This window comes from Eschrichtius robustus, chromosome 19, assembly GCF_028021215.1.
Source record: "Eschrichtius robustus isolate mEscRob2 chromosome 19, mEscRob2.pri, whole genome shotgun sequence".
NCBI lineage: Eukaryota > Metazoa > Chordata > Mammalia > Artiodactyla > Eschrichtiidae > Eschrichtius > Eschrichtius robustus.
The window spans coordinates 62,207,734-62,345,173 of record NC_090842.1 but is presented as its reverse complement, the minus strand read 5'-3'; the positions used below and the strand labels follow the sequence as shown (position 1 = coordinate 62,345,173).

The 137,440-nt window shown below is 52.8% G+C and overlaps 10 protein-coding genes across 21 annotated transcripts; 5 read left to right on the top strand and 5 right to left on the bottom strand.

The window, feature by feature from the left end:
* Nucleotides 1–777: 777 nt before the first annotated feature.
* Nucleotides 778–1,812, bottom strand: LOC137752909 (galactoside alpha-(1,2)-fucosyltransferase 2). Its single transcript, XM_068527786.1, has one exon. It carries the CDS (start codon nt 1,810–1,812, stop codon nt 778–780), a length of 1,035 nt encoding a protein of 344 aa, XP_068383887.1.
* A 25,107-nt stretch (nt 1,813–26,919) lies between these two features.
* Nucleotides 26,920–32,439, bottom strand: LOC137753459 (galactoside 2-alpha-L-fucosyltransferase SEC1-like). The gene is given in 4 exon segments (XM_068528690.1): nt 26,920–28,022; nt 28,025–28,210; nt 28,212–28,804; nt 32,388–32,439. Coding segments are annotated over 3 exon segments (1,023 nt in total). The 5' UTR covers nt 28,800–28,804; nt 32,388–32,439; the 3' UTR covers nt 26,920–27,773.
* Nucleotides 32,440–34,498: 2,059 nt separating this feature from the next.
* Nucleotides 34,499–43,551, top strand: NTN5 (netrin 5). 3 transcript variants are annotated; one of them, XM_068528687.1, is made up of 7 exons: nt 34,499–34,585; nt 36,605–37,256; nt 40,226–40,414; nt 40,672–40,821; nt 41,247–41,300; nt 41,519–41,599; nt 42,926–43,551. In XM_068528687.1, the coding sequence occupies exons 2-7, from the start codon at nt 36,626–36,628 to the stop codon at nt 43,288–43,290; spliced, it is 1,470 nt and encodes a 489-aa protein (XP_068384788.1). In that variant the 5' UTR covers nt 34,499–34,585; nt 36,605–36,625; the 3' UTR covers nt 43,291–43,551. The 3 variants fall into 3 exon arrangements, with proteins under 3 accessions (XP_068384788.1, XP_068384790.1, XP_068384789.1); XM_068528688.1 differs by lacking the exon at nt 34,499–34,585 and adding an exon at nt 35,051–35,075; XM_068528689.1 differs by lacking the exon at nt 41,519–41,599.
* An 11,517-nt stretch (nt 43,552–55,068) lies between these two features.
* Nucleotides 55,069–61,106, top strand: CA11 (carbonic anhydrase 11). Of its 3 annotated transcripts, none has more exons than XM_068529394.1 (9): nt 55,069–55,268; nt 55,355–55,429; nt 56,183–56,325; nt 58,094–58,279; nt 58,512–58,607; nt 58,764–58,836; nt 58,941–59,095; nt 59,354–59,519; nt 60,766–61,106. In XM_068529394.1, exons 1-9 carry the CDS (start codon nt 55,202–55,204, stop codon nt 61,104–61,106), a joined length of 1,302 nt encoding a protein of 433 aa, XP_068385495.1. In that variant the 5' UTR covers nt 55,069–55,201. The 3 variants fall into 3 exon arrangements, with proteins under 3 accessions (XP_068385495.1, XP_068385496.1, XP_068385497.1); XM_068529396.1 differs by lacking the exon at nt 60,766–61,106 and adding an exon at nt 60,278–60,406 and having other exon boundaries at nt 55,075–55,268; XM_068529395.1 differs by lacking the exon at nt 60,766–61,106 and having other exon boundaries at nt 55,074–55,268; nt 59,354–60,268.
* Nucleotides 61,107–61,407: 301 nt separating this feature from the next.
* On the top strand, nt 61,408–66,777 carry DBP (D-box binding PAR bZIP transcription factor). Of its 2 annotated transcripts, none has more exons than XM_068529398.1 (4): nt 61,408–61,546; nt 62,447–62,857; nt 64,477–64,688; nt 66,280–66,777. In XM_068529398.1, the coding sequence occupies exons 1-4, from the start codon at nt 61,408–61,410 to the stop codon at nt 66,493–66,495; spliced, it is 978 nt and encodes a 325-aa protein (XP_068385499.1). In that variant the 3' UTR covers nt 66,496–66,777. The 2 variants fall into 2 exon arrangements, with proteins under 2 accessions (XP_068385499.1, XP_068385500.1); XM_068529399.1 differs by having other exon boundaries at nt 66,261–66,437.
* A 181-nt stretch (nt 66,778–66,958) lies between these two features.
* On the bottom strand, nt 66,959–75,366 carry SPHK2 (sphingosine kinase 2). 7 transcript variants are annotated; one of them, XM_068529390.1, is made up of 8 exons: nt 74,981–75,046; nt 74,758–74,886; nt 74,039–74,193; nt 70,451–70,925; nt 69,464–69,613; nt 69,253–69,347; nt 69,046–69,161; nt 66,959–68,637 (listed from the first exon to the last, which is right to left on the bottom strand). In XM_068529390.1, exons 3-8 carry the CDS (start codon nt 74,075–74,077, stop codon nt 67,545–67,547), a joined length of 1,968 nt encoding a protein of 655 aa, XP_068385491.1. In that variant the 5' UTR covers nt 74,078–74,193; nt 74,758–74,886; nt 74,981–75,046; the 3' UTR covers nt 66,959–67,544. The 7 variants fall into 7 exon arrangements, with proteins under 7 accessions (XP_068385491.1, XP_068385488.1, XP_068385492.1 ...); XM_068529387.1 differs by lacking the exons at nt 74,758–74,886; nt 74,981–75,046 and adding an exon at nt 75,095–75,366; XM_068529391.1 differs by lacking the exon at nt 74,758–74,886 and having other exon boundaries at nt 74,981–75,068.
* Nucleotides 75,367–75,398: 32 nt separating this feature from the next.
* RPL18 (ribosomal protein L18) lies at nt 75,399–79,419 on the top strand. The gene is made up of 7 exons (XM_068529400.1): nt 75,399–75,503; nt 76,721–76,807; nt 77,178–77,285; nt 77,818–77,916; nt 78,363–78,486; nt 78,647–78,716; nt 79,302–79,419. The coding sequence occupies exons 1-7, from the start codon at nt 75,501–75,503 to the stop codon at nt 79,375–79,377; spliced, it is 567 nt and encodes a 188-aa protein (XP_068385501.1). The 5' UTR covers nt 75,399–75,500; the 3' UTR covers nt 79,378–79,419.
* A 1,929-nt stretch (nt 79,420–81,348) lies between these two features.
* Nucleotides 81,349–89,430, top strand: FAM83E (family with sequence similarity 83 member E). Its single transcript, XM_068529228.1, has 5 exons — nt 81,349–81,822; nt 83,300–83,467; nt 83,821–83,945; nt 87,267–87,711; nt 89,155–89,430. The coding sequence occupies exons 1-5, from the start codon at nt 81,349–81,351 to the stop codon at nt 89,428–89,430; spliced, it is 1,488 nt and encodes a 495-aa protein (XP_068385329.1).
* Nucleotides 85,627–86,007, bottom strand: SPACA4 (sperm acrosome associated 4). The gene has a single exon (XM_068527080.1). The coding sequence runs from the start codon at nt 86,005–86,007 to the stop codon at nt 85,627–85,629; it is 381 nt and encodes a 126-aa protein (XP_068383181.1).
* Nucleotides 89,431–90,491: 1,061 nt separating the features above from the next.
* SULT2B1 (sulfotransferase family 2B member 1) lies at nt 90,492–123,642 on the bottom strand. Its single transcript, XM_068529018.1, has 7 exons — nt 123,572–123,642; nt 104,293–104,432; nt 98,271–98,479; nt 95,834–95,960; nt 95,521–95,615; nt 92,673–92,853; nt 90,492–90,685 (listed from the first exon to the last, which is right to left on the bottom strand). Exons 1-7 carry the CDS (start codon nt 123,640–123,642, stop codon nt 90,492–90,494), a joined length of 1,017 nt encoding a protein of 338 aa, XP_068385119.1.
* Between the last annotated feature and the right edge of the window lie 13,798 nt (nt 123,643–137,440).

The following is a 137,440-nucleotide window of genomic DNA, read 5'->3' as shown; positions in this document are numbered from 1 at the left end:
GATAAGAACAAACCTCTTTTTGCTGCCTTGGGAAAAGGATATCTGTGTGACACCTGAGTATGTGGCAGCTTTCTTGGGACCACGGGGAGCATACGGGAGCTGATTTAAGAGATTATGGCAGCTCAACATGATGGATAGAACTGGGGTCTTTTTGTTTTTTTGACTTATTTTTATTTAAAAAAAAATTTATTTATTTTATTTATTGATTTTTGGCTGCATTAGGTCTTCATTGCTGTGCATGGGCTTTCTCTGGTTGCGGTGAGCAGGGGCTACTCTTTACTGTCACACGTGGGCTTCTCATTGTGGTGGCTTCTCTTGTTGAGGAGCATGGGCTCCAGGCGCGCAGGCTTCAGTAGTTGTGGCACATAGGCTCAGTAGTTGTGGCTCGCGGGCTCTAGAGTGCAGGCTCAGTAGTTGTGGCGCATGGGCTTAGCTGCTCCAGCAGCATGTGGGATTTTCCTGGACCAGGGCTTGAACCCATGTCCCCTGCATTGGTAGGCAGACTCCTAACCACTGTGCCACCAGGGAAGTCCCAGAACTGGGGTCTTGTTGAGCTGCTAAATTAACCCTGGAGATGTGCCACCTCTGGTCCTGTTGTGTGAGACACATGAACATGTTATTTAAACAAGTTAATTGGGACTTCTGTTACTTGCAGCCTAAAGCATTATGGTACAAGAGGGAAGTGTTCTGGAACATGTAATAATGTGCTCCCCATACCTTGGAACAGATCTTGGGGGAGCCAGAAAAGGAGAATGGAGTGCTGAGGACCAGCTACCATCAGTGCTTGAGGAGTGGGGACAGGTCTGCCGCGATCCCAATCCACTCTGGCAGGAAGGCTGCCTCTGGCTTAAAGACTTTGAGGAAGGGAGAGTCTGGGAGGGTATAATTGGCCAGGTAGATGGTCTCTCCACCTGAGAGGTAGGCGGCCCAGATCCCAAATGTCCCAATGGTCATGATGGTGTGATTACATTGCGTGAGCAATGCAAAATCCTTGGCGGGTGAGCCCTCAATGCCATTGCCGGCAAAGACCACATCCCCGCGGGAGGCCTCAATGTTTTCCCGACACCAGGCCATGCCGTTGCTGGTGACCACGAAGATGGGGGAGCGGTAGCGAGCCCGGAACCAGTCCAGGGCCTGCTCCAGGTATCGCCGGTCGGCCACCACGCCCTTCCACACGTTGGGCATAACGTGGACATAGTCCCCCCGGCGCACGTGGACCCCTACGTAGGTGCTCGGCCGGCTCCCATTCACCTGCAGACCCCGCAGAAAGTTCTGGGCCTCCTCGCGCACGTGGTCGTGCAGGGTGAACTCCTGCAGGATCTCGGCGCGGAGGTGGTGGTAGAAGGTCCAAGAGCAGGGGTAGCCGGTGAGGCGCACGTACTCCCCCGGGATGTGTCGGTACCGCTCCTCCATCCAGTCGTTCAGGTGGTAGTTCTGCCAGGGGATCCTGCTGGCCGTGGTGTCGTGCAGGACGGGGAGGGTGATTCTGAAGATGGGGGCCAGCGTGCTGTGCATCTGGGGTGGGATGAAGGCCGGCCGCCCGTTCATCTTGGCCAGGGCGTACAGGGTGGCGTACTCCCCCATCTGGTTCCCCAGGCGGCCTATGGCATTGACCGTCCACATGCCCTTCGGCTGGGGGCTCCACTGGGTGCTCGAGGGAGATTCCTTGGTTGCTGGCTCCAGCGTCTGTAACTCCCGTGTGGGCTGAATCTTCGCTAGCTTCTGCTGAAGGTGAAATACGGTGGAAGCCGTGAAGACAAAGAGGATGAAGGGGGCCGTGGGGAAGAAGAAAGGTGCCTGTGTGCTGAGCATGGCTGTTAGGAGAGGGAGAGCGGGAGATGGTTAGCTCAGGGGACGGAGGCCCTGGGATAGTGCATGAAGCTGGCTGCGCAGCTGTCCGAGCAGACATTGCGCGGACGTACGTACGTGTGGATCTACTTTGCGTGCGCGTGGAAATGAGTGCGAATGCTCGGGTTACATGTATGCAGGTACAGCTCTGGAGTGTGTGTTATGTGGCTGTGTCTCCACTGGACTCATATGTGCATGTTTACATGTGTCTATGCACTGTTATGTATATAGACACCCATGGCACGTGCGTTGTATGAGTATATATGGGTATTTATATGTTGTGTACATATGTGAGTGTGGAATTGTGTGCAGGTGAATGGACATGTGTACATTGTTTTGTACGGTTGTGTATATACAGGCACACCTGATTCTATTGCACTTCGCGGATACTGCATTTTTTACAAATTGAAGGTTTGTGGCAAGCCTGCATTTTCAGATGACGGTTAGCATTTTTTAGCAATCAGGCATTTTTTGAAGTTTTTATTTCACACATAAAGTATGCAGATCTTAAGTGTCTAGACTGATGAAGTTTTTTTTTTTTTTTTTTTTTTATCTTTTGGCCACAGCACGTGGCATGTGGGATCTTACTTCCCCCACCAGGGATGGAACCCGCGCCCCCTGCAGTGGCAGCACAGTCTTAACCACTGGACCACCAGGGAAGTCCCACAATCAGGTTTTCTGTTGTTGTTGTTGTTTTCGTTGTTTTTGTTTTTTTAAATCTAATACAGTGTTTATTTTTCATTCACCAGGTCTTTTTTTTTTTTTAAATCAGGTGTCTTTAATTAAGGTATGTACATTGGGTTTTTTTAGATATAAAGCTATTGCACACTTAATAGACTACAGTACAGGGTAAACACAACTTTTATATGCACTGGGAAACCAAAAAAAATTGTGTGACTTTGTTGTAATATTTGCTGTATTGTGGTGGTCTGAAACCAAACTCAAAATATCTCTGCGTGATATTTGTATTGTGTACATACAGGGGTGTGTACTATATATATGGTGTGCAGGTGACTGTGAACAAATAGCATGTGTGTATATGTGACGCTATGCATACATTACGTGTATACACATTGTATGTTGAAATGTGGGTGTTTATAGACTGTAAGTATACATGTGTGGCTGTCTATATATAATGAGTTCAAGTGTACGAACCTACTGTTTACTGGGGATCCAGTTTCCTTTTTTTTATAAATTTATTTATTTGTTTTTATTTTTTTGGCTGTGTTGGGTCTTCGTTGCTGTGCACAGGCTTTCCCTAGTTGCGGCGAGCGGGGGCTACTCCTCATTGCAGTGCGCGGGCTTCTCATTGCGGTGGCTTCTCTTGTTGTGGAGCACGGGCTCTAGGCGCGCGGGCTTCAGTAGTTGTGGCTCGCGGGCTTCAGTAGTTGTGGCGCTCCAGCTTAGTTGCTCTGCGGCATGTGGGCTCTTCCCAGACCAGGGATCAAACCCGTGTCCCCTGCACTGGCAGGCGGATTCTCAACCACTGGGCCACCAGGGAAGCCTGGGATCCAGTTTCTAAAGATGTCCATCTCTGCATGCCCTGCCTATCTATATCCCCTTTGATGGGAAATTGCCCTGCCCATCAAGAGCTTGACCTGTCCACCCTCCTGGCCAGAGATGACTGAACTTGTGATAGATGCCTGGCTCCACAGTGGCTTCTCCTTTCCTTGGTTAAGGTCTTGACAAGTGTAGGCTGGCTCTAAAAGACGAGTTGGCCAATTCACTCTTTTGAGTATTTTTATTAAAAAGCTCAGAAGGCAGTTGGTAGGTGAGAGTTTTTTCCTCCTGATGCCATTGGGGTGTCCAACAATTCAAGTCAAATCTGACACTGTCTTCCTGGACATAGTATCAGATCCCACAAGTGAAACAGTTTAGCTCCAGAAGACTGCCCCCAACTTCAGACACTAATCTCAAGTCCAGGGCCATTCATACTCTGACTGACCAGTCATAGATCGGGGATTCCCATGACCAGGAAACTAGCAGGCTTGATAATTTGCTAGAATGGCTCACAGAACTCAGGAAGACACTTTATTTATGTTTACTAGTTAATTATAAGAGAGACAAATGAGTAGTCAGAAGAAGAGGTCCATAGGAGGAGGTCCAGAAGGGTCCTGAGCACAGAGCTTCTGTCCCCTTGGAGTTGGGGTAGACCACCCTCCTGGCTCATGTTTGCTAACTCAGAGGCTTCCTGAAACCCATTGTTCAGGGTTTTTTTGGAGGTATCATTATGTAGGCACGATTGATTAAATCATTTGGCCACTGGTGATTTGCTCAATCTCTGGTCCGTCTCCCCGCTCCAGAGCTGAAAAGTGCCAATCTTCTAATGAAGGCTTGGTCTTTCTGCTGACCAGCTCCCATCCTGAAGCCATCTAGAGGGCTGGCAAGAGTTGCCTCATCAAGTCCTGTCACTTAGCAATGAGAAAATGCCAAGGATATTAGGTGCCAGGAACTGGGGACAAAGACCAAAGATCATTCTATGAAACCACAGCAGGTAATCTTGAAAGGGAGAGTGGAGGTAGGTGTGGCTGGGACATATCAGTTGCAGGCTGAAGCAGAGGAAGCCAGTAACCAGAAGATACCTGAAGAGATGTGCAGACACCTCAAAGGAACTTCAACTACTGGTCAAGAAATCCCAGAAAATCTGCTTATATTTGAACAAGTACAACCTGTTCCTTTCAACTCTGGTTACAACAGAAGCTAGTTCTGGGAGTTAGGGTGGTTGCATACATAGGACAGACCTCCTGAAAACACATGGGCTCACTATGGTATTGAGACAGGAGGGAAGGGGGCAGGGCACACCCTTAAAGAATAACACAGCCATTGAGAAAAACAGGGTGTGACAAAAACTGGTTAGAACCAGTTAGGTCCAAGATGGCGGAAGATTCGACTTCCAGTTGACCCGGAGCCTCATTATATGCTCATTGTAATACATTAGCATATGCTAAATGACACACCCACAGGGGCCATGACAGTTCCATGGCTGACCATAAAAGCCCAAAAAGTGGGCAATGGTCCAGTTCCTGGAAATCTCTGTCCCTTCTCCAAAATAGGTGGAATAATCCTCCCACTTCTTAGCCTATGAAATTTCCCAGCCCATAAAAACTAACCACCCCATATCTTGGGGCCACTCTCACCTTCTGAGATGGTCTGCATTCTGCCTGTGGAATGTGTATCTCTCTAAATAAACTTGCTTTCACTTTACTATGGCTCGCTCTTGAATTCTTTCCTGTGCAAAGCCAAGGACCCTCACTTGGTGGCCCGTCCCAGAGACTCACCCGAGACCTGGGACATGACAATCCTCTCACAACACATTCTCCTGCGACATCATTATAGGAGGTCCAGGGCATTGAGGATTCCCCATCTTGGGTCAGAAATCTTGACCCAGTGGTTTGTAGAGTGAAGCAGTTAATTAAGCTGTTGGCTGAGATTGTTTAGAACAAATCAAAGGCCCCGAAAGGATGAGACTTTGAAGATATGGTTGCGGAGCATAAGTAAAGAAAAGCAGGAAATGAATTGGTTCTGACTCCCCATTATGTAGCTAGAAGCCAGCAAGGAAAAGCAGAAAAATCCTTACTTAACGTCATCACAGTTAACACCTTATTGTTGCTAAGATCCCATCTAGAAATGATTGATGGGCTTTGTCCTTCTGCAGTCTAGGCTGGACCAACACATGTTGCCGCAGGGAAGGTCCAGGTCTGGCCACTGACTGAGCAAGCTTGGACTCTGAGTGAATGGGAATCCCGATATCTGGGAGGATATCCCAGGAAAGATGGCTTTCTGTTCTCTCAGCTCTTCCAAAGTCTTCCCTCCTCCTTCTCTGTGAATATGAGGTTCCCACCCAGGTTAAAAAAAGTCCCTTCCTCCTGAGCAGGCTTTAATCCCAGCATATCCTGGAAGCTCTGCACCAAAGTAGGTGAGAGGTAAAGGTTTCTATTTGATTTGGTCTAGGGCTTGTGTTCCTGGTCAAACTGTTGAACCAAATGGCCATTAAGAAGAGAACATTGGGGCTAAATCAAGCTAGGTGTGACCTGATTGAAGCTGGGAAGCTTCCAGAAGCTATTCCGGTGTGGTCCTTTAGGGTTCGTTATGGCTGAGAAAAGTTAGCACAAGACCTAATGTAGCAAACATCCCTGCTTCTGATTTATAAGTCTCTGAAACGCGCTGAGTCCACTAAGATCACAGGAGGGTTCTCTTTCCAGAAGAGACTCAGGCTTGTCAACTAGATGCCTGGATTTGAATTGAACCAACTCAGCAGGGGGTGTGGGACCTTTGGGTGTCCCCAGGTGTTGAGCACAACCAGAAATAGACTTCTGGGTGGTACAACCTCCTTTAGCCCCTTCCGCATTGAAAGAAAGGAGCCAGGGAGGCTGGGTTTGCTGAATAAGGTTTATTTCAAAGCTCAGTTTTGGCTCACGAAAGTCTCAGCCTTATTACCCACAGGCTCCAGATAAGGCCACTTTCTCAAGGCCACTGAAAGTGAAGCCTCCACTCACTCAGCCCTGCATGGAGTGTACTTGACTCGGTGACTTGGAGAGGACACATCTCTCTGGGGTTAAGTGCACGCCCTCCTGCTGCGGACTGGATTTTGGCTCCTATAGTCATTAGCTGTGTGATTCTGGACGAGTGACGTCACCTTTCTGAGGATTAAAACAGTGCCTGGCACACATACACGTGCAGCAAATTTTTGATATTATCACATGCAAAGCAAAAGGTGATGTTCTGTATGGGCTCTGGGCCAGGGACCAGTGGGTTTCCACTTTTCCTGTTGGGTGTATGGGTAATGGTCAAATCTAGCATTTAGACCACAGATCATAGTATTGGGATGCTCCTCTTCTAGGTCCTCTAGGGCAGACCTAGAGGAGGAATCAATTGCATGAGAGGCTGCGAATCCTGAGACCAGCTAAAGTAGCTCCGTACTGTCAGAAGCAGATACAATAGATAGAGCTGACTTTGGGGATTATCCTTCTGGGGAGTGAGTGAAGTGTGTCTGTGATTCACCTGCCATGATTGCCATTTGATTTTTTTTTTTTTAAATAGAGTTGATGGGAATTCCCTGGCAGTCCAGTGGTTAGGACTCTGCGCTTCCAGTGCAGGGGGTAGGGTTTCAATCCCTGGTTGGGGAACTAAGATCCCGCAAGCCGTGTGGGTAGCAAAAAAAAAAAGAGTTGAAGGCATGAGATAAAGAATATGGGTGATGGGTGATCAAGAGTTGCACTGCAGGGCTTCCCTGGTGGCGCAGTGGTTAGGAATCCGCCTGCCAATGCAGGGGACACGGGTTCGAGCCCTGGTCTGGGAGGATCCCACATGCCGCGGAGCAACTAGGCCCGTGAGCCACAACTACTGAGCCTGCGCGTCTGGAGCCTGTGCTCCGCAACAAGAGAGGCCGCGATAGTGAGAGGCCCGCGCACTGCGATGAAGAGTGGCCCCCGCTCGCCGCAACTGGAGAAGGCCCTCGCACAGAAACAAAGACCCAACACAGCCAAAAATAAATAAATAAATAAATAAATTTATTTTAAAAAAAAGAGTTGCACTGCATTAAGGAAGTACATTTTTGCTTGCCCAACCCATAGACCTTGTTACAGCCCGTTATGGGTTGAATTGTGTCCCTCTAGAAGAGATATATTGAAATCCTAACCCCTGGTACCTCAGAATGTGACCTTACTTGGAGACAGGGTCTTTACAGAGGTGACCAAGTTATAATGAGGTCATCCGAAGGTGAGCTCTAATCCAATAGGATGGGTGTCTTTATGAAAAATGCAAGCACAGCCCATAGTGCATCATATGATGTTGGCCCAAGGGTGGCCCATCCATTGGCCAATCTGTGATGTGTGCAGGTGGGTGCTGGCTCAAGAGGATAAATTGTACCAAGCAGGTTCTCTCCCTTGGGAATTTGAAGTTAGAAGCACAGAGAGGGTGGCCAGTTGATTGTGGGCTTGGCAGGGGAAGGGCCTCTTAGGGCCCAGCTAGTGCAGTATGTTAAGCCATATCTAGGATGAACTGGAGAAATCCAGTTCAGAGCAGAATGCTCCAGTTCCAGAGCAGAGTGAATTCAGCCCTGAGAATAAAAATCGATAAAAGATCCTATGGAGAGGTGAAGGTATCACTGTGCTCCAGATGCCTTCCTGGTTCCTGGTTTCCCCCAAGGCCATGCAGCACTTTCGTTCGGGTCCAGATCCCCACAGGATTCGTCAGACTCTGCCCCTGACGGGGGAGAGGAACCCTCTGAGGGCAGGAAAGCTGGAGGAAGGAAGAGGGAGCGTCGAGGGAGGAGGAGGAAAGCTCCCTGTGGAGTGGCCTCTGCCTTCTTCCCATCACGGTTTTCTCTTCCTTCCTCCAGCTTGAAGGGCAAGGAGTAGACTTGGAGCCTCTGTCTGGCTCCAAATTTGCCGAGCTTGGGACATGGAACAACGGGGGCCAAGGGGGATGCTTGTAGGAAGGCAGAAGGATGGAGGGAAGGAAGGGAGACAGAGAAGGAAAGGAAGGAAGAGAGATGGAAAAAGACAGGAAAAGAGAAAGAGGGAAGTAGAAAGAAATGGAGAAAAAGACAGGGACAGAGAGAGAGAGACAGAGAGAGACAAAAAGAGACTGAGACAGAGAAAGATGGAGGCAGGGAAAGAGAGACACAGAGAAAGAAACAGACAGAGACAGGAATAGAATGACAACAGAGAGACAGAAGGAGAGGCAGAGAGGGAGAGAGAAAAAGGCCGCCAGGCAGGATAGATCTTCCTCCACTGGGTCCCACCTCTAGCCCCTGCTCTGCCCCAACTCTCTCTCTCCCTCTCTAGGTCAGTCCCTTTTGAGATCTCTCAGTCTGTGTCTTTATTACACACTTCCTCCTGTGAAGGAAGGGACAGTGTCCATCTCGTCCCCTGTGTGTCCCCTACAGCCCTCGGAAGCTGGGCTCGGCACATAGCAGGTGCTCAGGAAATACAGGCAGGAAGAATGCAGTCCCGTCTGGCCCCATTTTTTTTTTTCTCCCTCCTCTCAGTGAGTCTCTGCCAGCATCTCCCTGCCTCATTCATTTTCCTATATCCCCGCCCCTCTTTTTTTTTTTTTGGTCTCCATTTCCCAGCACCTAGTAGGTTAAAAAAATGAATATTAGAAGCACAGACCCTCACAATCAAACCTCTTCAATTCTGGACCGGCAGCGGGTGCCCCTGAATGTTCCTTCGAAATTTGTTTACAGCAGACAGAAAGACAAGGTACAAGGAAAAGCAGAATGTTCTAGAACAATGTCTCTCGGTCTTCCTGTTTGCTTCTCCCCTCCCCACCCAGGAAGGGGGATTGGCCACTGCTGAGGAGCCTCACTGGCCTCCAGAACTCGACCCCATGACCTTGACCGAGGCTTCGGGGAGAAGAGGAAGAGGTGGGGAGAGCCTCACAGGGTGGAACCCAGTGTCTGGGAGTGGGGGGCCCCGCACTGCGAGGTTTTGAAAGATTTAGGTTTGGAGAGAAGCGCTATGGGGTGTGGCAAGAGTCTCTGATTAGCTGTGTGACCTTGACCAAGGGCCTCTCAGTGTCATCATCCAAAAAGTGGGAATAATAATAAAAGCACCTCTCTGCAGGGCTGTGGAGTGAATGCTGGACCACACGGGCTGTCCCTTTCATCTGGAGCAGGGTTAATACCCCAAACTCACATTTATGTCGGGCTCGAACCAAATGTCCTGTCTGTCGTCGTGCTCCCCTTCCTCCTAGTTCTCACCGCTTTATCTTGCTGAATTTTAACAACAATCTTGCGATCATAGACACACCAATTTAAAAGCTAAGGACAGGGGCTTCCCTGGTGGCGCAGTGGTTGAGAATCCGCCTGCCAATGCAGGGGACACGGGTTCGAGCCCTGGTCTGGGAGGATCCCACGTGCCGCGGAGCAACTGGGCCCGTGAGCCACAACTACTGAGCCTGCGCGTCTGGAGCCTCTGCTCCGCAACAAGAGAGGCCGCGATAGTGAGAGGCCCGCGCACCGCGATGAAGAGTGGCCCCCGCTCGCCGCAACTGGAGAAAGCCCTCGCGCAGAAACGAAGACCCAACACAGCCAAAAATAAACATAATAAATAAATTAAAAAAAAAAAAAAAAAAAAAAAAAAAAAAGCTAAGGACACTGAGGCTCAGAGACCGGTCAGAGAGCGGGTGAGTGGCAGGCTTGGGGAAAGGCCAGGGCTGCGGGGCTGCGGGGCAGCGGGGGGGGGGGGGGGGAGAGGGAGCTGGGGTGGGGAGGAGACCTGGAAATCAGCACCCCCTGACGTCATCGGGGGTCATTAGAGGTGAGCTCTTGGGGAAAGCCGACAGCTGCAGTCAGAATCTAAGGCTACACAGCTTCTGGCAAATGGGAGGAGTTTGCCCTTCGCTTTAGTCCTCTGAGGTCAGGAAGTCCATCTCCTTACCTGCCCTCAGTCCTTACAGCTGCATCATACCCTTCAGGGAGGGGCGAGAGGAAGAGTCAAGGTCCCTCGCTCCACCCGGTCCCCTGGGAGTCATCCCGTGAGGGGCTGCCCTAACTCTGCAGGGCGATTCTGCCTTCAAGTCCCTCAGAAAAGTGGGGCCACCCAAATCTGCTGATAGCTTCTTTTAAACTTTCTCGTTCTCGTCCACTTACTTCCCTCTGTCCCAGGCCTGGCCTCATCCCCTCCCCTCTCGGAGTCCGGCCGAAGCCTCCGTGCCTCCCCTCCTCCCCCGCCTCTGTCCCCACGGCAGAGCTCACCCTACCGGCTCCTCTGCTCAGAACCCCAACTCTCCCCAACCTGAAGTCCAGTCCCATCACACCCTGTAATTTGCGTGTCCGATTCCTTGAGCTCTGAAAGCCCTTCCCTCCCCCTTCCCACCTCCTCCCCCAGGTCGGCTCCGGTGCCCAGCTCAGTCCCTGCCCAGCTGCACAATCCCCTCCACACCCGCGCCACCGGGCACAGGCAGGTTTGCCCTGTCCATCCCTGTCCCCGAAGTTCACCCTATAATCACAACGCTGGGGAAGAGCTTAAGACAAAAATGTGAGGCTACCACTTCGGAATCCCCAGCGTTCTGCTCGGCCTGGAATGGAAACGGTGACTTAGCACAGAATCTAGGGAGTCAGGGATCCGCTCACCTCCCCGGCGGGGGGCTTGCCTGGGGCTGGAGCCTGCAGCCCGGGGTCTCTGACCAGGGTCCTGCCGTCCGTCTCGGAGGTCGGGGAGCAGCCTACCGTGTGGGACCAGGACATTCCAGTTACCGAGGGCCCCGTCCTGGTCTTTCGTTCTCAGTTTGCCTCGGTTCCGGGGAACCGGGTGACAGGAGGGAGGGAGGAAGCTGGTGGCCTTGGGTGGGGAAGGGGAGAGGGGTGGTGACAGAGGGGATGGGGGTGAGGTCAAGTAACATATTTGCCAGGAAGGAAGGTGATGGGAGCCGAGGAGGGTGGCTGGCTTGGGGGCTGACGGAGAGGTCAGGTGGCCGGTGTGCTGGGGGGCAGAGGCGGTGGGCACCTGGGCTGGGAGGGATGGGCCCTCTGCTTCCGGAGACCCCCGGACGGGGCTGCAGCCCTGAGTGGGTCAGAGGCCAAAGTAGTGGACAACTGAGTCTCCACTTGCCGCTGAATCCCTGGGATCAAGTCTTCCCAGCTCTCTGTCGTGTGTGTGTATGTGTGTGTGTGTGTGAACGCAAACGTGCTGCAGGTACAGGGAGAACTCCCAGTCGCCATCTCTCACCTGGTTCTGGCTGGACGACAGAGTGGCTCGGCGGGCAGCTCAGTGCATTCCGTTCCCTTGGGGTCGACTTCTCAATCAGAATCTCCCGAACCTTCCAGCACCTGTGGCCGCAAACCCTGCCCAGGATCTACCCGGAGCCCGAGGGAGGCGGGGTGGCCGAGCAGCCGGAGCCCCTCCCTCTTCCCTGGGCGCTGCCAGGACGCTGCCCGGAAGGCCGCCTGGAGGAGACGGGACGGAGTCCTGCTGGGCCCGGTTCTTCCTGGTTCAGTCCTCTCAGCGTCCTATGTTTATTTAGTTTGGCAAACAACTGTTAGCACTTACCTGGCCAACCAACCTGATCCCCATCTTCACAACAATTCCTTGAGAGGGACACCCTCTCATGGTACAGCGAGGAAAACCGAGACACAGAGAGGTGAAGTAACTTGCCCAAGGCCACACGGCTAGAAAGTTGGAGAAGCTGGAATACGAAACCAGGCAGGACGGAATCTTGGAAAACACCCGGCAAGTAGAACGCTTCTCAGTTTCCCTTATTTCAACAAAGATTCCCTTAGGAAATGACCATTTTGCATCTCTTAATGGTATGTTATGGGTCCAGGTGTGAGCAGCGTTTTGCAGGAAACTACCCTCAGCCCCTTTCCCTCTCACTTTACTTATTTATTTTAATTTATCTATTTTATTTATTTATTTTTGGCTGTGTTCGGTCTTCGTTGCTGTGAACGGGCTTTCTCTAGTTGCGGCGAGCGGGGGCTACTCTTCGTTGCGGTGCGCGGGCTTCTCATTGCGGTGGCTTCCCTTGTTGCGGAGCACCGGCTCTAGGAGCGCGGGCTTCACTAATTGTGGCGCACGGGCTTCAGTAGTTGTGGCGCACGGGCTTAGTTGCTCCGCAGCATGTGGGATCTTCCTGGACCAGGGCTCAAACCCATGTCCCCTGCATTGGCAGGCGGATTCTTAACCACTGCGCCACCGTGGAAGCCCTTCCCTGTCACTCTAGCAAACCTATGTTATAACTAATTTTTAAACCAGGCATCTTCATGCTCCACTCATCTGCAGCCCAAGCACACCTTTCACATCTTGTAATCGCACAATACTCTGCCTAACTTGTTGGTTCTTTCCGTGGATCAAAGAAGTAGAAATGGGGGCTTCCCTGGTGGCGCAGTGGTTGAGAATCTGCCTGCAAATGCAGGGAACATGGGTTCGAGCCCTGGTCTGGAAGGATCCCACATGCCACGGAGCAACTAAGCCTGTGGGCCACAATTACTGAGCCTGCGCATCTGGAGCCTGTGCTCCGCAACAAGAGAGGCCGCAACAGTGAGAGGCCCGCGCACCGCGATGAGGAGTGGCCCCCACTTGCCGCAACTGGAGAAAGCCCTCGCACAGAAACGAAGACCCAACACAGCCATAAAAAATAAAGAAAGAAAGAAAGAAAGAAAGAAGCTTTCATTTAAAAAAAAGAAGTAGAAATGAAGAATTAACAGATGACCAGGTCTCTTCCCTAGCTTCCGCTCCAGTAATCTCCTGAACAAACTGTGTGACCGAACTGTGTGAAGAAGATAACATCTAGAGGAAGATCACGAGAGTCCACAGCCTGCACACAGCTGGATGACAGTGACGACTCTGACCCCCTATCTCAATGATGAACCGGGACTACTTCCCTCTTTCCCTTACAAGTTTCATGGCAGAATCTTCAGACGTGGTTTTTGGGGGGACACTGAGTCCACCATCTCCACAGGTTGCCAGCACTCTGATTAAAGGCACTTTTCCTTTGCTGTCAACGTTTGTATTGACTTTGTAAGCGGCGAGCAGCGCGGCCCGATTCACTCGATAACATTAATGGCGTATCATGGGTCCAGGCAACGCTTGTTGCTGCCAAACTCAGGCGCAAGACTGATGAAGAATTTTACTGGGGAGGGGTGAGGTGGGCATCAGCAGAGCCCCCAGCAGTCCTAACACTGAAAGAGGAACAAGCAGCGCCTCTACCCCGTGAAGTGACAGGAGGTCCCTGCACCACCATCTACAAATGCCCGCCTCAGCCTTCCCTTGCCAAAAAAAAAAAAAAAAAAGAACCTGAATCCTATCAAGCCTGTCACTGTAATCGCCAGTTTTCAGAAAATAGGAGGAAGGAGGATAAAGTTGCCACTGAATCAACACCATGAGGATGAAATCAGCCAAGTCCAGAACGTGGGACACAGTCTACAGGACAAATGACCCGGTTTCCCCAACGATTCGGTGACGTGGAAGAAAGAAGCAGGGGTGGGTGGGGTTACCTATAATACATGCAAAGCAGATTCAGGGCTCAGAAACGTATAAACAGATTTTTCAGCTGTACGAATGTCTAACAGGTTGTTCAAAAGTCATGGGGAGGGCTTCCCTGGTGGCGCAGTGGTTGAGAATCTGCCTGCCAATGCAGGGGACGCGGGTTCGAGCCCTGGTCTGGGAAGATCCCACATGCCGCGGAGCAACTCGGCCCGTGAGCCACAATTACTGAGCCTGCGCGTCTGGAGCCTGTGCTCGGCAACGAGAGGCCGCGATAGTGAAAGGCCCGCGCACCGCGATGAAGAGTGGCCCCCGCTTGCCACAACTAGAGAAAGCCCTCGCACAGAAACGAAGACCCAACACAGCCATACATACATACATACATACATACATAAAAAGAATGTAAGCAGACAAGAATAGCATTAAAAAGAAATAATAATTAAAAAAAAAAAGTCATGGGGATGCGGGAGGATTCTTCCCCTTGTAACTTTCAGTAGTCCTGGCCCTCAGTCACTAAGTGCGTTGCTAGTGTCGGAAAACCATCGTGACAACTAAAAAATGCTCCCATGGATTCCCAAAATGCCCCCTGGGGGACAGCACTACTCATTTGAGAACTGTTGTCTTACCCCTTCTGCTGTCCTGTCTTAGCAGCACCAGCTCTCTGGAGAAGAAAACCCTTCTTGGTAGCAATTGTCAATCTCCATAGTGTAAAAACTCCCACCATGACCAATGGCTTCATAGTGTATGAATATCTATATGAAATGTCCAGAATAGGCAAGTCAAGAGGGACAGAAAGTAGGTTAGTGGTTGTCAGGGGCTGGGGAAGGCAGGGAATAGGGAATGACTGCGCTGGGTACCGGTTTCTTTTTGAGGGAATGGGAATGTTCTGGAATTTGATAGTGGTGATGCTTGTACAAGACTATGAGTGTGCTGAAAATCACTGTATCATACACTTTAAAGTGGCAAATTGATTATTGCCATTATCAGTTGTGATATTGAAACCAAGCAGGACCCTGTGGGGCTCCTGGGTGCAAAAGCCTTTCTGTGTCCCCTTCCCTGCGTTCCAAAGGGCAGGTTCAAACAGTTGCTAATCAGGGAAGGGAGGGGATGCAGAGACAAGGGAGTAGTCAAGAAACAATAGTGCAGCCTTGGGGCAGGGTCCTGGTTCCCCCTCACGGGATACACATAACAATATCTTTGAGCTGTTTACAGAACTAAAACCCACCCAAGATGGAAGATGTTAGCATTCTTCATTCCAGAGAAGACCACCTGAGGCCAGGTTAAAAGAACCAGAAAAGCTCATCAGGAGACCACCTGAGACCAGATCAAAGGAGTGCAGGCCCTGCACACACCCTAATCCTTATCAGCAGCCCCGCCCTTGAACCATTGCTATAAAACTCCTCACCGAATCCCCCCAGGTTGGGACACACAGTTTTGAGAGGCACAAGCCCACTGTGTCCCCCTTTGCCTGGCAAAGCAATAAAGCTATTCTTTTCTAATACTTCACCCAAAACTCTGTCTCTGAGATTCGATTCGATTCCGTGCACAGAAGCTGAGTTTTCGGCATCAGTCTCACTGGCCCTAACCCTCCTCTGCCCAGCCTGGCCTCGATTTAAGTTCCTCGCACACTTCCCCAAGCCTCAGCAGCCAGGTGTCTTGCTTTGACTTCTGCTTTGCTCTTTTCAGACACCCCAGCTCAGAATGCCAAGGAGAAAGCCCAAGGTCACACAGAGAAGGTGACATAGAGGCAGGTTTCAATCTAAGTCACTCATACCCAAATCCTCGCTCGCCCTTGCCTGGCCAGTGCCTTTGCAATTTGGGTATCAAGGTTAGTCTGACTTCTTGGGGCTTCCCTGGTGGTGCAGTGGTTGAGGATCCTCCTGCCAATGCAGGGGACACGAGTTCAATCCTTGGTCTGGGAAGATCCCACATGCCACGGAGCAACTAAGCCCGTGCACTACAACTACTGAGCCTGTGCTCTAGAGCCCGCAAGCCACAACTACTGAGCCCGCGTGCCGCAACTAATGAAGCCCACGCGCCCACAGCCCATGCTCCGCAACAAGAGAAGCCCCCGCTCGCGGCAACTAGAGAAAGCCCGCATGCAGCAATGAAGACCCAATGCAGCCAAAAATAAATAAAATAAATAAATTTATTAAAAAAAAAAAAGAAGCCCGCACACCTCAACAATGTGACTTTTCTAGGCCAGTGTTCTTTTCAGTTTTTAGGACCACGACTCATTGTGACAGTTTGTAAACACACAGATACAGTCCTTTTTGCCACTTCAAGTGACATATGCACAAGTTCCAGGGATTTGGATGTGGACATCTGGGCAGGAGGGTGAGGGGCATTTTTCTGTCTACTACATGTTCTATAGTTTTATTACATTTGACTTTCAATCAGTCCGTTTGTTCAGCTCTCAATATCACCCTGAGCTGCCTTTTGGAAGGTGAATTCTGTCTGATTTACATACCTCAAAATTTTGGCTGTTTCATGGTAGTACAGTGGCTTAGTGCGTGTTGGCTGCCGGAGCTGGCTTTCCTTAGTCTTTCATGGGAACTCACCAGAGACAGGTCCAACCGGCATGATCTTATTATCTTGACTCCATGGATTCCTTTGCCCTAAGAAACTTGATTATGGAGTATTGTAGGTCAGGTGGGTCCTCTGAATAGAGCTCTGTAAAGTTCCACATGAGCTCAAGAAAGGATGTAGTTGTCTGGTGATAGTCATTCATTCAACAAATATTTGTTGAGTGCCTACTAAGTGCCAGGTGCTGTTCTAGGTGTTGAAGACACAGTAGTGAACAAAACAGACAAGGGTCTGCTCTCATGTAGTCTACATTCTACTGGGGAGATAGACAATAAGCCAAAGAAAAGCCAAAGAAAGGGACTTCCCTGGTGGCGCAGTGGTTAAGAATCCGCCTGCCAATGCAGGGGACACGGGTTCAAGCCCTGGTCCGGGAAGATCCCACATGCCGCAGAGCAACTAAGTCCATGCGCCACGACTACTGAACCCGCATACTGCAACTACTGAAGCCCGCACGCTCGAGCCCATGCTCCGCAGCAAGAGAAGCCACCGCAATGAGAAGCCAGCGCACCGCAACGAAGAGTAGCCCCCGCTCGCTACAACTAGAGAAAGCCTGTGCACAGCAAAGAAGACCGAACACAGCCAAAAATAAATAAAATTAAAAAAAAAAAAAAGCTTAGTCTGACTTCTTGAGCCACCAAGAACCTCCATAACCCTCTGTTTTATATTCATACTGCACCTCGAATGATAATAAAACAATAATAATGGAATCATAATATCTACAGTGGCTGTAGGCCCCTGAAGGCAGGAGCCCTATTGCTGTTATTTATTGCTGCACAGTATCAACAGCTTAATCCTCCCCACTCCAGGAGGTGATCACTGCCAACTGAGGCACAGAGAGGTGCAGTCACTTGCCCAAAGTCACACAGCCTGCAAGTGGCAGAGCTGGGATTTGAATCCTCAACCCGTATCTGATGTATGTGGTTTTTAAATTATAGTAAAATACACCTAACATAAAATTTGCCACCTTAACCATTTTAAAGTGTGCAGTTCCAGTGTTAGGTATATTCACAGTGCTGTGCAGCCAACCTCCCATACTCTTCATCTTGGAAAAACTAAAACTCTGTCCCCACCATACAATTCCCAGTACTCCCTCCTCACCACCTCTGGCAACCACCATTCTACTTTCTGGTTCTGTGGTTTTGACTTTTCTAAGTACCTCGTATAAGGGGGATCATATAGTATTTGGCTTTTTGTGACTGGTTTATTTCACTTAGCACAATGTCCTCCAAGTTCAACCACGTTGTGGCCTATTTCAGAATCTCCTTCTTTTTTAAGGCTAAGTAATACCCCATTGTATGTATAGACCACATCGTGTTTCTGCATTCATCCATTGATGGACACTTGGGTTGCTTCCATCTTCTGGCTCTTGTGAATAGTGCTGCTATGAACATGGGTTTAGTCGGTTTTTTTTTTTTTAACTGAAGAAGTTTTCTTTATATATAAATTTAGTTACTTATTTAGTTTTTGGCTGCGTTGGGTCTTCATTGCTGCACGCCGGCTTTCTCTAGTTGCGGCGAGCGGGGGCTACTCTTCCTTGCGGTGCGCGGGCTTCTCATTGCGGTGGCTTCTCTTGTTGTGGAGCACGGGCTCTAGGCACATGGGCTTCAGTAGTTGTGGCTCGTGGGCTCAGTAGTCGTGGTGCACGGGCTTAGTTGCTCCGCGGCATGTGGGATCTTCCTGGGCCAGGGCTCAAACCTGTGTCCCCTGCATTGACAGGTGGATTCTTAACCACTGTGCCGCCAGGGAAGTCCCTAGTCTGTATTTTTAAAAGGAACACTCACTGCTTCTTCAGCACCCGGAACCATTTCTGCTGATAATAAATGCTCAGAAGTTTGTGTTGACAGTGTTCATTGCAGCACTATTTACAATAGCCAGGACATGGAAGCGACCTAAATGTCCATCAACAGATGAATGGGTAAAGAAGTTGTGGCACACATATACAATGGAGTATTACTCAGCCATAAAATGGAAAGAAACTGAGTTATCTGCTGTGAGGTGGATGGACCTAGAATCTGTCAAACAGAGTGAAGTAAGTCAGAGAAAAACAAATACCGTATGCTAACACATATATATGGAATTTTAGAAAGCGGTACTGATGAACCTAGTGGTGGGGCAGGAATAAAGATACAGACATAGAGAACGGACTTGAGGGCAAGGCGGGGGCGGGGGGGGAGGGAGGGGAAGCTGGGATGCAGTGAGAGAGTAACAATGACATATATACACTACCAAATGTAAAATAGCTAGCTAGTGGGAAGCAGCCGCATAGCACAGGGATATCAGCTCGGTGCTTTGTGACCACCTAGAGGGGTGGGATAGGGAGGGTGGGAGGGAGACGCAAGAGGGAGGAGATATGGGGATATATGTTTATGTATAGCTGATTCACTTTGTTATACAGCAGAAACTAACACAACATTGTAAAGCAATTATACTCCAATAAAGATGTGAAAAAATAAAATAAAACTCAAAAAAAAGTTTGTGTTGAATAAATACAGGGGTGCCCAACGCTTACATAGTGAGTGCTCTTGTGAACCTCTTGCCCTTAGAGATGGAGAAACCGAGGTAGAGAATTCACGCCCTTCCTGGGAGCCCACAGCTGAGGTGGGCAGAGTGGGATTGGATCCCAGGACGTGATGTTCGGGGACCCTGGCTCCTTGCCATCCTTCAATTCAACCCCTACTTAACAAACCTGAAAGTGGCCGTCACCTGCGTGGGGCTAGCTGCACAGAAGTGGGAAGCAGTACAGAAGAGGGGCACACTGGGTGTCACGGGCCCAGGTTGGAATCCTGACTGTGCCACATGTAAGCTCGGGGACTCTGGGTGAGAGACTGACTTTCCCCAGCCTGTGAAATAGCCTGGCACCTGCTTCAGAAGATTGCTGTGGATAAGCAGTGAGGCCCCGTGGGAGAGGTACCAGCAGGTGGGCCATTACTAGTAAGCCGTGACTGTGACTCAGCCCCTCTGCAACGGTGCTGACCCTAAACAAGGTCCTGCACAGACACCTTCTGCATTTCCTCAAACACTGACCCGTGTCCTCTTGAAATGCAGCTGCCATGCTGTGAGGAAGCCCACCTATCCTTCAGGAGAGAGGCCACATGGAGGGGACCCAAGTGTCCCAACCAAGCTCCCCACTGAAGGCAGCTGCATGAGAGACCTCAGATGACCTCACATGGAGAGAAGAACCACCCAGTCAATCCCTATAACTTAGAAACAATACATTCTGCAGTTGAAGCCATTCTGTTTTGGGGTTTTTTGTTACACAGCATTAAGGTGGCATGCTTCCCTGAGAGCTGGAAGCATGTCTGTTTTGCCCCCTACTGTGTCCTCACTGCCAAGGACATTTCTTGGTAGATAGTAGGTGCTCTATACATATTTGTTGAAGGAAGGGAGGGAGGAAGGAAAGGATTTTCAGAACTTCGTGTCCTGGACTGATGTCCATGAAATGTAAGGGAAGCCAGTAACTACCCACCAGCCTCTATGTATGTATCTATAGCATGTGTTTAGTTGGAGGCTGTACATATGTATACAGACACCCCTTGGAAATGTGGAGGGTTTGGTTCGAGACCACTGCAGTAAAGCGAATATTGCAATAAGTCAAGTCACACAAGTTTTTTGGTTTCCGAGTGCAGGTAAAATCATGTTTACCCTATACTGTAGTCTATTTATTAAGTGTGCAATAGCATTATGTCTTAAAAAATGTACATAGCTCAGTTAAAAATACTTTAGTGCTGGCGTTTTCCTGGTGGTCCAGTGGGCAAGATTCCACGCTCCCAATGCAGGAGGCCCAGGTTCGATCGGTGGTCAGGGAACTAGATCCCGCATGCATGCCGCAACTAAGAGTCCACATGCCACAACTAAGAAGTCCATATGCTGCAGCTAAAACAGGTCCCGCATGCCGCAACAAAGATCCTGCGTGCCGCAACTAAGACCTGGCGCAGCCAAAATAAATAAATATTAAAAAAGAAAGAACTTTAGTGCTAAAAGATGTTAACCACCATCTGAGCCTTCAGCGAGTTGTAATCTTTTTGTAATAATAACATCAAAGATCAGTGATCACAGATCACCATAACAACTATAATAATAAGGAAGAAGTTTGAAATGTGGCGCGAACTACCAAAATGTGACACAGAGACATGAAGTGAGCAAATGCGATTGGAAAAATGGCGCTGATGGACTTGCTGGAGGCAGAGTTGCCACACTTGTAAAAATCGCAGTATCTGCTGAAGCGCAATAAAGCAAAGCACAATAAAACGAGGTCGGCCTGTAGATAGTACTATCTCATTTCATAACCAAGTCCTGGGATGCCAGAAGTTTCCTGATGGAGGATTGTCCCGCAACCCCATGACTTTTGAACATTTTGCCAGACACGCATGTAGCTGTAAAACTTGTTTCTAGGTAGCTGAGCCCAGGACATGTTTTGCTTATTAACCGAGGAGTTGGAGGCTGCACGTGGAGCCCAAGGAGTTGGAGCCCAAGGTTGCATATTGGCATGTGGACAGGATGCTCCCTTGTGACCACAGGGAAGGTGCATGGGTATCCAGAGCTGAGGGTGAAACGCTGGAAACTCCCTGGACGCCCCGCCATCCACGGGCTCTGCACTGGGCAGGAGATACTCAGCGGAAACTAAAGGACCACTTCCAACATCCTTCCAGTCTCTATGACCAAGGTTACCTGTGGCCTCTGCCATCAGGCTGAGAGCCCTATGGGGTGGGGACTGAGGCCGGGCCACTCCTAAGCTGGTCCCCTGGCACAAAAAAGGAGCCTTGGTAAATTTTTAAAAACTGTATTATGGAATTTAAATTTAACAACATGCAGAAAAGTAGACAGACTAGTACAATAAAGACCCACATACCCATCGTTGTTTTCAATGCTTTGCCAGTCTTGGGCATCTGTACCTCACCCAGCCTTCCTCATTCAATCTGTAAACATTTCATGGTGCTCCCCCGACTGATGAGAATATTTTAAAATACATAACAAACACCATGCTGTTACTAGATCTAAATATTAACAGTAATCTCTGAATATCACATAATACCGAGCCTAAATTATAATTTCCTGGATAGTCTTAAAGCTGTGTTTTTTCTTTGAACCACGACCAACACATTCTCATGTAAAAGTGAAAATCCACTGGTCTGTGCCCCAGACCCCACACATAACAGCACCCTTTGCTTTGGGTTTTTGTTGTTGTTGGTTTTTTTTTTGGCCACACCACGTGGCACGCAGGATCTTAGTTCCCTGACCAGGGATTGAACCCGTGCCCCCTGCAGTGGACGCTCAGAGCGCTAACCACTGGACCGCCGGGGAATTCCCAGCACCTTTTGCTTTGTGCATGATGATGGCTAATACTCACTACATGGGTATGTGTGCCAGGAGCTGGGTTTTTTAAATAACAGCTTTACTGAGCTATAATTCGCATACTATAAAATTCACCCATTTAAAGTATACAGTTCAAAGAGAGTAAATTCTAAGAGTTCTCACCATAGGAAAAAGAAATTTTTTTTTTCTATTTCTTTAATTTTGTATCTCTATGAGATGTTGGATGTTCACTGAACTTACTGTGACAATCACTTCACGATGTGTGTAAATCCAATCATTCTGGTGTACGTCAATTTATACAGTGCTGTATGTCAATTATATCCCAATAAAACTGGAAGAAAAATAAATAAAGTACACAACTCAATGGTTTTGAGCGGCTTGGAGATCAGTGACTTCCAAATCGGAATGGATTCAGAGCTCTGCACCCATCCCTACTGTCATTTTAGAACATTTTCATCACCCGGTTAAGCAATCACTGCGAGGAAGGTCTCCATTCACTCAGCCCTGTATGGAATGTACTTCACGCGATGACTCAGAGGACACATGACTCTGTGGGTAAGTGCACACCCTCTGGCCACGGGCTGCTGATTTCAGCTTCCCACACTCAGTAGCTGTGGTCCTGGGCAAGTGACTTCACCTCTCTGAGGGTTAAAACAACGCCTGGCCAAAGAACCACATATTGTAGGAAATGTCCAAAAAAGGCAAGTCCATAGAGACAGAAAGCAGATTGGTGGTTGCCAAGGGCTGCGGTGCTTAAGAGGGAACGGGGAGCCTTTTCTTTCAGTGGCCGTGAGGAAGGGGCCTTATCTGGAGCTTGTGGGAGATAAGACTGTGAATCTCCTGAGCTCTAGCTGAGCTGCGAAATGAACCTTATTCAGCAAACCCAGCCTCCCCGGCCCAAGAGGGTTGTCCAATCCAGGCATCTATTTCTGGCTGGGCTCAAATAAACACATGGAGGCGACCCAAGGGACCCAGCCCCATCTGGGTTGGTTCGGGTCCAGGCATCTAGTTGGACAAGCCTGAGTCTCTTCTGGAAAGATAACGCTCATGCGATCTTAATGGGCTCTGAGCGTTTCAGGGACTTATAAATCCAAAGCAAGGATGTCGCTGTAGGTCACTCCTGTGCCACATCTGTATAGCTTCTGGCAGCTTCCCAGGTTCAACCAGGACTCACCCTGTTTGACTCAGCCCCATTGTTCTCTTAATGGCCCCTGGGTTCCAGGCTCTGACCAGGAGCACAGATCCTGGGCCAAGGCATTTGTGCACACGCTGGCTGTAACCTGTTGTGTGCTAAGCCAGGAGCACTGACTCGGAGCTTGTTCAGTCCATTCAGTAAATATGCATTAAACACTGTATTCGTTTTGTAGGGCTGCTATAACCGCGTACCGCAAACTGGGTGTCTTCAAACAATAGGAAATTACTCTCTCACCTTCCTGGAGGCCCGACGCCAATCTCTGCGTCGGTCATCATGGGCGTTCTGTGTGCCACCTGTCGTGCTGCAGTAGGACACACCTTATTCCAGTGTGACCTCATCTTAACTAATTACATCTGTAAAGACCCTTTTCCCAGATGTCACATCCTGAGGTACTGGGAATTAGGATTTCAACATCTCTTTTAGGGGGACACAATTCACAATTCAACTCATAACAAACACACACGATGTGCTGGTGCTCTCTGGAGCGCTGGGCTGTGAGAGCTCTGTCTTCAGAGACCCTAAGTAGTCCCTGTCCTTCTGGGCGTCCTTGTATCCCCTCTGGTGAGGAGCAGGGGCAAGGTGTCGAAGGGCTTGCTACCTTCTGGTTTGGGCTTGCAAATCCAGGAAGGAGCTTAGTAAATACTTCTTGAATGAATTAGTGTAATTTATTGTTGGCAGCTGGTCAGTTCCTGCTTTGGCCCTGATAAAATAAAAGTTGTAAACGTCCTTGTCCACCAAGGCTCTTCAAACACAGGGAACAGAGCTGGGTCACCCAAGCTTCTAGATTAAACAGAGCTCAATAGAGTATATCGAGCTACCCCATTCAGCTCCCGGAGGCAGCTGGTGCCTGTTCTGTCCACCGGCAGGGCCCTTTCTGGGTGGAGACCTCCTGGGAGGTAACAAGAGAGGGTGGCTGTGAGCACGGGTCCTCTGAATCTTCCCCCAGCACCTAAAGGTCCCCAGGATGTGCAAGAAAAGATGTGCAAGAAACTAGCGCCCAGCTTCCCACCCGTGGGTGCTGTGACAGCTCCACAGATTTCATCTTCATCCACCAAGTCAGGTCTGTGAGAAATGTCACCTCTCTTCATTATTTTCTGTGAGTCAATTTGATTTTGACTGAGAACAAGTCCTCATTCCACTAAGCTGGCCAGAAATTCAGCTAGGGGTTTCAACGTCAGAGCAACGTGGGCATTTCAGATTCAACGTGGGAATTTCTGTGTGTAGTACCAAAATCCTGGAGGCATCACTCAGACTCCCAGCAGGAGATGGGACACTCATAGGAGGTGACATGGGAGGAGTCAAATAGGATAATTTACCAAGATGTGGGTAGGGTGTAGGGAAAACAATGAGAGACAATACAGCTCCCAGGGGCTAGCAACTGCGGGGAGCTGTTACCACCTCTAGGTCAGCCGGGATGGACCTGGGACAATAAATACCCCAGCTTCACTCTCCTTCCTCTTCCGATTTCTGGACTGTGATCCCACTGACCCAAGCCAACAGGAAGGCATAGGGCAGGGGAGCTCACAGATACTGTGTTGCTCAGTTTGGGCTGCCGTAACAAAAATACCCCCCGCCTGGGTGGCTTAAACAACGGAAATTTCTTCCTCCCAGTTCTGAAGGCTGAGAAGCCCAAGACCTGCTGATTCAGCTCCTGGTGAGAGCCCACTTCCTGGTTTGCAGATCAGGAAATGTGTGTTAAATGAATTAGTGCAATTTATTTTGGTGGCTGGTCAACTTGCACTTTTGCCTTTATAAAAATAAAACGTTGGCAGAGAGAAGACATCTCTCTCATGTCTCTTATAAGGGCACCAATCCCATTTATGAAGGCCCCACCATTACAACCTAATCCCTCCCAAAGGCCCCACCTCCAAATACCAACACATTGAAGATTAAGGCTTCAACATATGAATTTGGGGGGGGGGGACACATATATTCGGGCCACAGCAGATAACATCAGACAGCCTCCCAGGGCACAGAACAGGGGGAGAACATTGGAGATGAGATTTGGAGGGGCAAAAGGAAGAGACCTAGAACATGAGTATTTTATTGAAATGTGAGATACAGTTGCCATCCACTTCTATACTCTGATGTTGTTACACTTTTTCTTTTTTTTTTTTTTTTGGCCATGCTCCGTGGCATGTAGGACCTTAGTTCCCCAACCAGGGATCGAACCCGCACCCGCTGCATTGGAAGCATGGAGTCTTAACCACTGGACCGCCAGGGAAGTCCCGGATGGCGTTATTACACTCGACAGAGAGCCAGGGGTCAGGTCTGAGTTTCCTCTATCCTTCTGGCTTGAATCTCTCCCAAAGAGTTAATTTGGGAAAAGATCCTGGCTAAGGTAAGTTATCCTGAGAAGGGGCTGGCCCTGAGAGAATGGAGGAAAAAAGGGAAAGGGAGTAAAGCCCGTCTGACTCTAGGGGGTAGGGCTGGGAATGGAGGCTGGGAGCTGTTATGGGCTGAACTGTGTCTCCACAAAAATTCCTATGTTGAAGTCCTAACCCCCAGAACCTCAGAATGTGATTGTATTTGGAGACAGGATGTTTACAGATGTAATTAAATTAAAATGAGATCATTAGGTGGGCCCTAATTCATTATGACTGGTGTCCTTACAAGAAGAGGAATTCTGGACACATACACGTACAGAGGCAGGATGTAAAGTCATAGAGAGAAGTGGTCATCTGCAAGCCAAGGAGAGAGGCTCGGAGCAGATCATCCCCTAAGAGCACTCAGAAGGAACCAGCCCTGCCGACACCTTGATCTCAAACTTCAAGCCTCTAGAACTATGAGATAATAAATGTCTGTGGTTTAAGCCACCCCATCTGTGGTACTTTGCTACAGCAGCTCTAGCAAACTAATACAGCAGCTTCCAATATGGCCTGAAATAATCCTCACCTTCTGGTATCATACCCTTGTGTAGTTCCCTCCCACATTCAATCAAGCTGCTCTGTGTGATGGACAGGATATGACAGAAGCGACATTGTGTGACAAGGTAAGGCTGCGTTGTAAAGGGCATTGCAGTTTCTACCTTGGTCTCTTGGGTTTCTCTCTCTGGAGGAATCCAGCCGCCATGCTGTAAGGACACTCAAGGATTGTAAGGACACTCAAGCAGCCCCAAAGAGATCCACATCAAGAGGATGTGACCAAGAGCCAAGAGCCACCAATAATTTGCTAGCCATGGAAGTGGATCCCCAGCCCTAGTAAAGCTTTCAGATAACTGTGGCCTTACCCGACACCTGACAGCAACCTCACTGGATATCCCAAACAGAACCACTCAGCTAAGCCACTCCTGAATCCCTAACCCACAGAAACTCTAAGCGATGATAAATTCCTGTTGTTGCTTTAAGCTAGTAAGTTTTGGGGTAATTTGTTTCACAGCAATAGACAGCTAATACAGAACCCCCCTCCCCAACTCCCCTCCCCTTCAGACCCTTCTCCTGCTTGGTTTCTTTGTTTTTTCATTTTATTTTATTTTTCTAATATTTATTTATTTTATTTGGCTGCGCCGGGTCTTAGTTGTGGCACACAGGATCTTCGTGGCTGTGTGAGGGATCTTCGTTGTGGCATGCAGGATCTTTTAGTTGTGGCATGTGAACTCTTAGTTGCGGCATGCATGTGGGATCTAGTTCCCTGACTGGGGATCGAACCCGGGCCCCCTGCATTGGGAGCGCGGAGTCTTAACCACTGGACCACCAGGGAAGTCCCAATCTCTTGCTTTAACAGCCCCCTACCCTTAACCCCACACCAGGATGACACCATCAAGGACTTAAGAAGTAAACTGGGGCCCAAAATGGCTCTAGGGAGGTACAATATTACTAATATGCGAAAGGAAAGGTGTTCAACCTCACAAGTATGCCAAGAAATGGAAATTCAAATAAATAAAGATACTTGGAGAGGGTTTTCAAACAGGAAAGAGATGTGACTGAAATGTTTTCTAAACCAGTGCACCTATGTTTGGTGTAAATTTTAAATGAACATAAATAATTGTATGTTAAATTTTTTTTAATATCCAAAAAGGAGTAGCATGTCAATAAAAGTATTGGTTATCTCCATACTTTAAAATATACCAAACACAAGAAAACGAGTATTGTAATCACTTAATCCAACTTTTGTCCATATTGGGGTTTCTCACAGCGGCATTAGGTCCTGAGGGCACAGACAGTGCCAAGGTGTCAGGTCACCTGTCCACACAGGTGACTGCTGACATGGCCATGGCACGGTCTCTGAGGTCCCTGCCCCTCTGTGGTCAGCCTGCTGCTTCGATGACATGTGGGCTCTGGGCGTCTTTGCTGCTGCGGACCGAGGCCCGGTGTTGAGTCCCGCCATCACTGTGAGGCCCTCCCATGCCCCATCCTCAGTTCTGGGGACTCCCCCTCCCCGCCAAAGGTATCTCCCCGAGATTCAGCCTCTCAAACCCTCTTTCCCCTCACATTCTTTCGTGATAAGGCCCCATTCAACCCAAAGCCTGAATTCTTAGCTGCCAAAAATACCCAGCTCCCCTTTACTCGAAGGCAGGAAGAGTTTCATCGCCAAACCCTCCAAGGAGGCAAGTACCAAGTATCTGGACTCCATGCTCCCGGATCTATAAAGAAGGAGAGGGCAAAAATACGTTTCCATTTCAAAGCAGTCCAAATGTCCAGGGCATGCCAACCACATACATGTTAGTGGTCAACACTTACCCCGTTTCCAAGACACTACACGAACGCGTTGCATTCTCACGAGGAGCTGCATTATGGTCGTTTTTTCAGGTGGCACACTAAGGCACAGAGAGGTTAAGTCACTTATCCAAAGTCACCCAGCTGGGAAGCAGAGCAGCCCGGATTTAAACTCAGGCGGGAAAGCTCACGCGCTGCACCCCACACACTGCCGTTGGGCCCAAGGGTGAGGCAGGGACATGAGCGGGGCTAGGGGCCATTCTCTCTAGCCTGCCCCAGGTTGGCTGCGGTGCCTACTCGCTTCGGCAGGAAGGCCGCCTGGGGCTTAAAGACCGTGTGGAAGGGGGAGTTGGGCAGGGTGAAGCTGGCTAGGTAGATGGTGTTCCCACCCGTGAGGCAGGCGGCCCAGATCCCAAAGGTGCCCACAGTGATGACGGCGTGGTTACGCTGTGGGAGTACTGCAAAGTCCCTGGCGGGCGAGCCCTGCACGCCGAAGCGATGCCGGTAAACACCACGTCCCGGAGGGAGCCTTTGAAGTTCTGCCAGCACCAGGCCACGTCGTCGCTGGTGACCACGAAGAGTGGGCTGCGGTAGCGAGCCCGGAACCAGTCCAGGGCCTGCTCCAGGTAGCCCCGGTCGGCCACCACGCCCTTCCACACGTTGGGCATGACTCGGACGTAGTCCCCCCCGGCACACGTGGACCCCCACGAAGGTGGCCTGCCGGGCCCACTTGGCCTGCATACCCCGCAGGAAATTCTGGGCCTCCTCGCGCACGTGGTCGTGCAGGGTGAACTCCTGCAGGATCTCGGCGCGGAGGTGGTGGTAGAAGGTCCAAGAGCAGGGGTAGCCGGTGAGGCGCACCTACTCGCCCGGGATGTGTCGGTACCGCTCCTCCATCCAGTCGTTCAGGTGGTAGTTCTGCCAGGGGATCCTGCTGGCCGTGGTGTCGTGCAGGACGGGGAGGGTGATTCTGAAGACGGGGGCCAGCGTGCTGTGCATCTGGGGTGGGATGAAGGCCGGCCGCCCGTTCATCTTGGCCAGGGCGTACAGGGTGGCGTACTCCCCCATCTGGTTCCCCAGGCGGCCTTTGGAGTTGATGGTGGACATGCCCCCCCAGGGCAGGTGTCTGGGGAACAGGACCACGCGGCCCGGGTAGACCCAGGGGGCGGGCACCAGGGCCAGGTGCTGGTGGCAGTGGAAAATGGTGGACCCGGCAAAGATGACAAAGAGGAAGTAGATGGTGGACAAGGAAGGGCAAGTAGCCCAGAATCTCATAGTGGCTGCAGGGAGGAGAGACAACTTAATTCAGGAGGGATGGGGCAGGAGTTCATTCGCTCATCCCACCCCCAACCACTTGTTCATTCGCTCACTCAGCCCATCCAGGCATGTCTAGCGGCCTCCACCGTGGAGGTCTTAGAGCACAGACCCTGGACCCCTCTGGCCTGGGTTTAAATCCCACCTCCACCCCTTACCAGCTGTGTGACTGTAGTCAAGTTACTCCTGAATCGCAGTTTCCTTGCCCATTAAAAAGCGATGACTGGGCTTCCGTGGTGGCGCAGTGGTTGAGAATCTGCCTGCCAATGCAGGGGACACGGGTTCGAGCCCTGGTCTGGGAAGATCCCACATGCCGCGGGGCAACTGGGCCCGTGAGCCACAACTACTGAGCCTGCGCGTCTGGAGCCTGTGCTCCGCAACAAGAGAGGCCGCGACAGTGAGAGGCCCGCGCACCGCGATGAAGAGTGGCCCCCGCTCGCCACAACTGGAGAAAGCCCTCGCACAGAAACGAAGACCCAACACAGCCAAAAAAAATAAAATAAATAAATAATTTTAAAAATTAAAAAAAAAAAGCGATGACTGTGTTGAACCATTTGAGAGTGCCAATATTCAACCATATTTTTCCTACACAAACAGCCATTTCATATGGTCCAACCTAACAGAACTACCTCATTTGTAACATTTTTAGAACAGTGTCTAGCATACAGGAGGCACTCTGTAAGTCTTGGAAAGTAAAGACTTCTAGAGTATTTACTACATGCATCCCTGGGAGCTCACGAATCTATTAAGGCTGCATATACAGAGGTTCAGAGCCTAGACTGTGAGGCTAGACAAGCCCAGGTTCATGTGCAGACTCTGCCTCCTGCTGGCCAACCCGGAGCATGTCAGTTAACTCCCTAGGGCTCAGTCTTCTCCATAAAATGGGGTTAACCATAGCCCCTGCATGAGGGGCGCCTGGAAGGGCCCCTGCCATGGGAAGCGCTAAGTGCTTCCCGCTACTGTCAGTGGATGTGGTGGATTCAAGCTGCTGCAGAGCCTTTGACGCTTCTTCCCCTGACTCTGGGTGGGCCTGTGACTGCCTTGGCCAATCACATATGGCAGAAGTGACACCGTGCCATTTCCGGACCAGGACTTAAGGGTCCGCCAGTTCCCACCTCCTGCCTCTGTAACATTCTCTCTGCATTGCCACCTCTAGCTGCCTAGATGTAGCTTTTTTTATATTTAGGTCTCTGATGAGCCCTTCTTCTTCTTTCTTGTTGGTAACCACTTTATTGAGATAATATTCAAATACCATACAATTCTCCCATTTAAAGTGTACAACAGCTTTTAGTATATTCACAGAGTTGGGCAACCATCACAATTAATTTTAGAAGTTTTATCACCCCCAAAAGAAACCCCACGCCCCTTAGCCATCCCCACCCCCAATCTTCCCCTCCTCCCCGCCTCCTCCCTCCAACTAGTCTAGTTTCTGTCTCAGTGGATTTACCTACTCTGCACGTTGCATATAAATGAATCACACAGTAAGTAGCTCTTTGTGACTGGCTTCTTTCATTCAGTGTCATATTTTCAAGGCTCATCCATGTTGCAGCATGTGTTAGTATGTCACTGATTTCTTTTTACAGCCGACTAATATTCCATGGCATGGATATGCCTCGTTTTATTTATCAGTTCATCAGTTGCTAGACATTTGGGTTGTTTCCACTTTGGGGAATTATGAATAATGCTGCTATGAACATGCACGTCCAAATCCCTGTGTGGACCTAAGTTTTCATTTCCCTCCGGTATTTACCTAGGAGTGGAATCGCTGGGTCATGTGATAACTAACTCTGTGTTTAACACTTTCAGGAACTGCAGACTGGCTTCCGAGCAGCTGCCTCATTTTCCACCCCCACCAGCAGCGTATGAGGGCTCTGATTTCTCCACATCCTCGCCAACACTCACTACTGTCTGTCTTGTTGACCACAGTGGGCGTGCCATGCTAGCTCTGTGAAGCCTACACTTCTGAACCTACCCAGACTCCCTCCAGCTCCTACCTCTGAATGGGCTCCATGAACCTCAGTTTCCCCATCCTTGTAATGGGGTGGAGAATCCCTTCTTCAGGGGTTGCTTCTTTTTCAGTCCCTCTCTCCTCCAGCTCTCCCCTGGGCTCCCAGAAACGGCCTTTTCACGCTGGGTCTCCAGTGTGTCCTGACCCGCAGTGTGCTCTCCCCTCCTCTGTTCCCCTGACCAGGCACCTGGGTGGTTTCCCTGTGGCTGTCCCAGTGCCTGCAGCTCAGGAGACCCCCAAGGCCCCGACAGAAGCCCTGGATTGTGTGGCCCCTGCTCTTCCTCATCTGGCTTCCATCTCACCCCCTCAGGCTCCCCATCTGCCCCTCCCCTGGCCCCCTTAAATGTCAGGGCTCTGTGGGCCTCACCTCCACTCTCCGCCTCCTCTTCCTCCTATATTCCAGGGTTCCTCACTTTATTAATCTGACCCCTGTGGGAAATCTGAACACTCTTGGGGCCTCCTCAAAGGTCTCACATTCAACGTGGGTTCCCAGTGAGGTCAGCTGACTCTTACCACATGAAGTATATATTACGCTCTCTCCCCTGAGATGTACAAGAAATGCCTTGCTCGCTGCTTTAGTTTCCAAAAAGCAAACTAAATCTGCCCCTGAGCCCCTCTTCTCACTGGGCTGGTAACAACTCTGTCCCAATCACACAGCCTGTCCAGCTCAGGTCCTGCCTGGGGTCCTACGCAGAGGAGGACTCAAGCTTCCGCCTCTGGTCAGCTCACCCAGCTCAGCCAGAGCCCCAGGCCGGTCTCAAAGCCAGCAGGCAAGCTGAGCAGGGATTGGAGCCAGGGCTACTGAGGAGGAGAAACCAGCTCAGCACAGAGGTACCCACCCAGGGTCACCTCCACGCTGTGCGGCTCGTGCAGTTGCACAGGGTCCCTGCTCTGCTCTAGCCGTCTAGAAAGTCTCCATAAGCGAGAGCAAGGCAGCCCAGGTTTTCATTTTGCACTGGGCTCTGCAAATCAGGTGGCCAGTCTGGCTGCCACCTCTGTCCTCCAGTCTCAAGAGCTCCCTCTCCTGGTCTCTCATGAGCCTACACAGCTGAAAAGCCACAGGAAATAGTGAACCAAAGCTGGTGCTTCTGTGCTTCCCGACTCAAGCCAGGCACTGGTTTCAGCGCTTATATCCTGGTCCACAATTCCTTACTGACCATTTTCATGAAGATTGCTGGCAAACCCCAACCTGAGTTGAACTCACTTGGGGACAAAATCTGAACAGACGTGCAGCTATTCATAGACTTGACTTATTTTGGAGCAAACGCCCATGTGTTCTGCTTGCAAAAACAATAATGTTTGATTATGGGATGCTGCCCAGACCCCGCCGGGGGCGTTGTATAATATATAATATAACCTGTGCGCCCGTGATGGTGTCAAAACAGCGGTTCTGCAGCATGTCTGGTCCACAGAGTTTCAGATATTAGACGGTAGGCCTATCTTCACTCATTTGGTCCTCATGATCTCCCATGAGGAAGGTACTCTTTCATGCCAATTTAACAGAAGAGGAAACTATGACACAGACAGGTTAAGAAACTTACTTCGGGTCACGCAGCTAGGGAAGATGTGGAGCCTGGATTTGAAACCGGTGTGGTTCAGGAATCTGTGCTCCTAATTACTATCCTGGATTTTTCCACTATGTTCTGAGAAAGGGATACTCAGCTGCACACTCCAAGCGCAGTTACTCCGGGGCTTTGACATGCCCTGCCTCCTGGGGCCTCTGTGATTTCTGCGTCACCGAGATAGGGATGAAAGATGTCTCTGGAAGCCCAGAGGTGTGGGTCCCACCCTGCTGAGCCCACCTCAGAGCTGTGGCCCTGGGAGGTCCTGCCTCTGGGGCGCTGTGAGGGTAAAGGTGCCCCATACTTGAGGAACTGCCCCTTCCCCCCAAAGTCTCCTCCCCAACTCGGGGAGTTGTTTCCTCTCTGCTCTCTGCTTCTACCCCCCACCCCAGGCCCCTTCAGGGGTGATAATCGCCTCAGGCAGCTCAGACTATTAAAAGCAAAAGTGAGAAAGCAAGCTTCCCTCCAGGGAACATTAGCTTAAGAAACTTCTAGTGGGGGTGCGGGGGAGGATATAAAGTGAGACCTAAACCTTCTTCCTGAGTTTTCTCTGACAGCAAAATTAGCCTTGGCACTGGCCACTCCCTGTGCCTGGGTCCTCCTGCCCCGATGCCCACGTGGGCATCTTGCCCTCACCTCCTCCAGGTCTCAGCCCAAATGTCCCCCTGACCCCCAACCCCCAAACTACTTCCCTACTTGCTTTTGCTCCAAAGCATCTGTCACCGTCCACCTTTCTCTAGAACATAATGACTTGCTACTCTTTTGTCGCGATCTTGCTCTCTGGACTGTGCGCCTGACAAGGACGGGCTGCTGCGCGTGTTCGTGCGGCGGCCTCAGCAGAGCGTCAGACACGCAGTAGGAAGTCAGCGAGCTCCAGCTGAATGGATCGGTGCGGCGAGTACTGCACTAGTTACCCTGTCCATCACGCCGCCCGCCCGGGATCTCACATGCCCCCCTCTGACTTGGAGCCGTCTCCTTCTCCGGCAGCTAACTCCTCCTCCTCACGGCTTACCCATGTCCCACCCTGCCTCCTGCCCCCCGGGGCTGCCTCTCCACTGCCGGGTGTGAGGGTCACCCAGAACCAGAATCACGGGTAGCCTTGGCTGTGCCCTCCCGCCCCAGACACTGGGTCCCCAAATCCCTGTCAGGGTCGGGCCCACGCTGTGCCACAATCAATGCACTCAAGGCCACAGCAGCAAATGTGGTGCCCCATCCTCCTGAGGCCGTTGCTCTTCTCAGGGGGAAGTGACGAAAAATATTATTTTTCTAGTCAAAACCATTCGGATATATAATGGAGATGAGGGCGACATTTGCATGAAAGGTTCATGAGTGAAGTGTTGAGGCCTCACAGTAAACTGGCCATGGAGGGAGCCGCTTTGAGCTCAGTCCCCCCGGGGGTCCCTGATTTCTCCCTCCAGCCGCTAGAACCACCGAGGTCCCAGGCATTCGTATCTCCCCCTCCTCCTTCCCCACCACCTTAGGAAGCAGCCCAAGTCTTTGGGTTTCCGGGTGGGTGGTGTGACCCTTCAAAGAGCACTGATTTTTTTAGGGCTTGAAAGCGACTGACCTTCATGCTCAGTTGACCCACAGCTGACAGAAGGTTCCAGAGGGCAGGAGGGGCTGGCTTGGGGTCACACAGCCAGAGGCCCACGTCCCGCCTCAGCGTCAGCGGCCCTGCCAGCGCCGCCCTCCCCAGCAGGCCAGCCCCTTCCTGATCACAGCCACCACGTGCCGGGGCTGAGCCCGAGCCTGCAGGCACCGAGGAGTAGCGGGGCAGGGGCGGGCTGTGAGCGGAGCACGGACCCCAGACCCCGGAAGGCCATCTGGCCGCCGTCCCCTCCTACCTGCCTTGAGCCTTCTGGGCCAGCCTGCTCCGGGCTGTCCAGCTGCGGGCCCCGGGGGGGCCCCGGCGCTCATGTCCCACACAGTGCCGGGTGGCGTGGCTGCCAGGGGTCCCTGCGGGGAGAGCGTGGCTGCCTTGGCGAGGGGGCTGGGGCGGGGTGGTGCTGGATTCGTAGGCTCTGCTCTGCGCTCCCGCCCAGAACCCCTACTAGCCCGGGGGCTGAGAACAGCCACTCTGCACTCACTCCCGAGCGCCCACGCTGGCCGCCAAGCTCCTGCGGGAGGGAAGGACCGTGAGCAGCTAACTGCAGGGGACAGTCTCCTCCAGGGCACAGGTTTGGACGACGACAGGGGTGAAGGGTGGGGTGTGTGCAAAAGAAGCCGGGGAAAGGGGCCTGGGTCCCAGGTGGAACCCCACACTGCCCAGGCAAGAGGCCTGACCCTGGACCTGGTGGGTACCCGCTAGACTCTGCTCCTTAAAGTGGGGGCCAGGGTGGGCTACAGTCTCCAGAAGGGGCAGGGACTGGGGGCCGGACATCTGGGCTCCCCAGTGGCAGGCGGTGGCGTCTGGATCCCCCAGGAACACCGTGGCACTCAGCCCAGTTGCCCGGGGTACTAAGGGCCAGAAAGCGGTACCCCGTGAACCGCCCAGGCAAGAGAGGAGGTGGGAGATGGGGTGAGCCCCTTAACAAGGCCGGTGCCGGGGGACTGGGGCAAATGCCCGGCGCAAAAGCTCAAAATGGCGCCAGGCTCCTCCTCGGGAGGTGCGGAGGGCCACGCCCGTCGTCCGCGGCGGGGGAGGCGGTCTCCGCACCGGGCGATGCGGTAGGAACGCTGCGGGCTGTGAAATCAGGCTGGGAGGACGGGACCCACCCGCATCCACTGCTACCTCTTCGACTCCCAGCTGGGGCACAAACCCGGGTCCAGATTCAGAGCCAGGGACCTGGACAGTGGGGCCCAGAAGGGCTCCAAGGCCCCCAGACCCGAGTGGGCTCATTAGGGGCTGCCAGCCTGGGGGTGGGGGGGGGTTGGGGGGGTGGGCGCGCATTTCCGCTCCAGGTCCATCCTCGATCCTGCCACCCCCGGCTCTGGACTTCTGGTCCCCGCGGACGCCCTAGCATCTGGCCCTGCCCTGTCTCCCTCTCTCCTCCCTTAGTACCCGCCACCCCCGACATCTGTTTCCCCTTCTGCTCTGGGGACCTTAGGACTGGAGGGGAATGCGGGGGCTCTGATTCCCGGACCCTGAGGCCTAGGAGGGCAGTGGAGGGTGGGGTGGGCAGAGGTTATCAGAAATGCAAGCACAGGGTCCTCCCATCACGAGTCCCAAGGGGAAACCAGGGGTCTGCCTTCCCAGCCCAGGCTTCCAGCCCCCAGGCATCCCGGTCCCCATCGGGTCCCTGAGCACAGCTCTTGGGGCTTTGAACCTGGGTGAGAAAGGGTTAAGGGCGGGTGGAGGCTAGGGGTGGGTGGCAGGGAGGCCTGGTTGTTTGGGTTGTTTGGTGATAATCCCCCTCCGTGCCCTGGGCGTGGAGAACAAGGTTAGGGCCCCACGTGAGAAAGGGCCTCCACTCTGATCCCCAATCCCCATGGGCCCGGCCTCCTGCTTCGGCTCCCCTGGCCCAGCACCCCCGGCCTCCCCCGTCCCCCTTCCGCCTCCCCCCAGGTCAGGCCTGCTGGACTCCTCCTGCTCCACAGGTGTCTCTGAGCCCCCCTGCCCACCTGTCTGTCTGTCTCAGCCCCCAGGCTCCCTGGGACCCGGTCCCCCCCACCCTGTGGACTCTGGTTGCCTCCTGGTCTCTCCTGGTGTCCATCCTCTCTCCTCATAGTTCCTTCTCCCTGCCTGGCCCTTGCCCTTCACTTGCCTCTCCCCCCCACCCCCCTACCCCCCCCACCCCCCCGCCACTCTGTCTTTGCCGTCTGTGCCTCTATCCGTCCCTTTCTCTATTTCTTTGTCACTAAGTCTTCATCTGTCTCTAACTCCCCCTCCCCTGCCCACCCGGCTCCTCCTTTCTCCCCCTTGCCCCCTCTTTGGGTTTCCCCATCTGTCCCCCCTCCCTGCCCTCTCCCCAGGGCCCCCTGCCCCTCGACACTGACGGATAGCTCTGGGGTGTTAAGCTACGGATTAGTTCAGGCAAAATTCTCGATTTTGCTTGCGTTCTTTCCCCTTTGGGTTATGTAAACAGTAATTCTCCCCAGATGGAACTATTTTCCTCGCTCAGAAGCAGCCGGGAGGGGTCTGGGGCAGGGCTGGGGGTGGAATGCCAGGCTTCCTCAGGGAGCCTGGGGAGTGGGGTGGAGGCTGACCCCCGAGGGCGGCCTGCGGCCCCCAGCGCAGCCACTCCTCTCCTCTCCAGGTACTTGCCTCTGCCAGAACCATGCCAGTGACCTTTGCCCTCCTGCTCCTCCTGAGCCAGGCCAGCGCAGACCCATGCTACCATCCAGGGGGCCGCCCCCGCTTCTGCCTCCCACCAGTGACCCAGCTGGCCGCCATGGCTGCCTCCTGTCCCCAGGCCTGCATCCCCTCCCCGGGGGCGGATCTCGGCCCCCGGGCCACCTGCAATGGCAGTCTGACCCTGGCTCTGGGTGGCCCCTTCCTCCTGACGTCCGTCAGCCTGCGCTTCTGCACCCCGGGACCCCCAGCCCTGGTCCTGTCTGCCGCCTGGGCCACCGGAGGGCCCTGGAGATCACTGTGGCGCAGACCCGCCTGGCCGGGGGCCTTGGGAGGCCCCGAGACGGTGACCTTCCGAGCCCCACTGGGCCCTAAGGCCAGGGTGGTGGCCAGTCACCTCCGTGTGGAGCTCGGGGGCCAGGCAGGGCTGGCAGCAGCAGGAGTGAGAGGCCGCTGCCAGTGCCATGGCCACGCAGCCCGCTGTGCTGCCCGTGACCAGCCGCCCCGCTGCCGCTGCCGCCACCACACCACCGGCCCAGGGTGTGAGAGCTGCCGCCCATCCCACCGCGACTGGCCCTGGCGGCCTGCCACGCCCCGGCACCCTCACCCTTGCTTGCGTGAGTCCTGGGCCCACCCTGACCCGCCAGCTGGCCCACGGCTCCAGCAGCTGGGCCCTTCTCCCTGAGGGGCAGGACGTTCTCCCCCTCCCCAGCGCTGCGTGCTCCTTGCTTCTCCCCGTACTGTCCTCCAGCCAGGCCTCCTCTTCGCTTCCACCCACTCCCTCCCCACCACCAGTGCCGCCCCCAGACTTCCAGCTGCTTACATGCCCATTAGGGGGCTCCAGCGTCTCCCCGACACTTGATCATGGTGATGGTGATACGGATAACATTTCCTGAGCTCCCAGCCCAGGGCCTGGCTTGGTGCAGGTGCTCAGGTGGTATTTACTGAGTGGTTGTAGGAAAACAGGGCAACTGGACATTTTCGGAATCATCAAATCAACCACAGGGGGTAAGGATTTATTCATTAGACACATATTTATCCAGCAACTACTATGTGCAGGGCAGGTATTGCATCAGGCCCATTTTACAGATGAGGAGACTGAGGCTAGGGCTGGGAAGTCCCTTGCGCAAGGACATGCAGCCGGAAAGTGGCAGGGCTGGAATCTGAGCTCAGGAGGATAAGCCCAAGGGTCTTAGCTTGTCCTTGCCAGCCACCTTTATGTGCTGTCACACTAGATGTTCTCGGGCAGCAGACACAGGCATGGCCTCAGCAGCCAGCCAGACTGCCTGGGCTCAAATCCCAGCTTCTCTGCTTCCTGGCTGTGTGACCCCCAACAAATGACCAAACCTCTCTTTGCCTCCATTGGCTCACCTGTAATGTGAAGATAGTAACAGCCCTTCCTTTACAGGCTGTAGTGAAAATTCAATACATTAAAATACATAAAGTCCTTAGAATAAAGCCTGATACAGGACCTGGCACGGAGGAAGAGTTACCTGATTCCGCCAATGTTACCATTGCCCAGACGAGGAGGGTGAGGCCCAAGGGGACGTGTCACTTGCCCTACGTCTCACTGTCAGCAAGGGGCAGTGCTGGGACTGGACTCAGAGAAGTCTTCCGAGAGGCTGGGCCATCCACCGGCCTTCCAGCTGGACCAGAGCTCCCCAGGCCCCGCTCAATGCCCTCCCCCATCCTCGGGGTTTCCAGACTGGCCTCCTGAGTCTGGGCCCTTCCCCATCCCTCCAGCGGCTCTCCTCAGAGACAGCCCTCCTCATCCCACCTCCAGCCTGCAGCCTTGCTAGAGGGTCTGAGTGTGTTACATGGCCCTGCTAACTCCACTCCGTGGATAGATACACACCACACACACACACACACACACACACACACACACACACACCCCGTTCTCTCGCTCCTGGACCTCCCTCTCTCTCCACCTCGCACATCCTTTACCCGTCTCCCCCTCTACGTCTTCCTGCAATGTCACGTGGACTAACTTACAGACCATCCCAGCTATCCTCAGCTCCCCACTCTGTCCTCATCACACTTGGGTCCCCTTTGACCCGCTGTTCTCATCATCCCAGGCCTCCGTCCAGTTGGCCCATTCCTACCAGTAAGACCTGATGCCCCTACAGGGGAGTGAGGGAGGGGAGAAACACGTGGCCTGAGCGTGGGGTGGGGTCCGTCCTGGGGGAGGACTGGGCCTGGGAGCTGGGGAGGCTGCCCCTCTGTGGATCACCACATCCCCTCAGGCTGAGCTGGGCAGCCGACCCTCCGAACCTGGGTAACAGACCAACAGTGTTGTGATGGAGGAGGGTCTGGGCAGACAGGATGAAACTAACTCCTGTGGCGGAGCTGTGGGCTTTACAGACACAGTGGCCTGAACCCTTCCCCCAATCCAAGTTTTCTAGTGGGGAGTGAGGTGAAGTGATCACTCTCAGGTCAGAAAGAATCCAAAGCCCAACTCTACTGACTGATAATCTCAAGAGCGCTGCCATCCCTAATGCCTATAAAAACCCTTGAGAGAGGAACTGAGATCCCCACTGGATGGGAGGAAACTGAGGCTCAGAGAGGGGGAGTCATTTTCCCAAGAACACACAGCTGTCTCAGCTCCCTGACCTTCCCGCTACTCCTTGGGGCCCTCAGGACCTGCCAGTCCAGGCCTCTCAAACCTCTTGGGAGTCAAAAACTCCTTACATCTCTCCAAAGAGTGGTCCATGAACCCCCTGCAACAGCATCTCACTTTGGGATGCTTGCTAGACATACAGGCTCCTGGACCCACAGAAGCCCTGGGTTGGGCCCTGGAATCTGTGTTGCTCTTTTTAAACATTTCCTCCATAATCTGGATAAGCGGTAAGGTTTGAGAGCCACTGCTTTTGAAAATCTGATCAACACTCCCCAGCAAAATGTACATGGTAAGTGGTCCTCATGTGAGCTGTGTGAGAAGCACTGGAGTGAGCCTGGGTTCCAATCCTGCCTCTGACCACCCCTCAGCTGCGTTTCTTTGGGCAGGTGACCTCGCCTCTCTGCCTCAGTGTTCACATCTGTAAAATGGGGATGATGACAGCCCCAGTCTCACAGAGCTGCTGTGAGAAGGAAACATGCCAAGCACTCAGCACATGGCACCTGGCACGTGGATGTGCTAAATGGGCAAGGGCATGCTCTGTGTCAGGTACTGAGTTAAGTAAGCACTTTTTACGTAGGTGGTTGCATTTAAACATCATGAAGTAGACACTATAAATGCCATTTTACACCAAAGGAGACTGAGCTACAGAAACGAGTCGTCACTTGCCCGCGGAAACAGTGAGACACTTACACGCGGGGGTCTGATTCCACAGCCTAGGCCCAGAGCCGCCACTCTTCTTTACACCCCCTGGTTTCACACAGACATCCAGCATATTCATCAGTCCTCTCGGGCTCACCCAGCTCCAGTCCACTGCACCCATTTTAAAGACGACAATGAAGAGCTTCTAGGACCCACACTTACCCAGAGACCCCCAGGCAGTCTCTTTCCTGAGGGCAGTGGGGAGAAAGCTGGGAAAGGGGAACAGAAAGCCGGGCCTGATGTGCCCTCACTCCATCCTGTTCCTAGCCTGTTCCTGCAACCAGCACGCGCGACGCTGTAGGTTCAACTCTGAGCTGTTCAGGCTGTCGGGCGGCCGGAGTGGGGGTGTTTGTGAGCGGTGCCGCCACCACACAGCCGGGCGGCACTGCCACTACTGCCAGCCGGGGTTCTGGAGGGACCCTAGCCAGCCCATCAACAGCCGCAAGGCCTGCAGGGGTGAGTGCAGCCTGAAGCCCAGCCTACAGGGAAAGGAGGCAGGCAGGTCTGAGGGGGGAGGAGCCGGGGGCCTGGATCCTGGGTCTGAGCAGGGAGGGGCTGGGGGGTCTGGATCCTGGGTCTGAGGGGGGAGGGGCCGGGGGCCTGGATCCTGGGTCTGAGGGAGGAGTGGCCAGGGAATTCCAGTCTCCTCAGTCCTTGGGGAGGAAGAGGCTGGGAGCCTGCACCCCACATCCCCAGCTCCTCTCCTCATGTAGCCTGCCAGTGCCATCCTATCGGGGCGACAGGTGGTACCTGCAACCAGACCAGTGGGCAGTGCTCCTGCAAGTTAGGGGTCACTGGCCTGACATGCAGCCGCTGTGGTCCCGGCTACCAGCAGAGCCGCTCCCCCAGGATGCCCTGCCAGCGTGAGTCCTGAGGGACAGGGCCCAAGTCTGAAGTGGGGTGGGAAGGAGACATCCCAGATCTCCAGGGGGCAGGTGCCGTGAGGACCTGGTCCGTAGGAGACGGAAGCTAGAGAGTGGAGGCCGGACTCTGAGTCCTTAGGGAGGTGAAGACTGAAAGTCCAGTCTCCTCCATCTTGGGGACGAAGAGGGTGGGAGCCTGGATTCCTGGGTCTGAGGGAGGAAGGGGCTGGGGACCTGGACTTCTGAGTCTTAAGAAAGTGGCTAGGGACCAGGACTCCAGGTCCTGGGGGAGAAAGGCAAAGTGTGCTTCCACTCTTGGGCCTCAGGGGAATAGACATTTGGGGTCTGGATGCCTGGCTTCCTCGGGGGGAGCGGGCTGCGGATGGGAGGCACTAAGGCCCTGTCTCTCCTCTGCTCTTTCACAGGAATTCCAGAGGCAACCACCACCCTTGCTACAACCCCTCATGCTTACAGCTCAGGTAAGACAGGCTGGCCTAGAAACCCCTGGCAGCAAGAGGGATCAGGGATGGGCTGACTGGGCCGCCAGGTGGGGATCCAGGGGTGCTCCACCGAGCCCAGTCCCCAAGGGTTCAGGCACCCCAGCTGTCCGTCAAGATGAAATGCAGGGGACGGGCAGGGGCAGAACGCTGCAGTCCAGGCCTCAGGAGCCCACTGCAGACAGCCTGACCCTCCCCAGACCCTCAGTGTCAAAACTACTGCAATATCTCGGACACCAGGGTCCACATGAGCCTTCGGAGGTACTGCCAGCAGGACTACGGTGAGTGCTGGGGAGGAAAAGGCCAGCAGCGGCACAGGGGTTCCGATCTGCTGCAAGCCACCCCCTTCTCTGGCCTTCAGTTTCCTCAGCTTAAATGGGAAGGGGTGTTGGACTCTACAGGGCCTTTCCTGATCTAGAACCTAACAGGACAGCAGACAATGGGCAGAAGGGGCAGTGGGGAGGGGGTGCTCCCTACCTTCCTAGGTCTCCTCTCTCCCCATGTTATTGGCCTTGCAGAGTTTCACGATCTCCTTCAGCCTGACATCTCTGAGGGAGGGAGGTGGCCTCCTGAGGATGGAAGGAGAAAGGGGAACTGGTTGAATGGAAGGGACCCTTGCACTGTCTTGTCTGTCTCGGACCCTCTGCCTCCTATCAGGGTCTGAGATATCGGAGCCCCACTCCCACAGACTCACCCCACCGTTCCATAATCCACCAATCCACACCAGCCCCCGACCCCAGGGCCTGTGGCCGCAGGCTCTCTTGGACAATCAGTTCCGCCCAGTCCCAGTTACTTCCCTCAATGGTATAGGATCCCAGACCTCTCCTCCCTGAGGCTCAGCATCTGGCCACTAGTGTCCTTGAACTTCAAAGGTGGAGGCTTCTCCCCCCACCTCCCACAGGGATCTTCTGCCCCAAAAACTCAGCTTGTCTGCCAGAGTCCTGCTCCCAACACGTCTCACCTCACCCCCTCAGAGAGGACACGTCTCTGAATCACCACTAGTATGACCTCGACCCTCAGCTTCCAAGGACTGATCTCCTTCTGGCCCACAAATTAATCCTAAATGCAGATCCCTCCCATGGCAATACCCCTGTTTTCCAAGGGCTCTGTCTGCTCCTAACACCTTCTGACCCCTTGGCATTAGAGACCTGGACTTGCCTCTTGGGCCTTGTTCCCAGCCCCACCCACTGCAGGGTCCTCCTGGGACCTCTAACCTTTTAAGTAATCCCTGTACCCGCTGCTTCTAATATGACCCCCAAAGCGCCCCATCTGGCATATTCCTGGTGGGCCCCTGGGTTCCTCGCCCTGTCTGGCCTCCTCTCCAGAGGGACCCCCACCCCCGCCTTCCCAATCACAATCCTGTGACCCAACCTCTCGCTCCATAAGCCCCGCCCTCCTTGCTTTGACCCATCTCCCCAGAAAGATCTCACCCCTCACAGCACACGACCAGACCCCCAGACCTCTCACCCTCAAAGGTTCAAGGTCTCTCCCTACTGATGCGATCCCGGAAGCCCACTCTCGGGTCCCGGGCCCCTCCCCACCAGGACTGACCCCACGGGACCCAGAGGCTCCCCACCGCCCAGGCCTGACATCTCCCCTCCCCGCAGTGCTCCGCGCGCAGGTGCTGGCGTCCGAGGCGGCAGGCCCGGCGTGGCAGCGGCTGGCCGTGCGTGTCCTGGCTGTATACAAGCAGCCGGCGCGGCCTGTGCGCCGCGGCGGCCAGGACGCCTGGGTGCCCCGCGCCGACCTGGCCTGTGGCTGCTTGCGCCTGCGGCCCGCCACCCACTACCTGCTGCTGGGCAGCACGGCCGCCGGCTCCGACCCCGCGCGCCTCGTCCTCGACCGCCACGGCCTCGCGCTGCCCTGGAGGCCGCGCTGGGCCCGGCCGCTGCGGCGGCTGCAGCAGGAGGAGCGCGCCGGAGGCTGCCACGGCCTGCGGCCTTCGACACCGAGCCCCGAACCCAGGATCTAGAGCCGGAGCCGGGCGGCCTCGAACTCCAAGGAAGGAGCTGGAAGCAACCGCGAGAGGAGTCTTCTACCTCGACGGGGCGTCCCTCAGCAAGCCAATCAGACGCCGGGGAGCCCCTGACGTCACTTGCAGGCGCCAGCACCGAGGAGGCATGAGGGACTTTTAAATAAAGGCGGCAAACCTCTTGGTCTCTGGCTAGGACACTCGGCCTGTGACCTACGCAGCTAGTCCCCTCAATAAAGTCTCAACTCTTGGGGAAAGTCGGCTACAGACCCCTGACCTGTGCTGGGAGGGTATCTGAGGGGCAAATGAAGAAGGCCACGAGGAAATCTGTGGAGCCGAATATGGCTACAGCTCTCTGACAGAATAGCCAATCCAATGAAAAAGCTGATATGACGTCACTGGGTGCTAGTCGGATTTATGTTGCCTGACGATTGGTTAAAGCCGGTGGGAGGGGAGGGTGGCTAGAAAAGGCGGGAAATACAACTGAGGAAAGCACAGCAGTGTCAGATTTCCAGAAAGTTCCAGATTGAGAAACACTTGGTTTCTGATGGCCCCAGGATGGTCTCTGAGAAAAGAATAATGGAACTTTGAGTGACTATCTGAACAGGGTTCTCATGGGTTCACCTGGTCTTGAAGCACAGCCTAAACCCTTGCCTGAGGGAATAGCCAATTGGGAGCCACAGAGTGGTGTGACGTCACTTGGTGCTAGGCAGAATTCGATTCCACCCAACAGCTGGGTACCTACAGGCCAGAGGGATGGGGTTAAAAAGGCAGGAAGCTTAAGTACTATGGAATGGAAGGCCGTCGGGGCCTATGATCTTCCTTGTCACCCTGGCCTCTGCCCCCACAATCAACAAAAAAATTTCAAATGTGGGTGACCTTGGTAGGAGAGAAAGTGAGCTAGTACTTTGAAGGAATCTCAGACAAAGTGATATGACTTAAGGAACACTGGGGCCTAGAGAGCAACCTATTCTTTCCCTGAGAGAAAAGCAGGCCTCTTAGCCAGTGGGGAGTCAGGCTGGGCCATGCTGTCATTGGGTGCTAGGCAGAGAGAACAGACCCTCCCGCCAATGTTCTGGGTATGCTCCTGAGGAGACTAAGAAAGGCAGGAAATAGCCTTCAGGAGGTGACTGTTTGACCCCCAGGCTACCAATACTATCCTATATATGGGGAGGCTTGCCTTTGGCTTCCAACTGGGCCCTGGGTGCGGGCATCTCTGAAGCAGGAGTTAGGAGTCTTTAAGGGGTTTTCTAAGAAGAGTTCTGTGTTTCAGAAAAGTTCTAGATTCCTTATCTTGCTCTTTCCATCCTTTCTTAAAATCAGTTCAATCGGGCACTTACCCCACTACTTCACCCTCACATCTACTTACAACTTTAATAATATATTGGCCAGGGACTACCCTGGTGGTGCAGTGGTTAAGAATCCGCCTGCCAATGCAGGGGACACGGGTTTGAGCCCTGGTCCGGGAAGATCCCACAAGCCGCGGAGCCCGGGCGCCACAACTACTGAGCCTGTGCTCTAGAGCCCGCGAGCCACGACTACTGAGCCCTCGTGCCACAACTACTGAAGTCCACGCGTGCCTAGAGCCCGTGCTCTGCAACAAGAGAAGCCAACGCAATGAGAAGCACACGCACCACAACGAAGAGTAGCCCCCTCTCGCTGCAACTAGAGAAAGCCTGCACACAATGAAGACCCAATGCTGCCAAAAATAAATAAATAAAATAAATAAATTTATTTAAAAAAATATATTAGCCAGCTTTTTTACGAACAAAACTGAGTTTATTAGGGACTAGCAGAGAAATCACAATCAGCGATATGCAAAGATGGGTGACCATAAGCAAATACAGAGAACAAGCAAGGGGAACATGCTTTTATAGGGAAAAGAGGAGAGTTGGGTGGGCCGTAATAACCAAAGAGTCCATTGGAGGAAACTGGGAGTCCAAAGTATGGAGGTTTCGCATTGGTTGGCCTGCTACAGTCTGACTGGCTGAGCTGCCCTGGATGGAGAGAAGTTTTCTTCTTCCTTCTGATAGTAGCCTAGAGGTACCTTCCTATCACAGATGTAGGTTTACTTCTCTCCTGTTAATCGAGGTCTCCTGGCAGGATCCGAGAGCTCTCCCTACAGGCCTGTCCCAACTCCAACTCTACCTGAGGTTTCTTCAGTTACACATACTAAATATGTTCATAATTCGGCCATTTTTTTTACCATTTCCACTGCTACCACCTTGAGCCAAGCCATCACCACTCTTTGCCCGGATTACAGGTAGTCTCCATACTGGTCTCCCCACTACCCTCTTAGAGTCTTCTTCACACAAAAGCTAGGATAATGATTTCAAACCTAAGTCAGACCGTGCTGTTACTATGCTCAAAACTCTTGATTGTCTTCCCATCTTTCTCAGAATAAGATCCGAAGTCTTTGCCCTGCCCTACAAAGCCTTACTTGATCCACTCCCACCCCATACCTGACCTCACCTCTTACAACTCTCCCTCATTCACCCCTCTGCAGCTACACTGGTCTCCTTCCTGTTCCTTTAAAAACCAAGAACACTCTGCTTCAGGGCCTTTGCACTTGCCCTTCTCTCTTCCTGGGACACACTGCCTTGTAGAGCAGCAAGCTAGTTCCCGTACTTCATTAAGGACTTCCATTAGTCAGGTTAGGCTAGCCCTGTTGGCTTGACACAATGAGAGTTGATTTCTTTCTCATGTCCCTGTCCCACGCAAGTCAGCAAGGGGCGATTTTCCACACAGTCATTGAAGCACCCAGGCTCAGAGGCAACCACCGTCTTGTCACTGCACCAGCTGCAACCCATGGTATCCTTGATCACTGGGGAGGGGGGAGAGAGACAGACAGACAGACAGACAGACAGAGGGTATTGAATGGTCCCACACAAGAAGTAGATGCTTTGGCCCAGGAACGACTCTAGCCCTTCCACTCACAGCTCATTAGTCAGGATTACAGTTGCACAAAGGCAGGAAAGCAGAATTCTCCTATGTGCCCAGAAAGAGAGAAGAACCAGTGTATTAGTTTTCTATTGCTGCCATAACAAAGTAACACAAATTCAGCTGCTAAAACAACACAGATTTATTCTCTGACAATTCTGGAGGTCCAAAGCCCAACATGGATTTTACTGGGCTGAAACCAAGGTGTCAGCAAAGCTGCATTCCTTCTGGAACCTCTAGGGAAGAATGTTTCCTTTCCATTCCCTGCTCCTAGAGGCCACTTGCATTCCTTGGTTCATGGCCCCTTCCTCTAACTTCAAAGCCAATAATGGTAAGTCGAGTCCCTTTCACACTTCAAATTTCTCCTGCCTCTTCTTCTCTTTCTCCTCCTTGTCCTCCTCCTCCTTCTTCTTCTTCCTCTCTTTTTTTTTTAAAAAAAAATTTGTCTCCTGCCTCTTCTTCTGTCCTCACATCTTTTTCTCCTCACAGCCTGGAAAGTTTCTCTGCTTTTAAAGGCCAATGTGATTAGATGGAGCCCACCCAGATAATCTAGAATGATCTCTCCATCTCAAGGACCTTAACCTTAATCATATCTGTAAAGTACATTTTGGCATATAAGGTAACATAGTCACTGGTTCCAAGGATTAGAGTGTGGACACATTTGGAGGCCATTATTCTGCCTACTACCACTAGATATGGGTGAGCACTAGAATTTTCCACCACAAGGCTCTGTTCAAATTTCAGAGCATCAGAGAAAACTTCCCTGATGACCTTAACTAAATAGAAGCTTCCTCCTATCATTCTCATTCTTTTGTCCTGCTTTATTTTTCTTTTTAGCACATATCTTTTTAGCACCTGATATATTAAATGTTCCTCTATTGTTTACTATTTCTCTATTTCTTCCACTAGAACGTGAGCTCCATGGGAGCAGGGATTTTGTATCCCCTACATCTAGAAAGGTGTATGACATGTAGTATATGCTCAATAAATACTTGTTGAAAGACTGGTCAACGAACGGTCTAACTTGCAGCCCAACTGAACCTGAAGTGGTACCTCAAGCATCTGTATTATTAGGAGCCATAGTAAACCCCAAATAACATTGGCTTAAACAAAATAGAAATTTATTTCTCTCTTGCACCAAAGAGGTCTGAAGATGGTCACACCACTAGGAACCTTGTTGCTTTCCTCTCCACCATCCTTAGAAGGGTCCTTGTCTTCATGGTCCAAAGTGGCAGCTAGTGCTACAGCCAGCACATCTAGATCCATGCAGCAAGATGGAGGCATGCAAAGAGAAAAGACCAAAAGCTCCATGCAGCTGACTTACCATGTTTTCCAAAAGCTGCTACACAATCCCTCTGTTCTCATCTCATTGGCCAGAATTTAGTCACATGGCCACATCTAACTGCAAGAGAGTGTGGAAATATAGCCTTTAATGCTGGGCTGTCTCAGACCCAACTAAATAGGATGTTTTGATGTCAAGGAAAGAGAAGAGAAAGGATATTTGGGGAAATTAATGGGCCTGGCTTAATGCCAGGCCCTCAGCCAACCAGGATACAGAGTATACAATGACGTCATGAGGTGTTAGGCTGAGCAGTATTTTGACATTTCTAGAAAAAGAAAAGCTGAGATTGGAAGTAGATGATGTATGGCCATGACCTTTCATCCTATGTCCTGTTGCCCTCACCTTGGATTTGTGGCTGTTTCGTTTGATGCTCTAACCCAAGCCCCTAGGACACAGTAAGTACGCAACAAATATTTGCTGAATAAATGGGCAGGTCCTATTATTATACCCATTATACAGATGAAGCAATTGAGGCTTCCAGGGGGACTTCACCTTGAGATGGGGGCAGGGATTAAAACACACATGTGTTTGGGTTTGGCTAGAATCCTTAACCACCTCTTCGATAAAGAAACGGAACGAGAGGGACTTCCCTGGTGGTCCAGTGGTTAAGAATCCGCCTTCCAATGCAGGGGACATGGGTTTGATCCCTGGTCGGGGAACTAAGATCCCACATGCTGCGGGGCAACTGAGCCCAGCGCACCGCAACTACTGAGCCTGCGCACCGCAATGAAAAACCCCGCGTGCCACAACAAAAGATCCCACATGCTGCAACTAAGACCTGACACAGCCAAATAAATAAATAAATACAAATCTAAATCTTAAAAAAAAAAAAAAGAAGAAAGAAAGAAGCAATGATAGAGGCAAGGAGACTTAGCATCCATCACACAAGTAGCTGGCAAGTAGCCGGCATTCAAACTTAGTTCTCCAGAGCTGAGCTATCCAATCAGTAGCCACTGCCACATTGGTGGTGGATGGATAACATATCCGACAGGGCAGATAAAGAACATTTCCATCATCGCAGAAACTTCTATTGGACGGCACTGCTCTAGAGACGATTTTCATGAAGTGCATGGACTCTGGAGCCAGACCACCTGGGTTCAAATCCCTCTCTGTCCCTCAGTTTTCTCATCTGTGAACTGGGGGTGGTGCTGATGATGATAATAGGAAGTAACCCACAGGGCATATTATGAGGATTAAATGAATTAACATGTGTAGGTAATGGGCTTAGAACAGTGTCTGGCACAGAGTAAGAGCCATTGGAGTTTGTTTTTATTATTTAAACACTGGTGGCCACACATCCCCCAGGAGAGGCGAACCCAGAAGGTGAGAACACAGATCGGGAGGATTTTTCCCAGGCTCTCCCAGAGAGTTAAGAGCAGGGAAGGAGGGGCGAGGAGGCCAAGGGGGGCTGTGGGAACCACCCGGGCCTGGAGAGTCCTGGCCCTGCTGCCTCCTACGCAGGGGTTGGGGATGTAGGAGACAAAAGTGAGGAGCGGGGCAAGCCACATATGTTCTTTTTGACCCAAACTTTGTTCCCAGTGCCTGAGACGAATAGGCGTGAAATTCACATCTGGGACCCACCTCCGGCCTGGCCATTCCCTCCCGCCTCTGGGCATTGAGCCCAGTCTGTCTTGCTGCTATAATGGAAGCAGCACAGGTGGCTTCCAGAAGTCAGAAGAGGCCCCTGCCCACCACAGCATCACTGATGGCTTCCTGAAAGAGCAGACTCCTGAAATGCATATGAGCTGAGCACGAATTTGCCCGGCGGAGGAGGTAGAAAGAAAGGCCAAGTTAGAAGTTACAGTTTGTGCAAAGGTCCAGAGGCCAGAGGGCCCGGTGTGGTAAGAGAGGAGAAATGAGGCTGGGGACAGGGAGTAGCCAGGGCATGTGGGGCCTCTAAGACCAGGCTGAGGGCCTGAGTTTTTCCCCAGTGCCCCTGGGGAACCCTGGGAGGTCTATGACCAGACGATGGGCAGGATCAGCCCTGTATGAGAAACAAACGTGATATGGACCATCACAGGGGCGGCTCCGTTCACTGGGCCAGTCCCAAGAGGGCCTTGAATACAGCCTGCAAGTCAGGAAAGTTCTCTCAGAGGATGTGACATCTGAGGTAGGTCTTGAAGGACAGAGGAGGGACTCGGACATGACAAGAAAGGTGGAGAGGTGGGGACTTTGTCCAGAGGTGCTGGGGAGTTATGGGAAGGCTATAACTAGGGGAGACGCGAGGTCAACTCTGAATGTAGAAGACCCCTCCGGGGTCCCTGGAGGGTAGACTGGAGGGGGAGGGAGACTGCGGTGGGGGGAGGGGCTGGAGGGAGGATCCTGGTGGGAGAAGATGAGTTCTGAGCCAGGGCTGGGGTTATGGGGACAGAAAGAGGGTCAGGAAAATGTTACCTACACTGGGAAGACTTCCTCTTACCCCCATGTAAGAAAATCTTTTTCTTAGCCATTTCTGAATGCAATGCCACAGTCCCTATATTTTACTTCATTCACTCACTTATTCATTCATTCAACATATTCTCCCAAGTTCTCCCTGGGAAATGCTGGGACCAGGACCTGAGTCAGTCCCCGAATTTGCCCTGGAGGAGCTCCCAGTCTGGGAGGGTGAGGTAGGAGAGAGACCTGGGTACAGTCACATTGGTGTGATGTGTAATAATGGGGGCAGCACAGGGCCCAGCCTGGGAGGTCAGGGAAGACTTCTTGGAGGAGGTGAGGCCCTCCCTGGGCCTTGAAGGAAACCCAAGTGTCTCCCAGGCTGATGGGAGGGGTGAGAATCTCTAGGGAGAGACATCAGGAGCATCGGCTCATTCAATCACGCCCGACTTCTCTCCTGAGGACGCCCATGTCCTTTATGCAGGGTGATGCTGGGAACTCAGAGATGGGTCAGGCCTGAGCCCTGGAGGAAGGGCACACAGGGACACAGTCCCTCTCCTAATGAGATCTGTGCTCTAATGGAGGTACCCAGGACATTGGGAAGGTCCACAGAAGACACAGACCTAGCCTGAAGGTCAGGGAGGGCTTCCTGGAGGAGGAGAGTCAAAGTGTGGGGAGAGCCTACTCTTCCTGTCATGTCAGTCTGTCTTCTCTCCCTCCGTGTCTCTCTGGTTCCTTCATTGGCTCTCCCCCTGATGAATTCCATGTCTTTCTCATGATGTCACCCCACCCGTGGGGTAAGTGGCTATAAAAAATTACCACAAACTGCGGGGCTGAAAATAACAGAAATTTATTCTCTCACAGTTTTGGAGGCCAGAAGTCTGACATCAAGGTGTGGGCAGGGCCACAGTCCCTCCGAAGGCTCTAGGGGAGGATCCATCCTCGCCTCTTCCAGCTGCTGGTGGCTCCTAGTGTTCCTTGGCTTGTGGTTGCATCACCCCAATCTCTGCTTCTGTCTTCACATCACCTTCTCCTCTGTCTCAAATCTCTCCCTGCCTTTCTTTTCCCTTTTTCTTTTTTTTAAGTTGAAGTATAGTTGATTTACAATATTCTGTTAGTTTCAGGTGTGCACAAAATGATTCAGTTATATATATACATATGTATATATCTATGTAGATATATACATATGTATATATATCTATATTCTTGTCTCCTGATTCTTTTCCATTATAGTTTATTAGAAGATATTGAATGTAGTTCCCTGTGCTATACAGTAAATCCCTGTTGTTTATCTATGCCTTTATTTTTTTTTTTTTAAATTAATTAATTAATTTATTTTTGGCTGTGTTGGGTCTTCGTTTCTGTGCGAGGGCTTTCTCTAGTTGTGGCAAGCGGGGGCCACTCTTCATTGCGGTGCGCAGGCCTCTCACCGTCGCGGCCTCTCTTGTGGAGCACAGGCTCCAGACGCGCAGGCTCAGCAATCGTGGCTCACGGGCCCAGTTGCTCCGCGGCATGTGGGATCCTCCCAGACCAGGGCTCGAACCCGTGTGCCCTGCATTGGCAGGCAGACTCTCAACCACTGCGCCACCAGGGAAGCCCTATGCCTTTATTTTATAAGAACTTATCATTGGATTTAGGGTTCACCCAGACAATGTGGGATGATCTGATCTCAAGATCATTATCTTAATTACATCTCCAAAGACCCTTTTGCCAAATAAGGTCCTATTCACAGGTTCTGAGTGGGCATGTCTCTTTTTGGGGGGAGGGAGGCATCAGTCAACCCATGACATGTTGGGTGAGTTACTTCCTTCTCTGAGCCTCGGGGTTCTATCTGTATAATGGGGCTAATACTAACCCCCACCTGATGGGGCAACTTTGAGGGTTAACAAAACCTAAAGAGTGCGTGGTACAGCCCCAGTGTCTAGAAAACTCTCAATCAGAGTGGCTTCCATTTATTTATTTGGTTGCACCGGGTCTTAGTTGCGCCGGGCAGGCTCCTTAGTTGCAGCTCGCAGGCTCTTTAGTTGTGGCATGCAAACTCTTGAAGTTGTGGCATGCATATGGATCTAGTTCCCTGACCAGGGATCGAACCCAGGCCCCCGGTGTTGGGAGCACGAGTCTTAACCGCTGCACCACCAGGGAAGTCCCTGGCTTCCGTTTCTTACTGACTTATTTGTCTGTCAGAGCTGGTTTCTTCTGCCAGTCTTTTCCTGCCACTTCCCCATAGTCTCTGCACATATGTCTCCATCATATTTTCTCCATCCTTCTTTGCTTCCTTCCTGTATAACTCTGGGCAAGCCCTTTGAGACTTGGCTTACTCATCTGTAAAATGGGATAATGACATCTTCTCTTTCATAGAGCGGTTGTGATGATTACATGAGTCAGTTCATAGAAAGTGCTCAGAACTTTGCCTGGTATGTAGTAGGTGCTTTATGTGCTGGCTGCTATTACTGTAATTATTATTACTACTACTGCTTTGGTTTCCTTTGTCTTGACTCTTTTCCCTGTCTCCGCAGCTCCCTCTGTCTTCAAGAGTCTCTCCTGACACATTCCTGCCTTTCTGAATACGTGTCTCACCAACCTCTAAGCCTCACGGGCCTTTAAGAGTCTGTCTCTCTCCATTCCTCTCTCTCTTCTCTCCCCACCTGTGATGGTTTTAAAATAAGCCCACATCCTTTGATACCCCTCTGTTCAAGAGGAGGAGCTTAATCTCTTTCCCTTTGAATGTGGGCTAGACTTAGTGATTCACCTCCAATGAATAGAATAAAGAAGTGATGGTGTCAGGAATTCCCTGGCGGTCCAGTGGTTAGGTCTCGGTGCTTTCTGCTGGGGCCTGGGTTCAATCCCTGGTCAGGGAACTGGGATCCTGCAGGCTATGGAACGCAGCCAAAAAAAAAAAAAAGGGATGGTGTGTGATTTTGGACATAGGTCATATAAGACCCTGCTCTCTCTCTCTCTCTCTCTCTCTCTCTCTCTCCCTCTCTCTCTCCAATCACTCGCTCTGAGGGGGAAGCCAGCGGCCATGTTGTGAGGACACTCAAGCAGCCCTATGGAGGGGCTTACCTGCTGAGCAGCTGAGTCCTCTTGCCAAGCACCATGTAGGTGAGCTTGGAAGTAATCTTCCAGCCCCAGTCAAGCCTTCAGATGACTGCAGCCCTGGCCAATAGCTTACTGCACCTTCATGAGAGACTCTGAGTTCTCTGTTGTTATCTGAGCCAGAGCCACCCAACTAAACTGCTCCAAAATTCCTACCCCTCAGAAACCATGAGATAATAAATATTTGTAGCTTTAAGCCACTGAGTTTTAAGATAATTTGTTATGTGACAAGGGGTAATGAATATACCTTCCTTTCTCCCATTTTCTCTGTCTCTCTCCATTTCTGACTCTCCTGGGTGTCTCCATCTCCCTCCATCACAGGTCCTTGAATGTCCATTTCCAATTCTCTATCCCTGAATGCCTCTGTGTTTCTGAATCCTCTTTAGTCTCATCCTTCATGTCAGCTGACCTGTTTCTGGGACTCTCTCCACCTATCTGGGTCTCTCCGTCTCTGTCCATCTGTTGGTCTCTGTTCATACCTCTTCCTCTGCATGAGTGCGTCTCTTTATAGATGTGCACGTGTGTCTGCCTCGTTCTCTGTCTCCTCCTATCTCTGCCCCTTGCTCTGGGTGTGTGTTTCTCTGTCGCTCTGTCTTTAGATCTCTTTTTCTGTTTCTGTCTCTCCCCACACACCTCCTGCCTGGCATCTTGCTCTTCCATCTTTAACCTGGTATGTGGGACTCTCTCTTTCCCTCTCTCTCTCTCTCTCTCTCTCTCTCTCTAGGTCTCTCTGCTTCTATCTCCAAGTTTGTGTGTCTACATCTGTCTCTCTGTGGGTCTCTGTATCTCTTTCTCTGCCTCCATCTGCATTTGTCTCCTTTTGTATTTTTTCCCTGTCATTCTGGGGGGTCTCCCTCTCTATGTCTCTCTCTCTCTCCTGCCGCCACCACCTCCCCCAGCAACCCCCCAACCGCCCCAGCCTGCTTTCTCATCTCTACCCTGCATCTCCCTCCACCACGGCTCTCCGTACCCATCTCAGGCTCCCCTTCCCTTCCCAAGCCTCCACTGTTCCCTGACCTCACCTCTGCTCTCTCTTCTCTGCCTTCCCGGCTCCTCCAGCCTCTCTCTCTCCCTCTCCAAGTCTCTGCCTCCCCCTCCTGGTCAGCCGCCCGCATCGCGCGCCAGTCTCCCAGGGGATCCCCCAGCCGGGTTAAGGGAGCCCCTGGCGGAGGCCCGAGTGATGCATTGGGCGGGGGGCTGCAGGCACTGATGCAGGCTCCAACCTGGGTCCCCGCGACCTGGGAGACGCCGGATCCTCCGGGGCCAGCGGCCCTGAGCGGGAAGACATCCGAGGACTCTCCCAGCTCCACCTTAAGCGCCCCCCTTCCCCCTTCTGCGGAGGATGGAAACTGCCAGCTCTTGGGCCCCAGGTGTCCGGGCCACCCCCGCCTCCATGGCCCCAGCGAGGCTGGGAGCTGGGGACCAGCCCCCCAACGACCCCTCCATCCTGCCCCTGGGGCACCCCCCACACACACCCACGCCAGCCCTAGGAGGAGGGTTCTCTGCTGTGAGAGCTCCCCCCACTCCCAAACGACAGAAAAATTAAATAACAGCAAGAGAGAAGAGAGGGAGGGGGAGGAGGGAGGAAGGGAGGAGAGAGAAGAGAGAGACGGAGAACAGAAGAGGCAGGAGAGGAGGAGGTGGGGAGAGAGAGAGGAGCTGGAGGCCGAGAGGGAGAGAGTGAGGAGGAGAAGAAGGGGAGAAGGGAGAAGCGAGAAGGGAGAGGCAGGAGCAGAGAAGGGAGAGAGGGAGGGGGAGGCGGAGGTGAGAGAAGCAGGATGGAGGTATGGAGTTAGGTGGCTTGGGAGAGCGTAATGAAAAGAGAACGAAGAGGGGGGTGTGGATCAGAAACCCAGAGGTAACCCGAGGGAGAAGCAGAAGGCAGAGAGGAGTAGGAAGATCGGGAGGTAGAGGGAGAAGGAGGCTTCGGGAAAAGAGGAGAGGAAGGGGAGGCATAGAGAGGGAGGAGAGGAGAGCGGGGTGGGGGAGTGGGGGCGTCTCAGTCCCCGGCTGCCTCAGTAATTGGGGAACTGGGACTCCCTGTGGGTAGGAGAGGAAGGCTGGAAGTCCGGGTGGGGTCGGGGTTCCACAAAGAGAGGAAGAAGCTGAGAGAGGGCGGGCCAGGGCATTGGGAAGGGGTCGCCCCGAGGCCTCCCGGGGATGGGGGTTGCAGCTCGTCTGAACGCCCCTCGAGCGCTGCTACTCTGGGCCGCACTGGGGGCGGCAGGTAAGGCCTGGGGGTTGGGGCAGGAGCCCCTGACGGGGGTGGGGGAGGGGTGCCAAGGAGAGGGGTTCAGGCTGCTCTCTCCCCAGCTCACATCGGACCCGCACCTGACCCCGACGACTGGTGGAGCTACAAGGATAATCTCCAGGGAAACTTCGTGCCAGGTGCAGCCAGGGCGGGGACCCAGGAGTCTGGGCTGCCGGGCGCTTTCTTCCTGAGACCCAGGAGTTCTCTCCTTCCCGCCCCCCCTCCCCCCAGGACGCAGGAGTCCCATCCCCTTCCTCCCTCCCTCAGGAGGCCCAGCTTCTAAACCCGAGGGACTCAGCATGGGACATTATACATGCGCATTTCAAGTAGTGAGTGGGAGGGAGTGGAAGGTAAGGGAGTGTGGGGCTGGAAAAGTGTGTGTGTGTTTCCTGGGAAAGAGGCAGGTAGGTCCTGGCTCCTACTGAGAACCAGAGGTTCAGTGGCCCCGTTGCCCACCTCGTCCAGCCCTCTCTTGCAATTCCTCCTCCCCACTACATTCATTATCCGGCTGTGGGACGGGGGGACCAAAGGAACTACAACTCCCATGGGCTCTGGGGAAGGCAGGCACTGGATGGGTAGGCTGGCAGTCTCACGGCCTGCTGGGAGTTGTAGTTCCTTCCCCAATGACAATTTAAGAGAGGTTTGATCAAAGAGACTTGAGGTGTTGGGGGGGCCGGGGCGGTCCTTAGGAAGCTCCTCCAAGATTCTTCTAGGACCCAGGATTCTGGATCCCAGCCCCCTCCTCCCTCAAAGCCAGGAGTCCAGATTCCCAGCCCTTCGTCTCCTGGGATCCAAGGAGTCCAGACCACAGCCTTCCCAGCAGATCCCAGCCTTGGGATCCAGTCCATATTTCTGACTCCCTTTCCTCCCTGCCCCACCCCTGCTCCCAGGGCCTCCCTTCTGGGGCCTGGTGAACGCAGCCTGGAGTCTGTGTGCTGTGGGGAAGCGACAGAGCCCCGTGGATGTGGAGCTGAAGAGGGTCCTTTATGACCCCTTTCTGCCCCCGCTGAGACTCAGCACAGGCGGAGAGAAGGTAAGGGGACTGGAGGGCGGGGTTACCAAATCCACTGGGGCTGGGCCTGAGTGGAGGTGGGGGGTAGGGCTTTGAGTTGGGAGGCTAGCCTTGGGGAAGGAGGCCTACAACACAATGGGTGGAGAGGAGGCTACTTACACTCCACAGTGGATCACCAATTGTTCCCTCCTCAAACATGGCTCCTAGTCTTCCCATCTCTTAGAATCAGTGGTAAAACAGACTCAGTGTGCCAGGCACTGTTTTCAAACTTGATAAATCCTCTAATTTTCACAACAACCCCATGAAATAGGTACTAATATTATCCTTATTTTATGGATGCAGAAACTGAGGCACAGAGAGGTTAAGTTACTTACCTGAGGTCAAACAGCTAGAGAGTGCCAGGGCTGGGATTCAAACCTAGGCAGTGTGGTCCCAGAATCCATGCTCTTGCCCGCTTTGCAATACCATTTCTATTTTTTTTTTTGGCCGCGCCCCGCGGCATGTGGGATCTTGCTTCCCCGACCAGGGATCGAACCCGCAACCCCTGCACTGGAAGCGCAGAGTCTGAACCACTGGACCACCAGGGAAGTCCCACAATACCATTTCTTATAAGAGGTGGCACTACCTTTCACTCAGCCAAAAGTCTCAGAGCTATTCCCCATCCCATTTCCTCCCTCACTCCCATTTCCCATCCATGTCCTTTCTAGTCTCCTTGCTAAACAGCATTTCACTTCTTGTCCCTCCACTGCTCCCACCATCGTCTTGCACCTGGACTGGTGCCATAGCCTCCTTGCTGGCCTGCTTCTCTGCCTCCTGCAGTCCATTCTCCATCCCACAGCTAGAGAGATGTTTAAAAACACAAACCAGATCATATCACTCTCTCCTACTCAAAATCCTTCTATTAGGACAAGTAATAACAGCACACGCTCACACAGTACTTAGCATGTGCCTGGCACTGTGCCATGGGTGTTATATACATTCAGTTATTTAAATAAAAATACAAAATACCCCATCCTTGCCCACAAGGCTGTGCACCATCTGGCTCCCATCACCACTCTCTCCTTTGCTCACTGGGCTCTGGTCCCACTGGCTTCTTCACTGTCACTAAAATAGGCCATCTCAGGGCTTTGCACTGACTGTTCTCCCTTCTGGAATGCCCTTCTCCCTGCTCCTTGCAACTAACCCCTCCTTATCCTTCAGGTCTCCATTCAAATGTCACTTCCTCATGGAAGCCTTTCTTGACACCCCACCCCCATCCCAATCTATGGGTCCCCCCCCTCCTTTTTTTTGGCTGTGCTGCTTGCAGGATCTCAGTTCCCCGAGCAGGGATTGAACCCAAACCCTGGCAGTGAAAGTGCAGAGTCCTAACCACTAGACTGCCAAGGAATTCCCTGGGTTTCCCATTATACTTTAACAGAACTCCCAGTTCTCCCCAGTGTGAGCACAGGATGTAATTAACTAAGCATTTACTTATATGATTCAGAATTTATTGTCTTTCTCTCCTCCACTGGAGCAGAAGCTCCATGAGGCCCAGAATTTTTGTCTACTTGCTCATTGCTCTTTTCCTGGCAACCTGGCAACCATAGTAGCAGCTCAATAAATATTTGTTAATTAAATTCACCACTGTTGAGCACCTACCATGGACCAGCCCAGAGTCTGGAAAGACAGTAGTGTTCAGACTATGCTGAATGATTAAATGTTTGTTGGCAGAGGGAAATGTACGAATGGAAAACAGTAGGGAAAAGATCTTCTCTCTGCATCCCTATGAAGGCCTCCACCTCTCCCACAGCTCCGGGGAACCCTGTACAACACCGGTCGCCATGTCTCCTTCCTGCCTGCGCCCCGGCCTGTGGTCAATGTGTCTGGGGGGCCCCTCCTTTATAGCCACCGACTCAGTGAACTGCGGCTGCTATTTGGAGCGCGTGACGGAGCTGGCTCTGAACACCGGATCAACCACCAGGGTTTCTCTGCTGAGGTGATGCCTGCTAACCTCTGACCCTCGACCTTCACCCTGAGTCGACCCAATTCCTCCCACCTCACCCTCCTCTTAATGCCTCATCCCATCCTCCTCCACAGAACTACCCCCCCCAACCCTGAACACTAATCCTTAACCTGACTTGGAACCCCAAAGGCCCAGAGCTGCACCCATTGCCCATTCTGTCCCCCCTGTCTGCCAGGGGACCCCACTCTCTGTGCTCCCCTCGCAGGTGCAGCTCATCCACTTCAACCAAGAACTCTATGGGAACCTCAGCACAGCCTCCCGGGGCCCCAATGGCCTGGCCATTCTCAGCCTCTTTGTCAATGTGAGCCCAGGCAAGATTCGGAGGGAGGGAGGGGCTGGAACCTGGGGTCTGAGAAGAGGGAGGCTGGAAGGCCCAGACTCCGGGGTCCTAGGGGAGGAAGGGGTTGGGGGCTTGGACTTCTGGGTTCCTATCTCCTCACCTCATACCTCCACACAGGTGGCTGGTAGCTCAAACCCGTTCCTTAGCCGCCTCCTTAACCGTGACACCATCACCCGCATCTCCTACAAGAGTAAGTCCCTGGGCATTGGAGGGTGGAGAGGGTGGGGGTCGGGTGTGCACATAGGGGAGTTCAGCAGGGGCACCCCTCTTCACTCTGACCTGATATTCCCGCAGATGATGCCTACTTTCTTCAAGACCTGAGCCTGGAGCTCCTGTTCCCCGAATCCTTTGGCTTCATCACCTATCAGGGCTCTCTCAGCACCCCACCCTGCTCGGAGACTGTTACCTGGATCCTCATTGACAGGGCCCTAAATATCACCTCCCTCCAGGTGACCCTGGCAGCCCATTGCCCCCTCCCTGCCACCCCCAACCCGTTCCTTGGCCTGGGTGTCCCCTTGCCTCACCTACCCTCCTACCCCCGGTCGACAGGGAACTGGAGGGGATTCGAGAGTCTGACAACCCTGGAGAGTCTGGTGGGGGCTGAGCAAGACCCCGCCCACCCGCTCTCGGGGGCCGGGCTTCCTGCGTGACGTCACCAGAGCCATTCATTATTCACTCCCAGTTTCCCACCCCCCCTTCCACGGCAGATGCACTCCCTGAGACTCCTGAGCCAGAATCCTCCGTCCCAGATCTTCCAGAGCCTCAGCGGTAACGGCCGGCCCCTGCAGCCCTTGGCCCACAGGGCCTTGAGGGGCAACAGGGACCCCCGGCACCCCGAGAGGCGCTGTCGAGGCCCCAACTACCGCCTGCATGGTATGATCCAGTCTGCACCCCCTCCACGTCTTGGTCTAACCCGCCTATGTGTCTCCCCTTGGTGTCTTAATATGATACAGTCCTAGCCCCCTCTGCTGCTCTGTATGATCCAGCCTCCTGAGCTCTCACTCGCTCTTTCTCCCTTCCCCCTTTGTGTCAAAGTGGTACAGCCCACCTCCCGGTCATAGACCATTGCTGATCCATGATTTGTCTTCTTCGCTGCTTGCAACTTGGTGTATAACCCGAGCCCCCTGGTTTCCTAATGGTACGATCAAGTACTGGTCCGTGGTGCCTATTACTATGGCTTTCCGAAATGGTACAGCCCGAATCCTTTTCCCTGTTTTCATGTGGTACAACCCACCTCCCATACTGAGAAACAACATGGTACAATCCCCTTTCCCCCCCACTGCCTCCTCGTGGTTCAGCCCAGTGATCTAACGTCTACCTCTCTGGCTTCTCAACATGGTACAGCCCATACCCCCCCCCCCCATGAATACCTTCACGTAGTTCCACCTAATGCTGAAACCGGATGTCCCTATTCCACCCTCCTGCTGCCTCCCTATGGTTCAGCCCAGTGCAGTATAACTGACCATTTCCCCCAGCTTCTCAACCTGGTACATTCCGGCTCCCCCTTCGCAGCCCTCCCTGTGGTAGAGCCCCGGGCGGCCCACCCCACCATCCCCGCCCCCTGCATGCTCCCTTAAGGGTCCATCCTACCGTGCCTTAAACTAACGCCCCCAACCCGTGTCATCTTACAGTGGATGGTACCCCCCATGGTCGCTGAGACTCCCCATCGAGGATTGCGCCTGCCTTTCCCAAGCCTCCCCACAAGGGGAGGGGAGTCACCCCCAAAACAAAGCTATTAAAGGGACAGAATACTTCCTGTATCTCAGTGGTCTGATTCTAGGGGCGGCGGGGAAATATTTGGGTATTAAAGAATAGCAGCCTTCTTCTAGAAACCAATCTCCCTCTTCCTAAACCCCACTACTCGGTTTTTTGGCTTCCCGTTTCACCAGTCACTTGGATTCGTGGCTCCTTTAAGCGGCTCTTCTCCCCTCCCACCCTCCCCGTCAGGCAGCACGCGCAAAGCCATGTGCTTCCCCCTCCCGTCTGCCTCATTGGCCCGAACTGGGTCACGGTCCCGCCCCCAGTGCCGTCTCCCATTGGGTGAATGTAGGTCAGGGTCCCGCCTCTCTCCAAAAGGCAAGGTAACTTCACGCACTGAGACCCTCTCTCGCACTCCCAGGACTTGGCGGATCCAGGGGTCCCATTGGCTGTGCGTCTCGAGGGGTCAAGACGCGATTGGCCCGCGCTTTCAGCCGGAGGGAGGCACGCGGCTGGGGTGCAAGGCCGGAGTCGGGCGGGGGCCGAGAGGAGGGGTGCGCGCTGTGGCGTCGGGTGTTTTGGTTTGGCTTTTTTTTTTTTTTTTTTTCCGCGAAAGAAGTTTGCTTTGGCCACGCCTCAAGGCAGCCGCCTCCTCCTGCCCTCTCCCCGGCCCTCCGCGCACACCTCTTGGTGCAGATTGCAAAGCTCCTTCCTTGGAGAGGGCTGCAGATTTTGCAAGAGCCAGGCTCGCCCACCTTGTAGAAGGAGCGCCTTGTGTCCCCTTGAACCCTCGGTTGCAAAGAGCCGGCCGCCTGATTTGATCAGCCCCTCACCCAGACTGTATGGTCTCCTGGGACCCTCTTGAGTTGCACGTTTCTGCACCGAGGACTGCAAATCCCCGTCGCTCCTAGGATTTGCAGTGTTCTGGATACTGGAGGCTTGCAAGCTACGCTCGCCCGCCCCTGGGCAGACACTCGCCCGAACCACAGGAGTGTGCTGCTGACTGGCAAGCCAGCTGTTCGCCTCTCCATGAACCCGTGAGCCTGCGGGCAGGTGCCGGGCGATGGCGCGGCCCGTGAGCGACAGGACTCCGGCCCCCCTGCTGCTGGGCAGCCCGACCGGGGCCCCCCCTGGCGGGGGAGCGCTGCTTGGGCTGCGGAGCCTTCTGCAGGGGACCAGCAAGCCCAAAGAGCCAGCCAGCTGTGAGTTCTAGCCCCCATCTCGCCCAACTCAGTCACCCTGCTCCCTTAGTGCCGGGAGGGTCCACAGCTACCTCCTACGTGCCAAGAGTCCATCCTCCCAACCTTTACCTACCCAAATATTGTACTTAGCTGTTTAGGCCCCTAGATCCCTCAGCACCCAGGACCCAAAAGTACCGGTTCTCATGCCTGTCCATTCCCAGGACTCAAGACTCTAGGCCCCAGCCCCCTCTTCCTTTTGGTTCCGAGAGTCTGGACCCCTGGGGTCCAGGGAGAAGGGAGGGGGGTGTGTCGGATGCTCACACGGTTGTTACACGGGCTTGGGCGGGGCCTCCTGGGGTCACATGGAGTCTAGGGATGAGGAATGTGCCCCAGGAATAGAGCCCCTTCCTGCCCCTTAGAGTGTGGGGGCAGGGAGGAGGGGGTACAGTGCGCAGAGAGTGGGGGGGGGGGTTGTAGATTACAGAGGAATTAACAGAGCTGTCATTTTTAAAATCTCTCCTGCCCAACCCTCCACCTACCTCTGTCTGAACTTCCATCCCCCTTCTGTGTCTCTTATCCCTTCCTGGGTCTCTGTCCCCATCTCTCTCTTTGCGTCCCTGTCCTCCCCTCTTTCTGAGTCTCTCTTCCTCTCTTTATCCCTTTCTCGGTCCGCCGCCCCCGTCTCTGTCTTTTCTCTCTGGGTCTCTCTCCCTCTCTGAGCCTCTGTCCCCTCCTCTCTCTGGGTGTTTGCCCTCCCTCCCGGGTCTCTCACCCACTTCCCTTCTGTCCCCCCTCTCTCTGGATCTCTGCGGTGTGGGGCTCCATCCCCTCGTTCCTCGTGTCTCTCTCCTCTCGGAGTCGCTTCTTCATCTCCGTGTTCCTCCTCCTCCCCACCCTGCCCGCTCTTTCCCTGGCCCGCAGGTCTGCTGAAGGAAAAGGAGCGCAAGGCGACCCCGCCGGCAGCCACGGTCCCCGGGCCGGGCCTGGAGCCAGCGGGACCGGCGGATGCCTCAGCTGGGGCGGTAGTGGGCGGCGGGTCCCCACGGGGACGCCCGGGGGCTGCGCCCGGCCCGGGTCTGTTGGCGCCGCTACTGTGGGAGCGGACGCTGCCGTTCGGCGACGTGGAGTACGTGGACCTGGACGCCTTCCTGCTGGAGCATGGGCTCCCTCCCAGCCCGCCGCCCCCCGGCGGCCCGTCGCCAGCGCCCTCGCCCGTGCGCACACCTGCACCCTCCCCGGGGCCCGGCTCCTGCGGCTCGGCTTCCCCTCGCTCCTCGCCCGGGCACGCCCCCGCCCGGGCTGCCCTCGGGGCCGCCGGCGGCCACCGCGCAGGTGCGACGGCTGGGGCGGGGCAGGGCCCTGGTTGGGCGGGGCTTGGACTCCAGGGGGCGGGGCTGTGAGAATCTGGGGGTCAGGACGGTGGGACTGGGGCTGCATGCCCGAATTCCGGGTCCCCTAATCGGGAGATGTCGAGAGAGGAGTCCGGATTCTGTGTCCCCTAATGGATCAGGGACTGCGTATCCTGGAACTATAGGAGATGAGGGACTTGGGACCCCAAGTTCCAGGAAGCCTGCCCAGTGGTGAGGTCGTGTGAATTTTTACGTGGGACGTGAGGACAAAGGCTCTGGATACTCGAGGAGTAGGGATTGGGATCCCAGAACACTGGAGTTATTTACTGGGGAGTGGACTGCACCCCAGAATCTGGACCAGGAAGCGGTGGAACTGGGATAGGACCGGAAATCCTAGGCCCTCTACGAGGGAGGAAGACGAGGGCCGGGCACAGACTTCTGTTTCCCCAGGACAAAAGGGACTGGCAGCCCTGCCTCCTCGGCCCCCCCCCCCCCAGTGGAGAGGGGCTGGCGCCCCGGGTCCCGGAGTCCTTCAGAAGGGACCTTCATCCTGCGTCTTCCATTGCGGCAAGGACCGAGCTTTCTATATTCCTGGGGGAGGGGCCTGGGGTCCCAGAATCGTGTATATCCTAGTGGCTAGGACGTTTGGGGCCTGAGAATATCGAGGGGGTCGGTTCTCGAGTGTTCCCTAGAGAGCAGAGGGGTCTGGCTCCTTGGCGGTTGAGAGGTTCGAGCTGGGAGACCTCAGGGAGCAAGAGGAAAGGTGTGCTCCCTCGGGCACCTTGGGGTAGCCAGGGGCGGACTGCAGGTCGGGGATTCCTGGACACACCTGCTCCTGGTCCGACCTCCGGGCAGGACCAGGGCCCTCCCCTTCCCAGTCGCACATTCCCGCGCCACGTGAGCCCTCTCCTCCCTCCTCCGTGCTTCGTGCTTCGCGCACGCGCGGTCACGCGGGAGGGGGCGGGACTGGGGAACATGAGGGCGCCCGTGGCGGCAGGGGGGCGGGGCGGGAAAGCAGGCGCCAGCACGTGACTCGGCCCTGAACCTGTGTCCTGAGTTGCCCCCAGCTGGCTCTCTCTTAAAGGTACAGGCCGCTCTTATGCTTGAACCAACCTGGAACCTCAGAGCCCTTTATGCTTCTCGTCCCTAACTCTGGACTTAGTAGTTCTTAAGGAGCTAACTTGAGGTCTTTTCGGTGCATTAAATTCCTTTTCCCTGAACAGCCGGGGGTCGAGGCTTTGGTTGGGGATTCAGTTAAGAAGGGTAGGGCTATAGAGAAGGAAGATAACACTGTAACTCTGAAGTCCTGAGGTTTTAGAAGCAATAATTCAGGTTCCTGTGCTACTTAGGGCAAGTCACGTATGATTGGGCCTCAGTTTTCCTGTGTGTAAAAGTGGAACTGGTTTCATGATTTCTGAGCATCTCTGTGGCTTAAGGAACCTTCATATTTTATATTAGGGAGGTTGATCCCTGGCGGGCTTTACGTTAAACCCCATAAGGGCCTTCCTTGTGGTGGATATGGTACCTGAGCAGGGGGTAGCCTCTGGGAATCCCCTCCCCAAAATAAATACACACTCAGGCGGCACATTCTATTTCCCCAAGGCCTGACCTCTCGGGACACACCCAGCCCTGTGGACCCAGACACGGTGGAGGTGCTGATGACCTTTGAACCTGACCCAGCTGATTTAGCCCTGTCAAGCATTCCCGGCCATGAGACCTTTGACCCTCGGAGACATCGCTTCTCAGAGGAGGAACTTAAGCCCCAGCCAATCATGAAGAAGGCGCGGAAGATCCAGGTGCCAGAGGAGCAGAAGGTGAGCATTGCTGGGTGTAGGACACAGGCTTCGTGGGTTCTGGCTCCACAGCCAGGGATGGCCCTTTCTTTAGTCAGACCTGGGTTTCTCACTTGGGATTAGCTCTCACATTCTCCTAACTTACAGCCAAGGATCAGTCCTCCTTGGCCAGGGGCTGCACAGGGACAGAGGTTTGGGCTTGAGATTTGTGAAAACCGTATCATTGTGGGATTCAGACTCAGCCAGCACTGATGGGACCAGTTTTACAGGCTTGGAGCTTCTCCTATCGGTTGGACCCAACACCCTCATTGGGGCAGGCTTCAGGCTCTACCAGGCCCAGTTGCTAAGGATAGCATTCTTTAGGAATGTGATATCAGCCTGTTTCTTCTGAGCAGCCAACTAGGCAGGGGTTGGTCCTTTAATCTCTGATCTGGGGCATCCTTCAGGGCGATTGCATCCGCCTAGGATGAAGACTTTGCCAGCCCCTCTAGGCCTTGTTTTCTGGACTCACTGGTAAGAGGCCTCAGGTTCTCATTAGCGGCCAGGGCCACATTCTGATTTGGGGTGCTTTGGGCAGTGACTGCATCTCTGTAGCATTCTGTCTTTGTCAGTCCTGGGTTCTTCCCTAACAAGAAGTACCTGGGCTTGTCTCACAAGACTTTGGCATGTCCTTGTGTAAGACACAACTACTTGAAGCAGTGAGTACTGGCCTGTAAACCAAATCTAGACCAGTGGTTTCTCTTGCCATGAGGCCCTGTTGCTAGGGAATGGGTTTACCCTAGCAAGCAGGGACTAGGCTTTAATGAAATGGGGATGGAGGGGCATCTTTCAGAGCTCTGGGTGGTCCTTGTACTAAGGAGTGGTCCTCCTCCACAGCCAAATTCCAGGACTGGAGAACTCTGAACATAATGGTGTGGGGAGGTCTCAGGATAGACCCCTTTGCAACCAGGGACTGTTGGGGAGGAGGCAGCTCCCTGGCCTCTATTCAAAGCCAGTGGGTCAGAGACTGGCTGTGGTCATTGGGACCACTTACACCTCACTTTTGTTCGCTGAGGAGGGGTGAGGTTGCCTTGGCAGCAAGGTCAAAAGGGCCCAGCTCTGAGAGGATTTTATGGGACACCAAACCCCATCAGTAGGGAACCTAGGCTTTCCTTAGCAACCAGGATCTGGAAAGGTGATGTATAGGGCAGTGCTTTTCAATGGGAGAAGTCTTCAGACCCTGAAGGTCTTGTTGCTAGGGAACAAGAATCCTTAGCAAACCAGGAGCTAACTGCAGGCCTTTTGTCAAGTGAGAAGAGCTTGGGCCTGCTCTGCACAGTGGAGACTTGAAGCTCAGTTGCTTGGGGTGGGAGGCTATCTCATGCCTTAGCTGTTGCTAGGGGCCTGCTGTCCATAGCAACCGGGGCCCTAGAAGGCCAGACCCTTGGGTACCCATTCAGGGGAGATGGGGTATCCTTTAGGCCCCACTGCTGGGTGAGAAGCAGCCCGGGGGTTGGGGGGGGCGCGGTTTCTTAAGTGCACTCTGGTCCTTGAAGGCACAAGCAAAGCTGTTCCTCCCTTCTCTCGCTGGGCCGGGGCCCCTCTGGACCTCAGTGCTTTCCCACCCATCCAGGACGAGAAGTATTGGAGCCGGCGGTACAAGAATAACGAGGCAGCCAAGCGGTCCCGCGACGCCCGGAGGCTCAAGGAGAACCAGATATCGGTGCGGGCGGCCTTCCTGGAGAAGGAGAACGCCCTGCTACGGCAGGAGGTGGTGGCCGTGCGCCAGGAGCTGTCCCACTACCGCGCCGTGCTGTCCCGCTACCAGGCCCAGCACGGAGCCCTGTGAGGCCGCCCCCACCCCAACAGGCGGAGCTCTCCTCCTCCTGGCTCAGACTTGCGCCCTGACGCCCTCTTCCCTCCCCGCCCTGTGGCCCACGGGCCGGCCAGCTGGGTGCCCCAGGGATGTGATGATGCAGATAAATACATTTATATTTTTAAGAAAAAGTGAGCCTCCCCGCTCCCTCGTGGGGGCGGGGAAGGTCCTCAGTGTGTGCCCCCCGGCACGTCGGGGACCCCATCCTCCCACCGCCTCCGTTAACACGATCCTGAATAAATCTTGAGAACCCCAGAGCCAGCTGTCGTGGGGGAGGAGGCAGCTCCCTGGCCCCAGTTCAAGGCCAGCGGGTCACGCTGGCCGCAGTCCATGGGCAGGTCTGGGCTTCGATCCATAAAAGGCAGGAGCTGCTGGAAGTGCCTAGAGTCTGTTCCCTCCCACGGGCTGCTGGATGGAGGAAGGGGCGAGGGCCTGAGAGGAATGAAGCCACTACCTTTATTGCATAGACCTTTTCAATTGCTTTGAAGACTGGGGCTAGGGGACGCACAAAAGACAGAGGAAACGAACTTCCCCGCCCCCACCCACGGGGGGAGGGACATTAGTGCAAATCGGAGCGCCGCCCGGGGAACTTGCCCCTCCTGGGCTGATTGGCCAGCTTGGTGGAGGCACCGGAGTAGACGGGTCCAGTTATCTAAGGCCTCCCCAGCCCGTACGTTCCAGGTCACGTCACTGGACTACGCGTTAAGACAGGCTCCGCCCTCAGCCGACCTGGCTTTCTACGAGCCGTTCTCGAGGGTCTGGAGTGAACCCGCCCTCGTTGATCAGGCACTACCCTTGGGGCGAGCCCACTTCTCCGTGACCGTCAGGGCCCCAACCCCCGGAATTCGGGACATCCTCCAGCATCACCTCTGGTCCCCTAGGGTAGGGCGCAATCCTGAGACCAGGCAGGACCACTGTAGCCTCCGCCCTGACTCTAGCAGCCACACCACGCCCCCTAGCTCAGGCTCCGCCCCCTCAGGAATGTAAGCCCCGCTCCGGGCGAGCTCCAAGCTTGGTTGGAGTTAAGGCTCCCGCCCAGGGCAGCCTGAAGGACCCGTGAGCAGAGTACCGAGGCCGGGATGCACCTGCGCCTGCAACGGCCCGTACTCCACCTGCTCCCCGTCCACCGTGAGCACGCCGCGGGGCGTGAGCGGCTCAAGGCGGAAGGCACGAGCCGCAGCGTAGCCCAGCTGCGGACAGCCCAGGCTGAAGTGGCTACCGCGCTCCATGGCCAGAAACAGGCGCAGGAGCGCCGCCCGTGAGATGCCACCGCGCACCCAGCACAGGTGCACCAGGCCGTCGTCAAAGCGCGCGTGGGGCGCTGCCACTAGGTCAGCCCCCAGGTGACTGGGTGAGATGGCCAAAATAAGCACAAAGTCCCCCTCCATTGTCACCCAGCCTGGGGGTAGTGGAGTGCCTAGAGGAGGGAGCAGGTGGTCAGGTGGGCCCCCAGCAGAGATGGCCACCCGGGCATCAGGGGTGGGAGGCGGGAGCCCAGAGGATGCTGGCATTTCTGAGGCCCCCTCGGTGATGGGTGAGAGTTGAGCTGCCTTGGGGGAGCCGGGGGGCGAGGGCAGCAGTGGGTCTGGGGACAGTGGAGCAGCCCCAGCCCCACCCCAGTCCCCAGCCAGCTCTGGGCCCCCACCGTTGAGGGACAGGATGGGCGGGGGTTCAGGTGAGCCAGGGGAGGTCAGGGCAGGCTGAGGCAGGGGCAGGGGCAGGTCAGACACTGAGCGGTGCAGGGGTGAGTGGGCCACGGGTGGGGCTGGGCCGGGGGCTAGGGTCAGCTCTGACTTGGCACGTGGCAGGCCATGGGCAGGGGCGGGTGAGGCGGGCTCCACCGTGGCAGGGAGGTAGGAGAGGCGGCCACGGTAGGTGTGCAGTGTGGCGAGGCCCAGGACCGTGCCCAGGGTGAAGCGAGCACTGCCCAGGGCCCTGAAGCGCTCGCTCTGGATGTCCACATCTGACACAAAGCCCCAGGCCACAGACAGGAAGGAGAAACAGCGGGAGCCGGAGGCCAGAGTGACGGAGAGCAGGTCCAGCGGGTGGCTGCCACCCCGGCAGAGCAGCAGGGAGCAGTTGAGCAGCAGGTCAATGCCCAGGGCCGGCTCAAACCTTCACAGTCACACATGGACGGATACAGCGGGAAAGAGGAAACAGGCTGGGTGAGATACACAGTGCCAGGCGGGGAGGAAAAACACACAGACGGGTGGGGCAGCGGACAATGGGGAGAGGAGGCCGGGCATGTCCCGGGGCCTGCCCGCAGCCATTTGGCCACCTCCAGACGGACTCTTCTTACTGACCCAGGTTCCCTGTCAGTTCTTTCATTCCATAAGCATTCACTGAGTGCCTCCTGTGTGCCAGGCACAGTTCTAGGCACTAGGGAGACAGCTAGGAACAAGACAGGCAAAAATGTCTGGGGGGTGTGGGGAGCATCCCTCAGCCGGACTGATCTGGCTGAGGGGAAGATGTAGCGCAGATGTGCCAGGTCCCTGTTATCCCAGGAGGGCTCCTCCCACCTACCCCCCATGCTGGTTCACGGCTCCTGCCAGCGCGTTGCCCGAGCCACAGGGGAGGATGCCCACAGGGGTCTTCACGGCCTCTTCCCAGTCGGGGCGTTCTAGGAGTCCATTCAGCACCTGGAGGGTGGGAGACCAGACACCTGCGTGTTGGTCCTGGCCTCCGCAGTCCCCCAGGGCTCAGGCTTGGGGCAGGGTGGTCCTGCCCTACCTCATACAGCAGCCCATCTCCGGAGACGGTGACGATGCCATCCCACTCGCTCAGGCTCAACCCCTGGACCAGCTCCCGGGCGTGGTTATGTCGTTCTAAGGTGGGGAACCAGGAAGTGAGGCAGGCTGTTCCACCCCTGACCCACCACCACTCCCCAGGACTCAGGAGTCCTAGCCCCCAGCTCCCGCCTCCATCATGACACTGCCCTTACCTGTCTGGATGAGGTTGAAGGACAGCCCCGCTTCAGAGATCATGGGCAGCACATGGTTCTTACACCACTGCCAGGCCAGGCCCCGCCCCCCAAAGGGATTGACCAATAGGAGCAATCGGGGAGGCCTTGGCAGAAGGTCGGGGGTGATTTCTGCAGAGAGAGGAGAAGGAGTCTACAGAGGTCAGGGAACCAAGCCCCTCACCTCAGAAACGGTAAATGCAAATAGCCTCCAGTGGAGGTGGTGGAGGGCTGGCATCAAAACCTGCTGGGAGTTGAAAGTTTTTTTCTCCCCGGCCTCACCAGCTCAGGCCCAGGTGTACAGCCCACCCCCGTCCCAGGTGCTGAGACAAAGGCAGGGATTCGGTGTCTAATCCCAGTGCCCTTTGGACTCACGGGTGGGAGGAGAGCTGTGGTTTCCACCTTCCACACCCCCAAACACCTGGAACCCAGGAACAGGTTATTCCACTGTGCGGTCCTCACCCCCAGCCAGCCAGGACCAAGGAAGTCCCACCAGCTGGGGACCCTGGAACCTTTACCTTCCTGTGCCAACTGAGTAGCCTAGGTGGGGCCCTCTGCCTGAAAGCCTCCTCTGAATCCCCACAGCTGGATTAGATGCCATCTCTGGGCTCCTGAGACGCCCCAGGGGACCTCTGCGAGTGCCTGTCATCCAGAGTGGTGACTGAGCGTGTCTCACTTGGCTGCTCTCACCAGCCCGGGAGCCTCTGACTCATCTGTGGTCAGGACCCATGGAAGGGGGGAGGGGACAGAGACAGAAATCTCATGAGAGCAGCACACACAAATCCTTCTCTGCCTGGGATTTTGCCTTCTGTGCCCATCCCTGTCTGTGCATCACTCTTTCAGTATGAACCCAGAGCGACACACCACACAGACAGACACACAGAAAAGTAGAGACAGAGATGCCCACAGAGGGAGATCTGAGGAGACACCAAGGTGGCCTTAGGACAGAGAGGCTGCCCAGCGCCTCACCCCCGTCCCCAGGAAGTGGCAGTCCGCGGAGCAGACACGTGAGGGCAGTGGCCCAGCGCTGGGCCTCAGCACGGTTCTCCTCATAGGTGGCCGCCCCGTCGGCCCGGAAGGTGCGTGCAGCTCTGCGCCGGCCCCCACGCCGGCCCCTCGGGTAGGTGTAGATGCAGAAGTAGGCTGCTGAGTCCGAGGGGCTTCGGCTCCGCAGGGTGCAGCAGCCTGAGACCTCAGCGAGCAGGACCAGGCCACCCCGGGGCCGGGCTTCAGGCTTTGGCCGCAGCCGCTGTATGTGCAGGGCTTGTGGTGTGAGAGTGAGGGCGAAGCGTGGGCCTCGGGCTGGGTAGGAGCCAAACTCGCCATGCAGGAGTGGGGTGCTGGCGGTCAATGGCGGTGGCGGTGGGGGGGCCATGGCCTTGACCCTGTCCAGGGCGCTGCTAGGCCTGTGGCCCCAGCTCCAGGTCAGCTCCTGCTCTGGCCTCTGTGGGGAGGAAGGAGGGTAGGAGTCAGAGTCCAGGACACCCATGGTGGGCAGAGGGAAGCAGGGGCAGGGCCTGTGGATAAGAGGAGACAATGAGGGGTGCTGACAGGCAAGATGGGAGCACCAGAGACAGGCCCAGACAAAGTGTGGGAAGACTGAGGACACAGGGCAGAGGTCAGACACAGGGCAGAGGTCAGCTGGACAGGAAGGGCAGCATCCTGCAGGGTCCACGCCCAGGCATGCAAACGTTCATTCCTTTATTCCCCAAATAATTATTCAGTACTATGTGCCAATCATGGTGCCAGGCCCAGCAAACACAGCAGGGAATGAAACAGACGAAAATCCCTGCCTTCGTGGAGTTTATATTCTAATCGGAAGACAGGAAAACAAGGTAAAGACATAAAATACATATCGTGTTGGATGACGATTAAGGACTTTGGAGAAAAATAATGCAAAGGAGAGAGATCAGGATGGTGGAGACATATACATAGACATGTAAAGATAGAGAAAAACACAACACACACACACACACACACAGAGTCAACTCCAGATGGAGAAAGTAACAAGGAAGAGGCACTCAGACACAAAGAAAAAGGTCTGAGAGCCAGAGAAACACTCGGAGACAAACAGCTTCAGTGAGATGAAACCTAGTGTAATGAAAGATACTTAGAGAGCAGAGTGAGAGTTTAGGGGCTCCAGAGGCCCTCTGAGAGTCAGACAACAGAGTTAGGAGAGAAAAAGCAGACAGGAGAGGCAAAAGGTAGGGGATGTAGTAGCTGGAGAAACTGAGAAAGGGGTGTGACATGGAGCAACTAAGGGGTCAGAGAGGTAGAGGAGCCACATGCAGGCACCTGCAAGGGACAGGAGCCAAGAGCTGGACCTCAAGCACTGACCTGGGTGTCTGGCCGCCTGCTCTCCAGGGAGAGAGTGGGAACTGGGCCTGAGGTCCCCTCCCCCTGCCCTCTGCCCAGTTTCTGCCTCCTCCTTCCAGCTCACCTTTGTTCCCCACTGCCCCGCCCACCCAGTCACCTATCAGTCCTGCCCCTCACCTTCCCCAGGCGCAGAACTGCCCCAGACACACCCCCATCTGTGGACTCACTCTCAGGAGCCACCTCTGCCCCCTACCCTGGGCAGCTCTTCAAGCCCCACCCCTAAACTTGCATTGACTGCCCCCCCCCCCCACTTAGAGCCCTAGGTCTCCCCCAGTCCTGGGGCCTGCGCCTTGGTCCCTAGGTCCCCAGGTCTCTGGCCTGGTCTCCATTCTCTCCACCCTCCATGTACCCCAGACCAGGGCCTGGGTCTCCATCCATAGGTCCCCCCAATCCATAAGCCTGAGTGTCTGTCTCCGGTTCCCCGGGTCCCGGCCCTCCATCCCCACCCCATTTCCAGAACCCAGTTCCAGACCTGGGTTTTCATTCCTGGATCCCTCAGTCCTGGTTCTGGTTCTCCATCTCCATCCCACACCCCTAGTACCCAAGTCCCGGGCCTGCGTATCTGTTCCTCTTGCTCCCTCAGTCGTCCTGACTCGGGTCCCTGTCCCGACACCCCAGACCCTCCTCACACGCCGGATCCTCCTCCAGGCGGCCACCCAAGTCAGCACCAAGTGCCCCCATCAGACCCAGGGGTGGGGGGAGGGTGTGCATCCGCTCAGCCAATGGCCGCGCGGCCAGCCTAAGTTGCACCAATAAGAGCGTGCGGGGGCGGGGCCAGCAGACTCGCGAGCTTGGCGCAGGGGCCTGCCGCGGGAGAGCGGGAGAACTGGGCGGGGTATCGCGCTTCGCGAGATCAGCCGCCATTGTAGGTGAGGGCACACGCGCAGCGGAGGCGGCTTCACGGAGACAGGGCCAGCGCCCCTGTCGCCATCTTTGTTGAGGGCAAGCGGACCTCTCCCATCCTTTGACTTTATAAAAGAGAAGGGGCAAGGGGGAGAAGGTCTTTAACTGCAGATAGAGAATAACCCTAACACAGATAACACAGACCCAGAGATATGCAAAAACAGTAAAAGGGAAGAGTGAACCAGAGTCAGAGGCAATAAGAGACCTGAAGAGAGTGTTGTCTCTTTTTCAGACAGTTACAGAGAGTCAGAGAGATAGACATAAAGAAAAGCAGAGATACAAACAAAGAGACAAAGACAATGGAATTAAGAATGTGCAAGGTGGGCTTCCCTGGTGGCGCAGTGGTTAAGAATCCGCCTGCCAATGCAGGGGACATGGGTTCGAGCCCCGGTCCAGGAAGATCCCATATGCCTCGCGGCAACTAGAGAAAGCCCACGCAACTAGAGAAAGCCCACGCAGCGAAGACCCAACGCAGCCAAAAATAATAAACAAATAAAATAAATAATAAATTAAAAAAAAAAAAAAAGAATGTGCAAGGTAAGGACATAAGAAAACCCAGAAAATGATGGACACGGCGAGACATGGGGACAGACACTTTCAGAATGAAAACCAGGGAGGAGAGGTTCATTAATTCACAAACTATTTACCATGGGCACAAGCCAGCGTGGGGGCAGCATGACATAAATATCTGCCCAGTGAATGACCCAGTTACATGGTAGGACAGAGACTCAGGAGAGAGACTGGGAGTATCTGAGAGAGACCTCTAGGTCAGGGGTGAGGGACAGAGAGAATGTTAGAGGCTGAGAGGAACTGAGGCCAAGAGACAGAAAGCAAAGATGTTGACAGAGAGGTACAGAGAGGCAAAGACACGATGAAATTGAAAGAAATCAAGGCAAGAATAATATCAGGTGACCTAGAAACAGAATTGTAGAGACAAAGACACATGCTGAAGGAGATAGGGACTGAGCTCGCTAGAAACAGATAAATGGAGGATGAACTTCATTTATTGCCAATCAATGTACCTAGTGTTCAACTGAGAACAGCAACAGCACCAGATAACATGTGCCAAAAAATGACCCAGGGAGAGAGAGGGCCAGAAACCCAGAAAGATGGAGAGACAGGCAAACACAGTGCGTGTGCTTAGGGCTCCAGGGGAAAGAAAGACAGATACAGTAATCAAAGAGGCTGGGACTCAAAGACCAAGGAACAGGGACAAGGAAGAGAGAAGGAAACTGTGTTCCATCGTATGGTGATCTGGACTTCCAGATGGACCCTTACCTGGTCCTGCTGCTCCTCTGCTTCAAGGTGTCCATGCATCTGCAGGCCCTCTGCTGTGTTATCACATCAGCAAGACCCTGGCCCTGGGTCGGAGGCCATGGGAGGGTGGTGTGGACAAGGAGTCAGGCCTCATGGTGCAGGCCTGGCCTGTGGCTCTGTGGAGGAGAGGTAAGTAGGAGCATGAAGGGCAGAGGAAAGGAGGCCAAGCTAGAAGTGCTGCAGGGCTTCCACGAAAACGAGTGGACAAGTCAGCTTCATCACTGCCCCAACCAGTCCATCTGGTCCCATCCAGTAAGGGCTAATAACAGCAATAGACGCCCCTTTTTGCAGATAAGGAAAGTAAGGCACAGAGAAGTTATACGACTGGCCCAAAATCACAGAGAGGTTGCCCAAGGTCACACCATTAGTAAGTAGCAAAGCCAAGAATTGAATTCGGTTACAGATAGTATCACCATCTTTCTGTCTCTTCTCCTCCTTGGATCTCCACCTTCCCTCTCTTTCTAGGTCTTCTAACTCCCCGGGTCACCATTTCGCCACCCTTGGTCTCTCTCCACTCCCCCACTCCCCTTCTGGGTCTCCATTCCTCCTCCTCTTTGAATCTCTGTCTCCCTCTCTCTGAGTCTCTCCTCCCCTCTTTCAGGAGTTTTTTACTTATCCCTCTCTCCACCCCATCCCCCAAGCCCCGGGGGCCTCAGCTTGCCTCCTCTGTGCTCCAGTACCTTGCACATCCCTCAAACCGAACCCTCTGGGCCACTTGAATCTCTTGGCTGGGAAAAGCAGCCTCCAGGTGGCAGGGGCTGAGTAGGGTTCAGGGAAGGGTCATCCGGGGGCAGAGGGAGAAGCTGAACCTAAAAGGTGGAAATACAGGATGCCATAGACTGGACTGCAGCAAGAAGATCTCGGGTTAGACCTCAAATAAGACTTCCCGAGCTGCGGCCGCACCTGGGAAGCGCAGCACGAGATAGGGCAGATGTGAGCCTGATAAGGAAACGCCCAAAGCCTGAGGTCAGAGGTTTCCCGAGGTCCCGACTAGCCCCGCCAGCCCCGCCTCCTCACCTCCAATACTCGGCCCTCTAGGTCCTCCGGGAGCCACAGAGAGGCCTTCGGCGTCGGGCCAGAGCGTCACCGCGCGACACGTCCTCCTAGCTCCGCGCGACATCTCTCTGGCTCCGAGATCCCCTTCTGCCGGAAGACTATCAAGAACAGGGACTGCATAGGGCCAGAGAGGCCTCCGACGTGCTCCTTGGCGTAGCGCTTGTTCCCCTTTAGATGTTCCTCCACCCAATTCCGGAATCGCCCATCTAGCTGGTCCTCCGATTCACCATAGAGAGACACGAGTAGAGCAGTAGAGCGCCGCGTCGCGCCCGTGTGACGTCACGTAGGCGCCACTCGCTGAAGGCTTTCCCCGCCCATTCTGGTTCTGTTCTCTCTTTCCGGACCTGGCTAAGGAGGAGGCGCCATCATGGTAAGCGCGTTTTGCGGCGTTCGGGGCTTGACCATCCGCTGCCATCCGCCGCAGTCTCGAGCTGGGGACGTTCCAGAGTGAGGCAGGGGTTCCAGGGTGTTCGAAGGAGGCGACTCCCGCTGTGGGGAGCTATTTTGGGAGCCCGAAGACCAGGGATGGGAGTCCTCAACCTCCCGCCCCTCCCATAATCCTGTATTATAGGTCCCATCGAATAGATGACCATATTGAGGGGCAAGGAGGTTAAGTAATATGACCGGGGTCACAGTGCCAGTAAGTGGCGGAGCCAGGATTCGGACACGCGCTGGTCCCACAGCCATTCATGCCTGTGGTGTCCCTGGATCCGTCACTCCCCAGCCTGAAAAGCTGGGTTCTGGGGCGGGGTGGGGGGGGGGTGTCAAGCGTCCGGTGCCCGGGTTTGGGGGCCAGGCAGGCTTCCGTTCGAGTCTCAACTCCCTACCTACCGTATCATCATTCTTGTGCACAGAAAGCATCTGTTAATTGGAGACCCAGTAATTATGCCTCAAAGATGTGAGTTCGAGAAGAAATAAGTCAGAGGAAGTGCTCACCACGGGTCCCTGCGTACATTAAGTGCTGGATAAATGAGAACTATTAATAATTAGGTAGTTCTTTATAACTCATGACACAGCCTGAAAAACTTGCAGGAAAGCAGGCAGGGGGTGTACTGGAAATCGTGGGCTCCCTTCAGTTTTAGCACTACTCTGGGAAACTACACTTAATAAAGGGGTCGTTCTAGGGTTGGTCTGTGCAGAGTAAGTTATAGAAAAAAGGGTCGTTGCCTTTATAAGAACTTGAAGTCTGCCCTTGGTTTAACTGTTTCTGATAGCGCTCCACGCATGGGGGCTTAAATAATACTTACGTTGTTGAAAAATACAGCTTCTAAAAAAGTAGAAACTTGAGTTAACGCGGCTGCTGTGTTAAGGTCTTTCACGGTGCTGTGTGCCATGTGTTGAAGGCTTTTTGCGTAGAATTAGGTTTCCCCCTCCTTTTTTTTTTTTTTTTTTTAAAACAAAGGAGTCACTTGAGGCCCAGGGAGTTTTAAGTATTTTCCCAGAGGGCTCCCAATGGTGGTCTGGGATTTGTTGTCTCCAGAGACTGGGGCTTTAGCTGTTTCTCAGAGGTGAGGAATAACAATGTTTATGGGGTGAGGAATTTGCCAGATCAGAGTTGGGTTCATGGTCTTCCCTTCACCCCGGCAGGGAGTTGACATCCGCCACAACAAGGACCGAAAGGTTCGACGCAAGGAGCCCAGGAGCCAGGACATCTACTTAAGGCTGTTAGTCAAGGTGAGGTTGGGGCCTAAGACCCCTGGGCAAGGCCACCCTGGAAATATCAATATAAGTTCTAGAGCCTCCATGCTGGTATTGGTCCCGGGCTCCTCGCAGGGGCCTGCAGGGCAGGCTCGAATCTCTGCTGCTTTCCCTTAGCTTCTGGAGATTCCAGTGTTTTCAGCCTCTGGGCTGGTTTACCGCAGGGGAGTGGGGAGGGGGATTTTCTGGGTCCCTGGCCAGGAGGGACCTAGGCCAGCTCTCTCCCTTGGGCTTAACGGGATGGGGAAAGCCCTAAGTCATTTGTTTGCCCCTTTGTTAGAAAGCTGGGAGGGAGGGGGGTGGTGGGCTGCCCTGGGTTTTCATTTGCATTTTCCTTCCCCTCCAGCTGTACAGGTTTCTGGCCAGGCGAACCAACTCCACCTTCAATCAAGTTGTGCTGAAGAGGTTGTTCATGAGTCGCACCAACCGGCCACCTCTGTCCCTTTCCCGGATGGTGAGGGGCTGATGCGGAGGGCATAGCCAGCCTGGGGAGCGACTGGATCATGTCTGGAGCTGGACTTCGGGTGGAGGGGCGGGCTTGGAGCTCTCTGGTAGCAGCCTGGCTATCAGCTGGCTTAACCTCATCCAGTGGTGGGTGCAGAGCTCTGACCCTCTGACTGTAGCTGAATAGTGGGGGCATTGGACTGGCTTGGTCTCTTGGTCTCATTTTCCTTCTCATTGTGTGTGTCTGGGGGCGGGTTACAGTGGCTTTATGAGGTCTTCTTGAGGTTTCAAGTTGTAGAGTGTCTTCTGTGTCAGAAGCTTTCTGTAGGAGAGATCCGTGGAAGAATCTGTTTGTATTTTCTTTGGAGATTTTCCCAGACTGGACCTGAGATTAGGCTTGTGCTAGGTTGAGAGGTGTGGCATGGGTAGGTTTAGCCCAAACGGGACACAACTGTTGTTTCTTGGGATGGCTGAATGGGTGGGATTGGATTTAACCACCAGAAGGGACTTGTTTAATGTGCATTTCATCCCCACGCCCGCAGATTCGGAAGATGAAGCTTCCCGGCCGGGAAGGCAAAACGGCCGTGGTGGTGGGGACAGTGACCGATGACGTGCGAGTCCAGGAGGTGCCCAAGCTGAAGGTGCGGGGGCGGGGTGCTCAGGGTGAGGTCCTACGGACCTGGCTCAACTTCTCGTGGTGCCGGCAGGCTCATCTCACCTCTGGGTGAGGCAGGCGTCGTGTCTGGGTTGGAGGGGGGATTGTCCCTCACATTGTTGATGGCGGGTATCCCTGGACAAGCCCCTTCTAGGGCCCTGCTGATGGTGTTCGCTTTGGATCTCTTTGTGCCTCAGTTTCCTTACACGTAATAGCTTCGGGTTGCGGTGTTAAAGGGATTTCTAGAAGTAAAGTGGTAAGAATGGCTGTCGTGAACTCAGGAAGCTTCCTCCAGTAGTTGGTGGTGGTGGTGATGAGGCCGAGTAAGCAGCTGGGACTCCTGCTGGGCCTGGGCAGTGGACAGGCAGCCCCAGCAGCCCCTGGGTCGCGGTCCGGGGGGCTCTGACCACGCCTGTCCCCTGTGTCCCCCAGGTGTGTGCTCTCCGGGTGAGCAGCCGCGCCCGGAGCCGCATTCTCAAGGCCGGGGGCAAGATCCTCACTTTCGACCAGCTGGCCCTGGACTCCCCCAAGGGCTGTGGCACCGTGCTTCTGTCTGGTGAGTGGGGCTGAGCGGCTCGAGGCGGGTAGGGGGGTGGGAGGGGTCTGTCACGAGCTGTGGGACTGCTAGCAGCCTTTACCTTCCCAGGCCTGGGAGGTCAGTGACACCCCACCCCACCCCAGATCAGCCTGAGCCACCCCTTCCTTCCCTTCCCCAGGTCCTCGCAAGGGCCGAGAGGTGTACAGGCATTTCGGCAAGGCCCCAGGAACCCCGCATAGCCACACCAAGTGAGTAGACCTAGCCCTGGACCCCAGCCTGCAGGTCTCTAGAATATCCCCCCACTCTCTTACCCGCTTTTCCTTCAAGACTGCCTGAAGCTCTGTTCCTCGGGTGTTGAGCTCCCTTCACGGCCAGCATTACAGATGCAGGCTTCCCAGGGCCTGTCCCCGTCTTTCGGGTGGGGCCTGCATTCCGTGCAGCGCCGGGCGCCCGGGGTGGATGGCCCCGGGGCCTAGTGCAGGCGCTCCAGCAGCCACTCCTGCCAGTGTCGCTTCCTGCGCTGCCAGGCTTTTCCAGCGGCGGACTTGGTGTCACCACTGATGCTGTTGGGTTGAGTGAGGGCCCTTCTGGTGTCCCTGTGCTGCTCTGTTAGAGCAAGCAGCTCTCTGCTGAGCTCCCAGCTCCTGTGCTGCTCTGTTAGAGCAAGCAGCTCTCTGCCTAGCTCCCAGCCCCTGTGCTGCTCTGTTAGAGCAAGCAGCTCTCTGCTGAGCTCCCAGCTGGCGAGCGAGCGGGCCCTGGCAGCCGGTGGCATCCCTCGTCCCTCACTTGTCTGTAACGTGAGCCTCTTCTCACCCTCCCTTCTCTCCCTGCAGACCCTATGTACGCTCCAAGGGCCGGAAGTTCGAGCGCGCCAGAGGCCGACGGGCCAGCCGTGGCTACAAGAACTAACCCCAGATCCTACCTTGTTATTAAAAAGATTTTGGATGCTAATGGCCTTTTGTGTATTATTGGGGAACGGGGTGGGGGGAGGAAGATGGTCGGAACCGGCGGTGAGAACGCCTTTGTTTGGGGGAGTGGTTGCCACGCCCCTTTCTGGGGAGACCAGCCTTTGGGATGAGCCCCTTCCGCTGTGCTGGGGGACGGAGCCTGCGGTCCCAGGTGTGCGTGGTGACTGCCCTAAGCCTGTTGGCGCCCTTGGACCTCGCTGCACCGTTGGGACCTGGCGGCCCTCCAAGGCCGAAGCCCCACCTCTTTCCCAGGTGTGGTGTCGACGCACCTGCTTCCTTTTCGAGTTAGCCACGCTTACTCTTAAAGGAACAGCGCTCCCCTCCCGGATCTCTGTGCTCGGGATGGCTGGCGGGGCTTGGACGGCGAAGTACAAATGGGGCGGGCCGCCGTGGGGGAGGGCGTGCGTGGGAATAGGTGATGCGCTCCCCCTCCCCCGAAGCCTGAGTCAGGCCGGCCGCCAGAGCCTGGGCGAAGGCCGTTGAGTGTATTCCTGGAGCTGGGACCTTACCATCCTCTGCCTCCAGGGGCCTGTGTCAGCCCTCCCCCTGTGTTTGCATAAGGGGCTGGGTTCCCCGGATCCCAGGAAGAAATCCGGTGAATGAGGCGAGGTGGCCGGAAGAGCCGCAGAAATAAAAGGTCTCTAGGCCCTTGATCTGACTGTTCTCTGAAAAGGCAAGAGAATGAGGGGTAGGGGTTGGAGACCTGGACGCAATGCGGGGGTCTGGGGAGGGCAGGAGGGAGAGGGAGTGGCCTGGCTTTATTCCCCTTCCTTCTCTTTGCAGGGCTGGTCGCTGTGGTCTGGAGAAAGGGAGCCGACTGGGTGCTGGGTTTGGAAGGAGGGCTGCTCGTTGGCAGGGATCAGGGGACCACCCACCAGAGGCAGGGTCAGGATCCTCAAAGGGGCAGCTTGGGAGGGAGAGATGCGGGGTGTTCCTTGTCCAGGAATAAGTGGATGGTCCGACAGCAGGAGATAGTGGGATTAAGGCAGAAATCCGGGCTGGAGTCAGCATTGATTAGAGGACAGCCAGAAACAACCCGGTAGCCCAGTCCGTGACAATCAAACCCCCTGTGGAGGGCATCCACCACTGCAGCAGCCTGAGTGGGTGTGAACGCTCAGGGAGCAGAGTCCTCAACCGGCAGAGGAAACTGACCTAGTTCCCCAGCTGGGGAAGGTGATGCCGAGGTTTAGGGCTGGAGTGCATTCTTCCAAGGCTGAGAGGGGAGATTCAAAGAGAAGGCTTCCGGGATGGTCAGCCAGTGAGAGCTGGTGAGCCAGCCAGCTGGGTGCTCCACTGGGCGGTCAGATACTGAGAGTGTCAGTTGGAAGCAATCAGTGTCTTCCAGACAAAGAGACAGCCAGAGAGGGTCAGTTAGATGTGCTGTCTGCCAGGGACAAACAGGCATCTCGCTTTGCCTTTAGTTAGGGACATTTGGGTGTTCAGAGACGGGCAGACAGCCTGTTGCCTGAAGATGGGGAAGTCAGCCTGAGCCAGCCAAAGGGTCAGTTGGGGGATCATGCAGCCAGTGGGCTGGAGGTGGCTGGTGTGTCAGGGAGCAGAGATGGGCAGCTGATGGATCGCACCGTTGGAGACAGTGTCAGGTGGTCAGCCTGACCAACACGCAGGGCCAGTCGTAGGCTCAGCCAGACCATCAGAGGCTGGCAAGAAGCTCAGATGGCCGGTGGGCTGTTGGTCTGAGCAGTGCCACGCACCCGCTGGTTAGTCACTTGGGCAGTCTGAGTATCAGGACGGCAAGCCAGGGACAGTGCAGGGAGCCATTTGGACTTAGGGCTGTCCTGGTCGCCTTGCACGACTGCACAGACTCTGTCGGGAGACCCCCAGATGCTCAGTGCCCAGAGACAGCCAAGCCCTTGGACATCCAGACTCTCCATCCTCCCACCTGAACGGCCTGATGGCAGCCTCCCAGCTGGCAGCCCTGGAAGGAATGGAGTCAGGGGCCGGGCAGCTGCCCCTGACCGAGGCCACTCCCAGCTTCCTGTATTCCGAGGGCCAGAGGCTGGCGCTGGAGGCTCTGCTGAGCCAGGGCACAGAGGCGTTTGAGGCCTGCGTGCAGCGCGAGGGGCTGCGGCCCTTCCTGAGTGGAGATGAGCTCCGGGGCCTGGTGGCAACGGCTGAGGACTGGACAGCAGCAAAGCAGGAGCCTAGCAGGGCAGCAGAGGGAGCCACCGCCACCGATGGGGACTTGGGCAGCCTGACCTACTGGCCTGGACACTCAGAGGAGCCGGTGCCCATGCTGCGGCTGGGCTGGCCGGAGGACTCAGCATGGAAGGGTATCACCCGGGCACAGCTGTACACCCAGCCACCTGGCGAGGGCCAACCGTCCCTCAAGGAGCTGGTGCGCCAGGAAATCCAGGCCGCCCACAAGGTGGGGGCCTCAGGGGCCTAGTGTCCCTTCCCCAGACCCGGTCATCCCCACATGCCAGCCCCCAGATGTGGGAGTGAGTACACATCCCTTGGGAGCCAGGCATTCTGAGCTGTGCCCTCCTGGAACTTGTGTGTCCACAGCCCTGGAAGCCAGGAATCCACACCTCCCAGCCCCCAGGACCTGGGCATCCACACCCCCCCAGATCTCATCCTGTCCCTCTTGCATATGGGGGGGGGGTCCCACCTTCTCCCCAGGACCTGGGTGTCTTAGGCATCCATGGCCCTTGGACCTAATTATGACCCCCCCCCTGGTCTCAGTCATCTCCTCTACCACCTCCACCACCAGGGTGGAGGTCTCCATCCTCCTTTCGGGGAGGGCCCAGATGTCTCCCCTGCAGCAGCCCCTGGACAGCCCTTTTTTTTTTTTTAACAGTTTATTTAGTTACATACTTTATTTATTTATTTATTTATTTAATTTTATTTTCGGCTGCATTGGGTCTTCGTTGCTGCGCGCGGGCTTTCCCTAGCTGTGGTGAGCAGGGGCTACTCTTCGTTGCGGTGCGCGGGCTTCTCATTGCGGTGGCTTCTCTTGTTGCAGAGCACGGGCTCTAGGCGTGCGGGCTTCAGTAGTTGTGGCACGTGGGCTCAGTAGTTGTGGCTCACGGGCTCTAGAGCACAGGCTCAGTAGTTGTGGCTCACAGGCTTAGTTGCTCCGTGGCATGTGGGATCTTCCCGGACCAGGGCTCAAACCCGTGTCCCCTGCATTGGCAGGCGATTCTTAACCACTGCACCACCAGGGAAGTCCCCCCATTCTTTCACAATTTTTCTGTTACTGCTCCCGTGCTAAGTGCTTTATATGAGTTAACCTGCCTAATCCTCAGGAGGACCCTGTGAGGTTGAGACTTCATGTACCCATTGAGGAGATAGGGAAACTGAGGCATGGCATGTTGTCTCTTGCCTGTATGTGGCCGAGTGGGGATCTGAACCAAGGCTGTCTGGCCAGTGAGTCAGGGTTCATCACCACTACCTTTTTCTGCCTGCAAGATCCAGGCCTTCAGCACCACCACCCCCCCCCCCCCCAGTTCCCAGAGCTCACCTTGGTGGCCTGGCAGGTCATCCCTCCGGAGGACCCAGGTGGGCAGCTGCCCACAGTGCCCTGCAAGGGCCTCCAGCCCACTGACCCCTGGGGCAGGGCAGCCATGTAGTAGTGTCACAGCTCAAGGGATACCGTTGCAGACATGTGATTTTATGATGGCAGTTTTCAAGCAGTTAGAGGTGTGGGTCTCGAGGAAGGACTGTTTTCTTCTCATTCACACACAAGCGCTGCATGAACAGTAGTACATGTCTGGGGGGGTCTCCCGCTCAGGATCCCTGAACATCCCGTGGAGACTGGGCCCTTAAACTCTCCAGAGCACCTCACCCTCTGAATGTCCCCCTGAGCCCTAGGCTCCACCCACAGCCCCTCTCCCCACCCTCAGCTGGTGGCCGTGGTCATGGACATCTTCACTGACCCAGACCTGCTTTCGGACCTGGTGGATGTTGCCACACGCCGCTGGGTGCCCGTCTACCTGCTCCTGGACCGTCAGCAGCTGCCTGCCTTCCTGACGCTGGCCCAGCAACTGGGGGTGAACCCCTGGGCCACTGAGGTAGGGGCCTGGCAGGAGGGACCCCTGAGTCCCCGAGGCCCTGGCACTTGGAGCATCAGGCGAAGACCCTTCCACGGGGTCCTGGGTCATCGAGGTGGATGCCAGCTGAGAGGGTCCCCTGAGATGTGATGCCCATGACAGGGGGGGAACTGGGGTGAGCCTTCTCATGGGGGTCCCTCTGAGTCAGGAATATCTGCAACAGACCCCTGAGGCCCTGGGGAAGCTGGGACAGAACCTTCCAGAGAGTCATGGGCCACCTAGGTAGGACCAGCCCGGAGGGATCCTGAGCCCTCAGCACTGGGTGGAGGTCTGGGGGGGTCGGCCTGAGCAAAGGCGTGCCTCCCCCACCCCAGAACCTGGACATCCGAGTCGTGCGGGGCTGCAGTTTCCAGAGCCGCTGGCGTCGGCAGGTGAGCGGCAACGTGCGGGAAAAGTTTGTGCTGCTGGACGGCGAGAGGGTCATCTCAGGATCCTACAGGTGCGGCTACCCCCCCTCACCACACTGCCCGGTCTCCTGTCCCCAACTCTCCCTCAGTGGCTTCAGACAGCAGTTGGCATCCCCTTTCCCAGACTCTCTTTCCTCATCTGTAAAATGGGTTTAAACCCCCTGCTCGGGAGAGAAGGTGTCCTGTGGCAGAACAGGCTGGCACTGGCCCTGCTGCTGGGCTGTTTAGTGGCCTGGGGGTAAGTCTTCATCTCTGTGACCCCTGTGTTTCCTCATCTGGAAAACTGGGCTGTCACTTGGTGTGTGGGAGTTTCCAAACCAGGGGGACCTGGATTGAAGTCTGAGCTCTGCTTTGGGTGAGTAACTCCACCTCTCTGAGCATCTGTACAAAAATCAGAGCTGGTAGGCAAATGGCCCAGCCCTCAGACCATCTCATGTCCCTCCTCTGCTCTCTTTGGGGTCTGATTGACCCTGGAACCTGGCTCCGTGACTCCTTAGTTCTGTGACATTGGGCTGATGCCTTCCCCACTCTGAACCTCAGTTTTCCCATCTGGAAAGTGTGAAAATAGCAGCACTTACTTCCTGGGAACAGCATGTCAGGGGGCACGTGGACTCCAGGTCAAAGAGCCTGGGGTCAAATCCTAGCTCGGACGGTTACTGGCTGTGTGACTTTGCATAACTGACTTCCCCTCTTTGTGCCCCAGTTTCGCCCTCTAGACAATGGGATGGTTCAGTTAGTGCGTCTACAGCAAGGTTTCTCAACAGAGGTACTACTCACATTTGGGGCCGGATGACTCTGTGCTGTGGGGGGGTGCTTTCCTGGGCTGAACTGCCCTCTACCCAGGAGATGCTGGTAGCGTTCCCCCTTCCCCAAGTACGACTACGCAAACCGTCTCCAGACTTTGCCCGGTGCCCCCCGAGGGGCAGAAGTGCCCACTTGATTACCTTTACTCTAGGCTGGACGACTTGTTAAAAAAAAAAAGCAAACAGATTTCTGAGCCCCGCTCCTTTTCAGCCGGGCTGGGATGGGGCCCGAGAATTGGCATTTCTAGCAAGTTCCCGGTTGATGATACTGAGGCTGCTTGTTCAGGGACCACATTTTGAGAACCGCTAGCATCGAGACTGGGAGGTTGGTTTTTTTTTTTTTCTTTTTTTTGTCTGCAACGTGCAGCTTGCGGGATCTTAGTTCCCCGACCAGGGTTTGAACCCCGGCCCCTCGGCAATGAAAGCGCAGAGTCCTAACCACTGGACCGCCAGGGAATTCCCGAGACTGGGAGGTTTTGAGGAGAATCCACGTTCCCAGCTTCACTTGGGGATTCAATGAGATAATGATGCCTGGCACGGAACATAAGAAGTGCTCCATAAGCGTCAGCTGTCGTTTATTATTGTTTTTTTTACCATATTTCATAGACTCTAAGGGGCCACCAAAGCAAAGAAGCATCCTGATCAAAATGTGAAAAGATACGCGTCTTAGAACCAGTGAAGTACTGTAGTACAGTCAAACCCATCGGGCATGGTTCCCCACCACTAAATCAGGCCTGAGGATGCCTCGTCGAGCCCTGGACTCTGGTGACAGCCCTAGAGTGGATGAGGCCAGGGCCACAAGAGGTTGTCCAGGGCCTCTGACCATTTGATAGGGGAAGGGGATGGAGGCGGGGGACACGGGGGGCAGTGCAGGCGGGAGACCAGTCTGGAGCCCTGCCCTCCAGGTTGGTCACAGCAAATGTCGGAGGAATAGCGGCACGCCCAGCGCCAGGCCGGTGGTGGCCTCTGCCATCTGGCCGCCTGCGGGGTGGGGGGCCCCGTTACACAGGCGGCCGGTGCAACAGTTGGTGGTGAGGCTGTAGGTGACACCCATGTAGCTGACGGGCTCCTCGTGGCCACACGAGGTGGCCTGCACGCAGCCTTTGTTGATGATGGGGCTGATGCCGGGGGCCACCCCGTGGCCCGTGAAGCAGTCCTCATCATCGCCACAGCGCATGTGGGTGCCGGGACAGGTCGTGGAGTCGGTCAGCTCACAGAAGACGCAGTCCTTGGTGCCCGTCGTGCCTGGGGGCAGAGCCATCACCAGAAGCAGCAGCCAGCTGAGGACCATGGTGGCCTGGCGGCGGTGACGGTGCCCAAGCCAGGCCGTAGGCTTCCTGGGCCTCCCGGAACTACTGAATGACACTCCTCACGCCCGCAAGACTTGTACCCCTGGTTCTGGTCTCCCAGGATCAGCACCTGGTGTGTCCTCGGTTCCCAATGCTCCGCGTCCCTCTTGGAAGCTCCGTTGTGACCACAGCTCTCCGGTCCTTGGGTCTCAGAAACTCCCCCGGGATGGAGACGAGCCAGTGGCTGCTGCCTGACAAGAGGCTTTGTGGAGCGGAATGGGGTGACCTCACAGACCCCACCCAGGGTTCCCACTGGCTGCTCTGGGGGTGAGGTCATAGGTGGGGGAGGGGTGTCACAATCTGAGGGGCAGGCTGGCCGGCCGACCTGCCCGGGAGCAAGGACACTGCCACTCCGCCTAGGTAAGGAAGCTCAGACCAACTTTCATCATCTCGGCTGCGAACTCATCCGCTCTGCTGGGTGCTGGGTGCCGTCCCGCCGAGTGCAAGATACACAGCCCAGGGCGAGCCTGTTTTTCCGATGGGCAAAGCGAATGACGCTCAGGAAGGGAAATTGATATGTCCAAGGTCCCCTGAGCCAGGACGAGAGTCCAGGTTCATTTAATTCCAAAGAGAGCATTTACTGATCACCTGCTGCGTACCAAGACCTGTGCTCAATGCTTTAAATCACAACCACTGTGATCACAGGGATAGTAAGGGCACAGCTCACCGCGGCTCGCAGGCTTTTAATGCTGGGCACCTACCAGGCCCTGGGCAGGAGGCCTGACCCATGTTCTCTGATTCTAATCTTCCTACGTTTTAGCTCCATATTACATATGAACAAACTGAGGCAGGGAGCAGGCACACCTAGAGGCTGGCACACAGCCAGCACTTAATAAATGGCAATCATTGTAGGAAGCGGCTGAGTCTTCAGTCCCTGAGGGTGTCAGAATCCCATCTCTCTCCAGAGGGGGAAACTGAGGCATCCCTCCATGGGGACAGGGCAGAGGCCAGGTTTAAACTCGAGTCTGATTCCAGATGATCATTTAAGTACGTTAACTCATGTTGTCTTCACATCAACCCTCTGGCGTAGGTACTTCATTGTTCCCATTCTACAGAGGTGCATGTTGAGGCCAGAGGGATGGCAGGACTTGGCTGAGGTCACAGAGCCTGCCCTGGGACCAGGTTGGGGCCTGGTGATGGGGGCCAGACCAGGCTTCTGGGGCTGCTTGGAGATCCTGACCCCCACCTCTGTGCCCCCCAGCTTCACATGGAGTGACTCACGCCTGCACCGTGGTCTGGTGACCCTGCTGACCGGTGAGATCGCCGATGCCTTCAGCCGAGAGTTCCGGACACTCTATGCGGCCTCCTGGCCGCTCCCGCCCGCGCCCACCCCGGGTCCCTTTGTCAGAGCCCTGGGGGGGCTGCAGCTGGCCTACAGCCCGCATCGCGTGGCCTGCCGCTGCTCCGTGGCCCCGTCGCCGCCACCACTGCCTGATGGCTCGCTGGCCCACCGCCTGGCCGCCTGCCGAGTCTTCGAGGGGGACAGGCAGAAGACCCTGGCCAAGCCAGGGCCAGCTCTTAGCGACATCCTGAGGAGTGTACAGCGTGCCCGGACCCCCAGTGGCCCCCTGGCCCAGCCCAGCCGCTCCCTATGGGACCTGAGCCGCCTGTCCCAGCTGTCAGGCTCTAGTGACGGTGACAACGAGGTGAGACCTGGTGGCTGGCCTGCGAGAGAATAGCTGGAAGAGAATAGAGGCATGTGAGGGCCTGCGATGTGCCTGGACCCGGGGGTGGGGGTTGGGGGGGGGAAAGCAAAACTGCTCCCCTGTGTTCATAATTGCATCGTCCACTTCCTGTATCCCTACTGTGTGCTGGGCAGGGGAGCGCTGGGTAACACTGGGTAGAGACCCCGAGAGCCCTCGGTGTGAAACCTGGCAAGATACACCAACTGTGAGAGCCCGGGGGTGGGAGGCGGAGACTTGCCTTCTCTGAACCTCAGTGTTCTCATCAAGGAAATGGGCTGAGCCATCCTCAGTTTGCTTGGGAGGAGGAGTCAATGAAATCGAAAGAAATAGAATAATCACCATCATTACAATAAATTCCCAAAATGGAATTTATTTTGATTTCCTGATATCCTCCCAGGGCAGTGAAGCGATACTCTTATTATGCTCACTTTTACAGATGGGAAAGCTGAGGCTCAGAGAGGTTGCGTTTAACTTGCCCAAGTCGAAGCAACGATCTTTTGCGGGCACCTTGCCACGTGCCAGGCCCTGTGCCAAGCGCTTTCACAGAGGTGGTTAAATGTAACCCTATGAGGTGGATGTGATTACAGCTCTCCACCCACCCATTTCACAGATGGGGAAACTGAGGCACCAGGGAGGAACTGGACCTTAGCCCTGGTTGCCTCCCAGGCAGAACTTTTAAATGCTCTGCTCGCTGGCTTCCTGGATTCCAGTGTGCTAGGGGTATTGGGGAGGGGATTAGGGAAGGTCAGGGGGGGGTCTCCCCTCCCTTCCCCCAGCTGCTTAGACACTGGGGTTCCAGCAGAGCCTGCCCCAGTTCTCTGGGGAACCCTGGGCGGGGCCTCAGTGTCCTCAGCTGTGAAGTGGGCTATGGAGAGGGTAAGAGCAGAGCCACGTGGGAGAAACCAGTGGATCTTCCCTGGATCCAGACAGACCTGGGGTCAGTTCCTCTGTGAGCTGTGCCCCCTCTGAGCCTCAGTTTCCCCATCTGCTAAGTGGGAGCTCAACACCTCTCTGGAGGGTGAGGGAGAAAGTCCCAGGAATCACCTCCCTCCATCCGGGTCAAAGGGAGAAGAGGGATGGGCAAGGGCCAGGTCCTCACTTCTACCCAATCCTGAGCCGCCCTCACCCAGCATCAACTCCCTTGGCAAATATTTGCTCCCCCCATGAAGCTGCCGGCTGCTTCCTGTTCCTCCCCCACTGCAAATCTGCGCATGGGGACGCAGCTCCTTGCCCCTTCTGTAGGTCTGGGCGTCCCCCGCCTCCCCACTCACTTCCCTCCTGGTTCTGGAGACCCCCTCGGAGTTTCACACCCTCCCCTCCATCCTCACCTCCCTCCGGTCTCACCTCCTTCCTCCTCTGGGCCCCCAAGAGCCTCCTCTCACCTCCCTCTCTTTCCCTCCACAGCTCAAGAAGTCCTGGGGCTCCAAGGACACCCCAGCCAAGGCCCTGATGAGGCAGCGGGGCGCTGGAGGGGCTCCCGGTGGTGAGGCGGACTCCGGTCCACTGGCCCGCTTCCAGCCCCGGGGCGGCCCCTTGCCCCTCATCCCTGCCCGCCGCCTCCACTATCCGTCCCCGACCCGAAGGCAGTTTGGTGGAGATGCTGCCTCCAAACTCCCAGAACCCAGAGGCATCCGGCAGCCAGACCGGGCCGCCCAGCCAGGACTCAGGGGGTGGCGCTGACAGGAGCCAAAGCCAAATGGGGCTGGCCCCGTCCCAAGACAGTCGGACAACTGTCGCTCAAAGCCCCCTGCCTCACTGTTGTACCTTGAACAAGGCTTCTGGCCTCAGTGTCTGGGAAGCGGAAGGGATTTTTCTTTCCTTTTCACTTGTTCTAGAACTTGGGCAAGCCCAGTGCTCACTCCAGACCTCATTGTCACAGCCTAGAAAATGGGCACAAGGTCTCCACTAGCTGGGATCCTAGAACAGCACACTTCCTGTTCCGGCCGGGTCAGAACTTCTCTGAGGAGAGGCCTGGCTGAGTGGCCCCCATGCTGGAATTGTGTGGGGTGAAGACGGGGCGTCCCTGGGGCTGAGGGGAGGCTTCCTGCACCCGCCATGCTCAGGAGCTGTGGGTAAACTGAGCCTGGCCGAGGAGAGGAGAGAACCCGACCCGGGGAGCCGAGCTGAATCATGAGGGACTGGAAATCGGTGAGGACACACCTCTTGGGGAACAGGTCAGGGCCATGGAGAGGGACCCAGCAGGTGCTGCAACTGTTTTGTGGGCGCTAAGGGGTGATCGGTTAGGGCTGCCTTTTACCTCTGCTCAGAATAAAGGTGCTTCATGCCAGAAACTTGCATTTCCACAGTCTCATGGGAGACCCAGGAGTCCAGACCTGGCCCCCTACTCCCTCAGACCCAGGAGTCCGGGGCCCCAGCACCCTCCTCCCCAAGGACCCAGGGGTTCTGGTCGCCATCACTCTGCTTCCCAAGGATCCAGGAGTCTGGGCCGCAGCACCCTGACCCTGGGGGGAGTCAGGTGCCCAGTGCTGGCCTCCCTGCCCCCACCTTTGCCTCTGGGAGAGGCTTCTGAGTCACCGACCCCACTGGCGTGCCAGGTGGGTTAGAGGACCTCGCCCTCCCCAGGCCTTGGGTGCCCTGCTCGGGTCCCCACCCCGGCCTCGGTGGCCGGCAGTGGCGCCCCGTCCGCCCTCGCGCGCCCCCTGCCGCCCGCCTGCGGCACGCCACCTCCGCGGCGCATCGAGGAGCCGGGGCAGTAGCGAGCGATGCGTTTATTCTCAGGGTCACGGGTGGGGTGGCTCGGAGTCCTGGTCTGGGCTGGCACTCGGGTCGGGACTGGGGTCGGGGTCCGGACCGGCGTCCTCGGGGTCCACGTCCCAGGGGAAGGTCGGCAGCCCCCGCATCCGCTCGCGGTAGACTCGGTCGAAGGCTTCGCTCTGCGCCACCGTGAAATGGTTCTTCCAGTCACCGCAGATCCCTGGAGGGAAGGGAGGGACGGCCGAGGTGAGGAGCATCCAGAGCCTCGTCCCCCGCCCCCAAGATCCCAGCACCTTCTTTCCCACCTCCTGGCCTTTGCCTATGGCGTTCCCGTTGCAAGAAGCGCTGTCCTTCCCCCGCCCCCCTCCATCTCCATTTTTGCCCCTTTCCCTCCTGTGATGATGGCTGGCACTTACTTACAGTGGCCACCAGTCGCCTGGCCAGACCCCTGGGCGCCATTCTTGCCTCCTCCCTCCCTCAGCTTCCTCCTGCCCTACTCCTCCCTCCAGCAGACCTCCTACCTTCCTCCACCGACCTCTTAAATCTCTACCCAGAATATCCGCCTCCTCACCTAGCATTCCTGCACATCCTTCCCAGCCCCTGTATCACCTCCCCTGTGCCCTGTCCCTCACCTCCCTTGCTAGAACAGGGCTTCCTCGCTCCAGTACTCCTACAGCGCTCTCCACTACCTTCAGTATTGCTCTGCCAGGATTCACTCCTTAGCCCCTCACAGCAACCGAGCAGGTAAGGGGCGTGACTTTGCTAGTTCTCTGTGCCCCGAGGTGAGCACTCAGATCCCTCAAGTTTCTTATCGCATGGGATAACCGGGGCCACCAGCCTTTACCTGGAATCCTGGGGCCAAAGTCATTTGGATCACAGTATTTTTTTTAACATCTTTATTGGAGTATAAATGCTTTACAATGTTGTGTTGGTTTCTGCTGTATAACAAAGTGAATCAGCTATATGTATACATATATCCCCATATCCCCTCCCTCTCACCCTCCCTATCCCAACCCTCTAGGTGGTCACAAAGCACAGAACTGATCTCCCTGTGCGACGCAGCTGCTTCCCACTAGCTATCTATTTTACATTTGGTAGTGTATATATGTCAATGCTACTCTCACTTCGTCCCAGCTTACCCTTCCCCCTCCCTGTGGATCACAGTATTTTGAATTTTAGCAAATACACCACATTACATGACACCCCTAGTGAGGTCTGGGGGGCTCCCTGTGGTGGACTGAATAATGAGCTCCCACCAAGATGTCCACGACCTAACCCTTAGAACCTATGAATATGTGACCTGACATGGCAAAAGGGACTTTGCAGATGTGATTAAGTTAAAGATCTTGACGCTTAATGGCAAACATCCTTATAAGAGGATGCAGGAGGGTCAGTGTCAGAGAGTAGAAGATGTTTTTGAAGGTGGAGGAAGGGGCCACGAGCCAAGGGATGCAGGCGGGTCTGGAAACTGTAAAGGCAGGGAACCGATTCTCCCCTAGAGTCTCCAGAAAGAACACGGTGCTGACACTTTAATTTTAGCCCAGTGAGGCTGATTTTGGACTTCTGACATCCAGAATGGTAAAGGAGTGAATGTGTGTGTGTGTGTGTGTGTGTGTGTGTGTGTGTGTGTGTGTGTTTTTAATCTTTTCTTTTTTTTTTTTTTCTTTTTTTGGCTGCGCCGTGCGAGATCTTAGTTCCCCAACCCCTGGGCCACGGCAGTGAGTCCTAACCACTGGACTGCCAGGAAATGCCCTGAATGTGTGTTGTTTTAAGGCACAAAGTTTGTGGTATTTGGTTCCAGCAGGAATAGAAAACTAATACACTCCCACCCTCAGCCTGTAATCCAACACTTGACTATTTCTGGGGTAAACATTAATGCTAAGAAGGATTCACAAGGACTCCAGATAGCCTCATAGTGTTCAGAGCTGGCTATGGCAACGCCTTGATGCATTTTCTTCCCACGGGGAGCTCTCTGGGAGTGGTGGATCTGAGACGGCAGGCACATCCGCAGCACCAGCTGTGTGCCAGGCCCCGTGCTAAGCCCTGTGTGTGGATTCATGGGTCCACAGTGACCCCATGAAGGCAGTTCTGTTGGAGCAGCCCCATGTAACAGCCAGGAAAACAGGCCCAGAGAGGTTAAATAACTTGCCCAAGACACACAGCCAGGCAGTGGCCTAATGGGGCTTGGAACCCCAGAGTCCCCTCACCTTTCCGGAGGAAGGCACCGTGGCGCTGGTCCAGCAGGCTGGGGGGCAGCAGGGAGAAGTTGGACATGGTGTTGGCCTTCATGGCTTTGAAGGCCGAGTGCGCCACGACGGACTCCAGCGCCTCCTCGCCCAGCGGCCGGCCCAGGAACTGGCAGATGCGCTGCACGGAACTGTGGAGATCCTGGGAGCAGGGGAGAGGGGTCAGGGGATGAGCCAGCGGAGGGAGGGGACCCCAGACCAGGGAGGAGCACCAGTCCCAGAGTTTGGATGCCTGACTCCCAACCCAGACCTGGAATCTGGGTGATTCTGCCTCTTTGCCTCAGTTTCCTCACCTCCAAGCCGAAGGGTTGGGCTATGGCCTCTGAAGGTTTTTGACAGTTTGGGGTTTTGGAGGGTTCTGTGGGTGGGAGGGAAGGGGTGGGCCTGGGTCAGAGGTCACAGCAGGGGGCAGAGGTCAGTCCAGCATCTTATGGAGTGTCACCCTCTTTCAGGTTTGAAACAGGTGTCAACTGGTCTGTGCCCCAAACCTGCCCCCCCACCCCTCCGGTCCCCATCCCAGAACAGCCCCGTCACTCACCCAGAGCCAGACTCCTGGCCCGGCCTAACCTCCCCTTGCCCCTTCCCCCTCTTGCCCCTGTCAGTCATCAGCCCCGTCCCTCCTGCTTCAACTCTCTGCCATATCCCCTCCTCTGTGTCCCCACAGCCCCTAGCACTGGCCAGGCCTTGTCCTCTCCCTCTGGAGCCTCGCCTCACCCTCCTCCCCGGCCTCCCTGCCTCCAGTCCCTCACACCCAGAGCTGAGCCTGCTCCTCCCCTGCTCCCAGCCCTCCTGCGGCTTCCCAGGGCCCCAGTCCCCAGGCCTGGCTTTTAAGGACAGGCATGGCGTGGTCTTTCCTCTCCTTCCCTGCGCTTTCCTCCCTGCAGGCCTTGGCACGGGGCTGCCAGGAATGCCCTGCACCACCCTTCTCCACCTGGCAAACTTACCCATCCAGATGCAGCTCAAGTATCACCTCTCTCATGACTGATGGTTCAAGTCACTGTGGATTAAGCACCTACTGTGTACCAATCTCTAGTCCAAGCCCCTCATGCGTATTTGTGCCAATCCTCCCAATAGCCTGGCAGAGAGGTGTCATTACCCCCATCAGTAAATGGAGGCCCAGAGAGGGGAAGACACTTTCCAGGGTCACACAGCCAAGGAGGAGCTCAGATTTGAGTCCCCAAAGCCCACAATCCTCTCTTCTATCTCCCTGGCTTCCCTGATATGCAGCGCCCGGCACAGTCAGCCTTCTGGTCAGTTCCACCGACCCCACGGCCCTGATTTTCCAGGTCATTCTTGGTTTCATAAGCCTCCATCCCTTTATCCTCTTGAACCACTGACGTGTCCCAGAAATTCTAACATGTTGGCAGTTCCTCACACTCAGGGGCAGCCCAGAAGCTCGGTCAGGCTGCGTGGCCCAGTTTTTGGTTCAGAGAACAAAGCTTGATGGAAAACAGAGGGGAGGGGTGATGCCGAAATCTTTTCTAGATCTTTCCATCAAAAGAGATTTACCAGGGTGGAAAAAAAAAAACCAAACCCATGGGGTCTGCAGTGGAGAGCTATGTGCCTCAGGCAGTTTCTCAACTCTCTCGAGGTTATAAGCCCCCACTTTCCTCCTCTGTAAAATGGGGGCAATAATAACATTGGGGTGAACCATTTAAAAATTACCATATTTTGCAGCTTGAGAGGCGGAGACATTAGCTGTTATGGTTATTATTAATCAGATAGGCCCTTGCTCAGAACCTAATTACTCTCACTTTGGCACACTATACTAACACTTTGCTGTACCTCGTCAGACGGTTACAATATGCCAATGCCAGGTACTGTGGTCCTCACAACAACCCTCTGAGCCAGCACTTTCCACCCATTTTAAGGATGAGACGTCTGAGGCTCTGAGGTTTTAAAGAGGATTTTAACGGCTTTTTGAACACCAAAATCCAGGCTCTTTCTGCTACGCAAAGTATCAACAAAAAGGAGGATACGAAAAATACATGAAATGCACACACGGGAAGAGAACGTGTCTGGGGCCGTTGGTGAAGGAACATGTATTGGGAACCACTTAGATTCCCAGCCTCTCAGAACAGATCTTTGTTAAGAACACAGAAGAGTTGGACACGTTCACTGGGGATTGGTCCATCGGGAAGCCCAGCGTCCTCCTTACAGCCGGGCAAAGTCGTAGTCATTCTGCATGGTCCCTTCTTCCAGGCAGCCCTTCCTGATTGCCCCAGCCAGAAGGCCTCTCTCTCCCAGGTGCCTGCCCCGGGAATGTTTGACGGGGTGCAGACAAGCCCCCCGTCTGCCTCCAAAGGCTGTTTCCTTCCACTGCTTCCTTCTGCCTTTCAGGTCACAACCATAGTGAAACCATCATCACTTCCCATGGGTCACAGTTTTGTATCGTCTCATTTAACCTATCACCTCCCCTGCTCAGAGGCCACCTGTAGCTCCCACCTACTCAGAGAAAAGCCAAAATCCTCACTGTGGGTCCCGTCCCCTCTGTGCCTTCATTTCCCACCCCACCCCCTCTCAGCTCTGGCCACTCCAGCCTCTTTGCTCTCCTTGGAACACATCAATCACACTCTCACCTCAGGGCCTTTGCACTGGCTGTTCCCTCTGCCTGAGACACTTTTCCCCAGATAGCTCCATGGCTCTCCCCTGACCACCGTTCTGAAAATCATGCCCACACACATTCCGGATCCTCCTTCCCCACTTGCCTTTTCTCCTTAGCTCTCTGCCATCTGGGAAGGGGAGCTGGAGGGCGTGAGGAAGGGAGGAGTGGGGGGGCGCTGGGTCGAGGTGCGGGAGGGGGAATCACCTGCTGCATCTCCTCGTAGGTGATAAACAAGAAGTTCTCTTTGCCCTGCATCCGAATCCAGCCCTTAATGTGGTCGAACCAGGAGCCGAACTGCACTGAGGGCAGAGAGGCAGGCAGGGTGAGGGATGGGCAGCTGGGCCACCCCCCTCTGGGGCTCAGAGGGCCCCAACTAGCCCCACATGGCCCCAGGCTTTGGCCCCTTAGAGCTGGAGGCCTCCCTCCAAGCCCCCCATCCCTGCCTCCCCCCAGCTCCTTCTTATTCCTCCTCTGTCCACTAGGGGCTCCCCCCACCTCACTCTGCCCCAGTCCTCACCTTCGCCTTTGAGGAAGTTCTTCAGGAACTGGTCAGGCGTGCCAGGGTCCTTCAACTGCCTGGCGATCTTGGAGTAGTGATAGAGCGAGACCACCACGTCCCGGGGGTTCCGGCCCATGTAGATCACCTGTGTGTGGGTGTTGGGAAGAGGGGAGAAGATGTCAGACCCCGAGGTTTCGTGCCCTCGAGACTTCTCTCTTCTGATCCTGCAGCAGGACGGACTCAGGGTAGACTTCTCAAGGGACTTCCTAGCTAATGGGAGTTCAGATCAGTTCACCTCAATCCACAGGAGGGGAGAGCTCCCTCCAACCACATTCTAGGAAAAGAGAGGGACTGTTTCAAGACCAGGTGTAGGGACAGTTTGGCTTCAGGAAATAAAGAGTGGAGGAGCAAGGCATGGGGTTCAGGGTAAGGGAGATCATGGTGAGGGGTGTTGACCAACAGAGAAGGACAGCCACCCTTCCTTCCTATTCCCGCAGCGGAGGCCCCAGCCTCCTCCTCAGCCTCCCAGCCTCCACACAGCCCCAGAGGGCCTTTCTGTACCCAGAGCTGACCGTGCCCTCCTTGGCGCTCCAGTGCCCTAGAGTGGAGTCCCAGACCCTGGGTCTGGCCTTCAAGGCCCTGATGACCTGGTTCCAATCTGTTTACCAGCTTGATATTCCACAACTAACCCCACTCCAGCCCCATCAGATACGTCCTTCCCCAGGACCAAGGTCAGTCACCCGGGTGGTCAGCCATGGCTATGTGGCCAACCTCCAACAAAAGCCCTGGATGCCGAGGCTCGGGTGAGCTTCCTTGGTTCTACTCCGTGTGTGTTGTCACATGTCATTGCTGGAGGACTGAGCACTGCCCATGCAACTCCACTGGGAGAGAGAGAACTTGAAGCTGGTGGCTGGTCTCACCTGGATGCTCCCCCAGGCACCTCTTCCCTTCATCTTTTTTTTTTTTTTGACTCGCCACACGGCTTGTGGGATTTTAGTTCCCTGACCGGGGATTGAACCCGGGCCCTCAGCTGTGTGAGCGCAAAGTCCTAACCACTGGACCTCCAGGGAATTCCCACCTCTTCCTTTCATTGACCTTAATCTCTATCCTTTCTCTGTAATAAGCTGTAACCGTGAGTATAACAGCTTTGCTGAGTTCTGGAGTCCTTCTAGTGAATCACTGAGCCTGAAGGTGGACATGGGGACCCCTAGATTGCAGTCTGATCTCTTCTCTGTCTATACTCACTTCCTTCCTTGGTGATCCTACCAGTCTCCTGGCTTTAATTTATCCGTCTCTGTCTCTCTGTCTGTCTCTGTTTCTCTCTGTCTCTGTCTCTCTCCATATATATATATATATATATATATATATATATATATATATATACATATACATCTCAATAGGCTGCAAATAGATGTGTCCAGCCCACATCTCTCCTGTCAAATCCAGATTTGTCTATCTCACGGCCCACTGGCATCCTCCACCTGGGTGTCGATGGGTCACAGCAGAGCCATCTTCCCCCCAAACCTCTCCTCCCCAACCTCCCCATCTCAGTTCATGGCAGCCCCATCCTCCCAGTTGCTTAAACCAAACCCCCTGCTGTCACCCTTGACTCATCTGTTTCTCTCACACCCACATCCAACCTGCCAGCCACTCTTCCTGGTTCCACCTTCCAAATACACTCCAAACCCAGCCCTTTTTCTTCACCTCCCTGTGACCACCACCCTGTTTGCCTCCATTGTCACCTCCTCCCTGGCACCTGGCTTCTGCCCTCACCCTGATGGTCTGTTCCCTGACTTGCAGCCAGAGGGCGCCTGTGAAAACCTAAGTTGGATCCTGTTTCTCCTTGGCTCTGAGCCCTCCCCTGGCTCCTGTCTCACTCAGCGACAGGCAAACTCCCCACCAAAGTCCACACAGCCCTGCACGTTTTGGTCCCTGTTACCTCTCTGACCTCATCTCTCTTCCTCTCCCCCTTGCTCACTTAGATGCAACCACACAGTCCTCCTTGCTGGACCTCACGCATGCCACATCGACCCCAGGGCCTTTGCACCTGCTCGTGCCTCTGCCGGGAATGTTCTTCCCCCAGACCCCCCCCTTTGGCTTCCTTCCCTCACCTCCCAGGTCTTTACTCAAACCGCGCCTTCTTACTGAGGCCTCCTTTGACCACCCTATTTATAATTGCACCCCCTACCCCTAACTCTAACCCCCACCTTCCCCTCCTTCTCAATGTGAACTGATCACCTTGGATGTATTCAGTCTTTTCCTTATTTACTCCATCTATTCTTTGTCTGTCCCCTTTAGAATGTGGGCTCATAAGGCGGGTGTTCCTTGTGTGTGTATTTGCTGCTGTTCTAGATCAGGGCCGGGCACACAGTAGGTCCTCAATAAATATGTGCTGAGTTCATCAGTTAGTTATACTTTGCCCCACCAACACACACTCCCCTCCATCCTCCCACACCTTGGCCTTGGAGTTGAAGAAGGCCTTGGTGAAGAGCTGGATGGGGAGGTGGGAGCTCATGAGGCGAGGGCTGGGCTGGTCGGGGAGGCTGAAGGCACCCATGATGGCCTCACACCAGGGCGACCGCTTCCAAATGGGCACTGAGCGGATCCAGGAGGGGTCCCCGTCCTTTAGGATTAAGCTGAGGATCTCAATCATCCAGTTTGTGCCTGTTGGAAGAATTGGGCAAATTAATCAGAGGTGGGAAGGGGTGAAGGGGGGATACAATCAAATTCATAATGGCTGCATTTATTGCACAATTTGCTACATATGTTTATTGCATGGATTCCTCACACAGCACAGAAGTTAGGATTGCTTATCTTTTTTTAAAATTGAAGTATAGTTGATTTACAATCTTGTGTTAGTTTCAGGTGTACAGCAAAGTGATTCAGATATTTTATATACATATATATATATACACACATATATATATCTCTCTTTTTCAGATTCTTTTCCATTGTAGGTTATTACAAGATATTAAATATAGTTCCCTGTGCTATACAGTAGGTCCTTGTTGTTTATCTCTTTTATATATAGTAGTGTGTATCTGTTAATCCCAAACTCCTAATTTATCCCTCCCTCTTCCCACTTAGGGTTGGTTATCTTTATTTTCAAAGCAGGAAACTGAAGCTCAAAGAAACAAAGTTGCTAACTAAGGCGGCAAAGCTAGGAAGTGGCACGTGGCCAGGATTGGCTAGCTGTCCCCCCAACCCCATTTCGTTTCTCTACCGGGAATATAACAGGGCGACATTTTCCCAGCCTCCCCTGAAGCTACATGTGGGACCGTGTGACTGAGTTCTGGCCAAGGAAGTGCAGTGGCAGCCATGTGCAGCCATTTCCAGACTTGGCCCATAAACACGGGCCACGTGACACCTCCTCCCCACCCCCACCCCCCCCGCCCCCTGCTGGCTGAGTGCAGAGATGCCAGTGGAAACTGGGGCTCCTGGGGATGGCAGAGCCATAAGATGGAAGGAGCCAGGATGCTGGAGCCTGCATGGATTCCCCCCCCACTTCCCTCCATCTATCCTGCACTAGGTGGAATTTACAGGAATGAGAAATAAATTTCTTTTTTTTTTTGGCGGCGCCACGCAGCTTGTGGGATCTTAGTTCCCCGACCAGAGATTGAGCCCGGGCCCTCGGCAGTGAAAGCATGGAGTCCTAACCACTGGACTGCCAGGGAATTCCCAAGAAATAAATTTCTATTGAAATTTCTTCTGAGATTCTGAAGCACTCCATTAATACATAGAGGAAGCTGGAACTGAATTCAGGTGACCAGACTTAAAATCTCAGCTCTTTTCACTGCCCTTTCATGCTAGACTTAAAATCTTAGCTCTTTTCACTGCCCTTTCATGGGAGTAAGCCCTTGATTTCTTGAGGGAGCCACAAACATCACATAGTAGGAAGGGATCTCATCCATGACCCAGTTCACAGGTCTGGATTCCAGGAGATTACAGGTAGGTCAGATGAGAAATAATAGTAATGTGAACAATCACTTGGTATTAGTATTATATTGTCCTGGGTTCTAACAACTGCCCTGTGCCAGTTCCCAGTGTATTGCCTCTCAGCTCCAAATCCACTCTTGGTTGCCCTGTTTTGTACCCTTGGAGCTGTGTAAACGGATCTCCTTTGCCACCTAGCGCAATGTGAAGCTTTGTCAGTAGAGGGCGCAGAGGAGCCCTGCAGAAGGATGGGGTTTCTCTTCCTGGTTCTCCTGGGCTTCTCCCAGCCAGCTCTTGTGGTGGACAGCGGCCAGCAGTGCAGTAGACCCCAGTGACACTTACTCCCCCTCACCCCGCCCCTCGTCCCAAAGCAAATTTCCTTGGGTGCTCTCTGCTTCAGCCCTAGAGGGAGGGGCTTCTCCCCTCATTGGCTCTTCCTGTATTGTTCAGGGTTCTCTTTAACCCTTGGTGTTTTAATCCCCTGTTACCAGTTAATAATTCTTTTTTTGTGGGTATGTGGCAAAAGATACGTAACATGAAATTTACCAATTTAACCATTTTTAAGAGTACGGTTCTGAGGCATTAAGTACATTCACATTGTTGTGCAAACATCACTACCGTCTATCACCAAAGCTGTTTCAAGCAAAGCCTGCTGTTTGGGGAACAGATTTCCACAACTTCTGTGGAGGGAAATTTGGCTATATTCATCAAAATTGCAAACACACAGAGGCTCTGACCAAGCAATTCCGTATCTAGGAGTTTGTTGTACAGATAAACGCATACGTGTGCAAATGACACTTGCACAAGACGTGGCATTGTGTGTAAAGTTTATATTGTGTATAAGTGCAAAAGACTGGGGACTTCCCTGGTAGTGCAGTGGTTAAGAATCCGCCTGCCAATGCACGGACGAGTTCGAGCCCTGGTCCGGGAAGATCCCACATGCCGCGGAGCAACTAAGCCCGCCACAACTACTGAAGCCCGTGTGCCTAGAGCCCCTGCTCTGCAACAAGAGAAGCCACCGCAATGAGAAGCACGTGCACCGCAGCGAAGAGTAGCCCCTGTTCGCGGCAACTAGAGAAAGCCCAGCCCGCGTGCAGCAAGGAAGACCCAACACAGCCAAAAATAAATAAATAAATTTTAAAAAATAAATAAATGCAAAAGATTGGAAACCAGGAAAAGCTAATCAGTAAAGAACTAGTTAAACAAGAATTCTTGTACATCTAATGTTATGCAATACTATGGAACTGTAAGAAAAACCAAAAACCAGGAAGCTCTTTGTTTACAGTTCTAAGATGGGATGATATCAAAATACAAGGAAAAAGAAGGCACAACCACAAAACAAAACAAAACAAAAACATGAGGCAAAATGGCATGTATCACATGCTAACTTTTGTGGGAAAAAAGTAAAAAAAAATTATGTACATTTTTTCTTGTACATGCAAATTCTGGAAAGATACACAAAGACTACTGGTGACTGGGAGAAGAGAGATCTTACAGTGTAAACCTCTTTGTACCTCTTGAATTTTGAACTATGAATGCATTACTTTCTAAGAGAGAAATTAAGATATTTTAAACTTTAAAAAATAGCTAGAATAACTGGACAACCATATGCAAACAAAGAACCTTGATTTATACCTCATACCACATATAAAAATTATCTTAGATCATAGACTTTAGTGTAAAATCTAAAACTGTAAAGCTTCTAGAAGAAAACATAAAGGCCGTCTTTATGACTTTGGTTTAGGAAAAGATTTCATAGCTATGACATCAAAAGTCTGATCCATTAAAGAACAAATTGACAATTGGAGCTCATCAAAATTTAAACTTTTGCTCTTAGAAGACACTGAAAAGAAAATGAAAAGACAAGCCACAGACTCGGAGAAAATATTTGCAAAAGGCATATCTGATAAAGGATGTGTACTCAGATTATATAAAGAACTCTCAAAACTCAATATTTAGAAAACAAACAACCCAGTTAAAAAGAGGAAAAAAAAAAAAAAAAAAAAAAAAAAAGGAACAGACACATTACCCAGAAAGATAATGATGGCTAGTAAGCCCCTGAAAAGATGCTCAACATCATTAGCCATTAGAGACATGCAAATTCGAACCACAATGAGATACTAGAACACATCTGTTAGAATGATTTTTTTTTAAACTTGACAATATCAAGTGCTGACAAGGAAGCAGAGCATCTGGAACCCACCTATGTTGCTGGAGAGAATGCAAGATGGTAAACCAGCTTGCTTGCCAAAAAGTGCAAGATGGTTTCCACTATGGAAACCAGTTTGGCAGTTTCTCATAAAGTTAAGCATACATAATTCCCATAAACTCAGCAATCCCACTTCTAAGTATTTACCCAAGATAAACGAAAACGTATTTCCATGCAGAGACTTGTACACAAAGCTTCATAGCAGCTGTATTCATACTCATCCCAAACTGGAAAAAAACCCAAGTGTCCTTCAACAGATGAACAGATAAACCCACCGTGGTCCATCCAGATGATGGAATACTCCTCAGCAATAAAAAAATAGAACAACTTGGATGGATCTAAAATGCATTATGCTGAGTGAAAGAAGTCAGTCTCAAAAGCTACATAGGGTACGATTCCACGTATATGACATTTTGGAAAAGGCAAAACTATTGGGGCAGCAAACAGATCAATGGTTGCCCGGGGCTGGGTTGAGGAAGGAGCTGACCACAAAAGGGTGTGAAGGGTTTTTTTGTTTGTTTTAGGTGGGTGATGGAACTATTCTCTATCATTTTTTTGGCCGTGCCACATGGCTTGCAGGATCCTAGTTCCCCCACCAGGGATTGAACCCAGGCCTCCTGAAGTGGAAGTGCCAAGTCCTAACCACTGGACCACCAGGGAAGTCCCTGAACTGCTCTATATCTTGATTGTAGTGTATCTTGTACATGTCTCTCAAAACTCATAGAACTCCAAGAGAAATGAAAACACGTCCACGGACAGACTTGTATATCAATGTTCCTACAGGCATTATTCATAAGAGTCAAAGAGTGAAAACAACCCAACTGATTGTTTATCAACTGATAAATGAATAAGCAGAATATAGTATAACCATATCATGGAATATTATTCGGCCATAAAAAGGAATGAAGCACTGACAACAACTTGGATGAACCTCAAAAACATTACTCTAAGTGAAAGATACCAGACACAGAAGACCGTGTATTGTATCATTCCGTTTACCTGAAATGTCCAGAACGGGCAAATCCATACAGAGAGAAAGCAGATACCTAAGGCTTAGGGATGTGGATGTGGGGATTGGGAGGTGATGGCTAATGGGTACAGAGTTTCTTGTTAGGGGTGATGAAAATGTTCTAAAGTTGACTGTGGTGATGGTTGCACAACTTGGTGAATATACTACAGCCATAGATTTGTACACTTTCAAATGGGTGAATTGTATGGTATGTGAATTATTTTTTTATATGTTACCAAAAACCAAAAGAACCCTCATCGAACTCTATGCTGGAAAAGGTGAATATAATATTTTGAAATTTTTCAAAAATATTTTGAAAAAAATTAAGAAGGCAGCTCCAACATTTTAGAGAAGAACCCCCCCCCCCCACCCCCTGCCACCAGGCCTCTCCTGTCACTCCCTCCACCGCAGTCCCACTGACCTTCTCTTGCTTCCTCAAACTCACTGAGCCACCTCCCACCTCAGGGCCTTTGCACATGCTGTTCCTCTGTCTAGGATATGCTTTCCCACTCAAACCGCTCTGCAGATTCCAACTCTCTGCATGAACATCTCCCCAGGAAGCCTGCCCTTATCCCGCAGACCTTCTTATTACCTACACTCGATGCTCTCTTCACCTTTCCTTGGGCGGGGGTGGGGTGGGGACCCACCCTAACCCTAATTAGATAGTAATATAGGCGACTGCATGTTTAAATGAAGCCTGTTTTCTCCCAACAAATGTCTCCTTTGTTCAGAGCTGTGTCTCCACACATGGTAGACAATCAGTAAGTAGCATTTCAGTAACCGAATGGAGAAAATTAAGATCTTTCTTTCCTTCCTTCCTTCCCTCCTTCCTTCCTTCCTGAAATGTTTATTGAATAAGTTCCAGGCACTGTTTTAGGTTCAAAGAACACAGCCGCGATCAAGACAAACCGGAATATCTGCACTCACTGAGCCATGTTCTAGTGAGGAAACCAGAGACTAAATCAACAAATGAATATATGATATAGTGGCCGGCAGCGAAGAAAAATATGAGGGGCGTTAAGGGATAGAGAGGGACAGGATGGGGACGCTATTTTAGCCAGGGAGGTCCGGGAAGGCCTCCCAAGGGGTGTGAGAGCCAGCCTGGTTGGAAGGGAGGGAGCGAGGCACACAGGGATCTGGGGGAAGGGTGCCCCCTGGCGGAGGGACCGGCCAGTGCAAAGGCCAAGCTCACCTCGGTTCTGAACGGACCAAGGCGTCCCCCGTCCGCCCCACCCCCTCCCGCTTTCCTCTTCCATTCTCCTCAGTGTACCCTTCTCATCACCCACAACACTCTCCGTAGCACCCCTGCCCCGGCCCAGCGGGTACCTGACTTGGGGTAGGTGATGATGAAGATGTCGTCGTCCTGCACTTCCGAGTTCTCTGCGATACTGATGCTCTCAGGTGAGTAGATGCCGACGGGGAAGAGGATGCCTTTATACCTGAAGTATTCGCCTGACAAATTCTGGCTGTAGGAGGGTGGGGGAGAGACACCGTAAGGACCGGGGAGGAGGCGAGGACAGAGGTCACCCCTGGGAGAGTGGGGGGCCAGGGGCCTGCTTTTTTTTTTTTTTTTTTTAGGTCGGCTGCAGGCGGAATCTTAGTTCTCCGACCAGGGATCGATCCCGTGTCCCCTGCAGTGGAAGCGCGGAGTCTTAACCACTGGACTGCCAGGGAAGTCCCACGGGGCCTGCATTTGAGTGTCCTTCGAGGTCCCAGGAGCCTGCACAGGGGTCCAGCTTTACAGCTGAGGCCTCCAGGACAGACAGCGGCAGAAAGTGGCAGAGGGATCTCGGGGCAGGTGACGGAGGGCAAGCAAGGAGATGGGCGAGGTGCACCCCGCTCGCTGGTGGAACTCTGGCAAGGAATTTTCTCTGCGCCCTTTTCCTCATCTGCAAAGTGAGGATGATTTGCTAACACCCCATAACAATCCTACGAGGTGACAATGATTAGTATCCCCATTTTCTGGATGAAGGAAGCGAGGCACAGAGAGGTTGAGTGACTTGCCCAAAGCCACACAGCTGGCGGGACAGGCAGCGCTTCACCTCTGCAAAGTGGGACTAAGCGCTTTCCACACGTTTACTCTTCACCCCAACCCTCCAGAAAGGCACCACCCCCATTTTACAAACATAGGCCAAAGAGTCAGGTGTCCTGCCCATTCCTAAGCGGCCACAGAGCGGCAGGGCCACCTGCGAAAACCAGATGTGGAGTCCCTGGGAAGCTGGGGCAGTCTTAAGCTTCAAACTCCTCACTCTAGCTGCTTTTCCCAAAACCCTGCTATGTGTTCACATAACCATACAAAGAAGTACAGTTTTCCAAAGTGAGATGTTTTGAGAGCAATCCGTTTAATTCGATCACTCTTGCCTTTGCAGGCTCCCTCGAGGTCTCCTGACCCTGGCGTGGGTGAGCGATAGGTGTTTGGGGGACCTGGCTAAGCTAAAGCTGAGTTGGGGATACATTTCATTGGACTTTCCTGGGATATTTACAAGGTTTGCGGTCATGTCTGTGTATAGTTATGGGATGGCGAGCTGGCTGGGTGCAGGATTTGCTTCCGGGAGCACTTGCTGGGAGCAAGTAATGACAGGGAGGCTGGGGACACGGAAGTCGGATCACGCTATCACATGCCCAGGGGCGCTTGGCACCAAGAGTATGGGGTGGAGGAGGAGACTCAGGTTTGAAGCCAGAAGCTGGTGTGTTATTTTTCTGGAACGTTTGGAGTGTTTGCCAGCTTTCAAAATGAAACAAGTCACTGTAATTTCTTTTCTCGTTCTAAACAAACATTCCTTCTTCCTAATGTTGCAGTCACACGTACTGATTCTTTCTTTCTTTTTTTTGAAAAATTATTTATTTATTTTTTTTGGCCACGCCAGGTGGCTTGTGGGATCCTAGTTCCCAGACCAGGGATTGAACACGGGCCCGCTGCAGTGGAAGTGCAGAGTCCTAACCACTGGACCACCAGGGAATGCCCCTGATTCTTTTTCTTAAGGGGAATCCCCTCAAACCAGTATAAGCTTCAGGCCCCATGAAACACGGATTTGCCCATTCTTAGCCGTTTGTTACTCGGCGCTAATTTCCATTTGTGGTCCTTTCTGGTACACTTAGGACAATACATCGAACTGGGGGAAAAATTATGCGTGTAAGTGGGTTGTACTGTCTGTGGATTTCATTTCAGGATAGTGAAGAGGATTTATAGATATTGTGAGGATTTATAAAGAGGGCTAGGGTCCGACCACACAGGTAAAACTCAGAAACAAAATGTTGAGCGAAGGATGAAGGACACAAGAGAGTCTAGATGATATGATTCGAATTAGGGGAAGTTGAAACACAGGGACAAATAACCTATGATGTTAGAAGGCAGGATGATGGTTATCCCTGGGAAGTGGGGGCAGATGGGGGCGGAGCTGGTTACAAGGCGTGCCCTCTTTGCAAAATTCCTTGGGCAATTGACTGAAGCTCTGTTCACAGCACTTGTGTTTTACTTTAATAAAACTTGCAATGCACATATGGTCACCTTACCTTTGATAAACGAGGCAAGAATATACAATGGAGAAAAGACAGCCTCTTCAATAAGTCGTGCTGGGAAAACTGGACAGCTACATGTAAAAGAATGCAATTAGAACACTCCCTAACACCATACACAAAAATAAACTCTAAATGGATTAAAGACCTAAATGTAAGGCCAGACACTCTCAAACTCTTAGAGGAAAACATAGGCAGAACACTCTATGACATAAATCACAGCAAGATCCTTTTTGACCCACCTCCTAGAGAAATGGAAATAAAAACAAAAATAAACAAATGGGACCTAATGAAACTTAAAAGCTTTTGCACAACAAAGGAAACCATAAACAAGACGAAAAGACAGCCTTCAAAAAAAAAAAAGAAAAGAAAAAGAAAAGACAGCCTTCAGAATGGGAGAAAATATTTGCAAATGGGCAGAAGACCTAAATACACATTTCTCCAAAGAAGATTTACAGATTGCCAACAAACACATGAAAGAATGCTCAACATCATTAATCATTAGAGAAATGCAAATCAAAACTACAATGAGGTATCATCTCACACCGGTCAGAATGGCCATCATCAAAAAATCTACAAACAATAAATGCTGGAGAGGGTGTGGAGAAAAGGGAACCCTCTTGCGCTGTTGGTGGGAATGTAAATTGATACAGCCACTATGGAGAACAGTATGCAGGTTCCTTAAAAAACTAAAAATAGAACTACCATATGACCCAGCAATCCCACTACTGGGCATATACCCTGAGAAAACCATAATTCAAAAAGAGTCATGTACCACAATGTTCATTGCAGCTCTATTTACAATAGCCAGGATATGGAAGCAACCTAAGTGTCCATCGACAGATGAATGGATAAAGAAGATGTGGCACATATATACAATGGAATATTACTCAGCCATAAAATGAAACGAAATTGAGTTATTTGTAGTGAGGTGGATGGACCTAGAGACTGTCATACAGAGTGAAGTAAGTCAGAAAGAGAAAAACAAATACCGTATGCTAACACATATATATGGAATCTAAAAAAAAAATGGTCATGAAGAACCTAGGGGCAGGACGGGAATAAAGACACAGACCTACTAGAGAATGGACTTGAGGACACAGGGAGGGGGAAGGGTACGCTGTGACAAAGTGAGAGAGTGGCATGGGCATATATACACTACCAAATGTAAAATAGATAGCTAGTGGGAAGCACAGGGAGATCGGCTTGGTGCTTTGTGACCACCTAGAGGGGTGGGAGGGTAGGAGGGAGGGAGACGCAAGAGGGAAGAGATATGGGGTTATATGTATATGTATAGCTGATTCACTTTGTTATAAAGCAGAAACTAACACACCACTGTAAAGCAATTATACTCCAGTAAAGATGTTAAAAAAAAAAAACTTGCAATGAATGAATGAATGAATGAATAAAACATTAAAGGGGAAAAAAATACGCTTCCCACTAAAACAACTGTTTTTAATTAAAAGGAGGCAAGGGAAAAAACAATGGAGACGAGGTGCTGGGCCCAGTGAAGGTGAAACCCCAGCTGTCTTGCACAGGACTTTTCTGTTAGTTTCTCCTCGTGCGCCCAGTTGACAGATGAGGAAACTGAGGCCCGTTGAAGGTCTTGACTTACCCAGGGATCTCCCAGTGTCTTTCCTGAATGCCTCCCCCAGCTTCAGAGATTTGAGGGATGGGGAATTTCTCCAAGGCTTGGCACCAGGTTCAGGCTTGCAGGAGAAGGACAAAAGCTAGAGAATTGTTTCCTCTGCCTGGGGTCGAAGGAGGGCTCTGGGGAGCCCAGGTAAGGCTCAGCCCAGCCAGGGTTTCCAAAGGGCAGTGTCCCAAGGCGGGGCTGGGAGGTGGCTATGGAAGAAGCTGGCATGTGGGCTAGGGTCTATTGGAAAAGGCCCCCTTTGTTCCTGGCTGGGGGATGTTCCCGAGGGGACTAGGAAGGAAGGGCTGGTCACCTCAGAGGGGTGGTGGCAGGGGCTTTGCAGGCCCTGCTTCTAAGCTTCTAAGCTTCTAACCGAAGTAGGACAGATGTGAGAAAGAGTGTGGTTCTGGAGCTGGACGTTGCAGGCTCAGAGTCTGGCTTTGGCACTCTCTAGCCGAGCTGAGGCCTGGGGCTTAATCTCTCTAGGCCTCAGTTTCCTCAACTGTAAAGTAGGGATAGGAGAAGTAGCATGGTGTCTTGGTTAACGGCATAAACCCTGGAGCCAGAATACATGAGTCTGAATCCTACCTCTCTCCAGTCATGTGGCTGTGGGCAAGTCACTCATCCTCTCTGTGCTTCAGTCCTTTCATCCATAAAACGGGGATAATAAGTAAGCATTACCTCATAGGATGGTCGTGAGCATGTAAAAAGTGCTTAGAACTGGGCCTGACATAGGAATATGCACTATATAAATGTTTCTTAATTTTTTAAAAATAGAGATAGTGGGAGGGTTTAATGCACCCATAGAAATAAAAATGATTAAAATAGAGCCTGGCTTGTGGTTTGCATTCGATAAATCCAGGCTAAAATTATTGTTATTATATTATACTTAGTAATAGAGGCAACACCGGGCATTGTGTGAGCCCAGAGGAGGGGCTCCTTGGCACCGCCTTTGGCACACAGTAGGCCCTCAGCTTATTGTAATTGCTTTACTGTTCAGTGATGTCATAGGTTGAGCGCAGGCAGCAGAATTAGTGATGTCACTAGTTGCCAGGCAGATTTAGGCCAGTGGGCGGGGCTGTGAGGCCATCAGTCACTAGGCAGATTAGCTGCTAAGTGCCTGGGTCTTGGCTCTGGTGGGTCACATGTGCTCTCTCTGTGCTCTGGGCAGCAGATCTCACCTCTTTGAGCCTCAGTTTTCTCTTCTGACACATGAAGATAACAGTAATCTCAACCTCAAGGTTTTAATCCTACCTAAAGATTAAAGGGGATAATATACATTAAGCCCCCCGGCTCCTAATAAATGCTCAGGACACTGAAGCTCCCTTTAGCGTACAGCGCTATTTTTGTCTTTGATCTCACCAACAGCTCCTTGAAGGAGAAATGTCCTCCCCAGCTTACCGGAGAGGAAAACGGAGTTGCCAACCAGGAAAAGATACTGTGCCCTTCAGGAGTCCCTGAAATAGTCACTGAATACATACATGAATAAATATGAGGGTGTCCCGCCATCCGCCTCAGCACTTACAATCTCCAAATTGGGGGTCCAAGCCCCACCCCAGGAGGCCAGGGTGGAATCCACAGTTCTGGCACATTGTTGGTGCTCAACCAGTATTTGACTGAATGAATGAACGTGTGAATGAATGAATGTGTGGTTGAAGGAATGTGTGAATAAATGAATGTGTGATGAATGAACGTTTGAATGAATAAATGGGCAAATGAATGAAGTGGGTTACCAGGAAAAAAGTTAAGGAAAGTCAAAGAGCACTTGTTACCTCCTTTCACCTGCCTCCGTGGTTCTCAGCCCTGGGCATTTTAGAATCCCCTCTGGGGACTTTAGAAACTTCCAAAGCCTGGACTCATTCCAGGTGGACAGTGTCTAGACCTTACCATGCGCCCTCTGGGCCCAGAACAACTAGTTACTCAGTAAATGACTGTGCATCAATGTTCAATAAATGATCGAAACATGACTGGGGGAGAGCTGGGATCTCCCTGCATGTTACGAGGCGACAGGTGAGAAAATGGAGGTTGAGGGAGGGGAAGCGATTTGGCCAAGGCCATGCAGCAAGTACCGAGCAGAGCTGAGATCTGAACCTCAGCCCCGTAGACAGTTCTGTTCCAGGCCCTCCTTCCCCACATCCCCCCACTCCAGTCAAAGCCCCCCAATGCACCGAGCACTATTCCAGCCTCTGGCCTTGTATCAGCTGTTCCTCCTGCCAGGAGGCTGGAGAGGGGGGACCCCCACCCGGATTCCTGCTTGGCTGAATCTTACTGTGTGTCCCCAAACAGGTGCTGTGCGTCTTCTCTCCCCACCTTGTAAATTAAATCTGGCCCTGGGGTGACCTTTCCTGTCCCTGGGCTCCAAGCCCATTCTTTTCCCATGCCAGGTCCAGGGCCTGGCATGCAGCTATTGCTTGGTTGGAGCAGAGGAATGAAGATGATAATTGGGCTGGGGCAGAGACCAGCAGCAGGAGAACAGCGGACAGAGCTACAGCCCACGTGATGGGCAATGGACCAAGGACGTACTTAGCCTCCTCGAAGGGGCCTGGCCTGCCCTGCCAGGGAGACCCCAGGACATGAAACTCTTAAGAATGGCCCAACCTGGCGACCCTCCTTCCTCCCATCCCCCCGCCCCCCAGCCCACCAGGCCTTAGCTTTTCTTCTCTGCCCCCACTACCCCTGTCCAGCTCAGGTCTCCTCCTCGCCCCCCTGGACCCTCAACGAAGCCTCCTCCCCAGTCTCTTGGCCTTCAGTTTCTCCTTCCTGTTCATCCCCCACGTGGCCCAGAGCTCAAGGCCCTCCGTAGCCTGGTGGTGGTGGGGGGGGGGTCTGTCTGGATTGCCAATGTATCAAAACACGGAGGGCCTCCATCAATATTTATGAAGAAATACAAATAACACTCACAGTGCCCCCTGGCACGACACTCCTCACTACATTATGTGCCTTAGTTCGTTTATTTCCTCAACAACCCTAGGAGGCCACCCGCTATAGTATGTCTATCCCCGCGTTACAAATGAGGAAGTAGAGGCACAGAGAGGCAAAGTCACTTGGCTAATATCACACAGCGGCAGACGGCAGAGCTGGGGTTTGAACCCAGGCAGTGTAGCCCCACAGTTTGCACCCCTAGTCACCCAGTGCCATGGGGTAGCGCCTCGCCAATCGTCATACAGTTGTCCTCAGGTGTGCTCATTCTGGGCAGGGGCTCTGGGGTCTTGGGGGGGGGGCGCGGTCAGGAAGACACAGGTTTGACCTCAGGCAGCTTACATGACCTCTCTAAGTCCCAGTGTCCACCTCCTTCCCCTTGGTCACAGGAATATTTAACTCCCAGGTGTATATTATAATGATTATCATTATATTGTATTATATTCTATATCGTATATCAATAGACCTCAATGAAATATCTTAAGATAAGCACAGATTTTAAAGCAGAGTTCTTCCTTCTCCTGGGAGTTCACCCAAGAGAAACAAAAACTCTTTTTCACACCAACATCTGTACTCGCATGTTTATAGCTGCCCTATTCATAATCGCCCAAAACTGGGAACAACGCAAACGTCCGTCAGCAGGTGAGTTGATAAACAGTGGTACATGTACACCACATGGTGCTGCTCAGCAAGGACCAGAAGCAAAACTTTGATACTCACCACCGCACAGATGGGTCCCAAAGGCATTGGGCGGAGTGAAGGAAGACAGACTCAGGAGATGACCATCTGTACAATTCCATTTAATGACTGTGGTGGGTGGAATGATGACCGCCCCCCCCCCCCCGAAAGATGTCCATGTCTCAGTCTCCAGAAACTGCAAATATGATCCATTGCACCATAAAAGGGATTTTGCTGCTGTGATTATGTGCAGGATTTTGAGATGGGGAGAGAATTCATTGGGCCCTAAATGTCATCACAAGGGTCCTTGTAAAAGGGAGACAAGAGGGTTAGAATCAGAGAGAGAAGATATAATAATGGAAGCAGAGGTCAGAGAGGAGAGAGATCGGAAGAGGCTACGCAGCTGGCTTTGAAGAGAAAGAGGAAGGGGCCACGGGCCAAAAGATGCAGGCCCTCTAGGAGCTGGAAAAGGCACAGAAGGGAACGGGAGGAGTGCCACCCTGATGACACTTTTGATTTTAGCCCAGCAACACTGATTTCAGACTTCTGACCTCCAGAAATGCATGAGCACAAATCTGTATTGCATTAAGCCACTCAGTTTGTGGTCATTTGCTGCAGCAGCAACCGGAAATGAATATGTCATTTTTGACAAGAGACAAAAGTATATGGAAGGGGAATAGATCAGTAGCTGTGGGGATGAGGGGTGGGAGGGGAGAGGGCAGCTAGGGATGGGGGAGGGTGTGACTACAAAGGGCTGATGGTGCAGTTTTGTATTCTGATTGTGGTGATGGTTACACAAATCTATACATGTGTTAGAATTCATAAAGCTATACACACCCCCCTACACAAAAATCAATTTTACTGATTGATTTTTTTTAAAAAAAGAAACCTCATTCATATAAATGTCAATACTTAACACCCATTAACCACTATTATAACAAGACATCCCGTTGGCTGGCGTCCCTCTTGACTACCCAGGGTTGTGCAGAGAAGCAACACCTGCCTATATTACAGGCCTGCCTTTGATTTGCCATGTAACCCGAGGTCACTCTCAAAACCTCTCTGGTTTCATTTGATGAACGAGCAGTGATGGGCGGGCAGGGACCAGGGACCTCTTTTCCAGGGACCCCCCCCAGTCTGATGTTCAAAGAGAGCTCACCATTCCAGGAGCTTTAGGCCATCTTGCCTGAGATGGGGCAAATTCATTCATTCGGCCCACAGATATTTATTGAGCCCCTACTATGTGCCAGGCCCTGGGGGATAGGAAAGTGAGTGCAACTGACAAAAAATACAACAAAACAAAAAAACAACAAAACAAAACAAAAAACCCTATTGCAGTTTATGTTTGAATGAACAATAAAATTAACACAGAATGTTTAAAATGTAGTGTATCGGATGGTGATGGAAAAAATGAAGCTGGTGGGGGCAGGGAGCATCTGGGGTTGGGAGGGTTTGCAATTTGAGATCGATGGAATCAGGGGAGGGCCCTCCGAGGAGGTGACATTTGAGCAGACCTGAAGGAGGTGAGGGAAGAGCCGTGTCTGTGTGTGTGTGTGTGTGTGTGTGTGTGTGTGTGCGCGCGCGTGCGATCCAGCCGCACGAGGAGTTTTTCCGCAGCCCCGCTGTCCTGCTGACTCACAGCGGGTGCCTGTGGTCAACTCGCCTGCCTTTCTCCGGAGAGCATTGCCAAGGCTCCCCGAGCCTGAGCTGGGTTCAGTGCGCCTTATTCCCAGGGCACCTTGTGCAGTGGCAGCCGCCCTCCTTTGCCTGAGCTGCTCTCGCCTGCAGGAGTGCCTTCCCTCACCTCCCGAAATTCCTCCGCCTGGAGCCCATCTGGGCAAGCGTCCCCATCTCCTCAAGCGTCCCCATCTCCTCTGGCCACCTCTGCCTCAGTGGAATGACTCACGCCTTGGCCAGAGCGCAGAGAACCGGGCTCTTTCACTCTCCTGCTCTCATCTGCTGCGGCCGAGGAGACTGATTAGAATAACCTCTTTGGAAGATCACTTGGCAACATTTTAAGTTATACAGGCCACCTCCACTCAAGCAGAGGACACCCGGTCCATGCGCATTTTTACCCCTCTCAGCATTCTGTTCTTTTCTTTCATAGCCCTTTTAATACTTAGTAACTATTTTCTTTGTCTATTGACTTCTTGAAATCAATCTTCCCCACTAGTAGTGGAGCTACAAGGGAACAGAAATTCTGCTTCTCCCATGTCCCACCTCCAAGAACCAGCATCAGACAGGCAGGCAGCACTCCATTATATCTGTTGGATGCACAAATGAACGTGACCTCCAGAAATTTATGGGATGGGTGCCCTTGAGGAAGTGCCCGGTGATATATGTACCACCATGCTAATTGCAACACTGTAAGAGGGACCCGAACAACAGAGAACTGGTTAAATAAATCAAGACTGGATGAATAAATCACTGCCTGCAAACCTTGGAATCCAGCCATTCAAAAGGAGGCATTTATGTTTTGATAGGGATTGGGGTTACACATGTATTTCTCAAAATGGCACACTTAATAAGTTTGTGCAGTGCCCTGTATATAAACATCATCTATTAAAAAAAAAAAAAAAGCCCATAAACAAGTGTTGAAGTCTATTTCATAATATGCAGCCTGGAATGTTTAAGGTGAAATGTTCTGATGGTTGCAAATCACTCCTTTGAAATGCATCACCAATTAAGATTGCTGGATGGATAGAAAGATGTACAGATATATGATAAAACAAGTATAATAAAATTTTAGGAGTAGTGGGTATAGAGGGGGTGCGTGCTGAATAATTCCTCCAACGTTTTTCTATGTCTTGGAATTTTCATTATGAAAATTCCAAAAGATTGGAGGGGTGAGGAGGTGGCATTTATTTAGGAAGATGTCTGAGATATTACAGAGACTGAAAAGACAAGGGGCAGAGCCAGATATAAAGTAGTATCTTACTTATGTTTAAAAAATAAGTAAGTAAAAACAAGATACACACATAGAGAAAAATTTTCTGGCAGGCAAGTATTAGAAGTGGTTACTCTGGGGATGGGTCTGGGGTGGTTGCAAGAACCAGAATTTTGCATTTTATGTCCTTCTGCACATCTTGAATTCTGAATTGTGAACACAGTGGCAGTGACTGCCATGTTCTCGCACTCTGCCCCCGTGGCTGGTGGGACCAGAGAGGTTTCTCCGGGGACTTGGGAGTCATGGGTGGAGGATGGCAGAGCCGGGCCTGGCATCACATCACCAGGAGAGCCCACGTGGGGCTGGGATGTGAGTTTGAAATGAACTTCTACCGTGTTAAGATCCAGAAGTGGGGGGATGATTTTTACACCTGCTAGACTGCCTTAATGCGGCACATGTGTACCTTTCCTTCTTTTTAGAAAATCTAATTAGGAAAATAACAGGAATTCCCTGGAGGTCCAGTGGTTAGGACTCAGTGCTTTCACTGCTGTGGCCCGGGGTTCAATCCCTGGTTGGGGAACTGACATCCCACAAGCTGCATGGCAGGACCAAAAAAAAATTAAAAGAAAAAAAGGGAAAATAACAAATTATTGGATTGTATCTCTGTATCTATTGATCATCTGGGTTTATTAATAAGTTATATGTATTTATTATCATCTGGGCTTGTTAACAAGTTAATGGTCTCCCCCAGCACTGCCATGCCAGCCTCTGGGGATCCCCATACTACCAGCTTGGTGTGTAACTTAACCGCACTTATAAAAGTACATGCGAGCACAGAGTGGGCACTCAGCTTCCTTCTCTGCTCCTCCTTGTCCTGCTTTTTTTAAAAACAATTTATTATTTATTTATTTATTTAGGCTGCTCCAGGTTAGTTGCGACATGCATGTGGGATCTAGTTCCCCAACCAGGGATGGAGCCCGGGCCCCCTGCATTGGGAGCAGGGAGTCTTACCCACTGGACCACTAGGGAAGTCCCCGTCCTCCTTCTAAGCAATATTGATATCAGACCTTACTCTGCATCTTGCTTATTTTTTAGTTACTCTACTATGGCAGTCTTTTCAAATCTGTAACTATCTCCTTGTTTTTATCTTATTTTATTTATTTTTTTAATTAATTTTTATTGGAGTATAGTTGATTTACAATCCTTGTTTTTAAAAATAGCTGCCAGAGCATTATTTACAATTGCCATGGTATGGAAGAAACCTAAGTGTCCATTAACACATGAATGGCTAAAGAAGATGTGATAAGGACTTCCGTGGTGGTCCAGCGGGTAAGACTCTGCACTCCCAATGCAGGGGGCTGGGGTTCTATCCCTTCTCTGGGAACTAGATCCCGCCTGCATGCCGCAACTAAGAAGTCCGCATGCTGCAACTAAAAGATCCCGCATGCCACAACTTAAAGAAAAAGAAAAGAAAAGAAGATGTGACAGATATATATATATATATATATATATATATATATATATATATGTGTGTGTATATATATATATATACACACACATATATATATATACATATATATATATATACACATATATATATATACATATATATATATAATAGAATATTAGTCATAAAAAGGAAGGAAAGTTTTCCACTTGCAGCAACATGGATGGACTTTGAGGGCATTATGCTAAGTGAAATAAGTCAGACAGAGAAAGACAAATACTGCATGATATCTTTTATATGTGTAATCCCCAAAACACAACAAACTAGTGAATAAAACAAAAAAGAAGCAGACTCACAGATATAGAGAACAAAGCAGTGGTTACCGTTGGGGGGAGGGAAGGGGGGAGGAGGAACATAGGGGTAGGGGATTTTTTAAAAAGGGTTATTATGGGATTATATGAAATCATGTTGTGAAACTTTTGAAAATTTTAAAGCACTATAGAATTTAAAGAATCTTTCATTCAATAAAAAAATTTTTTTTAATGGCTGCGAGATATCCCATTTCCATCTTGAACATTATTTTCCTGTTGAGGAAACGTCCTAATTTTTTTTTCGTGTTTTCAATTATTTTAATAACAGATGGAAATTATTATCACCTAAAGTTTTAGAATCATTATTTTTCTGCTTATGAAAAATTACATATAGAACATTTGGAAGATACAAAAAATAATAGAGAAGAAAATAAATATCACCTGCAATTCCCCCACATAGAAATGACCATGATATAGAGATAGGTGGATAGCCAGCTAGAACTTTGTCTCTCAAAGCCTCCTAATTTTAAGTGAATTTTGACAAATGCATAATACCTCCATGCAATCCAAACCCCTATCATAATATAAAATAGTCGATCACCCCAGAATATTTCCTGGTGCTACTTCCCAATTAGCTCCCACCTCCACCCTCAGGCTACCACTGTTCTGAGTTTTTCCATCATAAATTGACTTGGCTGGTCTTGGGCCTTCTAGAGCTGTCAACTTATAGAAAGTACTCTTTGGCATCTGGCTTCGTTTGCTTAGCATAATACTCTTGACATGCACCCCTGTTTGTGTGTGCATTATAGAGTTTGTTCCTTTTTATGGCTGAGTAAAATTCGACTGTATGAATAGATTACAGTGTGTTGACCCATTCTCCTGTTCATGGCTGTTTCCGGGTTCCGCTTGTATGCATAAACCCACTGTGACCATACTTGTCTTCATGTGGAAACTACATGATCATCTCTCTTGGGCAAATAAGTAGCATTGGAATTGCAGGGTCATAGGGTGGGATGTCATACTGTTTGGATTATAGTAACTTTATAGATTTTAAGTTCTGATAGGGTAAATTCTCCCTCCCCATTTTTTTTTTTTCTTCCCTGGCTATTCTTGCACATTTAAAATCTATACACACTTTTAAATGATTTTTTGGTTTATTACTTTGATGATGATGATGATGATGATGATAGAGGACAATCTAGCTAAAGAAATGAATCACTCTCTTCAAATTCTCAGGGTTCTTTGTACTGCATCCCTGGCTCTGTCCCTCAAAGCCCAGCAGATTCTTTGTGGGCCCGGTGGCCTGCACTGCCCCACCTCCCCTCAATTCCCACGCTAGCACAGCCAGTGTTGTTCCGTTCCCACTGTCAAGTTCAACTTGTTCCCTGCATACGCCATGCTCCACCACACCGTTGGAACTCTGCATGTGCTGTGCCTTTAGCCTGAAGGCTCTTCTTGACTTTTCTCTCTTCCCTTACCCTCTCTCTCTCTCCCTTCCAACATATATTTATTAAGCCCGTACTATGTACCTCTCCCCACCCTTGGGGCCTTTGCAGTCTGGAGCCATGCCATCCAAAACGTACCATTCTGTACCATGGCGACCGCTGGCCTCGTACAGCTACTGAGCCCTTGAAATGTGGCCCATGCAACCCGGAGCGGGGCACAACTTTTAATTTTATTGAATTATTATTGATTTCAACTGAAACACTGACACTCAATTCAATTATTGGAATACCTTTTTATGCAGGTTTGGAAAAGCTCAGGCCTGAGAATCGACTTTTGTCAGCTGTAACGGTGATGAGAACTGAATGCAAATCAGATCTTTCTGATGTAAGGTTAGCACTTGATTTGAGAAAGTGCACAGTGTGTTCAGAGGCTTAGTATGAAAAGACTAAAATATCTTATTAATAATTTTTTTCTATCGATTATAGGTTGAAAGAATATCTCAGATATAATGGATTAAATAAAACATCTAATTAAAATTAATTTCAACGGTTTCTTTTACTTTTTGTTTAATGGGACTATGAAAATGTTTACCTAGAGGGCTCGGGTTATGTATCTATGGGGCAGTGTTGGTCTGGAGGGTGGACAGACCACGGACTCATTGATCCCATTTGGGGTGACCAGCTCCCACCCCCACCCCGTGAAGGTGACGGCCACAGAGGGGCAGCCCCTCCCTGTAGTTCCAGGCCCCTGTCTGATCCCTTTCTCTAGCATGGAGGTAAAGAGAGGGGTCTCCGGAGCAAATCCCAGATGTACGAGTCCTCTCTGGGCCTCAGCTTTCCCATCTGTAAAATGGGAATCCTAACATCATCACCCTCACAGGACTGTTGCGAAAACGGAAGGGGTTCAGCCACACAAAGCTCCGAGCACAAGCCTGGTGCATGGCCAACGCTCAGGAAAGTCGTAATTATTACCATCTTTCACCCCGTCCCCACCCTTCCTGGCACCTGGGTTCTTGGCTCAGGAGTGGTCACGGGAATTAGAGAAGGAGGAAGGAAAACTGTGTGATCCCTGACTCAGCAGAGAACGGCAAGTCTGACATGTCCTGGGTCATCACCCACCGCACCCATTTCACTGATGTACAGCTATCTGCTGGACCCTGTCTGCCCGGCGGGTCCCAGCTGGCAGGTGACATGGGTGGGATTTGAACACAGGGTTGACTTCCTGCGGGTTGCTTGACTCGTGATGCGGGCATTCTTGTCTGTAGTGGCAGAGACCTTGGGGTCCCTGGTCCAGGTCCCCCTGCGAGTAGCCGGCCACGCCACTCTTGGGGTCTCTGATTCAGGCCTCCCAGCGAGACCAAGGTCTCCCTTCTTGCCTCAGCATTCGATGCCACTGATGGTCCACTGGGTCCCGCTCTGCATCCCCCAGAGCCTGCTTTCGGCAAACTGGGCTGCTCTGGTTCTTTCCAAGTGTGTCCTGGATATTCCCACTTCCTCATCCCTATGCAGGGCCGCAGGCCTAAGTGGGATGCGGGCACACATCCTACCGCCCCCTCCCTGGCCTCTAGAGAGCAAGGGAACCGAAACACATCCTTCCCTTCACTCTCCAAGCCTGGGTCCCTTGCAGGGCGTGGTGGGCAGAAGGGAAGGTGGGGCTGTGAGCATCTTTTTCTAATCCTCACCAGGGCGCCTGATTTATTAGTGGAGGTCCAGAACCCCACCTCCGCTCTGCCTGCCCAAATTCCACCCAGACAAGAGGTCCAAGGTCTAATTATTTGTTTATTGCCTTTTTATTAGCGGCCCCCTTCCCCTTGGGAAAAGCAGCTCTGAGACTGGCAGGACTATAGCCATAAAATCATCCAAGTAGCTTGGCCTCCCCAAGGAAGGAGGAGCCAGGGCTGTAAAACCAGGGTTGGTGACTTCAGCCATAAAAACGGTGAGATCTGAAAAGAACTTGTTTGGGGTTCTCCAAGATCAGAGGTAGGGGAGGAGCAGCAACCACAGGTCCAAATGCTGGCTAGGCTTCTCCTGGCCTTGACCTTCACCCTCTCCAGAAAGGGCTGGTCAAGGTGCAGCCCGGTGCCCGGGGTATTCCAGGAAATGCGGCAGAGCACAATATACCTACTAAGCCTCCTGTCTGGGCAGGGTTACCTCCTGCTCCCTCATCTTGCTTATCCCCAAATTCCTTCCACATCTGCCCACCCCTTCCAGGGTGTGATAGAGTCAGGCTGTCCTGGTTCACATCCTGACTACAGCTCACTTGACAGCTGTGTGACTTTGGACAAGTCACTCAACCTCTCTGGGCCTCAGTGGCTTTCGGCATAAATAGAATGATAATAGTTAATCTTTCTCGTGGCTTAATCTCGAACAGTTGTTGTGAGGATTAAATGAGGTAATAGGTGGAAGACACTAAGCAAGGTGAGCATGAAAAAGATTCTCTAGGGATTAACATCTTCTGGGCTTGTCTCTGTGCCACCTCTGCCTCCTGAAACTTAGTATAACTGCCTGGGTCCTGCTTACCTCCTGCTTCTAACTTTTTCCTCGTAAAATTTTGGTTTCGCCCTTAAGATCCCTTTTGAGTCCTTTGGATACATACAAGTCTCCATGGAACACATTTAACATTTCTAAACCATAATTTGTAACAAATTATGAACTAATGAACTAGAACGTTCCAAGCAATATGTCTCTCGGGCGCCTGTGGGCTCCTCCTTGTCCCATTGGCCTCTCCCCCTCCCCACCATCTGAATTAAATCCCTGTCAGTCACTTGTTTTTTTTAAAAGACAGTTTGTTTTTTTTTTAAAGATTTTTTTTTTGATGTGGACCATTTTAAAAGTCTTTATTGAACTTGTTACAATATTGCTGTTTTTTGGTTTTTTGGTCCTGAGGCATGTGGGATCTTAGCTCACCTGCACCCCCTGCATTGGAAGGCGAAGTCTTTAGCCACTGGACCGCCAGGGAGGTCTCTATGCTTGTATTTTAAAAATGATATCTTGCTTAGCTTTTCTTGTTTTGGGGGAGGTGGGGAGCTTAAAAATGGAATCTGGCTGCAGTTAGTGTCCTGGGAATCGCTTCTTGCCCTTGACATTAGGACTCATTCATGTCACTTCCAGCACCTGCTGTCCTTTTCCTCTACTGTCTCCTCCCCTGCATGCCCTGCCCCTCCTCACTTGTCTTCCAGCCCTGACTCATCCTGCAAGTTCCAGCTCAAAGCTTGCCTAATCTCTCCTCCATTCATTCCTTGACATCATTCTCAGAGCCTTCACAGGGTCCCCGAGCCGAGGACTGCAGAGGTGGTCCCGACTCTGTCCCTGTCTGTGAACGGTTCCGCCTTTTGGTACCACGGCACAGGTTTGAGGCCAGAAGTGTGATCAGGGACCTACCTGTGGTGGCCAAGAATCTTAAATTGTGTGAGAAGGAGTTCGCCAGGTGAAGGAGAGAGATCATTCCAGGTGCAAAGTCTTCAAGGTGTGAGATCTGGGCTGGAGGGGATGCGGAAGCAGCCAGGTGGGGCCCATGGAGCAAGGAAGGTGGGGAGGGGGCTTGGGGGGCAGAGAGGCGCTCCCACAGAGGGAGCAGGGCCAGCAGCAGGGCCCTAGCCCCACTCCCCCATTTTAAACCAGAGCAGCTCTGTTTTGATCTCTATTACGTATTTCTGTTTGGATGTAAGATTTCTCCTGGACAAAGGAATCTGTGTCTTAAAAAGGTTTTGGAAACCATCGCTGTGGGTGCTGGGGAGCCATGGAAGGGCCTTGAGCAGGGGGGTGGCCAGGGATAGATTTAAAGATTTAGAAAAGACTTCTCTGAGAATCCCTGCAGAGGAAACCATGTATGCAAAGGCACTGGGGCAGGGAGTAGTGAGGTATAACCAGGGAATTTGAAGTGCTGGGGTAGATGGAATGCCGGTGAGGGAGGGGATTGACCTGGAGAAGCCAGGGTGCCAGGGCCTGGAGGGCCTCTGGACTGGGAGGAGGGGAGGGGCAGCTCTGGGAAAGACTGGAGGCGTGGAGGCCAGGGCGAGGCTCCAAGGGCAAAGATGAAGTCTGAGCTGAGACCATGAGAATGGAGAGAGTCAGGGGTCAGGAGAGTGGGGTTGGGGAGTGACAGGCCGTGGGAGGGAGAGGAAGGAAGGGACAAAGACAATTGGCGGGGTGGGGGGGGGGGTCTGACCTGGTGACCGATGGGGCCATCCCTGAGATGGCAACCTGGGAGGAGGAATAATTCTGGGCAGCCACTGAGTTCCCACACAACGCTGGGGACATTATGTGTCTGAGGGGCCTGCAGCAGGGAGTCCAAAAGGGATGTTAAGGGCCCTCATGAGATGCATCCTTCTGGGTCCAGGGGATTCCAGAAGCTCATGGAAAAGAAGATTTTAAGCCACCTCCCAGGGGGCTGCAGAATTTCAGTCCAGAAGTGTCTTATAGGTGAGGGTTATTTACTCCAATTTTTCAGATGAGGAAACTGAGGCTGGGAGAGGACAAATGACTGAATCAAGGTCACGCACTGAGCAAGGGCTGGGGATTTTATGGCCAACTGGCTGTGTGGGAGCAAAGAAAAGGGAGGCTCCCAGGGCCTGGTGGGAAGAAAAGGCTTCCTAGATATGGGAACCCAGGAAGGGAACCAGTTTATCTCAGGAGGGAGAAATGGCAGAACCCAGAGGCCCGGAGAAAAGAATGCTGAAGAGAGAACGCTGGGAGTTTCTTCAAACAGAGCTGGGACCAGCCTGGTAGCCACTCTCATCCTGAGAGGCCCAGAGACCCAGGAGGCTTGTCTATGTCACACAGCACTCAGAATTCAACTGCTCATCTCTGGAGTCTGGGGCATGAGGGTGAGGGAGGGGAGGGGTGAGCCTGAAACAGTACAGTCAGGGGTGGCTGGAGGAGCTCAGGAGGCCAGGAGACACTTGCCTGGCAGAATGCAAGATATGGAGGGTTGGGATCATCTAAACAGCTCACTGTGTGATCTTGGGCAGGCTGCCTGCCCTCTCTGAGCCTCCACTTTCTCCTCTGAGAAATGGAGCCGTGGGGAGGGGTATCACTGAGGCTGTTGAAGAGAGGGGAAAACACGGACTTTGGGGTCAGGTGGACAGGGTTCAGATTTGCTTCTGGCTGTGTAATCATGGTCCCATCACTTTCCCTCTCAGCCTCAGTTTCCCCATCTGGAAAGTGGGTACTATAAAAGAGTCTGACTCATTCCTAGGAACAAAGGAGTCACACTTCTGAGGTGGGGAAAGCTCTGTCTTGGGGACCCATCCTTTGGGTCCCCAAGTCCTCCAGGGCCACAGACTCTGACTCTGAGACTCATCTGTATCCCAAATCCAGTCCACCTCTGCTCTCCCATCCTCCCCCCACCAAACAGAAGCCCGTTGAGGGCAAGCACCCCCATTTGAAGGGCTTTTGGTCGTGTCTGGGAGGAAAGTGGGTACAAAAGGCCCTCCTGTTTCCCGGGCAACTACCATGCACCAAGCCCCTGCTCTCATCCAGTCCTACATCAGGCAGACAAACTGCTTCTGGACCCGTTTGACAGAGAGACTAAGGCCCTGAGACGAACAAGACACCCCAAGCATCCCAACTGGTGACTCAGCACAGCCCGGGTCCTCGAATCCCTTCGCAGGAAGGATCTGCGCTCCAGGGTGGACGAGCCAGCCCAGCCCAGGCAGTTCTGAGGCTCCAGGAGGCCGGGGGCCACCTTTGCAGGGCCCCCCGGCTCTTCCCCCAGGCCACCTCCTCCAGGGGCGCTGCTGGCACGTGCCCAGGTCTGGGCCTCACCTGATCTCCGAGATGTTTTTCTCATAGGGGTCCCACGCAGACTGGTTCCCGGGCTCGGCAGGCTCATCCATGGCAGGAGGGCGAGGGTGGGGAGAGGAGGACGCGCTGGGAGCAGATAGCACGGGGAGCAGGTGTGCGCGGCGGTGGCGTCTGCCACGCAGGGAGCCCGCCAGGTGCCTACCTCCACGCCCAAGGGGAGGGGCGGCATCCAGCCGGTTCTCCCAGCTGCTACCCACGCCTCCGACAGTGGGGAGAGGCCAGGAGGGAGCCACCCTTCTCTGAGGGTGTAGAGGAGGGGTGATGGGCACCTCCTGGGCATCCTGCCAGTGGCTGGGGACAGAGTCCAGGGGGTCAGAGACAATCCCACACTGGAACCTTCCGTGCTGGTGGCTGTGGGCATGTCTGTGCCCATCTGGAGTCTCAGTTTGCTCATCTGGTCAAGGAGCTAGTCCCATCTCAGAGAGTTCATTCATTCATTCATTCATGCCTTTATCCATTCAAGAAATATTGATTGAGCGCCTCCTGTCTGCCAGGCGTTGTTCTAAGGGTTGCAACACTGCTGGGAACCAGACCGACAGAAACTGCCCTCGCGGGCTGACACTTGTAAGGGGCACACGTCAAAACAGATTGAGAGGGCTTCCCTGGTGGCGCAGTGGTTGAGAATCTGCCTGCTAATGCAGGGGACGCGGGTTCGAGCCCTGGTCTGGGAAGATCCCACATGCCATGGAGCAACTGGGCCCGTGAGCCACAATTACCGAGCCTGCGCGTCTGGAGCCTGTGCTCCGCAACAAGAGAGGCCGCGATAGCGTAAGGCCCGCGCACCGCGATGAGGAGTGGCCCCCGCTTGCCGCAACTAGAGAAAGCCCTCGCACAGAAACGAAGACCCAACACAGCCATTAATAAATAAATAAATAAATGATTGAAGGACTTTAAAAAAAAAAAAACAGATTGAGAGATGGGGACAGACGCAGCCAGGGTCACAAGGGCACAAACAGGAGAGAGGGGGCCACTGAGAGAGGGTCAGAGACAGCAAGAGACACAGAGAGAACGAGGTAGAGACAGAGAAACATGCAGAGCGTCAGAGACGGGGAGGAGCTGAGGGAAAGCGAGAAACACTGAGGGTCAGAGATAGTGAGAGACATTGAGAGACACAAAGAGATACAGAGATGCAAGAGATAAGGGCCAGAGCTGGTTGGTGTGGGAGCTTGAAGCTCACAGTGCCTGGTCTGAGTCCCAGCTCCAGCACCTCCCAGCTGTACGGCCTGAAACCAGTCCCATCAGCCCCCGGGCCTCAGTTCCTCCCATAAATGGTACCCACGTCATCGGGCTGTTGTGAGGACCGGGTGAGACGTTTCTCAGATGCTTTGCGGAGAATCTGACACACAGGAGGCTCCACAAAGCCCACGTCCCCTTCTGCTCTGTCCCCCACCCAAACCCAGCTCCTCCCCACCTGCTGGTCTCCTGACCCTTCAGACACTTGGCATCTGGTCACAAAACCCAATCTCCTCACCAGAAATGACTGCTTTTTATAGGACAAAGAATGTGTGTACCTTGTTTAAAAAAAAAAAAGATCTCAGTCGATAAGTCCAGAAAGAAAATAAGCATCCCTGGGACCCACCTTCTACCCACAGAGATAAACACCGTTAACGTTTTGGCAGACTCTTTCTAGAAACTTCTTCTCATCTTTCTACTATGTGCCAGAGAAATTTTGGTTGGATAAATAAATACAAAAATATCATCATTTAAAACTCTATTTAGTAGAGACACAGATGTAGAGAACAAACGTATGGACACCAAAAGGGGGGGGGGGAAGTGGCGGGGGGTGGTGGTGGTGGAATGAATTGGGAGATTGGGATTGACATATATACACTAATATGTATAAAATAGATAACTAATAAGAACCTGCTGTATAAAAAATAAATAAAATTAAATTTAAAAAAAACACCTCTATTTAGGAGGCTCCGTTATGCCCTCCTAATCAATATTTCCCCAAAGCTAATACTATCCTGACCTTTATAACCACAAATTAGTTTTGCCAGCTTTTGATCTTCATATAAATGGGCTTATACAAAAACAAACAAACAAAAAGACGACTCTAAAATTAAAAGTTTGTTTAAAAAGAAAAAAAAACAACTCATTTACTGACCAATTACAGTTTGCCATGTTGTGTAGGTGAGGGGGGTGGGGCATGTCAGACTCACGTAATCGATGCAGAAGGGGGCTCAGAGACGTAGAGTGACTTGCCCAAGGTCACAGTGCATTGCCCACCCTCACTCCGAAAACAGGCAGAAGACAAATGTCCTGGGGCGTCACGCCCCCTCAGTGTATCTGCCCAAAGGCGCATCTCTAGGATGTTGGGATACGAAGAGCCTCCCCCTACCTCACACCACCACAACTGAGCTCGAATTCTGTCTTGGCCACTTTTTTTGGCGGGGTTGGGGGCAGGCCACACTGCATGACTTGTGCGATCTTAGCTCTCCACCAGGTATGCAACCCGTGTCCTCGGCAGTGAAAGCGCAGAGTCCTGACCGCTGGACCGCCAGGGAGTTCCCATGCCTCAGCCACTTTCAGTATTAGCCTTGATGTTCCCATCTGTGAAAAGGGCTCCCTCACAGGGAGGGGGAAAATCAAGAGGGCCAGCTCTCTCAGTCTGGGGCTGAGTGGATTTCCCATGTTGGGGTTGTGGGAGGTTGAGCGAGACATCCCTCCTGGCCTTCTGGCCTGGACTGCCTGGCCTTTGTTCTGCCTTCAGTGACCCTTTGTTCCTAGCTCTGAGGAGGTGACAACCTTGCCCTGTCCCTCCTGTGGGAACCTCTCCTGAACCCCATCCCCAGGGGCCCCACAGAACCAGAGGGGAAGAGCACATGTGCCAGCCAGAAGCCTCAAGATCCAGAGGAGAGGGAGAGTCTAGGGGGAACAGAATGCCTAGATCCTTGAGGGAGACTGGGGGGGAACTTGGGGACACAGCCCTGGGGAACAAGGAGATCCAGGGAGACCAAATGAGAATTTCAAGGAAGATGTTTAAGGGAGAAGGCGGGCCTGGAGGCTGTGCCAGATTGGGCAAGGGACCAGAAAACAAGGGGGCCCAGATACACAATGCTCCCACCCCAGGGCCTTTGCACTTACTGTTCCCCTGTCTGACATGCTCTTCCCCAGACACCTGTGAGCTTCACTGTCTCCCTTTATCCAAGTCTGCCCTGTCTCACCTCCTCCGAGCTTGCCCACCAACCTCTCCTCCCACCTTTCCTGTTTTGTTTTTTCCAGTAGCGCTCATCACCATCTGACATTCTCAATGTTTTAATCTTTGGTCTTGTTGACTGTCTCCTCATCAGACTGTCAACCCCATGAAGATGGGGCTTGTTATCTGTTTGTCTCCCGTTGTATCCCAAGGGAAGTGCCTGGTGGAGCTCCTGGAACGTGGTAGTTGTTCCATAAACGCTGCTGACGGAATGCGTGAATCATCACAGGTGATGGGGAATGAGTGATGGGTCGCAGTGGTGATGGAGGAGTTGGTTGAGTCTCTTCAGAACATGGGGATGGGGATGGGGAGATGCAAAGCCTGATTATAGATGGAGAGGGGCCCAGACTCCTGAGGAGGTGGCAAGAGGAACCAGAAGGCACCAGAGTAGCATCTTGCCCAGAGACAGGAGGGGAGGGACAGTAATGGAGACCACTGACCCCACAGAAATGGATCTGGTGGGGGGAGCCTAGGCATCTGGGGACAGGGAAGAGACTTGGAAGGGTTGGGAAGGAGAGAGTGGGAAACCCAGTGCCAGCTGCCACGGGGGTGGGTAGGTTCTGGGAGGGGCAGGGATTGTACAATCATCCATTCCTCTGTCTATCTATCCATCCGTCTATCCAACTGTCCACCCAACTGTCCATCTATCAATCCATTCCTCCACCCATCCATCCATCCAACTGTCCATCCATCCATCCATCCATCCGACCATCCACCCTCTATCCATTCATCATCCATCCATCTATCCATTCATCCAGCTGTCCTTCCTTCCATCCATCTCTCCCTCCGTTCAGCATCCATTTGTCTATCTGTCCTCCAAACATCCATCCATCCATCCCTCTGACTAATATCTGGGGAAGCCTCCTCTAGGTCAGGACCTGCCACTGCGCCCACAAACGAGACAGGTATGTAGAAACAGCTTAGAGCTGTGCTGTCCAACACAGAAGCCACTGGCCACATGTGGCCATTGAGCACTAGCAATGTGACACCTGTAAACGAGGAAATGAACATTTCCAATTTCATTTCATTTTAATCAACTTAAATTTAACTTTAAAAACAGAAGCAATGTAATTCCTCTTAAATACAACATGAATGCTTTGGGAAGACTGTATTTCACTTAACCTTTGGAAACGGAGCATTGGAATTGAGACGAAGCATGTAAAATATCTCACAGGTAATTTCTGTATTGATGATGTTGAAATGATGATATTTTGGATATATTGGATCGAATGAAACATATTTCTAAAATTAATCTTACTTTTTTTTTTTTAAATGAGGTTACTAGAAAGTTTAAGATGACACACGTGGCTAGCATAATAGTTGAATTGATTCTGCTGGTCTGGGGGACATTGTCTGCTTGGTATCCTGCCTGTAGATACGGGTCTCTTGGGGAGGAAGAGGATGGTTTCCCAGGGGCAAGGCTGCCCCAGTAGGGGAACACACCAGGTGAGTGATCTGAGTGAAGAAAGCATCCAGATGGAGGGCCTGGTGGGGCAAAGGCATAGAGGCTGGGGAGACAGATGGGAGGTATTCCTTCCAATCCAAAGAGGGGACATCCGGCGATAGGGCGCATTCCTGGGTCCATGGGTGGGAACTCACACCCATCCCTGGGGGCTTAAGGGCGCAGGGAACAACGCCAGGTAGGGCTGGGCAGGGCTGGTCAGGACATGCCCTCCGCTCCTGGGAGCCCCCAGGAAGATGAACACGTCATCCACATGTGTCACTGAACACGTAGGCCCCCTTCTGCTGCAGACCTCAGGGACTGAATGTGAAAGGGTAGCAGAAACTGGTCTCCCCCCGCTGGGGCTGAGGGCCGAGGGCAGAGATGGGGAGCTCTCAAGTGTGCCACCACCACCACCACCCCAGTCCTGGGCCCCCCATGCCAATTCCCTGGCCTCCCCCCAGGCTCCACACTTGGGTTCCAGGAAGCCCCAAGATGTGTCGTTTTGCGCCTGGAGCTCAGACATGGGCAAAGGGAGGTCACTGGGTCACGAGGTCATGTTTCCACAGAGTCAGGGCCATTGTCACCTCCAGAGCCCGACCTTTCCTTTAAAAGCTAGTAATTGCCGGGAATTCTGGGAAAGCTGAGGACAGGCCAGCGAGGGCGCTTATAGGCTGGGTTCCCCAGAGGGCAGAGGCTGGAGGTAGGGCTCCCAAATCCTGGAGTTGGGAACAAGGACTTTGAATGGGATGAGGAAGGAGGACAGTACAGGGGCTGGGGGCCTGGACTCCTGGGTCCTGGAGGAGGAAGGGATGGGGGCTGGGATTCCTGCGACCCAGACAGAGATGAAACTGGGACACCTAGACATCTGGACCTGGGGAAGGGGTGGGTCATGGATGGCGGGGGGTGCCCTTGTCCCCAGGGCTACCAAGGTCCCCTCTGAGAAGGAAACGAAGAATCATGCTGGGTGGGGTGGGAAGAGGGCAGCTGACACAAAGCCGGCACGGCTCCCTCCCCCCAGCCCTCTAATCAGTGGGTCCATCTCGGGGTGTGCAGCGTTGCAGAAAGCTCCTTCTCCGCTCCCCACCCCGATTTCTCCATCCCCATGGAGGAGCCCGCCCCAGGGCAGATACCGTAGACCCAGCTCCACCCCACGCGCTCACACACGCAGGCGCCCCGCCCACCCTGCTCCTGGAGCCCGGACTGGCGGGGGCGGAGCCACACCTCGCCTCCCGGGGAGTGGACGGCTGGAGGCGGACCGAGACGGGGGAGGGATGCTCGGGCTGGGGTCTGGACTCCTGGGTCTGAGGGGGGAGGGGCTGGGGGTCTGGACTCCTGGGTCTGAGGGAGGAGGAGGTTAGGGATGGAGAGGTTAGGTTCCTGGTCCCTGAGGCTGGGACAGACAGTGCCAAGTGAGCCTCCCGGGGTTGGGGGGCGTTGGGTATGGGAGTCTGGGGTCCACAGCGATGGATCCAAGAACAAAGGAGCGGCCCCTCCCCCGCGACTTTTGGTGGACGCTCCTCACCTGTCCCCAGGGCTCTCTTCTGCTGAGATGCCAGGACCGGCCAAACCAGCTGTGCCAGTTGGGCATCCCCGTGACCCACTCCCCACATTCTCTCCCTTCCCTAAGATGGCCCCAGGGAGGCCCGGGCCCAGCTCCAGGGAGAGGATGGTGAGTAGGTGGATGGAAGGCAGGCTCAAGTGCTGGAGAACAGGACGCCCCAACGGCTGTTTCATTTCTCCGCCTCCTTCCTGCCCTGCCTGCCCTGCTTGCCCAGCTTATGCCTGCTCCTTCCATCATCCTGCCCTGGGCAGCAGGCACTGCCCCTACTCCCTTCTGAGGTTGGCACTTCCTCCTTGACCCTCAGTCTCCACAAACCCTGCTCCACCAAACATCCATCCTGCTCTGCCCGCTGTTTCTGTCGCATTTATTCATTCAGCAATTCCTACCGAGGGCCTATCCTGTGCCAGGTGCTGTTCCAGGCACTGGGGCTACAGTGGGAACAAAAACTGAACAGTGACCCTACCTCCTAATCCCAGAATATGTCGGGAATTCCCTGGTGGTCCTGTGGTTAGGACTTGGCGCTTTCACTGCCGGGGGCCTGGGTTCGATCCCTGGTCAGGGAACTAAGATCCCACAAGCCCAAGCCACCCAGCATGGCCAAAACAAAACAAAAAAAAAACAAAACAAAACCCAAAATATGTGACCTCAGACAGCAAAAGGCACTTTGCAGATATGATCAAGTTAAGGGTCTTGAGATGTGGAGACGGCCCTGGGTAATTTGGGTGGGCCCAGTGTAATCACAAGGGTCTTTACAAGTGGCAGAGGGAGGCAGGAGGGTCAGAGTTAGAGAAAGACTGAAGTCACTATGCTTCTGGCTTTGGAGATGGAGGAAGGGGCCGCAAGCCAAGCAATGCAGGCGGCCTCTGGAATTTGGAAAAGGCAAAGGAACGTATTCTCCTCTAGGGCCTCCAGAAAAAAACAACCTTGATTTTAGCTTAGGAAGGCCCATTGTTTTTAATACATTTATTTATTTATTTTTGGCTGTGTTGGGTCTTCGTTGCTGTGTGTGAGCTTTCTCTAGTTGTGGCGAGCGGGGGCTACTCTTCGTTGTGGTGCGCGGGTTTCTTATTGCGATGCCTTCTCTTGTTGTGGAGCACGGGCTCTAGGCGTGCCGGCTTCAGTAGTTGTGGCGCGCGGGCTCAGTAGTTGTGGCACACGGGCTTAGTTGCTCTGTGGCATGTGGGATCTGACCGGACCAGGGCTCGAACCTGTGTCCCCTGCATCTAATTTCTATTTGTGTCAATTAGAAAAAGACACATCTCCCTTTCTCAAATGAATTTTTTAAAATATTAATATATTACTGAACAGTCTTAAGAATGGTGTGTGGTTGCCCTGCAAGGAGAGCTGTCCAATAAACATGTCAGTAGAGTGCTATGGAAGAAACGAAAGCGGTGGGGGGGCGGGGGGAATAGGAGACCGGGGGTGGGCATTGAGTTGAATTGCAATTTTAAACCCAGATGGTGACATCTGAGCAAGCACTTAGAAGAGGAAAGGGAAACGATGAAGAAGACAGCCAGGGCAAAGCTTCGGAGGTGGGACAGTGCCTCTCAACAAGCAGAATGGAGAGATGGAGGGAGCTGGGTCCCCTGTGATGTGGCAGGTTCTCTCCCAGCTCAGGGAAACCGACACGCCTTGCCAAGGCACAAGGACACCCTTGTGATACCAAGATACACAGTCATAGTTTTAATGTATCTGTCAAACCCTTATGTGGCACTTAGTGCCTGGGGCAGAGCCAAGAGATCTACACAACTCCTCATTTAATCCTCGTGATGACTTTAGGTGGCCGGCACTTTTATTTATTGGGTTGGCCAAAACGTTTGTTTGGGTTTTTCCATAAGATGTTACAGAAAAACCCGAACGAACGTTTTGGCCAAGCCAATATTTCTTTATTTACTTATTTATTTAGGCTGTGCGGGGTCTTAGTTGCGGCATGCAGGATCTTCATTGCAGCATGTGGACTCTTAGTTGTGGCATGCATGTGGGATCTAGTTACCTGACCAGGGATCGAACCTGGGTCCCCTGCATTGGGAGTGCAGAGTCTTACCCACTGGACCACCAGGGAAGTCCCCCGGCCGGCACTATTATTAAGCCCATTTTACAGATGAGGAAACCGAGACACAGAGGGCTAACGTCACTTGTCCAGCTTGGATTCGAATCTGGCAGCCCGTGCTGTTACCTTAAGGCATGAACGGGGCTGGAGGAGAAAAACATATTTGCACATTTCCTGGCCCACCATCAACGCTTAATCAATAGTTGCTCGGGGTCACCAGTTCTCATCCTGGCTGCCCATCAACATCCTCTGGACACTTTTTAAAAGCCACTCCCCAGGCTAAGTCAGAAGATCCAGAATCCTAGTGTAACTGTCTGTCTCTCCTGTTGGTTGGTTGGCGGTCTCTGGAGGAGAGATTCTGTCCACCGCCCTCACCACCAGGAACCCACAGCTCTTCTCGGAACAAGCTAGGAAGAATTCACAACGCAAAAGTTGAGCCCGGCGGTGCTCAACCGGGAACAATTTTGTCCCCTCCAGAGGACATTTGGCAACGTCTGGAGATATGTTTGGTTGTCACAACTGGGGAAGGAGATGCTACTGGGATTAACGGGTCAAGGCCAAGGATGCTGCTGAACGTCCAACAGGGCACATGTGGCCCTGCGACAAGGAATCATCCAGCTCCAAATGTCAGCAGTGCCAAGGTGAGAAGCCCTGCTCCAGACACAACTTCCAGTTTCCCCCAGAATCTGGTGGCGGTAGTGGGAGGGTCCAAGCTAAAGAAATCTACAAGGAGAGAGAGAAATCCGGGAGGTGGGACGTCCCAAACAGGACAATATGCCAGTCTCTTCAGTGCCTCACATCGGCAACGGCAAAAGGGAAGAGTCACACAAGTTAGATTTTTCATGAAACTGAGTTAAATTTTGTGCATTTCACATTATGTAAATTTCACCCTGTTCTGAAAAATACAACTGTGAACGCTGAGCCCTAGTTAATGATATGTTTGTTGAAGGGTTAGATGCGCCTGTACTCTTTTCTGCAACTCTGAAATGCATCAGAAAATTATCATATGCCTTGAGATTGTGATTTATAATAAGAAATATGCACTTTGTCCCTGTTTCCAGCACAGAGCTCCTAAAACCCTTGGAATTTCCTAAGTGATAAGAATGATAAAGTTGTCTTGATACTCATAATAAACCTCTTTCTACCACACCAGAGTTTATGTTAATAAGGTGACTTTTGGAAAGCACCTAAGGATGGAGGCTGGTTGCCAGGACAACCAATCATGTGATTGAAAGGTTGGAACTTTCATCCAAGCCTTGACCTTGTGGGAGGAGACAGCGGCTGGAGGTTGAGTTCAATGACCAGTGGCCAATGGTTGAATCAATCACACCTATGTAAAGAAGCCTCCATAAAAACCCAAAAGGGTGGGCTTTGGAGAACTTCTGGGTTGGTGAACACACGGAGGTTTGTGAAGAGTGATGTGCTCACAGAGAGTTTAGAAGCATCATGCCCTTTTCCCATACCTTGCCTTATGCATCTCTTCCATGTGGCTCTTCCTGAGTTATATTCTTTTATAATAAACTAGTGATCTAGTCAGTAAAATGTTTCTCTGAGTTCTGTGAGCTGCTCTAGCAAATTAATCGAACCCAAGGAAGGGTCATTGGAACCTCTGATCAGCTAGTTAGAAGCACAGGTGGCAATCTAGGCTTGCAATTGGTGTCTGAAGTGGGCATGGAGGGTGATCTTATAGCACTGAATCCTTAACTTGTGGGATCTGACACTATCACCAGGTAGATAGTGCCAGAACTGAGTTGAATTGTAGAACACCCAGTTCATGTCTGAGAATTGCTTGGTGGGGCGGGGGGGGGTGGGGGTGGGGTGAAACCCACACATTGGAATTGGAACTGGTGGTAGAATATTACATACCCACTAGAATGGCTAAGATTTAAAAGATCAAGAGCTGGCAAGGATGTGGAGTAATTGAAGCTCTCCTATACTGCTAGAGGGGGTACAAAATATTCCAGCCAGTTCGGAAAACAGTTTGTCAGGGATGGGGTTCAGGGTAGGCCAACCCACAATATGCCGCTTTTTTGGCACATGGATTATTTTAGGCTGAAGATAATCAAGGCCCAACAAGACCTTTTCATCTCCCCCTTAACTGCCTAAAAGAATTCAGATAGGGAGCTTGGTCCAGGAAGAAAACTATCGCCAGAGTATGGATAGGTATGGAATCTGGGGGGGAACTAGCTTGGGCCTGTGTGTTCAAATTCCTCTGTGTCCCACTGTCTTTCCATGGCATGGCAAACTTTTGTTAACCAAACATCTCCCATCTTTCTGTGAATTATCTTCCTTCCCTTTGAAGCCGCAGGCCCCTACCCCCTTCTCCTTAGCTCAGGATGGCATATAAGCCTCAATTGCCTGTCTTTCAGCCTCTCTTGTCTATGTGAGGCTCCCGTACACACAAAATTAAATTTGTTTTTCTCCTGTTGATCTATCTTAATTCAATTTAATTATTGGACCAGCCAAAAGAACCCAGAAGGGTAGAAGAAATTTTTTTCCTTCCGTATAGTTGGTGATCATGAAGGACCAAACCTCACTGACTGAATCCTGCTTGCTCTGGGTCTCCTACAGCTGAGAGATCCTGGGACCTTGCACAGAAAGCTGGCAGAAGGGTATCATTTACGATAGCCAAGATATGGAAGCAACCGAAGCGTCCATCAACAGGTGAATGGATAAAGGAGATGTGGTTTATGGAATACTACTCAGCCGTAAAAAGGATGAAATTTTGCCATTTGCAGCAACATGGGTGGACTTGGAGGGCATTATGCTAAGTGAAGTAAGTCAGACAAAGACAAATACTTATGATATCTCTTATATGTGAAATCTAAAAAACACAACAAACTAGTGAATATATATATATATATATATATATAAAATAAAAAAGGGACTTCCCTGGTGGTCCAGTGGGTAAGACTCCACACTCACAATCCCTGGTCGGGTAACTAGATCCCGCGTGCATGCCACAACTAAGAAGCCCGCATGGCACAGCTAAAAGATTCCGCATGCCACAACTAAAACCCAGAGACCCAGAGCAGCCTAAATAAATAAATATTAAAAAAGAAAGAAAGAAAGAAAGGAAGGAAGGAAGGAAGAAAGAAAGGAAGAAAAGAAAGAAAGAAGGAAAGAAGGAAAGGAAGAAATAAAGAATTAAGAAAGAATGAAAGAAATCTGGCAGAAGGTAAGAATTCTTACCATGTCAGTCTCCCAGATCTCTGCCTGAAGGTCCAGTGAGGATCTTTTTTTTTTTTTTTTTTTTTTAATTTCTAAATTTAGATTAGCAGGAGAAAATATTTGTGGAACTAGTTTCTTGGGTATAGAGACACTGGTGAAGGTTTGTTACACTTTTGGTTTTTATTGATCCTTTTCCTCCCAGAAATGGTCACTGTCATGGTCTGAATGCGGGTTGGAAAAGAATTTCCAGACACCAGGCAGAATGTAAAGAAGATAGAATTTATTAGAGGGAAGAGTCGCTACCAGAACAGCGGGCCTACTTTCTAGTAGTCTGAGAGAGTCGAGCACGAACATGTGCTATTGATCAGTTTTTATAGCCAGAAAACAAAAGAATGGTCCGAGGTGAAAATTTTGTTTACTGATTGCTCGAGGCACATATACCTTCCTTCTATAGGTCGAGAGTGGGACAGGCCAGATGCCTTTCCTTATTTGGGATAGGTCCCGTTGCCCAGGTGGGCAACGCCCAAGTGGGCTCAGGAATTTCGTAACCATCACAACATGATGGGGAGGGCGATTAAGAGTCCGCGGTAGGGGGTGTAACGCTGAAACTTTTTCAGGCAGGGCTGTCCTTGAAGCACCATGTCCTTGGAGCACCACAGTCACTGTTTTTCTTTGTCTCTGTCTGTTGTGTCATTTGTCATAAGGAAGAAAACCCTAAGGCAGAACCTGGGCATCAGCCCTATAAGCCCGCCGCCGTTTGAGCCAGCCTCACAGACTGGTGAGGTCACAGTTCTCACCAGATCAGTGTCTCTTTAGGCAAACTTAGTTCTGGGTTAAGGCACACATGAGATAAAGGCTGTTGCTAAGGGACATCTTGGAAGCCAAAGCCGTGAAATTGGTGGGTATGGGTCGAGCACTTAAAAGCTACTAGAGGGCTTCCCTGGTGGCGCAGTGGTTAAGAATCCGCCTGCCAATGCAGGGGACACGGGTTGGAGCCCTGGTCCAGGAAGATCCCACATGCCGTGAAGCAACTAAGCCCGTGTGCCACAGCTACTGAGCCTGTGCTCTAGAGCCTAAGAGCCACAACTACTGAGCCCGTGAGCAACAACTAATGAAGCCTGCGCGCCTAGAGCCCGTGCTCCCCAACCAAGGAAGCCACCGCAATGAGAAGCCCGCGCACTGCAAGGAAGAGTAGCCCCCGCTCGCTGCAACTAGAGAAAGCCCACGTGCAACAACAAAGACCCAACGCAGCCAAAAAAAAAAAAAAAAGATACTAGAATACTCGCCACCTAACTCAAAGACTCCTGTGTTAGGGTAAGTTGGTCACAGAATGGGTTAGATGAACACTAGGTCACCCATCAACCTCAAGAAAATTTCCATGCAGTGAGCTACACTGTAAAACGCCACACAATCCCCAGCCCAGTGGCACATCCCTCTCAGGTATTAGTTTGGTTAGACACCCAAGGTTTAGCTAAACCTGTTCATGTACATATAAGAAAATCAGGTAATTCCCTGGTGGCGCAGTGGTTAAGACTCCACGCTCCCAGTGCAGGGGGCCCAGGTTCGATCCCTGGTCAGGGAACTAGATCCCACACACATGCCGCAACTAAGAGTTCGCATGCCACAACTAAGGAGCCCGTGTACCGCAACTAAGGAGCCCATGTGCCGCAACTAAGGAGCCCACCTGCCGCATCAAAGACCCAGCACAATCAAATAAATAAATATTTTTTAAAAAAGAAAACGGAAAAAAAAAAAAAAGAAAATCAGATAAGGTTTTCCTTTTGTCTCGTTCTATGCTTTGAGTACTTAGCTTTGTGACCAGTGAGAATATTCTCTCTGGTGTCCGCCACCCGGAAAGTGCACGTGTGGCATGCATCTTGGGGGCCAGTCAGATATACTGGGGTTCTGAGACGCGAAGTCACAAGAAGCACACTCTTTGTTTGGTTATGCCAGCTCTTAGGGGGATTTATCATAAGGAGTCCCAGTGCATAAGGGGTTTTTGTCATCTCGACCTTCGTTGCTCGGTCAGTGCGGGAGAAGTCTCATTTCATTAACATCGTCAACCTCCTGGTTGCAACCAGTCTGGGGTCTCAATACTTACCATCCTCTACCTGGGTGGGGACCTTAGTTCCTGCAGGACCCAAAGATATGTATCAGATTGTTATGTATATCCATTGAGGGCTAGAGAACTAGGGCTCTGTTTTATCACGGAACTATTGTTTCTTGACTGCTTTTCCTTTGTTTCTGCATTCCGTCACTTCCCTAATTAGTAACTGCTGGTCTGCTCATTGGAACAAAGGGAAGGCCTAGGAGTCTAAAGCCTTTTTTTTTTTTTACAAACAAGGACTGGGGGACACAGAGGGGCTTTTGTACCCAGGAGGGCCCCTCAGAGCTCTGCTCGGTTT

Excerpts from the sequence above, each read along its gene's own strand:
- SPACA4 (XM_068527080.1), bottom strand. The coding sequence starts at position 86,007 with ATGGTCCTCAGCTGGCTGCTGCTTCTGGTGATGGCTCTGCCCCCAGGC.
- CA11 (XM_068529394.1), top strand. The coding sequence starts at position 55,202 with ATGGGGGTTGCAGCTCGTCTGAACGCCCCTCGAGCGCTGCTACTCTGG. Across the intron at positions 56,326-58,093 it reads TCAGCACAGGCGGAGAGAAG|CTCCGGGGAACCCTGTACAA; the intron begins GTAAGGGGACTG and ends CCTCTCCCACAG. Across the intron at positions 58,837-58,940 it reads CACCCGCATCTCCTACAAGA|ATGATGCCTACTTTCTTCAA; the intron begins GTAAGTCCCTGG and ends ATATTCCCGCAG.
- NTN5 (XM_068528687.1), top strand. The coding sequence starts at position 36,626 with ATGCCAGTGACCTTTGCCCTCCTGCTCCTCCTGAGCCAGGCCAGCGCA. Across the intron at positions 40,415-40,671 it reads CAGCCGCAAGGCCTGCAGGG|CCTGCCAGTGCCATCCTATC; the intron begins GTGAGTGCAGCC and ends CTCCTCATGTAG. Across the intron at positions 41,301-41,518 it reads CCCTCATGCTTACAGCTCAG|ACCCTCAGTGTCAAAACTAC; the intron begins GTAAGACAGGCT and ends GACCCTCCCCAG.
- SPHK2 (XM_068529387.1), bottom strand. The coding sequence starts at position 74,077 with ATGCATGGACACCTTGAAGCAGAGGAGCAGCAGGACCAG. Across the intron at positions 69,348-69,463 it reads CTTCAACCTCATCCAGACAG|AACGACATAACCACGCCCGG; the intron begins GTAAGGGCAGTG and ends TCCCCACCTTAG. Across the intron at positions 68,638-69,045 it reads GCCGTGAACCAGCATGGGGG|GTTTGAGCCGGCCCTGGGCA; the intron begins GTAGGTGGGAGG and ends GTGACTGTGAAG.
- LOC137752909 (XM_068527786.1), bottom strand. The coding sequence starts at position 1,812 with ATGCTCAGCACACAGGCACCTTTCTTCTTCCCCACGGCCCCCTTCATC.
- DBP (XM_068529398.1), top strand. The coding sequence starts at position 61,408 with ATGGCGCGGCCCGTGAGCGACAGGACTCCGGCCCCCCTGCTGCTGGGC. Across the intron at positions 61,547-62,446 it reads GCCCAAAGAGCCAGCCAGCT|GTCTGCTGAAGGAAAAGGAG; the intron begins GTGAGTTCTAGC and ends CCTGGCCCGCAG. Across the intron at positions 62,858-64,476 it reads CGCCGGCGGCCACCGCGCAG|GCCTGACCTCTCGGGACACA; the intron begins GTGCGACGGCTG and ends TATTTCCCCAAG.
- FAM83E (XM_068529228.1), top strand. The coding sequence starts at position 81,349 with ATGGCAGCCTCCCAGCTGGCAGCCCTGGAAGGAATGGAGTCAGGGGCC. Across the intron at positions 83,468-83,820 it reads TGAACCCCTGGGCCACTGAG|AACCTGGACATCCGAGTCGT; the intron begins GTAGGGGCCTGG and ends CCCCCACCCCAG. Across the intron at positions 87,712-89,154 it reads CTAGTGACGGTGACAACGAG|CTCAAGAAGTCCTGGGGCTC; the intron begins GTGAGACCTGGT and ends TTCCCTCCACAG.
- RPL18 (XM_068529400.1), top strand. Across the intron at positions 76,808-77,177 it reads ACTTAAGGCTGTTAGTCAAG|CTGTACAGGTTTCTGGCCAG; the intron begins GTGAGGTTGGGG and ends CTTCCCCTCCAG. Across the intron at positions 77,286-77,817 it reads CTCTGTCCCTTTCCCGGATG|ATTCGGAAGATGAAGCTTCC; the intron begins GTGAGGGGCTGA and ends CCACGCCCGCAG.
- SULT2B1 (XM_068529018.1), bottom strand. The coding sequence starts at position 123,642 with ATGGATGAGCCTGCCGAGCCCGGGAACCAGTCTGCGTGGGACCCCTAT. Across the intron at positions 104,433-123,571 it reads AAAAACATCTCGGAGATCAG|CCAGAATTTGTCAGGCGAAT; the intron begins GTGAGGCCCAGA and ends ACCCTCCTACAG. Across the intron at positions 95,961-98,270 it reads TCTTCAACTCCAAGGCCAAG|GTGATCTACATGGGCCGGAA; the intron begins GTGTGGGAGGAT and ends ACCCACACACAG.